This window comes from Pleurodeles waltl, chromosome 11 (genome assembly GCF_031143425.1).
Source record: "Pleurodeles waltl isolate 20211129_DDA chromosome 11, aPleWal1.hap1.20221129, whole genome shotgun sequence".
NCBI lineage: Eukaryota > Metazoa > Chordata > Amphibia > Caudata > Salamandridae > Pleurodeles > Pleurodeles waltl.
The window spans coordinates 664,845,954-664,990,132 of NC_090450.1; positions in this window are offsets into that span (position 1 = coordinate 664,845,954).

Sequence of the window (144,179 nt, forward strand, 5' to 3'; positions counted from 1 at the left end):
CGTAACTCCTTCTACCGTGTTAAAATATGCCTTCGCAAACACAATATCAAATACGCACTGATGTTCCCAGCCAGACTTCGAATACAGGATGACTCTCGCTCCTTCTTCTTCACCACCCCGGAAGATGCCTGGACCTAGCTACATGCCAAAGGCCTAGCAGACCCGTTGGACGCAAGCACTCAAGACGACAATAGATCTCTCTCCACGAGGAACCGAAAGCAACGCAGGAGACAGGGAGCCAGACCCTCACCTGAGCAGGCAAAATTTGAGCGCTCTCGGCTCCTCCGAACAACATCCAATTTTGTCAATGCTCCCTCCGCCGCCCTACCCTTGCAAACGGAAATCGAACAGGAACAAGATCTAAACTCTGATTCAACTGAGTCCACATGTGGTCCTCTTCTCACACCACGCACAGCGGACGACATCTGATGAGTGATCGGACTAGCTCACTTAACGCCTACAAGTTTAATCGCAGCTTCTTTGAGGCTCCTCCATGTGGTCTTGCAGTCAACAGGTGCCCCCCGTCTGACGTGCTTCGCCTTTAAAACTATGCGAAACTCGGGCAGGGTAAGACCGTACCTTTGCACCAACGCTAACTGGCACCCCCCCTGCTCCATATGGACAATTATCTCACACTGGATTTTTCCGGTATTGTTTTCTATATGTTAATAGTTTATTCGTTGTATGTTGTTTTAGGGTGCACCTCTATATTAGGAGTAGGGATCTATAGAAGGCGGGACAAATATAAAAACAGCAGCAAACACACAAGAGACGCTGACTGTAGCAACAAAAATACAGCTCACAGCTTGTTTCTTGATTGTCGGCCAGTCACAGCGACTGAGTCCCATAACAATGTCAATACCGGGTCGTTAAGGGTATGGCAAATCCTCAGAAACGCCAAGGGTTCACGCCTTTCTCACAATACATCAAATACACATAGCTTTGCTACAGGAGACACATTTCACCAAATCTATCCTAGACACCACACGTTCAAAATGGAAGGGGCAATTATATGGCACTACTTCTTCATCCTTTGCTCGCGGAGTAGCCATCTGGATAGCACCCAGTGACCTGTTCGCGCCTTCCCGCACGCAATGTGATCCAAACGGTAGATATGTAATACTTGAAGGCGCCTTAGACGGGTCCCCATTAGCCCTGGTCGCACTATACTCCCCAAACACGAACCAGCGCAACTTCTTATCCACGCTCACTACTGGCAACCTTAGCGACCCCACATTGGAAAGCATATGGGGAGGCGACTTTAATAGCGTCCTAGACACTGAAATGGATCGCTCATTTCCCCCACTCATTGCAGCCCCCGTCAATCGTGCTTCAGAATCTCTGGCGCAGTGGGCATCAAACAATGGACTAAGAGATATATGGAGGGTGCATCATCCCACTCACCGCGAGTACTCTTACTTCTCCCCAGTCCATAAACTGCATACCAGGATAGATATATTCTTTGTATCCGCCACTGTTAATCATAAAATATGCTTATCTGAATATTTAGCACGCACGATATCAGACCACAACCCATTATGCCTAACATTGGCATGGGGACACATACATACTCGGATACCAACATGGCGTTTGCAACCAGAAGCCTTCCTAGATCCTCCTTTTCAAAAAGATATCTCCAAAAGTTTAACCGATTACTTTCTATCAAATAAAAATACAACCCCAATCCGCGCCATAGAATGGGACGCTCATAAAGTGGTGATAAGGGGTCACTGCCTTTCGGCCACGGTAGGGGTCAGAAAGGTACTCATTAAGGAATTACAAGACTTAGAAATAAAGCTCTGAAATGCAGTAAATGCAAATGATAATAGTGAACCCACACTAGCAACACTACATCTGCTTAGGGCTTCTCATAAGAACACAGACAATAGACTGAGTAAACACGATTACAGACACTATATGACCAGACAACACGCTGAAGGTGACAGATCTGGTAGATTATTAGCTTGGCTGACTCGGCAACCATCACAACCAACACCCATTGGCGCAATACGCTTAAACCCTGACACGATTGTTAATACCCAAGCAGGCATAAACGATGCCTTCTCCACATACTATCGGACCCTCTATACGCCCCCTCCACAACCTCCAGAGCAACATATTATCAACACACTAAGCCTGGTCCCCCAAAATCAACTTATCCTCGATAACACCGCCACTCTAGATGGCCCCATCACTATTGAAGAGCTGCGTCTTGCATTATCACAACTGGCACGTAATAAAATGCCCGGCTCAGACGGCCTACCGATAGAATATTACAATTCCCACGCTCCCCTTTTATTACACCCACTAACAGAAGTATTCAACGAAGCACACCATAACTTACAACTGCCGGACTCAATGTGCGAGGCACTGATAGTCGTCCTTCCAAAAACAGGCCGCGACCCTCTAGATGTCAAATCATACAGGCCGCTCTCCTTGCTGAACACAGACTGCAAACTATTAGGAAAAATACTCGCAAACCGTCTCCTCCCTTATTTACCGACTTTAATACACCATGATCAATCAGGCTTCATTCCTGGCAGAAGCACCTTCCTGAAAATTAGGAGACTCTTACACATAATACACAGTAATACAAACTCGGTAGCAGTGGCCCTATCTCTAGATATAGAAAAAGCATTCAACACACTCAGTTGGAACTATCTGTTACACACACTGAAAGCATTCGGCTTTGGTGCCGGTTTCATTAACTGGATCAAAACGCTTTACTCCAGGCCCACTGCTCGTGTCAAAAATGGACGAGTTATCTCTGAAGCATTCCCCATAGGCAGAGGCACCAGACAAGGCTGCCCATTATCCCCATTGCTGTTCGCTATTGCTATGGAGCCACTAGCGATTAAACTACGGAGCTATGCACACATATGGGGTATACCGGAGGCTAACACCCACCACATTGTATCTATGTATGCAGATGATGCCTTAATATATCTGCGTGACCATTCAGCTTATATGGCTGAGGCCCTGCAGTTACTGGACTCCTTCGCTATCGCCTCTGGACTGCACGTCAACTGGTCCAAATCAAGCATATTCCCCATTTCTCCGTCCCCGGTAGCTCACCATAAGTCGCTACCGCAATACAAATTGCCCTGGTCACATATAACCTTTAAATATCTGGGAGTGCAGATTTATCACTCCATCACGGATCTAAAAGAAGGAAACATAGACCGGATCCTTGGCTCCGTTCGCGGCTCAATACCCTTCTGGAGTTCACTTCCCCTGTCTCCAAAGGGCCGTGTGGCGATAGCCAAAATGCTCATCCTTCCAAGGTTTCTATATTACTTTACAGCTCTCCCGCTGTGCTTACCGCGTTCCTTTTTTAATAAGCTGCAATCAATACTAACGGATTTACTCTGGGGTAAAGATAGACTTGGAGTGGCGCTGTCAATAATGCAACATCCGCAGGAGATGGGTGGATTGGGAATGCCTAACTTCGAAAGATATAATGCAGCCGCCCAATTATCATGGCTGTCTACATGGCTATGTGACACCCCGTCGGCTGAAAGCAGGATGTTACAGACACATATAGCATCACAGAGGCTACTACTCTCGATACTAACTAGTACCCCCCATACGTCTCCCAGACTAATATTACTAGAGTCAGCCCGATTCTGCTGGCCCACATATGTCCAAACTAAGTCCACATCTTTCCTCTACTCGCCTCTGCTGCCACTACTTCAATCAATCAATCAATCAAGAAATTTGTATAGCGCGCTACTCACCCAGAGGGTCTCAAGGCGCTGGGGGAGGGGGGACCGCTACTGCTCAAACAGCCAGGTCTTGAGTTGCTTCCTGAAGGAGAGGTGGTCTTGGGTCAGGCGGAGGTGGATGGGGAGGGAGTTCCAATGCTTGGCTGCCAGGTAGGAAAAGGAGCTTCCTCCCATGGTGGCTTTTCTAATGCGTGGCATGGCGGCGAGGGCGTGGCTGGTCGATCGTAGCTGGCGGGTCGGAGTGTAGAAGGTTAGGCGGTTGGTGAGGTACCTGGGGCCCAGGTCATGGAGGGCCTTGTGTGCGTGGGTGAGGAGACGGAACGTGATTCTCTTGCTGACGGGGAGCCAGTGCAAGTCTCTCAGGTGTCCAGAGATGTGGCTGTTACGGGGGATGTCAAGGATGAGGCGTGCAGAGGCGTTCTGGATGCGTTGGAGTCTTTTCTGTAGTTTGGCCGTGGTTCCGGTGTAGAGGGTGTTACCGTAGTCCAGTCGGCTGGTGACGAGTGCCTGGGTGACCGTCTTCCTGGTTTCGGTGGGGATCCATCGGAAGATCTTTCGGAGCATGCGTAGGATGTTGAAGCATGATGATGAGACGGCGTTGACTTGTCTGGTCATCGAGAGGGAGGAGTCCAGGATGAAGCCCAGGTTGCGTGCGTGGTCCGTTGGTTTGGGTGCGCTGCCCAGGGCAGGGGGCCACCAGGAGTCGTCCCAGGCAGAGGGTGATGATACAAGGATGAGGACTTCCGTCTTGTCTGAGTTTAGTTTCAGGCGGCTGTTCATCATCCACTCGGCTACGTCTTTCATCCCTTCGTGCAGGTTGGTTCTGGCGGTGGCTGGGTCGTTGGTGAGTGAGAGGATCAGCTGGGTGTCGTCGGCGTAGGAGATGATGTTGAGGTTGTGTTGGCGTGCGATGGCTGCGAGGGGGCTCATGTAGACGTTGAAGAGGGTGGGGCTGAGTGATGATTCTTGTGGTACGCCGCAGCTGACTTCGGTGGCCTCGGATCTGAACGGGGGGAGGCGGACTCTCTGGGTTCTTCCGGCGAGGAACGAGATGATCCACTCTAGTGCCTTCTCTTGGATTCCGATGTTGCTGAGGCGCTGCACTAGGGTGCGGTGGCAGACAGTGTCGAACGCTGCAGAGAGGTCCAGGAGGATGAGGGCCGCTGTCTCCCCGTTGTCGAGCAGGGCTCGGATGTCTTCGGTGGCTGCGATGAGGGCGGTCTCGGTGCTGTGGTTGGCTCGGAAGCCGGACTGCGAGTGGTCGAGGGATCCATTAGTCTCGAGGAAGGCGGCTAGCTGTCTGTTGACGGTCTTCTCGATGACTTTGGCAGGAAATGGGAGGAGCGAGATGGGGCGGTAGTTCTTGAGGTCGGTGGGGTCTGCTGATGGTTTCTTCAGGAGGGCGCTGAGTTCGGCATGTTTCCAGCTCTCCAGGAAGGTGGCGGTGTTGAAGGAGCAGTTGATGATGTCCCGGAGATGGGGTGCGATGACTGAGTCGGCTTTGTTGAAGACGTGGTGGGGGCATGGGTCGGTTGGAGAACCGGAATGGATGGTGTTCATCATCTGGATGGTGTCTTCGGTGCTGATCGGGGTCCAGGCGCGGAGGGTGGTGTTGGGGGGCGTCGGTTTGGTGGTTGGGTGCGTGGTCTTTGCGCCGAAGCTGTTGTGTATGTCGGTGATCTTGTGGTGAAAGAACGAGGCGATTGAGTCGCAGACGTCTTGTGAGGGAGTGATGTCGTTGTTTCCGGCGCTGGGGTTGGAGAACTCTTTGACGATGCTGAAGAGTTCCTTGCTGTTGTGTGTGTTGTTGTCTAGTCGTTCTTTGAATGCTGTCTTCTTGGTGGTGTGGATCAGCTGGTGGTGTTTGCGGGAGGCGTGCTTGAGGGCGGTCATGTTGTCTGTGGTCGGGTTTTTTCGCCAGGCTTTCTCGAGGGTGCGGCAGTTCTTCTTGGAGTTCTTGAGGTCGTCGTTGAACCAGGAGGCTTTCTTGCTGTTGGGCCTGGTGGGATGGGTTTTCAGAGGTGCGAGGTTGTCAGCGCAGTTGGTGATCCACTGTGTGAGGTTGTTGGCTGCTTGGTTGGGGTCCGCTGAGCTGGCGGGAGGGTTCTGGCTCAGTGATGTGGAGAGCTGGTCGGTGGTGATCTTGTTCCAGCTCCTGCGGGGAGCCTGTTGTGGGTGGTGGTGAGTCGTGGTTCTTCTGAAGCTGAAGTGGACGCAACTGTGGTCTGTCCAGTGGAGTCCGGTGGAGTGGCTGAAGGAGATGTACTTGCTGGAGGAGAAGACTGGGTCAAGCGTGTGTCCGGCGTAGTGGGTGGGGGTGTTCACCAGTTGCTTGAGTCCGAGGTTGGGGAGGTTGTCCAGCAGGGTGGTGGTGTTGTTGTCGTTGTTGTTCTCCAGGTGGAAGTTGAGGTCTCCTAGGAGGATGTAGTCAGCGGAGGGGAGGGCGTGTGGGCTGATGAAGTCTGCGATGTCTTCGCTGAATTGTGAGCGGGGTCCTGGGGGTCTGTAGATGAGGATGCCTCTGAGTGTGATCTTGGGGTCGGTGTGTATCTGGAAGTGGAGATGTTCGGCGGCTGTGAGGGTGTCGTCGGAGTTGGTCGTGATGCGGATGGTGTTCTTGTGGACGATGGCGATGCCTCCTCCTGTCTGGTTGACGCGGTCCCTCCGGGTGATCTTGTATCCGTCCGGGATGGCGATGGCGATGTCGGGCGCTGAGGAGGCGTTCATCCAGGTTTCTGTGAGGAAGGCGACGTCTGGAGATGTGGTGTCGAGCATGTTCCAGAGTTCCACGGCGTGTCTGTGGATAGAGCGGGTGTTGAGCAGGATGCACTTCAGGTGGTTGCTGCTGGTGCTAGGCTTGGCGGGTGCGGTCTGTGTCTGAATGCAGGAGAACTTGCAGGATTGGCAGGTGAAGGGCCCGTGGGTGTGTCTAGGGGTGGCTCTGCAGCAGCCGGGGATCCGGCCGGTGTTGATTGCGATGAGAGTGGCGGCGTTGTAGGTCTTGCGGGTGGGCTGGCCTCTGTGGGGGCCAGGGGGTCTGGCGCTGGGCGCGGGCCAGGCGTGGACGGGCGCAGATGGGCTTGCCTTAGGCGCGCCTTCGGCGCTGCGCGCGTCCGCTGCGTGGCCTCCAAATGAGTGGGAGAGGGAGGGAGGAGCAGCTGGGAGGTGGGAGCGGGGTGGCCAATGGAGTGTGAGGGGGGCAGAGCTACGGGACGCGGCGGCGGGAAACGGGCGGCGAGGGGGAGATACGGTGCGCAGGGAAACAGAGATTTAGGACCACAAACTGGGCAGAAAAAGGTGAGGGGAGCAGTACAAGGCAGCAAAAGGACACAGGAATAAAGCAGCGGTCAGCGGTCTCACAGGGGCTGCGTGGCGGTGAGGGGAGCGACCTGCCTGGTAAACAGGGTCAGAGGTCGCTCTCTCTACCGCTGCACGGCCTCCATATGAGTGGGAGAGGGAGGGAGGAGCAGCTGGGAGGTGGGAGCGGGGCGGCCAATGGGGTGTGAGGGGGCGGAGCTACGGGACGCGGCGGCGGGAAACGGGCGGCGAGGGGGAGACGTGGTGCACAGGGAAACAGAGATTTAGGACCACAAACTGGGCAGAAAAAGGTGAGGGGAGCAGTACAAGGCAGCAAAAGGACACAGGAATAAAGCAGCGGTCAGCGGTCTCACAGGGGCTGCGTGGCGGTGAGGGGAGCGACCTACCTGGTAAACAGGGTCAGAGGTCGCTGGGACTTCAATTGCCGGGCACCCAAATCCTGTCAATACACCATGATACACGTGAAATTAACATGCTCCAATTGGGTGACTTATACTCTCGCTCCGTGATGCGTACTTTCGCCGAACTGGTGACCGCAGGCACTATGCAAATTGGGCCTTCCTAACATTTAATGCCATAAAGCTATTGCTCAATAATATTTGGGGCGCAGGAGACTCGGAACCTCCCGAGTCCTCGCTGCTCACCACTATACTAACCATTGGCAGCTCAAAGAGCATTATTACCACACTATATAAAGCATTGCTTGAAGCAATATGTACAACACTGCCACACGCAAAGGCGCGATGGGACGCTGTCCTTCCTACCCCACCACCACAGAAGACCTGGGTTACTGCCCTCGCAACAATCAAATCAATATCCCGTAATCCTCGCCTACGGTACACTCAATTTAATTATCTTCCCCAATCATATTTATCACCAGCCCGCATTCAAAAAATTTACCCCAATACAACACCAACATGCCCTAGATTCGCTACACCAGCAGCTGACTTCTACCATATGGTTTGGAGTTGCCATTCCATAAACTTGGCCTGGCAACGTGTGACAGAGGTTACAGCAGAGATCTCATCTCACACCCTAGTGCACACTCCTGACTCCTGCTTACTCTGCATAAGACATCGTACTAAAGCGGACAAACATACGCACAGGTTTATCGACCTGGCATTTGTAGCGTATAAACGCTTGATAGCAATACATTGGAAAGCTCCACATGCTCCCTCCCACGCAACATGGCTACATGATTTACATAGCCGATCTCAAGCTGAAGCCCAGACACTTCACTTGCTACAACACAGAGGTCTCATCCTGGCTGGCCCGCAGGTCTGGGACACATTCGTGGTAGCAATGGAGGCCAGAGACGACATGTATCCCCCATGAACAGGTTTCAACTCACGTACACCACAGCCTGTGCTAACACTGTTAACACCGTAGCCACACGGCATCAACTCTGATTGTCCTTAAATGCACTCATTGCTAATATCCTTCTTCTTCCTCGAAAGTCATTTCTTAGCTGTGCCCAATTACTCCCCACACGCTTATACATGCTTGTAACATACAATCATAACAAGTAAAATAGTCCTGCCCCTGAACCTGTCAACACTACAGACACTCTTTACATCCCTGAAGGGATTTCTATATTAGTTACGGATGTCGTCAGTGTTTGGCCAGACCCCTTAAGCTGCAATCAGCCCTCACAATAGCTCGCATGTTAAATATCACCGCATTCTCCTTTTACAATGCCCTTAACTCTCTCGCATTATTAGGATTAGTTGTAAAAGTTTTCCCTTCCAGTTATCCTTGCCTTCCTCTTCCAATTCCCCTTTCCCCTCCTTTCTTTTTCACACCTCTCGTTGTGGCAATGCTGTGTAAAATTATACAAGTGTGTAAATGTATTGCAAAATAACGTGCAGCTATTGTATTGTTGTGTGTAGTTTGTGTTCAATAAACAGATTTAAAAAAAAAAAGGAGAGTCATAATTGAATATTTGTAAGGTAATATATGAAACATAATACATTATCCTGTAATATCCTGAGGAGTATTTCTCAGAATAAAATTAAACCTGGTAAAGTACCTATTTAATGATAGGTATGTCGATTTTCACCCCTTAACGAATACTGTGTAAATGTCATGACCACTTGCTACTTTCTTTACAATGATTCTTTCCCTCATCTTTATACCACCCCCATACTTTCTCCAAATTATCTATGACTGACATGTTCTGTCAGTTGTTATTATCCCAGTAAACAATTAATTAAATTTGCTTTATGACCATCCAGTGAATATTCATGGTAAAAGACATTATTAAAATTGTAGATGTTTTTACATTGAAAAATAATCAGATACTTACAAATATCAACGATTAAAGCACATTATGGCCCTCATTACAACCCTGGCGGTCGGTGTTAAAGCGGCGATAATACCGCCAACAGGTCGGCGAACAAAAAAATGGAATTACGACCGTGACGGAAACCGCCAACATAGACAGTCACTTTAACACTCAGACCGCCACGGCGGGTAGAAACAAACAGCGCGGCAGTCACCGCCAATAGACAGGCGGAAGACAATGTCCCACCCACACTATTATAAGAGGCCAATCCGCCACCTTTTCCGGGGCGGAACCAACACAAACAAAAACACGGCAGAAACGGGACTTGGAAGGGAAAACACTCACCTCTCCACACCCCATGAGGAACCAGGACGCCATGGAGCCAGAACTCCAAATACTCCCTGCAATGATATTCTTGCTCCTCTATCAGGAGCAACAAAGACGGCGGTGGTGACCACGGTGAGTTCTGCACCTACAACACAGGGGGTGAGGGAAAAGAGAGTGACACACACACTCAACACGCAACACCCCCACCCCACCCCACCCTCACCCACAACACCATACACACAAATACATGCTGCAACATTACATTTACACCCCCCACCCCCTTTCAAGAACGCAGGAACAAAAGGAAATGAGTTGAACGATTGTAAAAATGAAAAAAACAGTAGTCCAAACTCGAAATACAGTATATACAATTGTGTACACCAACTACACAAGTCAGAATATTGCACCAATAATTGTACGTGGACCAATGGGCCCAAAATGCATGGGGGAGGCCCACACTCGATACCAGACATCAAACGGAGAGAACACTGCAGGGGCATCAGATCAAAATGAAACAGGCACCTCAGGGGGAAGGGAAGGGGGCACCTTAGCTGGATGAGTGCACAACGCCACTGCTCCACGAGGGGGCTCCATGCCTCCTGCTGTATCCTGGGGAGTGCAAAGCCACAGTCTCTCAAGTCGCTCCAGTGGGTCGGTTGCCCACTGCATTATACTTGGGAGTGCAAAGCCACAGTCTATCAAGTCGCTCCAGGGGGTGGGTTGCCCACTGCTTTATCCTGGGAAGTGCAAAGTCACAGTCTCTCAAGTCTCTCCGGTGGGTGGGTTGCCCACTGCTTTATCCTGGGGAGTGCAAAGCCACAGTCTCTCAAGTATCTCCAGTGGGTGGTTTGCCCACTGCTTTATCCTGGGGAGTGCAAAGCCACAGTCTCTCAAGTGGATAACAGTCTCCACTGGTTCTGGAGGGGGCTTTGTGCCCAGAGTGCTTCATCCTGCCAAGGACAGAGGTAGTGGATGCCTTTCTCCACTGGTTCTGAAGGAGGCTTTGTGCCTAGAGTGCTTCATCCTGCCAAGGACAGAGGTAGAGGATGTGATACTCCACTGGTTCTGGATTGGGCTTTGTGCCCAGAGTGCTTCATCCTGCCAAGGACAGAGGTAGTGGATGTGATACTCCACTGCTGGTTCTGGAGGGGGCTTTGTGCCCAGAGTTCTTCATCCTGCCAAGGACAGAGGTAGTGGATGCCTTTCTCCACTGGTTCTGGAGGGGGCTTTGTGCCCAGAGTGCTTCATCCTGCCAAGGACAGAGGTAGTGGATGTGATACTCCACTAGTCCTGGAGGGGGCTTTGTGCCCAGAGTGCTTCATCCTGCCAAGGACAGAGGTAGTGGATGCCTTTCTCCACTGGTTCTGGAGGGGGCTTTGTGCCCAGAGTGCTTCATCCTGCCAAGGACAGAGGTAGTGGATGCCTTTATCCACTGGTTCTGGAGGGGGCTTTGTGCCCAGAGTGCTTCATCTTGCCAAGAACAGAGGTAGTGGATGCCTTTCTCCACTGAAGGTGTTGCATCACGGAAGCTGTCCAGGCTCCTGGAACTGACCACCAAGCTTGGTAGACTGACCACTGGGGTTGGAAGCCATGTCTGCGGTGGTGCCACTTGCTCAGGATGTCGTGGGGCCGCTGGCGGTGCTTGCGGCGGTGCTTGCGGCGGTGTCAGTAGCGGCGGTGCTTGCGGCGGCCTCTGTGGCATCTGTGCTGGCGGTGGACTCTGTGGCAGCGGTGCTTGTGGCGGCCTCTGTGGCATCGGAGCTGGCGGCGGGCTCTGTGGTGGCGGTGCTGGTGGCGGACTCTGTGGAATCAGTGCTGGCGGCGGGCTCTGTGGTGGCGGTGCTGGTGGCGGACTCTGTGGCGGCAGTGCTGGTGGCGGTGCTAGTGGCGGGCTCTGTGGTGGTGGTGCTGGTGGCGGGCTCAGTGGCAGCGATGCTGGTGGCGGGCTCAGTGACTGCGGTGCTGGTGGCGGGCTCAGGGACTGCGGTGCTGGTGGCGGTGCATGTGGCGGTGCAGGTGGCAGTCTTTTCAGCCGTACCGGTTGGCATTGACGTGGACAGAAGGTGTGACACTGGTCCTACAGTTGGTGCCACCATGCCCTATCCTGACCTGCCCTTGATTTCCTGGCCCTTCCTCACCTTGGATGGTGGCGCAGCTGTCTTGCCACTATCCCCTTTTGTTTTCCCTGAGCCCTTGGTGGCAGGTGTTTTCGCCTTCTCCCTCTGGGATGTGGACAACTTTTTTACTTTTGAAGGTGGCGGAATGTCCTTGCCCTCGCTCCATGGCACACTGGCTGCCCTGATGCTTGGCGCACCACTGTGCCCGGTGAGGTGGTGGCTGAGGTGCTGGGTTGGGACCTGGAAAGCCTGGCCCTAGGGGACGGACGGGGGGAGGGCAATATTAGCCAGGAAAATCTTTTTACACACACTGGGATGGGTAGATGGAGGGGGTTTGGGAGTGGAGGAAGAAGTAGTGGTTGTAGCAGGTGTGCGATTGCTGAATTTGGGTGATGGTGCATGGGCCCGAGGCTGTTGTGAGGTGGATCGCTGTTGGGGGTGTGTGTGCCTGCATTTGTGTAGTTTGGGAGGAGGGCTCACAGACACACTGGTAGAGGACACAGGGGATGTGTGAATGGTAGTGGGGGTGGTGAGTGAACGTGAGCGGTGTGTGGTGACGGGTGTGCTGGTGATGGAGGTAGTGGCTGAAGATGTTGTGCATGCAGGTGTGAGTGGAGACGAGATAAGGAGGGAGGAGTACGACGTGGAGGAGGGGGACACAGTGGAGGCAGTGTATGTTGGTATGTCTGCATGGGAATGATGCTTGTGTGAGAGCCTGTGGGATGTGTGGTGCTTATGTTTGACAGAGCCACCCTTGTGTGATGAGGTGTGTGAATGCTGGTCTGATGGTGTGCCTGGGATAGGCTGAGGTACAGGGGATTGGGTCTGGGTGGAGGAATTTGAAGGGGGGAGGCTGGACACAGGGACAATGGCTGCCATCAGTGCTGAGGCCAGAGCCTGAAATGCTCTCTATTGGGCACCCTGGCCAGAATGAATGCTCTCCAGGTATGCATTTGTTTGTTGCAAATGCCTCTCAACACCCTGGATGGCATTCACAATGGTAGATTGCCCAACAGTGAGGGATCTGAGGAGGACAATAGCCTCCTCACTGAGGGCAGCAGGGCTGACTGGGGCAGGGCCTGAGGTGCCTGGAGCGAAGGAGATGCCAACCCTCCTGGGTGAGCGGCCACGGGACACACGCTGAGGGGCTGCTGGGAGGGTGGTGCTGGTAGGGGGGGTGGCGGCAGTACCTGTTGATGCAGGGGGGCACTGAGGGGCCCGCCACAGCAAGGGAGCTCCCATCAGAGGAGGAGCGCTGTCGCTGATGTCATCTCCTGTCCCCGCCATGGAGCTCCCCTCGCCCTCTGTTCCACTGGTGGCTTCAGACTCTGTTGTCTCGCCCTCCAGGGCCAAGTGGGATGCAGCTCCCTCCTGCTCCGGTGCCACTGCTCCTCCGCCTGATGATGCTATTGCACACAAGAAGAGGGAAACCACAAAAAGGGTGGGGGAAAGACAGAAGAAATACATGTTCAGTGCATGCAATACCACTACCATTGGCGGACACTACAGACACAGCAGCCCCCTGCACTACGCCATGCACTTAGAGTTCCTAGATTAATCACATGCCCATGGGGTACAAGGCCTATGCCCGATTGCTGCACACATGGAAGTCACAGGAGCCTGACTAGGTATAGATGGCTCTTACCACTGGTGGGGTTGGGGTGCCACATAGCCTGCCTCACAAAGGGCCCTTGCCTACAAAGCTCGCCCTGGCCTAGGGTAACCCACTGCCCACCTCCCCCACACAGACACCTCGTAATGTGCGTAGAGTCAAATGGATGTGACAGTACTCACCCCCTTGTGGCTGCTGTGATGCCCTCAAGCGCCCATCCAACTCCGGATACGCCACCACCAGGATCCGGAACATCAGGGGGGGTCATGGTGCGACGGGCACCCCTCCCATGTTGGGAGGCCATCCCCAGCTTAGCCTCCGCCGTCTTCTTGCTCCAGCGGCGAATGTCCTCCCATCTTTTACCGCAGTGGGTGCTCCGTCTGTGGTGGACCCCCAGGGTCCGGACATTCTTGGCGATAGCACGCCAAATATCCTTCTTCTGTTGGGTGATGACCTAGAGGAATAGTACAGGGGAAAAGGAAAAACTTTAACCGTCTGGACCGTCATAGTCATTGGCGCACATTCCCACCCTTGCCCTGACGCACAAACACTCACCGTCCGCACATGCAGGCCTCAGTCCCCCCCCATGTATCTTCCATCCACACCACTCCAAACAGGCATTGCCCATGCAGCATGCTCACAGTGTACTCACCTGTTTTGCTGGAGCACAGTAGAGTAGCGTGTACTGGGGGAGGACCCCATCCACTAACTTCTCCAACTCCTCCGAAGTGAAGGCAGGGGCCCTTTCCCCAAACACATGAGCCATCGTCGCTTCCAGACTGAGGTCACAGCAGCACTTGCAGTGTAGGTCCTCTCCTGTCGAAGGTCAAGTATCAAGTGAGTGAACAGACAGAAAATGGCGGTCACGTCCACGGTGGTGCGTACCGTCACCGCCGGCGTACATTGTCATTGGCTCCTGGGACCCATAGGGTCCAATGTTGACCAATGCAGGATTGCGCTGCGATCTTCGACCGCTTACGTCAACGGAGTAGAACGCCTGCGCAGTTACCTCTTATCCCCTTGTCCCACCTTACAGGTCAGGCAGCCGCAAATTCAGGGGGCCACATGGCATTAATATTAACTGCATCACACATGTCTAGGCCTTGCATACACACAGTAACAGGCACATTGTGGATTTACAAATATTTGCTAATGACATTTAGTTATACCTCAGTATTGGCTGACTCTCTGCTCAGTGTTTTCCTCCAGGGGCAGGTGGTGAGATGGCGGCATCCTCCGGTGTACAGACCGCTGGTGGACCTGTCGACAATGGAAGAGAGACACGTAACAGTCACCTACAGACTAGAGCGTACAACAATCCATGAACTGTTTGCCCAGTTGCAGCCAGACCTGATGTCAGAAATCCGCCATCCAACAGGAATCCCCCCTCTAGTGCAGGTCCTGTCAGTACTCCATTTCCTGGCAAGTGGGTCTTTTCAAACAACAGTGGCCATTGCATCAGGGATGTCCCAGCCTATGTTCTCAAACGTGTTGTCCAGAGTGTTGTCTGCCCTGCTTAACCCCTTTCCCGCCATGGACGTAATGGTTACGTCCATGGCAGCGCCTGTGTGGCGCTATGGACGTAACCATTACGTCCTGCTACTGGCCCTCGGGAGAAGTGCTAGCACTCCCCCCGAGGGCCGCAACCCCACCCCCCCAGGCCAGGGCTGAAAGGGGAATCACTTCCCCTTCAACCCCCAACCCCCCCCTACCCCCCCTGTGACGTCAGCACGCAAGTGCGCGCTGACAATCACAGAGCCTCCCCCTTCGCGCTGGAAGCTCAGCTTCCAGCGCGATCGAAAGAGAAATGCTCAGCATTTCTCTTTCGATCACGTGGGGGAGGCAAGGAGAGGCTTCAAAGGGAAGGAAATGTATTTCCTTCCCTTTGAAGTCTCTCCCAGGGTTTCAAAAGCAGGATTGCTTGCAATCCGGCTTTTGAAACCCCACTAGACACCAGGGATGTTTTTTTTTTTTTTAAAGTGACATAAGGCAGCGACCCCTTGGGCAAGGGTCGCTCCCATGGGGGCATTTTTTTTTAAGGCCTTTTCTGCCCCCCCTGGGGGCAGAAACCTCTAGACACCAGGGATACTTTTGTTTTTTTTGTTTAGTTTTTTGTTTTGTTTTGTTATGTGTTTTAGGTGTGGGGAGCGACCCCTTAGGCAAGGGTCGCTCCCATAGGGGGGCAGATTATATTTAGGCCATTTCTGCCCCACTTGGGGGCAGATAGGCCGATTATAGGTGAATCAAGGGGGGCAGAAACCACTAGGCACCAGGGGTCTTTTTTTTGCGCTGTCACGCAAGGGGAGCGACCTTGTAGCAAGGGTCGCTCCCCGGGGGGGGGTGGGGTGGTAAATTTATTTTAGGCCATTTCTGCCCCCCCCCCGGGGGCAGATCGGTCTATTGTTATTTATCCTATCTGCCCGCAGGGGGGGGCAGAAACCTCTAGGCGCCAGGGCAATTTTTCTTGTATTTTTCTTTTTTGTTTGTTTGTTTTTTAGAGATGGGGAGCGACCCCTTCGGCAACGGTCGCTCCCCTGGAGGGGCAAATTGTATTTAGACCATTTCTGCCCCTCTTGGGGGCAGATTGGCCCATTTTAGGTCAATCTGGCCCCAAGGGGGCAGAAACCACTAGGCACCGGGGAATTTTTTTTTTTACGCCAATGTCACTCAGGGGGAGCGACCCCGTAGGCAAGGGTCGCTCCGGGTGGGGGGGTTTGGGGGGGGGGACAAATTTATTTTAGGCCAATTCGGTTTCCCTAGGTGCCGGCTAAGCTAGAGGCCAAAATCCACAGTTAGGCACTGTTTTCTATGAAAATATGTGATGTGTCCACGTTGTGTTTTGGGCCATTTCCTGTCGTGGGCGCTAAGCCTACCCACACAAGTGAGGTATCATTTTTATCGGGAGACTTGGGGGAACGCTGGGTGGAAGGAAATTTATGGCTCCTCTCAGATTCCAGAACTTTCTGTCACCGAAATGTGAGGAAACTGTGTTTTTTTAGCCAAATTTTGAGGTTTGCAAAGGATTCTGGGTAACAGAACCTGGTCAGAGCCCCACAAGTCACCCGATCTTGGATTCCCCTAGGTCTCTAGTTTTCTAAAATGCACAGGTTTGGTAGGTTTCCCTAGGTGCCGGCTGAGCTAGAGGCCAAAATCTACAGGTAGGCACTTTGCAAAAAACACCTCTGTTTTCTTTAAAAAAATGTGATGTGTCCACGTTGCGTTTTGGGGCATTTCCTGTCACGGGCGCTAGGCCTACCCACACAAGTGAGGTATCATTTGTATCGGGAGACTTGGGGGAACGCTGGGTGGATGGAAATTTGTGGGTCCTCTCAGATTCCAGAACTTTCTCTCACCGAAATGTGAGGAAAACGTGTTTTTTAGCCAAATTTTGAGGTTTGCAAAGGATTCTGGGTAACAGAACCTGGTCAGAGCCCCACAAGTCACCCGATCTTGGATTCCCCTAGGTCTCTAGTTTTCAAAAATGCACAGTTTGGTATGTTTCCCTAGGTGCCGGCTGAGCTAGAGGCCAAAATCTACAGGTAGGCACTTTGCAAAAAACACCTCTGTTTTCTTTAAAAAAATGTGATGTGTCCACGTTGTGTTTTGGTGCATTTCCTGTCACGGGCGCTAGGCCTACCCACACTAGTGAGGTTTCATTTGTATCGGGAGACTTGGGGGAACGATGGGTGGAAGGAAATTTGTGGGTCCTCTCAGATACCAGAACTTTCTGTCACCGAAATGTGAGGAAAAAGTTTTTGTTTAGCCAAATTTTGAGGTTTGCAAAGGATTCTGGGTAACAGAACCTGGTCAGAGCCCCACAAGTCACCCCATCTTGGATTCCCCTAGGTCTCTAGTTTTCAAAAATGCACAGGTTTGGTAGGTTTCCCTAGGTGCCGGCTGAGCTAGAGGCCAAAATCTACAGGTAAGCACTTTGCAAAAAACACCTCTGTTTTCTTTAAAAAAATGTGATGTGTCCATGTTGTGTTTTGGGGCATTTCCTGTCACGGGCACTAGGCCTACCCACACAAGTGAGGTATCATTTGTATCGGGAGACTTGGGGGAACGCTGGGTGGAAGGAAATTTGTGGGTCCTCTCAGATTCCAGAACTTTCTGTCACCGAAATGTGAGGAAAACGTGTTTTTTAGCCAAATTTTGAGGTTTGCAAAGGATTCTGGGTAACAGAACCTGGTCAGAGCCCCCAAGTCACCCCATCTTGGATTCCCCTAGGTCTCTAGTTTTCAAAAATGCACAGGTTTGGTAGGTTTCCCTAGGTGCCGGCTGAGCTAGAGGCCAAAATCTACAGGTAGGCACTTTGCAAAAAACACCTCTGTTTTCTTTAAAAAAAATGTGATGTGTCCACGTTGTGTTTTGGTGCATTTCCTGTCACGGGCGCTAGGCCTACCCACACTAGTGAGGTATCATTTGTATCGGGAGACTTGGGGGAACGATGGGTGGAAGGAAATTTGTGGGTCCTCTCAGATACCAGAACTTTCTGTCACCGAAATGTGAGGAAAACGTGTTTGTTTAGCCAAATTTTGAGGTTTGCAAAGGATTCTGGGTAACAGAACCTGGTCAGAGCCCCACAAGTCACCCCATCTTGGATTCCCCTAGGTCTCTAGTTTTCAAAAATGCACAGGTTTGGTAGGTTTCCCTAGGTGCCGGCTGAGCTAGAGGCCAAAATCTACAGGTAGGCACTTTGCAAAAATCACCTTTGTTTTCTTTAAAAAAATGTGATGTGTCCACGTTGTGTTTTGGGGCATTTCCTGTCACGGGCGCTAGGCCTACCCACACTAGTGAGGTATCATTTTTATCGGGATAGTCAGGGGAACGCTGGGTGGAAGGAAATTTATGGCTCCTGCCAGATTCCAGAACTTTCTGTCACCGAAATGTGAGGAAAACATGTTTTTTTAGCCAAATTTTGAGGTTTGCAAAGGATTCTGGGTAACAGAACCTGGTCAGAGCCCCACAAGTCACCCGATCTTGGATTCCCCTAGGTCTCTAGTTTTCTAAAATGCACAGGTTTGGTAGGTTTCCCTAGGTGCCGGCTGAGCTAGAGGCCAAAATCTACAGGTAGGCACTTTGCAAAAAACACCTCTGTTTTCTTTAAAAAAATGTGATGTGTCCACGTTGCGTTTTGGGGCATTTCCTGTCACGGGCGCTAGGCCTACCCACACAAGTGAGGTATCATTTGTATCGGGAGACTTGGGGGAACGCTGGGTGGATGGAAATTTGTGGGTCCTCTCAGATTCCAGAACTTTCTGTCACCGAAATGTGAGGAAAACGTGTTTTTTAGCCAAATTTTGAGGTTTGCAAAGGATTCTGGGTAACAGAACCTGGTCAGAGCCCCACAAGTCACCCGATCTTGGATTCCCCTAGGTCTCTAGTTTTCAAAAATGCACAGTTTGGTAGGTTTCCCTAGGTGCCGGCTGAGCTAGAGGCCAAAATCTACAGGTAGGCACTTTGCAAAAAACACCTCTGTTTTCTTTAAAAAAATGTGATGTGTCCACGTTGCGTTTTGAGGCATTTCCTGTCACGGGCGCTAGGCCTACCCACACAAGTGAGGTATCATTTGTATCGGGAGACTTGGGGGAACGCTGGGTGGAAGGAAATTTTTGGGTCCTCTCAGATTCCAGAACTTTCTGTCACCGAAATGTGAGGAAAACGTGTTTGTTTTGCCAAATTTTGAGGTTTGCAAAGGATTCTGGGTAACAGAACCTGGTCAGAGCCCCACAAGTCACCCCATCTTGGATTCCCCTAAGTCTCTAGTTTTCAAAAATGCACAGGTTTGGTAGGTTTCCCTAGGTGCCGGCTGAGCTAGAGGCCAAAATCTACAGGTAGGCACTTTGCAAAAAACACCTCTGTTTTCTTTAAAAAAATGTGATGTGTCCACGTTGTGTTTTGGTGCATTTCCTGTCACGGGCGCTAGGCCTACCCACACTAGTGAGGTTTCATTTGTATCGGGAGACTTGGGGGAACGATGGGTGGAAGGAAATTTGTGGGTCCTCTCAGATACCAGAACTTTCTGTTACCGAAATGTGAGGAAAACGTTTTTGTTTAGCCAAATTTTGAGGTTTGCAAAGGATTCTGGGTAACAGAACCTGGTCAGAGCCCCACAAGTCACCCCATCTTGGATTCCCCTAGGTCTCTAGTTTTCAAAAATGCACAGGTTTGGTAGGTTTCCCTAGGTGCCGGCTGAGCTAGAGGCCAAAATCTACAGGTAAGCACTTTGCAAAAAACACCTCTGTTTTCTTTAAAAAAATGTGATGTGTCCATGTTGTGTTTTGGGGCATTTCCTGTCACGGGCACTAGGCCTACCCACACAAGTGAGGTATCATTTGTATCGGGAGACTTGGGGGAACGCTGGGTGGAAGGAAATTTGTGGGTTCTCTCAGATTCCAGAACTTTCTGTCACCGAAATGTGAGGAAAACGTGTTTTTTAGCCACATTTTGAGGTTTGCAAAGGATTCTGGGTAACAGAACCTGGTCAGAGCCCCCAAGTCACCCCATCTTGGATTCCCCTAGGTCTCTAGTTTTCAAAAATGCACAGGTTTGGTAGGTTTCCCTAGGTGCCGGCTGAGCTAGAGGCCAAAATCTACAGGTAGGCACTTTGCAAAAAACACCTCTGTTTTCTTTAAAAAAATGTGATGTGTCCACGTTGTGTTTTGGTGCATTTCCTGTCACGGGCGCTAGGCCTACCCACACTAGTGAGGTATCATTTGTATCGGGAGACTTGGGGGAACGATGGGTGGAAGGAAATTTGTGGGTCCTCTCAGATACCAGAACTTTCTGTCACCGTAATGTGAGGAAAACGTGTTTGTTTAGCCAAATTTTGAGGTTTGCAAAGGAGTCTGGGTAACAGAACCTGGTCAGAGCCCCACAAGTCACCCCATCTTGGATTCCCCTAGGTCTCTAGTTTTCAAAAATGCACAGGTTTGGTAGGTTTCCCTAGGTGCTGGCTGAGCTAGAGGCCAAAATCTACAGGTAGGCACTTTGCAAAAAACACCTCTGTTTTCTTTCAAAAAATGTGATGTGTCCACGTTGTGTTTTGGGGCATTTCCTGTCACGGGCGCTAGGCCTACCCACACTAGTGAAGTATCATTTTTATCGGGATAGTCAGGGGAACGCTGGGTGGAAGGAAATTTGTGGCTCCTGCCAGATTCCAGAACTTTCTGTCACCGAAATGTGAGGAAAACATGTTTTTTTAGCCAAATTTTGAGGTTTGCAAAGGATTCTGGGTAACAGAACCTGGTCAGAGCCCCACAAGTCACCCGATCTTGGATTCCCCTAGGTCTCTAGTTTTCAAAAATGCACAGGTTTGGTAGGTTTCCCTAGGTGCCGGCTGAGCTAGAGGCCAAAATCTACAGGTAGTCACTTTGCAAAAAACACCTCTGTTTTCTTTAAAAAAATGTGATGTGTCCACGTTGCGTTTTGGGGCATTTCCTGTCACGGGCGCTAGGCTTACCCACACAAGTGAGGTATCATTTGTATCGGGAGACTTGGGGGAACGCTGGGTGGATGGAAATTTGTGGGTCCTCTCAGATTCCAGAACTTTCTGTCACCGAAATGTGAGGAAAACGTGTTTTTTAGCCAAATTTTGAGGTTTGCAAAGGATTCTGGGTAACAGAACCTGGTCAGAGCCCCACAAGTCACCCGATCTTGGATTCCCCTAGGTCTCTAGTTTTCAAAAATGCACAGGTTTGGTAGGTTTCCCTAGGTGCCGGCTGAGCTAGAGGCCAAAATCTACAGGTAGGCACTTTGCAAAAAACACCTCTGTTTTCTTTCAAAAAATGTGATGTGTCCACGTTGCGTTTTGAGGCATTTCCTGTCACGGGCGCTAGGCCTACCCACACAAGTGAGGTATCATTTGAATCGGGAGACTTGGGGGAACGCTGGGTGGATGGAAATTTTTGGGTCCTCTCAGATTCCAGAACTTTCTGTCACCGAAATGTGAGGAAAACGTGTTTGTTTAGCCAAATTTTGAGGTTTGCAAAGGATTCTGGGTAACAGAACCTGGTCAGAGCCCCACAAGTCACCCCATCTTGGATTCCCCTAGGTCTCTAGTTTTCAAAAATGCACAGGTTTGGTAGGTTTCCCTAGGTGCCGGCTGAGCTAGAGGCCAAAATCTACAGGTAGGCACTTTGCAAAAAACACCTCTGTTTTCTTTCAAAAAATGTGATGTGTCCACATTGTGTTTTGGTGCATTTCCTGTCACGGGCGCTAGGCCTACCCACACTAGTGAGGTATCATTTTTATCGGGATACCTGGGGGAACGCTAGGTGGAAGGAAATTTGTGGCTCCTCTCAGATTCCCGAACTTTCTGTCACCGAAATGTGAGGAAAATGTGTTTTTTTAGCCAAATTTTGAGGTTTGCAAAGGATTCTGGGTAACAGAACCTGGTCAGAGCCCCACAAGTCACCCCATCTTGGATTCCCCTAGGTCTGTAGTTTTCAAAAAGGCACAGGTTTGGTAGGTCACCCTAGGTGCCGGCTGAGCTAGAGGCCAAAATCTACAGGTAAGCACTTTGCAAAAACACCTCTGTTTTCTTTCAAAAAATGTGATGTGTGCACGTTGTGTTTTGGGGCATTTCCTGTCACGGGGGCTAGGCCTACCCACACAAGAGAGGTATCAATTGTATCGGGAGACTTGGGGGAACGCTGGGTGGAAGGAAATTTGTGGGTCCTCTCAGATTCCAGAACTTTCTGTCACCGAAATGTGAGGAAAACTTGTTTTTTTAGCCAAATTTTGAGGTTTGCAAAGGATTCTGGGTAACAGAACCTGGTCAGAGCCCCACAAGTCACCCCATCTTGGATTCCCCTAGGTCTCTAGTTTTCCAAAAAATGCACAGGTTTGGTAGGTTTACCTAGGTGCCGGCTGAGCTAGAGGCCAAAATCTACAGGTAAGCACTTTGCAAAAAACACCTCTGTTTTCTTTCAAAAAATTTGATGGTTCCACGTTGCGTTTTGGGGCATTTCCTGTCGCGGGCGCTAGGCCTACCCACACAAGTGAGATATCATTTTTATCAGGAGACTTGGGGGAGCGCTGGGTTCAAGGAAATTTGTGGGTCCTCTCAGATTCCAGAACTTTCTGTCACCGAAATGTGAGGAAAACGTGTTTTTTTTGCCAAATTTTGAGGTTTGCAAAGGATTCTGGGTAACAGAACCTGGTCAGAGCCCCACAAGTCACCCCATCTTGGATTCCCCTAGGTCTCTAGTTTTCAAAAATGCACAGGTTTGGTAGGTTTCCCTAGGTGCCGGCTGAGCTAGAGGCCAAAATCTACAGGTAAGCACTTTGCAAAAAACACCTCTGTTTTCTTTCAAAAAATGTGATGTGTCCATGTTGTGTTTTGGGGCACTTCCTGTCGCGGGCGCTAGGCCTACGCACACAAGTGAGGTATCATTTTTATCGGGAGAATTGGGGGAGCGCTGGGTGGAAGGAAATTTGTGGGTCCTCTCAGATTCCAGAACTTTCTGTCACCGAAATATGAGGAAAACTTGTTTTTTCAGCCAAATTTTGAGGTTTGCAAAGGATTCATGTGTAACAGAACCTGGTCAGAGCCCCACAAGTCACCCCATCTTGGATTCCCCTAGGTCTCTAGTTTTCAAAAATGCACAGGTTTGGTAGGTTTCCCTAGGTGCCGGCTGAGCTAGAGGCAAAAATCTACAGGTAAGCACTTTGCAAAAAACACCTCTGTTTTCTTTCAAAAAATGTGATGTGTACATGTTGTGTTTTGGGGTATTTCCTGTCACGGGCGCTAGGCCTACCCACACAAGTGAGGTATCATTTGTATCGGGAGACTTGGGGGAACGCTGGGTGGAAGGAAATTTGTGGGTCCTCTCAGATTCCAGAACTTTCTGTCACCGAAATGTGATGAAAACGTGTTTTTTAGCCAAATTTTGAGGTTTGCAAAGGATTCTGGGTAACCGAACCTGGTCAGAGCCCCACAAGTCACCCCATCTTGGATTCCCCTAGGTCTCTAGTTTTCAAAAATGAACAGGTTTGGTAGGTTTCCCTAGGTGCCGGCTGAGCTAGAGGCCAAAATCTACAGGTAGGCACTTTGCAAAAAACACCTCTGTTTTCTTTAAAAAAATGTGATGTGTCCACGTTGTGTTTTGGTGCATTTCCTGTCACTGGCGCTAGGCCTACCCACACTAGTGAGGTATCATTTGTATCGGGAGACTTGGGGGAACGATGGGTGGAAGGAAATTTGTGGGTCCTCTCAGATACCAGAACTTTCTGTCACCGAAATGTGAGGAAAACGTGTTTGTTTAGCCAAATTTTGAGGTTTGCAAAGGATTCTGGGTAACAGAACCTGGTCAGAGTCCCACAAGTCACCCCATCTTGGATTCCCCTAGGTCTCTAGTTTTCAAAAATGCACAGGCTTGGTAGGTTTCCCTAGGTGCCAGCTGAGCTAGAGACCAAAATTTACAGGTAGGCACTTTGCAAAAAACACCTCTGTTTTCTTTCAAAAAATGTGATGTGTCCACGTTGCGTTTTTGGGCATTTCCTGTCACGGGCGCTAGGCCTACCCACACAAGTGAGGTATCATTTGTATCGGGAGACTTGGGGGAACGCTGGGTGGATTGAAATTTGTGGGTCCTCTCAGATTCCAGAACTTTCTGTCACTGAAATGTGAGGAAAACGTGTTTTTTAGCCAAATTTTGAGGTTTGCAAAGGATTCTGGGTAACAGAACCTGGTCAGAGCCCCACAAGTCACCCGATCTTGGATTCCCCTAGGTCTCTAGTTTTCAAAAATGCACAGGTTTGGTAGGTTTCCCTAGGTGCCGGCTGAGCTAGAGGCCAAAATCTACAGGTAGGCACTTTGCAAAAAACACCTCTGTTTTCTTTCAAAAAATGGGATGTGTCCACGTTGCGTTTTGGGGCATTTCCTGTCACCGGCGCTAGGCCTACCCACACAAGTGAGGTATCATTTGTATCGGGAGACTTGGGGGAACGCTGGGTGGATGGAAATTTGTGGGTCCTCTCAGATTCCAGAACTTTCTGTCACCGAAATGTGAGGAAAACGTGTTTGTTTAGCCAAATTTTGAGGTTTGCAAAGGATTCTGGGTAACAGAACCTGGTCAGAGCCCCACAAGTCACCCCATCTTGGATTCCCCTAGGTCTCTAGTTTTAAAAAATGCACAGGTTTGGTAGGTTTCCCTAGGTGCCGGCTGAGCTAGAGGCCAAAATCTACAGGTAGGCACTTTGCAAAAAAGACCTCTGTTTTCTTTCAAAAAATGTGATGTGTCCACGTTGTGTTTTGGTGCATTTCCTGTCACGGGCGCTAGGCCTACCCACTCTAGTGAGGTATCATTTTTATCGGGATACTTGGGGGAACGCTAGGTGGAAGGAAATTTGTGGCTCCTCTCAGATTCCCGAACTTTCTGTCACCGAAATGTGAGGAAAATGTGTTTTTTTAGCCAAATTTTGAGGTTTGCAAAGGATTCTGGGTAACAGAACCTGGTCAGAGCACCACAAGTCACCCCATCTTGGATTCCCCTAGGTCTCTAGTTTTAAAAAATGCACAGGTTTGGTAGGTTTCCCTAGGTGCCGGCTGAGCTAGAGGCCAAAATCTACAGGTAAGCACTTTGCAAAAAACACCTCTGTTTTCTTTCAAAAAATGTGATGTGTGCACGTTGTGTTTTGGGGCATTTCCTGTCACGGGCGCTAGGCCTACCCACACAAGTGAGGTATCATTTGTATCGGGAGACTTGGGGGAACGCTGGGTGGAAGGAAATTTGTGGGTCCTCTCAGATTCCAGAACTTTCTGTCACGAAATGTGAGGAAAACGTATTTTTTTAGCCAAATTTTGAGGTTTGCAAAGGATTCTGGGTAACAAAACCTGGTCAGAGCCCCACAAGTCACCCCATCTTGGATTCCCCTAGGTCTCTAGTTTTCAAAAATGCACAGGTTTGGTAGGTTTCCCTAGGTGCCGGCTGAGCTAGAGGCCAAAATCTACAGGTAAGCACTTTGCAAAAAACACCTCTGTTTTCTTTCAAAAAATGTGATGTGTCCATGTTGTGTTTTGGGGCATTTCCTGTCACGGGCAGTAGGCCTACCCACACAACTGAGGTATCATTTGTATCGGGAGACTTGGGGGAACGATGGGTGGAAGGAAATTTGTGGGTCCTCTCAGATACCAGAACTTTCTGTCACCGAAATGTGAGGAAAACGTGTTTGTTTAGCCAAATTTTGAGGTTTGCAAAAGATTCTGGGTAACAGAACCTGGTCAGAGCCCCACAAGTCACCCCATCTTGGATTCCCCTAGGTCTCTAGTTTTCAAAAATGCACAGGTTTGGTAGGTTTCCCTAGGTGCCGGCTGAGCTAGAGGCCAAAATCTACAGGTAGGCACTTTGCAAAAAACACCTCTGTTTTCTTTAAAAAAATGTGATGTGTCCACGTTGTGTTTTGGGGCATTTCCTGTCACGGGCGCTAGGCCTACCCACACTATTGAGGTATCATTTTTATCGGGATAGTCAGGGGAACGCTGGGTGGAAGGAAATTTGTGGCTCCTGCCAGATTCCAGAACTTTCTGTCACCGAAATGTGAGGAAAACATGTTTTTTTAGCCAAATTTTGAGGTTTGCAAAGGATTCTGGGTAACAGAACCTGGTCAGAGCCCCACAAGTCACCCGATCATGGATTCCCCTAGGTCTCTAGTTTTCAAAAATGCACAGGTTTGGTAGGTTTCCCTAGGTGCCGGCTGAGCTAGAGGCCAAAATCTACAGGTAGGCACTTTGCAAGAAACACCTCTGTTTTCTTTAAAAAAATGGATGTGTCCACGTTGCGTTTTGGGGCATTTCCTGTCACGGGCGCTAGGCCTACCCACACAAGTGAGGTATCATTTGTATCGGGAGACTTGGGGGAACGCTGGGTGGATGGAAATTTGTGGGTCCTCTCAGATTCCAGAACTTTCTGTCACCGAAATGTGAGGAAAACGTGTTTTTTAGCCAAATTTTGAGGTTTGCAAAGGATTCTGGGTAACAGAACCTGGTCAGAGCCCCACAAGTCAACCGATCTTGGATTCCCCTAGGTCTCTAGTTTTCAAAAATGCACAGGTTTGGTAGGTTTCCCTAGGTGCCGGCTGAGCTAGAGGCAAAAATCTACAGGTAGGCACTTTGCAAAAAACACCTCTGTTTTCTTTAAAAAAATGTGATGTGTCCACGTTGTGTTTTGGTGCATTTCCTGTCACGGGCGCTAGGCCTACCCACACTAGTGAGGTATCATTTTTATCGGAATACTTGGGGGAACACTAGGTGGAAGGAAATTTGTGGCTCCTCTCAGATTCCCGAACTTTCTGTCACCGAAATGTGAGGAAAATGTGTTTTTTTAGCCAAATTTTGAGGTTTGCAAAGGATTCTGGGTAACAGAACCTGGTCAGAGCCCCACAAGTCACCCCATCTTGGATTCCCCTAGGTCTCTAGTTTTCCAAAATTCACAGGTTTGGTAGGTTTCCCTAGGTGCCGGCTGAGCTAGAGGTCAAAATCTACAGGTAAGCACTTTGCAAAAAACACCTCTGTTTTCTTTCAAAAAATGTGATGTGTGCACGTTGTGTTTTGGGGCATTTCCTGTCACGGGCGCTAGGCCTACCTTCACAAGTGAGATATCATTTTTATCAGGAGACTTGGGGGAGCGCTGGCTGGAAGGAAATTTGTGGGTCCTCTCAGATTCCAGAACTTTCTGTCACCGAAATGTGAGGAAAACGTGTTTTTTTAGCCAAATTTTGAGGTTTGCAAAGGATTCTGGGTAACAGAACCTGGTCAGAGCCCCACAAGTCACCCCATCTTGGATTCCCCTAGGTCTCTAGTTTTTAAAAATGCACAGGTCTGGTAGGTTTCCCTAGGTGCCGGCTGAGCTAGAGGCCAAAATCTACAGGTAAGCACTTTGCAAAAAACACCTCTGTTTTCTTTCAAAAAATTTGATGTGTCCATGTTGTGTTTTGGGGCATTTCCTGTCGCGGGCGCTAGGCCTACGCACACAAGTGAGGTATCATTTTTATCGGGAGAATTGGGGGAGCGCTGGGTGGAAGGAAATTTGTGGGTCCTCTCAGATTCCAGAACTTTCTGTCACCGAAATATGAGGAAAACGTGTTTTTTTTTAGCCAAATTTTGAGGTTTGCAAAGGATTCTTGGTAACAGAACCTGGTCAGAGCCCCACAAGTCACCCCATCATGGATTCCCCTAGGTCTCTAGTTTTAAAAAATGCACAGGTTTGGTAGGTTTCCCTAGGTGCCGGCTGAGCTAGAGGCCAAAATCTACAGGTAAGCACTTTGCAAAAAACACCTCTGTTTTCTTTCAAAAAATGTGATGTGTCCATGTTGTGTTTTGGGGCATTTCCTGTCACGGGCACTAGGCCTACCCACACTAGTGAGGTATCATTTTTATCGGGATACTTGGGGGAACGCTAGGTGGAAGGAAATTTGTGGCTCCTCTCAGATTCCCGAACTTTCTGTCACCGAAATGTGAGGAAAATGTGTTTTTTTAGCCAAATTTTGAGGTTTGCAAAGGATTCTGGGTAACAGAACCTGGTCAGAGCCCCACAAGTCACCCCATCTTGGATTCCCCTAGGTCTCTAGTTTTCAAAAATGCACAGGTTTGGTAGGTTTCCCTAGGTGCCAGCTGAGCTAGAGGCCAAAATCTACAGGTAGGCACATTTTGCAAAAAACACCTCTGTTTTCTTTAAAAAAATGTGATGTGTCCACGTTGCATTTTGGGGCATTTCCTGTCACGGGCGCTAGGCCTACCCACACAAGTGAGGTATCATTTGTATCGGGAGACTTGGGGGAACGCTGGGTGGAAGGAAATTTGTGGGTCCTCTCAGATTCCAGAACTTTCTGTCACCGAAATATGAGGAAAACGTGTTTTTTTAGCTAAATTTTGAGGTTTGCAAAGGATTCTGGGTAACAGAACCTGGTCAGAGCCCCACAAGTCACCCCATCTTAGATTCCCCTAGGTCTCTAGTTTTAAAAAATGCACAGGTTTGGTAGGTTTCCCTAGGTGCCGGCTGAGATAGAGGCCAAAATCTACAGGTAAGCACTTTGCAAAAAACACCTCTGTTTTCTTTAAAAAAATGTGATGTGTCCATGTTGTGTTTTGGGGCATTTCCTGTCACGGGCGCTAGGCCTACCCACACAAGTGAGGTATCATTTGTATCGGGAGACTTGGGGGAACGCTGGGTGAAAGGAAATTTGTGGGTCCTCTCAGATTCCAGAACTTTCTGTCACCGAAATGTGAGGAAAACGTGTTTTTTAGCCAAATTTTGAGGTTTGCAAAGGATTCTGGGTAACAGAACCTGGTCAGAGCCCCACAAGTCAACCCATCATGGATTCCCCTAGGTCTCTAGTTTTCAAAAATGCACAGGTTTGGTAGGTTTCCCTAGGTGCCAGCTGAGCTAGAGGCCAAAATCTACAGGTAGGCACTTTGCAATAAACACCTCTGTTTTCTTTCAAAAAATGTGATGTGTCCATGTTGTGTTTTGGGGCATTTCCTGTCGCGGGCGCTAGGCCTACGCACACAAGTGAGGTATCATTTTTATCGGGAGAATTGGGGGAGCGCTGGGTGGAAGGAAATTTGTGGGTCCTCTCAGATTCCAGAACTTTCTGTCACCGAAATATGAGGAAAACGTGTTTTTTTAGCCAAATTTTGAGGTTTGCAAAGGATTCTGGGTAACAGAACCTGGTCATAGCCCCACAAGTCACCCCATCTTGGATTCCCCTAGGTCTCTAGTTTTAAAAAATGCACAGGTTTGGTAGGTTTCCCTAGGTGCCGGCTGAGCTAGAGGCCAAAATCTACAGGTAAGCACTTTGCAAAAAACACCTCTGTTTTCTTTCAAAAAATGGGATGTGTCCACGTTGCGTTTTGGGGCATTTCCTGTCACGGGCGCTAGGCCTACCCACACAAGTGAGGTATCATTTGTATCGGGAGACTTGGGGGAAAGCTGGGTGGATGGAAATTTGTGGGTCCTCTCAGATTCCAGAACTTTCTGTCACCGAAATGTGAGGAAAACGTGTTTGATTAGCCAAATTTTGAGGTTTGCAAAGGATTCTGGGTAACAGAACCTGGTCAGAGCCCCACAAGTCACCCTATCTTGGATTCCCTTAGGTCTCTAGTTTTCAAAAATGCACAGGTTTGGTAGGTTTCCCTAGGTTCCGGGTGAGCTAGAGGCCAAAATCTACAGGTAGGCACTTTGCAAAAAACACCTCTGTTTTCTTTTAAAAAAATGTGATGTGTCCACGTTGTGTTTTGGTGCATTTCCTGTCACGGGCGCTAGGCCTTCCCACTCTAGTGAGGTATCATTTTTATCGGGATACTTGGGGGAACGCTAGGTGGAAGGAAATTTGTGGCTCCTCTCAGATTCCCGAACTTTCTGTCACCGAAATGTGAGGAAAATGTGTTTTTTTAGCCAAATTTTGAGGTTTGCAAAGGATTCTGGGTAACAGAACCTGGTCAGAGCCCCACAAGTCACCCCATCTTGGATTCCCCAGGTCTCTAGTTTTCAAAAATGCACAGGTTTGGTAGGTTTCCCTAGGTGCCGGCTGAGCTAGAGGCCAAAATCTACAGGTAAGCACTTTGCAAAAAACACCTCTGTTTTCTTTCTAAAAATGTGATGTGTGCACGTTGTGTTTTGGGGCATTTCCTGTCACGGGCGCTAGGCCTTCCCACACAAGTGAGGTATCAATTGTATCGGGAGACTTGGGGGAACGCTGAGTGGAAGGAAATTTGTGGGTCCTCTCAGATTCCAGAACTTTCTGTCACCGAAATGTGAGGAAAACGTGTTTTTTTAGCCAAATTTTGAGCTTTGCAAAGGATTCTGGGTAACAGAACCTGGTCAGAGCCCCACAAGTCACCCCATCTTGGATTCCCCTAGGTCTCTAGTTTTAAAAAATGCACAGGTTTGGTAGGTTTCCCTAGTTCCGGCTGAGCTAGAGGCCAAAATCTACAGGTTAGCACTTTGCAAAAAACACCTCTGTTTTCTTTCAAAAAATGTGATGTGTCCATGTTGTGTTTTGGGGCATTTCCTGTTGCGGGCGCTAGGCCTACGCACACAAGTGAGGTATCATTTTTATCGGGAGAATTGGGGGAGCGCTGGGTGGAAGGAAATTTGTGGGTCCTCTCAGATTCCAGAACTTTCTGTCACCGAAATATGAGGAAAACGTGTTTTTTTAGCCAAATTTTGAGGTTTGCAAAGGATTCTGGGTAACAGAACCTGGTCAGAGCCCCACAAGTCACCCCATCTTGGATTCCCCTAGGTCTCTAGTTTTAAAAAATGCACAGGTTTGGTAGGTTTCCCTAGGTGCCGGCTGAGCTAGAGGCCAAAATCTACAGGTAAGCACTTTGCAAAAAACACCTCTGTTTTTTTTCAAAAAATGTGATGTGTCCATGTTGTGTTTTGGGGCATTTCCTGTCACGGGTGCTAGGCCTACCCACACAAGTGAGGTATCATTTTTATCGGGAGAATTGGGGGAGCTCTGGGTGGAAGGAAATTTTTGGGTCGTCTCAGATTCCAGAACTTTCTGTCACCGAAATGTGAGGAAAACGTGTTTTTTTAGCCAAATTTTGAGGTTTGCAAAGGATCCTGGGTAACAGAACCTGGTCAGAGCCCCACAAGTCACCCCATCTTGGATTCCCCTAGGTCTCTAGTTTTCACAAATGCACAGGTTTGGTAGGTTTCCCTAGGTGCCGGCTGAGCTAGAGGCCAAAATCTACAGGTAAGCACTTTGCAAAAAACACCTCTGTTTTCTTTCAAAAAATGTGATGTGTCCATGTTGTGTTTTGGGGCATTTCCTGCCGCAGGCGCTAGGCCTACGCACACAAGTGAGGTATCATTTTTATCGGGAGAATTGGGGGAGCGCTGGGTGGAAGGAAATTTGTGGGTCCTCTCAGATTCCAGAACTTTCTGTCACCGAAATGTGAGGAAAATTTGTTTTTTTAGCCAAATTTTGAGGTTTGCAAAGGATTCTGGGTAACAGAACCTGGTCAGATCCCCACAAGTCACCCATCTTGGATTCCCCTAGGTCTCTAGTTTTAAAAAATGCACAGGTTTGGTAGGTTTCCCTAGGTGCCGGCTGAGCTAGAGGCCAAAATCTACAGGTAGGCACTTTGCAGAAAACACCTCTGTTTTCTTTCAAAAAATGTGATGTGTCCACGTTGCGTTTTGGGGCATTTCCTGTCGCGGTCGCTAGGCCTTCCCACACTAGTGAGGTATCATTTTTATCGGGAGACTTGGGGGAACGCTGGGTGGAAGGAAATTTGTGGCTCCTCTCTGATTCCAGAACTTTCTGTCACCGAAATGTGAGGAAAACGTGTTTTTGTAGCCAAATTTTGAGGTTTGCAAAGGATTCTGCGTAACAGAACCTGGTCAGAGCCCCACAAGTCACCCCATCTTGGATTCCCCTAGGTCTCTAGTTTTAAAAAATGCACAGGTTTGGTAGGTTTCCCTAGTTCCGGCTGAGCTAGAGGCCAAAATCTACAGGTAAGCACTTTGCAAAAAACACCTCTGTTTTCTTTCAAAAAATGTGATGTGTCCATGTTGTGTTTTGGGGCATTTCCTGTTGCGGGCGCTAGGCCTACGCACACAAGTGAGGTATCATTTTTATCGGGAGAATTGGGGGAGCGCTGGGTGGAAGGAAATTTGTGGGTCCTCTCAGATTCCATAACTTTCTGTCACCGAAATATGAGGAAAACGTGTTTTTTTAGCCAAATTTTGAGGTTTGCAAAGGATTCTGGGTAACAGAACCTGGTCAGAGCCCCACAAGTCACCCCATCTTGGATTCCCCTAGGTCTCTAGTTTTAAAAAATGCACAGGTTTGGTAGGTTTCCCTAGGTGCCGGCTGAGCTAGAGGCCAAAATCTACAGGTAAGCACTTTGCAAAAAACACCTCTGTTTTTTTTCAAAAAATGTGATGTGTCCATGTTGTGTTTTGGGGCATTTCCTATCACGGGTGCTAGGCCTACCCACACAAGTGAGGTATCATTTTTATCGGGAGAATTGGGGGAGCTCTGGGTGGAAGGAAATTTTTGGGTCGTCTCAGATTCCAGAACTTTCTGTCACCGAAATGTGAGGAAAACGTGTTTTTTTAGCCAAATTTTGAGGTTTGCAAAGGATCCTGGGTAACAGAACCTGGTCAGAGCCCCACAAGTCACCCCATCTTGGATTCCCCTAGGTCTCTAGTTTTCACAAATGCACAGGTTTGGTAGGTTTCCCTAGGTGCCGGCTGAGCTAGAGGCCAAAATCTACAGGTAAGCACTTTGCAAAAAACACCTCTGTTTTCTTTAAAAAAATGTGATGTGTCCATGTTGTGTTTTGGGGCATTTCCTGCCGCAGGCGCTAGGCCTACGCACACAAGTGAGGTATCATTTTTATCGGGAGAATTGGGGGAGCGCTGGGTGGAAGGAAATTTGTGGGTCCTCTCAGATTCCAGAATTTTCTGTCACCGAAATGTGAGGAAAATGTGTTTTTTTAGCCAAATTTTGAGGTTTGCAAAGGATTCTGGGTAACAGAACCTGGTCAGAGCCCCACAAGTCACCCCATCTTGGATTCCCCTAGGTCTCCAGTTTTCATAAATGCACAGGTTTGGTAGTTTTCCCTAGGTGGCGGCTGAGCTAGAGGCCAAAATCTACAGGTTTGCAAACCTCTGTTTTCTTTAAAAAAATGTGATGGTTCCACATTGCGTTTTGGGGCATTTCCTGTCGCGGGCGCTAGGCCTACCCACACAAGTGAGATATCATTTTATCAGGAGACTTGGGGGAACGCTGGGTGGAAGGAAATTTGTGGCTCCTCTCTGATTCCAGAACTTTCTGTCACCGAAATGTGAGGAAAACGTGTTTTTGTAGCCAAATTTTGAGGTTTGCAAAGGATTCTGCGTAACAGAACCTGGTCAGAGCCCCACAAGTCACCCCATCTTGGATTCCCCTAGGTCTCTAGTTTTAAAAAATGCACAGGTTTGGTAGGTTTACCTAGGTGCCGGCTGAGCTAGAGGCTAAAATCTACAGGTAGGCACTTTGCAAAAAACACCTCTGTTTTCTTTCAAAAAATGTGATGGTTCCACGTTGCGTTTTGGGGCATTTCCTGTCGCGGGCGCTAGGCCTACCCACACAAGTGATATATCATTTTTATCAGGAGACTTGGGGGAACGCTGGGTGGAAGGAAATTTGTGGCTCCTCTCTGATTCCAGAACTTTCTGTCACCAAAATGTGAGGAAAACGTGTTTTTTTAGCCAAATTTTGAGGTTTGCAAAGGATTCTGGGTAACAGAACCTGGTAATAGCCCCACAAGTCACCCCATCTTGGATTCCCCTAGGTCTCCAGTTTTCATAAATGCACAGGTTTGGTAGTTTTCCCTAGGTGGCGGCTGAGCTAGAGGCCAAAATCTACAGGTTTGCAAACCTCTGTTTTCCTGAAAAAAATGTGATGGTTCCACGTTGCGTTTTGGGGCATTTCCTGTCGCGGGCGCTAGGCCTACCCACACAAGTGAGATATCATTTTTCTCAGGTGACTTGGGGGAACGCTGGGTGGAAGGAAATTTGTGGCTCCTCTCTGATTCCAGAACTTTCTGTCACCAAAATGTGAGGAAAACGTGTTTTTTTAGCCAAATTTTGAGGTTTGCAAAGGATTCTGGGTAACAGAACCTGGTCAGAGCCCCACAAGTCACCCCATCTTGGATTTCCCTAGGTCTCTAGTTTTCAAAAATGCACAGGTTTGGTAGGTTTCCCTAGGTGCCGGCTGAGCTAGAGGCCAAAATCTACAGGTAGGCACTTTGCAAAAAACACCTCTGTTTTATTTAAAAAAATGTGATGGTTCCACGTTGCGTTTTGGAGCATTTCCTGTCGCGGGCGCTAGGCCTACCCACACAAGTGAGGTATCATTTTTATCGGGAGACTTGGGGGAACGCTGGGTGGAAGGAAATTTGTGGCTCTTCTCTGATTCTATAACTTTCTGTCACCAAAATTTGAGGAAAATGTGTTTTTTTAGCCAAAGTTTGAGGTTTGCAATTGATTCCGGGTAACAGAACCTGGTCAGAGCCCCACAAGTCACCCCATCTTGGATTCCCCTAGGTCTCCAGTTTTCAAAAATGCACAGGTTTGGTAGGTTTCCCTAGGTGGCGGCTGAGCTAGAGGCCAAAATCTACAGGTTTGCAAACCTCTGTTTTCTTTAAAAAAATGTGATGGTTCCACGTTGCGTTTTGGGGCATTTCCTGTCGCGGGCGCTAGGCCTACCCACACAAGTGAGATATCATTTTTATCAGGAGACTTGGGGGAACGCTGGGTGGAAGGAAATTTGTGGCTCCTCTCTGATTCCAGAACTTTCTGTCACCAAAATGTGAGGAAAATGTGTTTTTTTAGCCAAATTTTGAGGTTTGCAAAGGATTCTGGGTAACAGAACCTGGTCAGAGCCCCACAAGTCACCCCATCTTGGATTTCCCTAGGTCTCTAGTTTTCAAAAATGCACAGGTTTGGTAGGTTTCCCTAGGTGCCGGCTGAGCTAGAGGCCAAAATCTACAGGTAGGCACTTTGCAAAAAACACCTCTGTTTTATTTTAAAAAATGTGATGGTTCCACGTTGCCTTTTGGGGCATTTCCTGTCGCGGGCGCTAGGCCTACCCACACAAGTGAGGTATCATTTTTATCGGGAGACTTGGGGGAACGCTGGGTGGAAGGAAATTTGTGGCTCCTCTCTGATTCCATAACTTTCTGTCACCAAAATTTGAGGAAAATGTGTTTTTTTAGCCAAAGTTTGAGGTTTGCAATTGATTCCGGGTAACAGAACCTGGTCAGAGCCCCACAAGTCACCCCATCTTGGATTCCCCTAGGTCTCCAGTTTTAAAAAATGCACAGGTTTGGTAGGTTTCCCTAGGTGGCGGCTGAGCTAGAGGCCAAAATCTACAGCTTTGCAAACCTCTGTTTTCTTTCAAAAAATGTGATGTGTCCACGTTGCGTTTTGGGGCGTTTCCTGTCGCGGGCGCTAGGCCTACCCACACAAGTGAGGTATCATTTTTATCGGGATACTTGGGGGAACATAGATTAGCAAAACAATTGTTATTGCCCCTTGTCTTTCGCTACATTTTTTCCTTCCAAATATCAGAGAGTGTGTAAAAAAGACATCTATTTGAGAAATGCCCTGTAATTCACATGCTAGTATGGTCATCCCTGAATTCAGAGATGTGCAAATAACCACTGCTCCTCAACACCTTATCTTGTGCCCTTTTTGGAAATACAAAGGTTTTCTTGATAGCTATTTTTCACTCTTTATATTTCAGCAAATTAATTGCTGTATACCCAGTATAGAATGAAAACACACTGCAGGGTGCAGCTCATTTATTGGCTCTGGGTACTTGGGTTCTTGATGAACCTACAAGCCCTATATATCCCCGCAACCAGAAGAGTCCAGCAGACGTCACGGTATATTGCTTTAAAAAATCTGACATTGCAGGAAAATGTTACAGATTAAAACGTAGAGAAAAATTGCTGATTTTTTCACCTCAATTTCAATATTTTGTTTTTTTAGTTGTTATTTTCTGTAGGAAACCCTTGTAGGATCTACACAAATTACCCCTTTCTGAATTCAGAATTGTGTCTACTTTTCAGAAATGTTGCGGTTTCTGGGATCCAGCATTGGTTTCATGCCTATTTCTGTCACTGACTGGAAGGAGGCTGAAAGCACAAAAAGTCGTAATAATGGGGTATGTCCCAATAAAATGCCAAAATTGTGTTGAAAAATTGGGGTTTATGATTCAAGTCTGCCTGTTCCTGAAAGCTAGGAAGCTGGTGATTTTAGCACCGCAAACCCTTTGTTGATGCCAGGGAAAAAAACACAAGCCTTCTTCTGCAGCCCCTTTTTCCCATTTAAAAAAAAAAAAACGAAATTCTCACTGTATTTTGGCTAATTTCTTGGCCTCCTTCTAGGGAATGCACAAAGTCTGGGTACCTCTAGAATCCCTAGGATGTTGGAAAAAAAGGACGCAAATTTGGCGTGGGTAGCTAAGCGTGAACTGCCCCAAATAGCCAAAAAAAGACTTGGCACCTGAGGGGGAAAAGGCCTGGCAGCGAAGGGGTTAAACACAAGCACAGCTACATCGTTTTCCCCCAGGTGGAGGATTTGCCTACAGTGAAAGGTGAGTTCTATGCCCCGGGACATATCCCAAACATCATAGGTGCCATTGATGGGACACATGTGGCCTTGGTACCCCCCACAGAAGTGAACAGGTGTACAGAAACCGGAAGAGCTACCATTCAATGAATGTGCAGATGGTGTGTCTGGCCGACCAGAACATCTCCCATGTGAATGCCAAATTTCCTGGATCAGTGCATGACGCTTACATTCTGAGGAATAGCAGCATCCCTTATGTAATGGGGCAACTCCAGAGGAACCGTGTGTGGCTAGTAGGTGAGGACAAGGACCCTACACCCTGTGAATAGTTGTCTGGTCTGGGGTTGTCCCTAAGGGTTAGTGTGTGTCTAACAGTTGTCCCTCGACATTTGCAGGTGACTCTGGGTACCCCAACCTGTCATGGATACTGACCCCAGTGAGAAATCCCAGGACAAGGGCAGAGAAATGCTACAATGAGGCATATGTGCGAACTAGGAGGGTGATCGAAAGGACCTTCGGACTCCTGAAGCCCAGGTTCCGGTGCCTCCATATGACAGGTGGTTCTCTCTACTACTCACCAAAGAAGGTGTGCCAGATCATCGTGGCCTGCTGTATGCTGTACAACCTTGCTTTGCAACAACAGGTGCCTTTTCTGCCAGAGGATGGTCCAGATGGAGGTCCTGTGGTAGCTGTGGAGCCTGTGGACAGTGAAGAAGAGGAGGCAGAAGAAGAGGATATCTACAACAGAAACAATGTTATCCAGCAATACTTCCAGTGAGACACAGGTAAGAAGATGTCACTGCCTCACACCTCTCATACAATTGTTAGACCCATCATATATCTGTCACTTTCACCCAGTGTATGGACCTTGACTTTTCACTTTGCCTTTCCATTTCACAGATGTGGGTCCCACTGTGTGACCTCTGCTATATTACTTCATGGACTACAGCTGTTTACATCGGTATGTTGACAATACAATCGACATTGCTATGTTCCATAATTTTTGCAAATACACATTTGTGAAAGCACAGACTGAGTCCAGCTTGTTTTGTGATTCAAGGGTGTTTACTTCAGTGCAAAATAGTGGAGGGGGTTGTAAAATGGGCAGGGGTGATGGTGGAGGATTGTCCATGGCAGAGACCAGTCTATTTGTGCCTCTGTCCCCTGAACCGTGTGCCCACTGCCCCCAGATCCCTGATTTTCTTGAGTTGTTGGGTTTGCCTGGGTTCCCTGTAGTGGTTGTATACATTGCTGCTTGACGTGTCCTGGGGACAGAGGGATGGCCCGCTGCGTGGGTGCTGTTCTGGTGTTTCCTGAGGGGGGAGGCTCTGTGGTGGCTTGTGCCAGTGTGAGGGGAACCGACTGTCCTGAGGTCCCAGATGGGCCGGGCTCGTCATCTAGATCCCGTTGGACAGAGCTACTGTCATCACTGTGGGCCTCTTCTGTGGGGGGAGTGGACATGTCTGGAACCTCCTGTCCGGTGATGTTGGGTAGGGGTCCTGCAGGGGTTTAACGGCATGATTATTGCATCTGTGTGTGCCATTGTGTGCACACGGTGGGTGTCCCTGTACTCCAGTGCTTGCATTCTTGTGTAGGACCTTGTGTGATAATTGATTTGGGGATCTGTGTGGGTATCTGTAGTGGACATGCTTTGATGATGCGTGTCCATGCTTTGGTGTTGCATGCAGGGCTTGGTGTTGGGATGTGTGGGTTGTGATGGTGAGTCATTTGTGAGGTGTTGGAGTGATGGGGTGAGGGTGAGGATGGGGTATGTGATAGCATGCAGGTAGGGTGGGGAATGTAATAGTTAAGATTTGATTTACCAGAGTCGATTCCTCCTGCTACTCCTGCGAGGCCCTCAGGATGCAGTATAGCCAAGACCTGCTTCTCCCATGTTATTAGTTGTGGGGGAGGAGGTGGGGGTCCACTGCCAGTCCTCTGAACTGCAATCTGGTGTCTTGAGACCACGGAACGCACCTTCCCCCCGTAGGTCGTTCCACCTCTTCCTGATGTCATCCCGTGTTCTTGGATGCTGTCCCACTGCGTTGACCCTGTCGACGATTCTGCGCCATAGCTCCATCTTTCTAACTATGGAGGTGTGCTGCACCTGTGATCCGAATAGCTGTGGCTCTTCCCGGACGATTTCCTCCACCATGACCCTGAGCTCCTCCTCAGAGAACCTGGGGTGTCTTTGCGGTGCCATGGTGTGGTGTGGGTGATGTGTGAGGTGGTGTTGGTTGTGATGTGTGAGGGGATGTGTTTGCGTGTGTTGCCTGAGATGCGTGGATGTTGTGTGAGTGATGGTGTTGTGTGCCTGTGGATGCTAGTGTTGTTGATGGTGGTGTCTCTCTCTGGACTTCTTTCTCAATTTTTGTCGTAGGGGTTTGTGGGTGATGTGGGTGTGTGTTTTATATTGTACTGAGTGTGTGGGAGTGTTGTGTGTATGTGTATCAGGTGTGTGTATTTCGATTTGTTCAATGTGGGTGTGTTTTGTAAATGTGTGTGTATTTTGAGCGCGTCAGTGTGTACCGCAATGGAATACCACGATTGAAAGACCGCCGGGTGGATTCGTGGGTCGTGATAGTGTGGGCGTATTCCTGTTAGTGTGACGGTGGAGGTTTTGTTATCGCCAGTTTATCACTGACCTTTGGTGTGGCGGACTTGTGTGGGTGTCTGGATTTTGGCGGATTCCGGGGTGTGGGTCGTAATAGCTGTAGCGGAATTCTGCTGCCGCAGCGGTGTGTTGGCGGTCTTCTCCACGGCGGTAAGCGGGATTTACCGCCAATGTTATAATGAGGGCCTATGTGTCAAACAATGTACACTGTGAGTTATCTTTGCAATAAATTTATAAGATAAAGTACCTATTGGAAGTTCAAATGCATTATTATATAAAAGTTGTTTAAAATTAGTTATATAAAAACTAGCACTTCAATAACTCACAGTAAGTGCAATATGCTTAAACCCATTGATTTCTAATATATATATTTTAGTTTGTTCACAGTGCTTCACACATATTTCTTACCACATCCACATTCTAATATGTAAATTACAAATGTTGTCTCATAGTTTTCCCATTATACGTTTGATGTGTTTATCCCAAATGGAACATGCTTTTCATTCCCACATTTCCAAAATCCAAATTTATTCTGGTCTAGCCAGTTCAAAATGTGTCACTTTTGTGGGGTCATGGACTCTTGGACAAATATTCCCCTAGAGAAGATGTTTTTTTGTATGTAACTTGCAGGTGAACTGGTAACATCCTTTTCAATGTCTCATCTAATTACAGTAAATTCCAATTCTTGTTCAGCAATTTTTTTTAACCTCGGGACTAGCAGTGTCAAATCTCTTAATGTATCTAATCTCATCCTTCTCAGCAGTTGCTGAGATATTCTTGTTCTTTGGTGCCAAAAGTTCATTTTGTTTACGTTTTCTCACTCTCATCATTGCATCCTTCAAAACGGTAGCCGGATATCCTCATTGTGTAAAGCGCATATACATGTTTTCCAATTGTCTTTCAAAGGAAGAGTTATCCGAACAGTTATGCCTAACCCTCAAAATTTCATTGTATGGTGTTCGTCATTTGAGAGCTCAATGATGACCATTATTAGCGTGCATCAAACTGTTCACACTTGTGGGCTTTGTGTGAATCTGTGTGTAAACCATATTTTCTTTTGCATAAACATTGACATCCAGATAGGTGATGTTTGTTGTACTAGTTTCACATGTGAGTTTCAACTGTATTATCATTGAAAAAGATGAATTTCTCTAATGCTTCTTGTTCTACCTCCCAAATCAAAAACAGCTCATCACTATAACTGACCCATAATACCATGTTATGAATTTTCTTGATTACTGTCACACCAAATGATTTCTGCTTCCCACCATCCCATAACTAGATTGACATACGTTGCGCAAAGGTAATACCCATCGCTGTTTCTCTGTTTTGTAAATAATGTTGACCATCAAAGAGAAGGAGATTGTAAGTTAAACAATATTGCGGCATCTCCAAAATCATCTCTGTATGCTTCAATAAACCAATGGACCTTGCTCTCAAAACTTATTTGCAAGCCTGAAGACCATCTGCATGTCTTATAGAGGTATAGAGAAAATCCACATTTATTGTTGCACTGATGTATTCTTTCTTCCATGGGATGTTATTGATCTGATTGAGAAAGTCCACAGAATCTCTCAAATAGGAAGGAAGGCTAGGTACATAGAGAAACAAAAATATATCCTCAAATCTTGAACTGTTTTCTAATAAAGATACTATAAAGCTTGCTATTGGCCTTCCTGGTAGATTTGTTATGTTCTTATGTATTTTCGGCAGGAAATATATTGTTGGAATAATAGGATCATCTTCTTCTTCTAGGAGACCCGCATCTTGACAGTTTTTCATTTTATCATGATACTCCACCATATTATCAGCCACGGGATTCTTGCTTAGCTAGATATAACTTGCTTTGTCATCGAGTTAGCTCATTGCCTCCTTAATGTATTCCATGCCTTTGAGGATCACAATATTGCCTCCCTGATCTGATGCTTTAATAATAATGGTATCATCATTTTTCAAGGTTTTTAATGTTTCCAATCGTCTTGCGTCACATTAGTCTGTTTGTGTTTATCCGTATCTAGAGCAACTCTCATCAGGCCTTCTACCTTCACTTCTTGAAATAGATCTATCTTATTTCCCATGGGGAGTGGAAGACAGAATCGTGACTTGAGTTTACATCCACTAGAAACTGTACCATCTGTTGTAATGCCAATAACGTGGCATATTTCTTGATCAGATAGAATTTATTAATTTATTATATCATCATGTATTTGGACTCTCCTTCCAATTCCATGAGGCTTCTGAGATGTTTCGTCCCTCTAATACTTACAAGAGACATATCTTGTGATTTACTCTTTGATTTCAATTTCTTTTGGTGACTTCATGATGCAAAATACTTTTTTAGATTTAACTTTGTTGAAAATGTGTATAACTTAATTCTAGCAGTGGCAAGGTCCATTCCAACCATGGGGCAAAAGGTAAATCCTTTATTTAGTAATCTAATATGTTTGTCTTCTAATACTCTTGAGGACAGATTGATGACTAAATCCTCTTGATGTTTCAACTTCTTGATAATTGATGTTCGCCTCCTCTTTTTTTGCCTCTTCCTCGTTGATCTCCTTGTGTGCTTGTGCTCATTTTGTTTTGAGGGCCTCTTCCCCTCTGTCTCGTTTCCATGTTGTAGAGGGACATCTCTCCTGAGAAGTCCAATGCTGGACCTTTTGTTAAGGGGAATTGGTCTCCTGAACTCAAATCTGAGCTTTCAGCACTTGACATTGTCTTATCTTTCTCAATTGTCTTGTCTAGTCAAAATGTCTTGAAAATGTATATATTCTCCCCATGGAGTAAGCTGCCTTGTCTGTGTTGAATTTTTTTAGTTTTTTCTCTTGTATCACTTTTTTGTGTTTTTCCAATCATTTTTTCATTAGACTTAAAACATTTTTAATATCCTCTGATGCACTTACAGATTCCAGTTGATCTACAAATTTTTTTTATTTGTCATGTTTTGTTCAATTTTCTTTCTGCTTGAAAAATTAATGTTTGCATTAATTTGAAAGAACATTCCATTGTATCAGTTTGCCACTGTTTAAGTAGATCAGCATCCATATCATTGAGTGTAGGTAACACAAATATCCTCAATCCTCTCAGAATTGTTCCACAATTTATATATTTTTTAAAGTTGTTTTCTCCCACCATTTATTAACTCAAATTGTTTTAGCCTGTTCAAGTTCCTTAATCAACATGTTATGCGTAGGTTTTTGGCAGTAAGACATCCTGATCTATTTGTATTATCATTTTCAGCAATAAGAGTTCTGCACATTTCCTCTAATCATAATATTCTCTCAGCCATAATGTTAAGATTAGCAATTGTTGTGTGACAAAAATAAAAGACAATCAAAAACTATTAAGGCACCAATCACTATCTTTATTTCTATTTGCTGTATCATAATTTCATTTGACCAAATCCAGTAATCACTCACACAACATACATTCAACTTTTTTTTACTTCTAACTTCCCAGTGTTAGTTCATCAATTGTGTGTGATGACTTGTCAGACTATGCTCACTGAAACAATACAAATTGGTCCTTTAAATCAAAATAGAAGGTGGAAAGTTCACTGTAACAATGTTCCTTCACTTTAAATTCCAATCAGAAAACAAACAGGGAGACAGTATTCCAAAATATGAAACCCAGTGTTCTCTTACCTCTTCAAGGGAGTTCACAGTGCTTTAATATGTATTCCTCAGTTGAATCTGGCTCTCACAACACACTGCAACTACGACCTATTACTTCTATTGCTTTGTGCCAAAGTCTATTCCACATCCAATTTACTCCATTCAACAGTTATATTTGCCCTTCTGTTGCTCCAAGGGCTTTCTGTTTCAAAATGCCCTAACTTGTTGCTCAGCTCGTAGCCAGTAATTAATGTTAATGTATTCCTCACCGTGAAAAGTGTTATTTTTCTTGTTTTTATATGACTTACAAATTGTCACTTTTTTATTTATCGTTGTTTCCACGATCCTTCAACAATGTCCTTGGCTACAGTGTATCCATTCGCTTCACGCTGTATATATATACACTTTGGGCAGTTCAGCTGTGGTCTTAAAAGTTTTGGGGTGATCCGTCAAGTGGTGGCCAAGAAAAAGGAGGTCCCAAAATACATCATCCCTATGTTTTTTCCCAAAGGGATTTTGACCACGACTACAGCCCGAACAGCTGGATGGAATTACACCAAATTTGTCAGAAAGCTAGCTCTTGGTCTAGAAAGCAGGCTCTTTGTGATTTGGTGTATACCTATTCAATGGTTTTAGAGCTGATAAAGTGCATAACATATAGATATCTGGGCACCCGGATACTATGCAGATACATCTGACCCTGTGCTGATATCTGATTGACTGCCAATACTTTAACAAGGAAGTGTTGGTAGCCATCTTGAGCTTCAGCCGAGTACCAGAAAAAAAGTGGCCAGAGTAGGGTCACCCTGAGCCCCTAGCCTTGGTCTAAGGGTCCCTTACGGATGCAGCCAGGGCTAAAAAGGTGGGCCAGGTCCTGGGGATATTAGGGGCTTTAAAAAGAAGGAGGTGTATGCCCCCCGCAGGGCTTTTTTTCCCCCTGTGCCCTGGGGACCACCACGTCCCCGGACAGATATCGGGAGGCTCATACGGCCTTCCCCAGAGCCATGGGGACTGCTACGTTTCTAGCAACACCGGTGGCCACGCAACCCCCTGCAGCCCCGGGGACTGCAACCCCCCATGGCAGATATTGAATAACATGTGGTGGGCCATGCAGTGCCCCCACAGCCCTGGGGACTGCCGCCTCCCCAGGGCAAATGCTGAATGAGATGCAGGGGGCCAGGTGGCCACCCTGCAGGCCCAGGACCACCACCTCCCAGGGGCTATTGTTGCATGAAATACAGGGGCGTGCGCACCCACCACAGCCCTGGGGACTGCCACATCCTGGGGCTAAAATTAAAAAATTAAGGGGTATGTAGCGGAACCCCGGCCCGAGGACCACCACCTTCCTGGGGCAAAATGTAATGTCCCCCTTGAGGATCCAACAAAGGCCCTGGAGACATCAACCCCCCAGGGTCGGCTTGTGCTATGTTCTGGGGTGCCCACCTCAGGGACATATCTCTTTGCTATGACTTGGCGGGTGCTTTGGCAGCTCCTGCTAAGTCAAAGCAAACACTCCACTTGCACATGCAGGCAGGAAAACAGGCAAAACAATTGCTCTCACAGAGGGAGCTGCATCTTTAGCAGCTCAATGTCTGTGGGAGCAATGCTGGCTCCTGCAGGAAGCTGGGAGCCAACTGAGGCTGCGGAGGACTTCAGGCTTCACCACGGTCCCCAATGCACACTAGATGCCCCGCTGGCCACCCAGGACAGATGCCGAGGGGATCGGGTGCCAGTGACCAAAATCAGCAAGGGGAGGGGGGCCAGATGGTGTATGTGTGGCAAGGTAGGCTGAGTGAAAGTCATGCACTGTTTATTGTTGGTAGTGTTGCCTATGTGTAGTAGCTGGGAAGGGATGCCATAGAAGAGGGCATTAGTGCACTGCACTTGACATGTGATGTGTGCCTGGCAGAAGGTGTTGCAGGTGTCAGGAGGCAGGTATAAGCATGCAGGTCTGACTGTGCTTTATATTTCAAAGCAGTAGGCTGCTAAACAGGGCAGTGTGAATTGACAGGATGAGTCAGTTGTCCAGGATGATGGGCCAGTTTTGGGACTGGTAAAGTGTCTGGGTCTAGGCGTGCTGGTAAATGTTACAGATTTCTATCACTACTCTCTTGTGAGATTTAGCATGAGCCCTAGTTCTGACATACAGGATAGGCGTGTTGTGCCATTCATTTGTAGCAACACATGTTAAACACAACTATGTGCAACATAAAGTGAATGTTAATCAAGTATGTTTGTCTATTAACATGCTGTATAGATCATGATAAAAACATATATATCATTAATTGCAGATGGACAATCAACAACTCCTGTACAGCAGCCTCCCTGAAGTACCCACTGGTTTGTGATGACATCCTGCCTCCCATGGTTGATGACACCTTCCAGCTACTCCTGGATTCCATAAAATCTCCTCCAGACCTGGCAAAGAGTGACAGCGTTGCAGGGTCTCAAGATGAACCACCATCCACAAAAAATGCTCCATGTGCCAGCCCAAGCACAGCTGTGGACTCAGAGAACTCCCAATTTGTTGTCCAATGGCAAGTGGTAGGGGTCCAGCAGTAGGTATTTGATGAGGTGTGTGCGGGGATGGAGAACATAGCGGGTACCTTACAAGGAGTCCGTTGGTGCCTCAGTCCAAATAAGGATACATCTGAGGTTACAGTATGAGTAAGTACATACCTGGCATTGCTGATGTAATGTGGCAGAGGGAACAAGATGAGCCTTCTACTTCTAACACCAATGAAGTAGCCACTCAGCTGGAGGCCATCCGCAACATCATGCAACCCATGGAGTGCAAGTTGGACTCCTGCATAACAACAATGGGTGATCTCAATTGCAAAATTTTTGCTTTGTTTTTTTAGCAGCCACCAGTCCCTTGTTAGGGATTTTCTGGCTGCTTTAATGGATTTAATGGCTCAGACAAATGGTGCAGGGGATAGGAGAGCCACATCTTCTCCCTCTATTGTGTCAGTTGCTCAGATTTCCCTCACAAATACACCACCAACTGCAGGAGAAGCACAACACACAAATCAGAGGATGAAGATGTGGATCTCTCCAATTTCCGTTGGAGAACTGCCAGGTAACATTTGTCTTTGCCCCTGGGCAGTTCCTCATTAATCCTGTTTCTATCTTCATGCTACCTAAAGTTACCCAGAACTGTCACTTTTTTATGCACATGTGCACTTGTGAAGTGCCCTAATTTCCCTAAAGGCAATTTGTATCTCCTCACTGAAATTCTCAACACCTCGACATGTTGCATGATGTGTCCCAAATGGACTCTGTTTGAATATCCTTTGCTGACTATCTATTTTTATGTTGTTTGCTCTAACTAAGTATACATTTGTATGGTGAACAACCCACTCATGTAAATTAAATTACTCTCTATAAACCCGATGCTGGATGTCTATTCTAGAAAAGACTACTTAAACCATGGTTTATGTGTACGTAAGTACAGAATCAATATTTTAAAATTTCAAGGAGAATGAGCTACAGTCACTATCACGTGCGCTTGTTGTATATGCCCAAACGTTATGTACATCCACTGCCATTGCATTATGCGTAATGTCTTGTCTACAAATTCAAAATCATGGTAAGAAACTAAGCTTCAGTTACAGGACTGCCACATGTTGAAAAAAGGGATGACTAAAACACAAATGTGAACATTCTTCAAATGGGCCATGTGAGGCATGTGAGTTAATGAATATGTTTCACTTATCCACAAATTACGAACTCCAGGAACATGAAAACCTTAACAAGCACACATTATAGCCTCAATGCTTACACATAAGACACCCTAAAAATCTGTTATTATACCAGTGTTAATAATATGTAGGTACTCATTGGCACACTCCTTAAGATCTTAAGATTTAGCATCATACCTATGCTGCACAAGGAAGTACAAGGTAAGTCAAACACCTTGGATGTCAGTATGCATGAAATGCAACTTCAAATTATTACAGGTTCTATTTGGTGATGATTACTGCTGTTGAAATGTCCACTGGGAAACGTAGGCTTAATGTGTCCTCTGTCCCTGAGAGGCTTCACATGTATTAAGTGTGAGTGTAACAACTCATGACATCAATTGTACAATATACTGACCTATAACTTATTTGTAGCCAGATCACAGACCCATGAACAAAGCAAAATCTCCCTAAGGTAGGAGGAAATCAGATACTCATGAGTCGTTAGTCCTGCACTCATTGCACTAATTCCTGTTTGTTGTATCTTTTTACTTGTGTTTTAACAGACAAATTGGAGAGCATTTTTAAGGAAATTTGTTCTATTTGAGGCCCTTTCACTTGGGGCTTTGTTCACTTTAGAGGGACTCCACTTCTTGCTCTATTGGAGTCACCAATCAGAGCCGCCATTTTGGTTTTGGCCACTTTAGTTTTTTTTGGTGCAAAGACTATTTCAAGGGTCGAGTGTCCATTATGTCTAGCGGTTAGCCCTGCACTCATTTTGCTAATTTCTGTTTGTTGTGTCTTTTTCAATTGTGTTTTTGCTGATGAGTTGGTGTGTTTTTTTCTTAATCCAAGTTTTTAAAGAAAATTTGCACTATGTGTGACACTTTCATTTGGGGCATTGTGCACTTTAAAGGGAATCCACATCCTGTTTATTGAAGTCACCAATCGGAGCCACCATTTTGGTTTTGGCGCTGTAGTCTTTTTTTGGTGCGAAGACTATTGCAGGGGTTTGGATGCCACAGACGTGCTACAGGCACACCAAAGGCAAGCCCATCTGTGCCAGCCATTCTGTCCCTTTTCCCTCGGGTATTTCTATGTAACCTGACTTCCTAAAGCTATGTAAAGAGTATGTTTCCTACTGCAGGCACACTTTAGTTAGTTCCAATTTGCATCTAAGGTCCTTTTTCCTGCCTCAAATGTAACAGAGTGTTTGGTGTCCACTTGGAGCCATTCCCTGTTGCTTCCCATTTATATGCTGGAAAGTCACTATCAGGAGGCCTGATCAACTCTCGTTCTGTGAGCAAACATACTCAAGAAAACCATGATCTGATTACAGACCTTCCGTTGGACTTACTGTTCATTGTAAAATCTTGGCTCAAAGAGTGGTGCATTCCTGTCATTGCTTTTGCCCTTCCCCCAGGATACACCACCATTAGTAGGCAGGGCAGAATAGCGACTTGTGGAGGCAGCTTGCTCATCATTATGTGCCATGTATTTAATTGTGATATTTTTCACATAGTCTCCCTGATAGGGGCAGAAAATCTGGCTTTCTGCTTAAATATTAGACCCTCCAGTCCTTTGTAGGTGGTTTAATATACAGTCCCCCTGGTCCAGGGGCCAGTTTCTTAGTTTTGTTGAGAGATGCATTAGCTCCACTTTCACCTCGATATGCAAAACTCATTCTTTCGGGAGACTAATTTCTATCTGGAATTTGGTAATGATCCTGAGGTAGCTAATTTCATTGATACCTTAAGTTTCATTGGTCTCCATCAATTTGTCAACTCTCCCACACATATTGCAGACCACACCCTTGAGTGGTTTGTTCTAATAACCCCAATGTGGTAGTCAAAGCCCCCATTCAGCAGACCTAGTCCTATCATATGCTTATACCTTTCAGAATACAGCTTGAGCGAGATAGGCCTCCCCACCCTCTCTCCAGCCATAGGACTCCATATTCCTAGAAAATGGGGCAAGTTGCTGACAAATTCCAAAGTCCCCACCTGTCCTTCCACCTCTTCCCCAACTCTGAAGGGGAAACTTTCCTTCAACAAATGGATCATCCCTACAGTGAATGTATTAGCCCCACCAACTATGTCGAAGAAGAAGCAACGATCTCAGCCATCAGCTTCATGGTTCACCCAGGCTGTTGGGGAACAATGCCTGTGATGGAAGCAATTAGAATGAAAATAATAGAAGTCTTACAATCCAGTGGACCTGCTCAACTTTAAAATGGTATTGCAATCATATCATAGCCAGATCAAGGTGGCCAAAAAAGTTTATCTTTCCAATCAGATCTATGAAGATCAATCTGACGAGAAAACTATTTTTGAGATTACTAAATCTTTTTTTTTACATCCCAAGGCTCTCACAAGGAATATCCCACCCTCCTAAACTGTATACAATCAAATGTCCTCATTTTTATAAGAGAACTTACGTACCATTCAACTGGATTTCTCAACTTCTATATTCCTGATAAATGAAGGGACATGACCACTCCCTCAAAATTAGTTACCAGAACCCTAATATCCTCCCAGGAAATCACCTTAGCCAGGTCTCGTCAGGATATTGTGCCTGTCAGATAAGGATCCCTTAATGGCCCCTGCCTCCTTTTATTCTTCACAAAGTTGTAGATATTGTTAATCTGGTGTTTAACATAATTGTAAATACCTTACTGGCCATCGCTGAGGATCTGTCTGATTGGAAATGAGCAGTGGATAAACCACATAAAAAAAATTCTCTACTAGACCTAATAAAATTGTCTGATATTTAACCCATTTCCTTACTCCCTGCCTTAAGCAAAATGCTTGAAAAACTGATCAATGGACAACAAATTTCATTTCTGGATGACGTGAATGTGCTTCATTCAAGGCAGTCTGGTTTTCGCTCCAGACACTCCACAGAATCAGCTTTCTTGCAAGTCACAGACCTTAAATGCGAGAAAAAATGTGGTTATTCTAATAGATTTACCTGCTGCATTTGACACCATTTTACATGGCATTTAGCTCCAATGTTTTAGGGACTGTGGGATTTCCCAACTTGCTCAGGCCTGGATTAATTATTTTCTAACAGATCACCATCAAACTGGTTCAGTAGGATCTTTACTATCCACACACAAATTGTGACATCAGGGGTTCCACAGGGCTCTTCCCTCCGCCCTTCACTATTTATTATATGTATGACTCCTTCTAATTTATTTTATTACATTCTTTGGAAAAGTAATGAACTCATATGCAGATGATACTTAGCTGATTTTTTCCATAGAAAAAGTTTCTATTGTCTCTGAGCTCAATTTAAAAAAATGCCATACTAAGGTTATCCGATGAATGCAAGCTAATCATTTATAATGCAACACTGATAAAACAGAGATTATGCTGCTTGGCAAGTCAAATTTCTTGGCACCATCAGAATGGTGGCCGAATTTGGTGCCCCCCTCCCCGTCTGCCACCGTTGAGGTTGTAAGAAATCTGATATGTACATTTTATGCTGCCTTGTCCTTCCGCCTACAAGCTAAGCATGTGCTTTAACCTTAATAAAATTTTGAGAACGTTTTTTGATTATCTGCCACTTGTTACAAGGCAAATGGTGGCTTTTGCCCATATAACCTCTAGATTAGACTACTGCAACAGTCTTTATGCAGGATCCTCAAAAAAAAAAAAACCATAAACCTCTGGTAGTACAGTATGCGGCTGCCAAGCTTGTACTGAAACTTCCCAGTCGATCATCGGCCTCGGCCCCGCTGAAAGTCCAACAATGGCTTCCAGTGCATAAGGGGTCCTTTGTGAAATCGTTCTCTTGGCTTTTTATGCTATTAGCTCCACCTGCCCTAGATATATCTAGTGGGCAGATTTACCCACTGTATAACTAAAGTAACACTAAAAATCATCCCAGACAAATCTTCTTAAGCCCCTCTGGTTTAGAATATCAACTCGAATGAGTAAATCCTTCCCATGTTCGGGCACTAAGGCATGGAATCTACTTCCAAGGCATTTAAGACTTCTCAAATCTGAAGCAAATTTTGACAAGAAATTAAAGACATGGCTCTTCCTTGTCCTGGACAAGCTCTGTTACTCCCTGACACTCTGATTGAGGATCTTCTGCTAGTCCTCTTTGACTGATTTGAGTCAATACTTGTGTGTAGCATCAGGATTCTCAATCTGGAGTGGTAGTGCACTTTACATGTACCTAATACACTCATTCATGTTTTAATAAAATTGCTAGTTGTTGCACAAAGTTACTTGCATGTAATGCCACACTTGGCAAGTACATAATGGCAAGCATTATTGATGTCCTTCAGGCAGGTGGGGGCCACTTACATGATTTGTGAACAGCTAACAACAGGTCCCTACATGCTAAATTGTGCAAGGGTGTGCGTCAGTGGCATGCACAAGTATGTGTCCCAGCATAGCCCCTATCCTTTAGTATGTTGTCACAAAAACAGCCAAATGATACGGTGTATGATACGGTGTATCTCATTCACACACAGTGCTACAGTCAGTAAGGATCTGTTTTGGCCTGTGTGTCAAATCACACGAAGATGACCACTTACAATAAATTGAGATTGACAAATAGTCCTTAAGTGACTCATATGTGAAATACACAATCCGTTGACTGTAGTCCGCTTATGAAATCATATGAACATTTAAAGACAGCGGGGCAATAGCAGCATTTTGTGCTCAACTCAGCATAGTCAATGTTAGAAACTCACAATGATGCAATAACTATGAGGTTGTGAAAGTAGAAAAAAATGTACTAGATATATCTTCATGTAAAAAATCTAAACCTACTGTTGGACCTGGCTTTTTGACAGGGACATCCCCAAACTTTTTGCCTCCTTCCTCCTATTTTTTCTGACCTGTTGTTGTTGGCTTTTGACCTCTGGGCACTTTACCACTGCTAACCAGTGCTAAAGTGCATATGCTCTCTGTGTAAATTGTACTACTGATTGGTTTATCCATGATTGACTATTTAATTTACTTGTAAGTCCCTGGTAGAGTGCACTACATGTGCCTAGGGCTGGTAGATTAAATGCTACTAGTGGGCCTGCAGCACTGGTTGTGCCACCCACCTCAGTAGCCCCTTAACCCTGTCTCAGGCCTGCCATTGCAAGGCCTGTGTGTGCAGTTTCACTGCCACTTCGACTTGGCATTTAAAAGTACTTGCCAAGCCTAGAACTCCCCTTTTACTACATGTAAGTCATCCCTAATGTGTGCCCTAGGTAACCCCTAGAGCAGGGTGCTGTGTAGGTAAAAGGTAGGACATGTACCTGGGTAGTTATATGTCCTAGTAGTGTAAAACTCCTAAATTCGTTTTTACACTACTGTGAGGCCTGCTCCATTCATAGGCTACCATTGGGGCTGCCCTCATACACTGTTGAAGTGGCAGCTGCTGATCTGAAAGGAGCAGGAAGGTCATATTTAGTATGGCCAGAATGGTAATATAAAATCCTGCTGACTGGTGAAGTCGGATTTAATATTACTATTCTAGAAATGCCACTTTTAGAAAGTGAGCATTTCTTTGCACTAAAATGTTGTTGTGCCCTTCAATCCACGTCTGGCTAGGTTTAGTTGACAGCTCCTTGTGCATTCACTCAGACACACCCCAAACACAGGGTACTCAGCCTCACTTGCATACATCTGCATTTTGAATGGGTCTTCCTGGTCTGGGAGGGTGGAGGGCCTGCCCTCACACAAAGGACTGCCACACCCCCTACTGGGACTCTGGCAGACAGGATTGAGCTGAAAGGGGGCTTGGTGCATTTCTTAGAGACTCTTTGAAGTCACCCCCACTTCAAAGGCACAACTTAGTATATAACAGGGCCTCTGCCCTACCTCATCAGACACTTGCTGGAGAAGAAACCTGAACCAGAAACTACATCCTGCCAAGAAGAACTGCCTGGCTGCTCAAAGGACTCAACTGCCTGCTTTCTACAAAGGACTGCTGCCTTGCTGTTGCCCTGCTGCCTTGCTGAACTCTTGTCTGGCTGTGAAAGTGCTCTCCAAGGGCTTGGATAGAGCTTGCCTCCTGTTCCTTGAAGTCTCAGGACCAAAAAGACTTCTCTCTTTTACTTGGACGCTCCGTGCGCCGAAAATGTCGACACACAGCTTGTTTCGCGGCGAGAAAAATGCCGCACTCCGACGCTGATCGACGCGACGCTCTTGGGAGGATCGAAGATCCGACGCACGGCCTCGCAAGGACAACGCCGCCCGACCTCTAGAGGAGAAATCGGCGCAACGCCTGGCGTGAGATCGTAAATTCAACGCGCAGCCCCGCAGATCGAAGTCTAGAGGAGAAATCGACGCAACGCCTGCCGTGAGATTGTAATTTCGACACGCAGCCCCGCAGATCGACGCGCAGCCGGAGAACAAGCAGGAAAATCCACGCACAGACCCGGGACATCTGGAAATCCCCGCGATCCACAGAAAGAGACTGTCCGCGTGCCGGAAAACGACGCCCGACTTCCCCGCGTGGAAAATAACGACGTAAGTCCGTGTGTGCTGGGGAGAAATCGACGCACACACCCTTTTTCCACGCACCTCTTCTTTTGTGGCCCTCTGAGGAGATTTTCCACCAGAAACCAGGTACTTTGTGCTTAAAAGAGACTTTGTTTACTTTCTAAAGACTTAAGACACTTTCTATCACTTTTCAGTGATATCTTTACAAATTCGTATTGCAACTTTGATCGTTTTGACCTGAAGATACCCAGATAAATATTATATATTTTTCTAAACACTGTGTGGTGTATTTTTGTGGTGTTATGCTGTGGTGTTGTATGATTTATTGCACAAATGCTTTACACATTGCCTTCTAAGTTAAGCCTGACTGCTCGTGCCAAGCTACCGGAGGGTGAGCACAGGCTGATTTTGGATTGTGTGTGACTTACCCTGACTAGAGTGAGGGTTCTTGCTTGGACAGAGGGCAACCTGACTGCCAACCAAAAACCCCATTTCTAACATTGGTGATCAGCGGTGAGGATAGGACTTGTGTTTGTGCAGTGACATACAGTAGCTAAGTATTTCACTACCTACCCACAGTTGAAGGTCAACTTGATTTTTCATTTTTTTTGGCTTTGGATTCTCTGATGTCCTCCTGGATATACTATTGATATTTTGGACTTTGAATTTTGGTTTTTGCTGAGAAGATCTTATCAGAATGGGATTGTGTACCTACTCATTCTTTGTTCGTACTGACCACCTCACTAAGGCTGACCTAAGGAAGCTTTGCAGAAAATGGGGCCTTCCTGTAGCAAGGAGATCTACTAAAGCGGAGATGCTCCATCACTACATAGTCTGGGGGGAGGAAAGATGGGCAGAGAGAGAGGCAGCAAGAAACCAAATGACTAAGTACCCCTCAGATGAGGAGGAGGACTACTCACACGAGGAGGAAGACTACTCAGATGAGGAAAGAGAACTAGAGGGAGATGAAGGGCTTCTAGCTCTACAGCGGAGTGTGGAAGAGCTAGATGAGTTTCTTGAAAGGGCTGAGGCAGCAAGTCTCTTAGCCCTGGAAGAAGAAAGGACTGCAGCTCAAGAGCTGAGCTGTGAAGAGCTGAAACTGGAGGCCGGAAGGGCTGAGTCCAGTTAAGATGGTGGCAGCAAAAATCTTGCATCCAGTACTGCTGAAGAAGGGCACAAGCCCAGAGATTTGGTGCCCAAATTGAAGAAGGGAGTTGATACACCCCAGGCAGTTCAAGGGTATGAGGTAGTTCCCGTTAGGCACAGGGTCCCTGAGAAGGATTGGGGAACTGGCACAGGGAGTCATATTCCTACTGGGGGGAGGGACACTTTACTGACTCTAGCAGAGAGTGACAGAGAAAAGGGTTCCCCCCTGGTGGACGTCCTGGATATAGAGTGTAGAGACATCCCAGAAGAGTATGGGTTGAGTGTCAGGGACAGACAGATACTGTCTCACCAGTCTCAGGAGGGTAAAGTAGAGTGCTTTTCCAAGGTTGAGTTACTGGGTGGTTGGGTGAAGGGTACTGTGGTTAATACATGTGAAGGGCAGAGTGATGTAATTGCTGGAGAGCATATGTCTGGTCCTTATTTTCCAGAGCTACGCCAACACCAGGTGGAGTGTGAGTTCTCGGACCCCAGGGAACTTACAATGGAGGCAGACTTATGGGTGAGTACCAGAGAGTCTGAAGAGGCATTTGGGGGTGCTCCTGAAGGGAGTGGTCTAGGTGGTTCCCAACCGAGTGTGGTGGGAAAGGATTGTAGTGTCCCAGGTAGGTCCCAGGTCCTAGAGGGTTCCATGAGGGAACACCAGGAGGGAAGCCTAGCCTGTACCGTAGGGCCACCTTTTGAAGGAAGCCCCGCAGTGTCAGAAGAACTTGGGGGGGTGACTGTAGCCAGCATCCCAACAGTTCTGGTGTCTGGCAGTACCCCTCCTAGTGAGGGGGTGCAGAAGTCCAGACATAGGGTTGAGAGGGGGTTGCAGACCCCAGTGGAGGACCTTGAGAGTCAGGGGACAGCTCTGAGAGCAGAGCCCCCCAGGAATGACCCAGGTGAAACCGTTTCTGGTTTGGGGGAAACCCAGACTCTGCCGGATGGACAGAGGTTGGGAGACCTGCGCCAACCAGACTCTTGTGTGGCCCTTGGGGACGGTGTGTCCCTGGTGGGGGGTAGGTGTGCCCCCCAGAAAGTCCTGGCGTGCCAGGCAATTGCCCAACCTCAGGGTGGTGACCCTGGGTTGGGGAACCAGGCTCAGAGGTTAAACTCTGACCTGGCGGGAGGTAGGTGTGCCTCCCTGGAAGTCCTGGCCTGCCAGGCAATGGTTCAACCTCAGGGTGGTGACTCTGGGTTAGCTAACCAGGTTCAGGGGATAAACTCTGACCTGTTGGGGGGTAGGTGTGCCCCCCAGGAAGTCCTGGTGTACCAGGCAGTGGTCCAACCTCAGAGTGCTGACTCTGGGTTGGATAACCGGGTTCAGAGGTTAAACTCTGACCTGGTGGGGGGTAGGTGTGCCCCCAGAAAGTCCTGGCGTGCCAGGCAATTGTTCAACCTCAGGGTGGTGACTCTGGGTTGGATACCCAGGTTCAGAGGTTAAACTCTGACCTGGTGGGAGGTAGGTGTGCCTCCCAAGAAGTCCTGCTGTGCCACGCAATTGTCCATCCTCAAGTGTTGACTCTGGGTTGGATGACCAGGTTCAGAGGTTAAACTCTGACCTGGTGGGGGGTAGGTGTGCCCCCCAGAAAGTCCTGGCATGCCAGGCAATTGCCCAACCTCAGGGTGGTGACCCTGGGTTGGGGAACCAGGCTCAGAGGTTAAACTCTGACCTAGTGGGAGGTAGGTGTGCCTCCCAGAAAGTCCTGGTGCGCCAGGCAATTGTTCAACTTCAGGGTGGTGACTCTGAGTTGAATGGCCAAGTTCAGAGGTTAAACTCTGACCTGGTGGAGGGTCAGTGTGCCCTCCAGGAAGTCCTGGCGTGCCAGGCAATTGTTCAACTTCAGGGTGGTGACTCTGAGTTGAATGGCCCAGTTCAGAGGTTAAACTCTGACCTGGTGGAGGGTCATTGTGCCCTCCAGGAAGTCCTGGCGTGCCAGGCAATTGTTCAACTTCAGGGTGGTGACTCTGAGTTGAATGGTCAGGTGCAGAGGTTAAACTCTGACCTGGTGGGGGGTAGGTGTGCCTCCCAGAAAGTCCTGGGTTGCCAGGCAGTGATCCAGTCTGAGGGTACAGACCCTGGGCTGGAAGACCAGGTTCAGGGTGTCCCCCCGGACCTGGAGGGAGGGGCTACTGATAACAGTGCCCCTACCATGTTGTCTTCTGAGGAGGCCACTCCTAGTTGGAGGGTGCTGGACCCCAGAAGGGAGGGCAGGGGGAGGGAAGCCTCACCCCGGGCCCTAGTCCAACCTGAAGGTACAGACCCCAGGTTGGAGGGCCAGTTGCAGGTTAACATCCCTGCACTGGTGGAGGAATGGTACAGGGCGACTTCTGTAAGCACCCTGACCATGTTGGACTCTGGGGGTACCGCTCCAGGAGGGAGGGTACAGAGCCCCAGAGGGGAGGACCAGGTTCAGGCTGTCATCCCTGACCTGGTGGAAGGGAGAGTGGTTAAAGGGTGCCCAGCACCTGGGGCTACCGCCCCCCACTCTCCACAGCCACAGTGGTTGGAGAGCTTTGAGATGCCTGGGGCCTGGCTCTCATCCCTGACAGCTGTCAGTAATCACTGTGGCTTGCTGTTTGGGTGGACAGAGTTATCCCTGGGGAGGGGACAAGTGTCACACCCCGGGGGTAGAATGGGCAACACCACTGTGTTGGTCATGGTGGTACTATCCGGCTCCTGGGATACATCTGTGAGCAAAGTAAGGTTAGGTGCTGCACAGATGGGATCCGCAGGTAAGGAGAAAGGTTCCCCGTGGGTTGGCTTAGTGGGCCCTGAGAGTATGGACAGAGTGATCCAATTGGAGTCAGGAAGGCGAAGAACTGGAGCATGCCCCTGCTGTTGTGGGCCTGGGTCCTTGTTCTGTCGCCTCAAACAGGGAAGTACATCAGGATAGTGATTGTCCTCCCCTGGCTTTAGGCTGGTAGGGGGTCATGTTGGACCTGGCTTTTTGACAGGGACATCCCCAAACATTTTGCCTCCTTCCTCCTATTTTTTCTGACCTGTTGTTGTTGGCTTTTGACCTCTGGGCACTTTACCACTGCTAAAAAGTGCATATGCTCTCTGTGTAAATTGTACTACTGATTGGTTTATCCATGATTGACTATTTAATTTACTTGTAAGTCCCTGGTAGAGTGCACTACATGTGCCTAGGGCTGGTAGATTAAATGCTACTAGTGGGCCTGCAGCACTGGTTGTGCCACCCACCTCAGTAGCCCCTTAACCCTGTCTCAGGCCTGCCATTGCAAGGCCTGTGTGTGCAGTTTCACTGCCACTTCGACTTGGCATTTAAAAGTACTTGCCAAGCCTAGAACTCCCCTTTTACTACATGTAAGTCATCCCTAATGTGTGCCCTAGGTAACCCCTAGAGCAGGGTGCTGTGTAGGTAAAAGGTAGGACATGTACCTGGGTAGTTATATGTCCTAGTAGTGTAAAACTCCTAAATTCGTTTTTACACTACTGTGAGGCCTGCTCCCTTCATAGGCTAACATTGGGGCTGCCCTCATACACTGTTGAAGTGGCAGCTGCTGATCTGAAAGGAGCAGGAAGGTCATATTTAGTATGGCCAGAATGGTAATATAAAATCAGGATCGAGAGTGACCACGACCCATTGCTAATGGAGATAATCCATCCGGACGCAAGCCTGGGGAAGGTTGAGTTTCCATTTAACGGAAATTGCTTAGCTATAACCATGAGACCAAATAGGAAAAACATACTAAGGTCAAACGTAGATGAACCCTATTTGAGCGTACCTAGTCAAACCTGGTTTCTATCACTTAGTACGTTTTTAAACCTACCAGTTAATGAAGCTTTACCCCTCCTGGATAATTTTAACAACTTGCTATTGCAAACAACAAAGGAAATAATTAAGCATCCCCAAACTAACCCTAATACGATGGAAGGCTGGTTCGATGAAGAGTGTTTGAAACTAAAAAATACCTTATCGCAAGCACTAAAGAATCGGCATTTGAATAACCATAATGAGCAATACTTTTATGAATGCAGGCAACAGTACAAAAAATTACTAAGATATAAAAGGAAGACATTTCCACATAAGCTCTGGAAATCCCTCCTGCAGGCAATATCGGCAGGAAACTGCAAAAAGTTTTGGGAGATTGTCAGATGGGGATGCGAAGGCCCCTCAAAAAACCTAGAACTGAATATCAACCCACAACTCTGGGTAGAGCATTTTACCGCCTTGTATCAGGATGAGGTCAAGACGGCATCCCGGAGTACAAATAACTCAACCAGCCTCATCCAAGGACTGGAAGGTAGTAATCAAAGATCAAACAAGGCAGTTCCACTTCAAACGACCTATGTAGCATTATCAAAAAGGTTTGTTAGATCGACAAATGGAACCCAGAATGAACTAGTCCCAAACGAACTCCCCGGCACAAATGCCATGCAAGTAACCCATGCCATCCCTTGCGCAATGGAGCTGATACCGGAATTCAGCGAGAAAGAGATTAAACAAGTTATTCTCCTTCAAAAGCCGTACAAGGCTGCAGGCCCAGATGGTATCCCTTCAGACGTCTATCGTAATCAGTTAACGCTATGGCTGCCTGCTCTAACACGCATATTCAACAGTATTTGGCACCACGAGGTAATTCCTACCTCTTGGAAGAAATCAATAATTGTCCCAATTCACAAAAAAGGACCTCGGGACATGGTGTGCAATTATAGGCCTATCTCACTGCTTGACAGCGTTGGAAAAATCTTCGCCAAATTGATCCAGCTGCGTTTAGATCAATGGCTGGAGGATGGAGATTTAATATCGACACACCAAGCTGGTTTTAGGAGAGGCCAAAGTACAATAGACCAACTTTTTAAGCTAAATATGATCTGCGCGAAATACGCCACCCTAAAAGATTGTGCATTATATCTGGTCTTTGTGGATCTCCAAACAGCATTTGATAGCGTCAATCGCCAAACATTATGGCAGTTATTGTCGGAAATGGGCATACAGGGAAAAATTCTAAGGCTGTTAATTCTACTGCATACAGGGAATACTGCCAGGGTTAGATATTCTATGAGAAATGATTATACAGCAGAAATTCCAATCCAGCGTGGTGTAAAACAAGGATGTGTTTTGGCCCCAACCTTGTTTAACTGTTATATAAATAAGGTAAGCCAAGATCTGAGGAAATTAAATCTGGATGTGCCAAAACTAGCCAACGAAAGTATACCTATCCTGCTTTTTGCTGACGACGCTGTACTACTGGAAAGAACAGAGATAGCAATGCATCGTCTACTTAGGGGTTTCAAATCATTTTGCACTTCAAGGAGCATGGTAATTAAAGAGGGGAAAACAAAGTTTATGATTCTTAACCCAAAACAAACGATGCATTCGACTTTTAGGGTAAACAACAAGCCCTTGGCCCGAGTGACTACCTATGACTACCTGGGTTGCAGACTGGATGAAAAACAGACATGGAAATCACAAATCTACAAAAGTAACATCTCCTTGGCCCAGCACGCTGGAGCGGTACTTAGATTTGCTAAAGCCACAGGCAATCATTCTGTGAGCTCTGCAATGCTTGCTTATAAAACCAAAGCAAGGACTGCAGCACTTTACAGTGCAGAGATCTGGGGATTTAGAAAGACCCCATTAATACAAGTAACCGAGAATAATTTTCTACGCCGATTACTTTGCTTAGGCACTGCCGTACCAATGATTGCGTTGAGAACTGATCTACAAATGAGAAAGGTCGAGGATTACATTGCATTGGCCCCAATAAGTTATTGGATCCGTATCTGGGCAAAAGAGGAACTCAAACCATACAGAGATACACTCATGGACATCATGAAGCTACAAAATCATCGAAAATTGCCTTGGTTTAAACACATCTCAACTACCCTGGCTGCTATTGGCCAAGAAGACCTCTGGCTTCATCCAGGGAAAATCAGAAGGCCAAGTTTATCTGTCATTAAAAAGGCATACTGGGACCAAAAGACCCAGAGTATGTGTGAGATACTTAGCCCTCTACTCAAGCGGTACATTTTGTTCAATCAAGAGCTTAAACCAGCATTTTTCATTGACTGCATTTATCCGGAAGAAAAAAGGGCTCTCTATTTTAAATTTCGTATGGGTACACTACCAGTGACGGCGGTGACTAACAGATGGCAAGCCGTCTCACAGTGCGGTTCAGACTGCTGTCCTTGCCTTCATGGTGGTCAAGAAACATTATCCCACTTCCTTTTATTATGTAATTTTACGCTTAAACTCCGCAAACTGTACTTACGTCCGCTTTTTAGATCATACGGAATCAGGAAATGTAATGAGGCGGAAGTGCTTTGTATGCGATCAGATGAGAAACATATTGTGGCGAAGGTTTCAACTTATATATTGGAAGCATGGAAGCTACGTTCATTAATGTACTCACAGTTGGCCTAAGTATAATTACCTGTGTTATCCTAGCTATCATTTATATGGGAAACCGTTGAAGGTTGCTGATTAAACCGGGCTAGGTCCTGGGTTATTATTATATTGCTGGCAGGTATCGCAAGAACCCAAATGATTAGTGCAAGAATAGGATATTTAAATTTTAGATCTATAATGCTTTTAGAATAAGTAAAGAGTCTTATGCCAATTATGGCCAATTATCAAGTTTTATGATATTGCAGGGTATATTGGATTCACCTAGGGCCATGTAAAATCAAAAACGCAAGTATAGTCTTTCTTTTATTACAATGTTTTATTTAATGTAATTTTATTGCGTGTGATGGATTGATACTTATTGTGTGCTATTGTTAAGGCCGGATAGGCTGACAACAATTAAATAAATGGTAAAATGGTAATATAAAATCCTGCTGACTGGTGAAGTCGGATTTAATATTACTATTCTAGAAATGCCACTTTTAGTAAGTGAGCATTTCTTTGCACTAAAATGTTGTTGTGCCCTTCAATCCACGTCTGGCTAGGTTTAGTTGACAGCTCCTTGTGCATTCACTCAGACACACCCCAAACACAGGGTACTCAGCCTCACTTGCATACATCTGCATTTTGAATGGGTCTTCCTGGGCTGGGAGGGTGGAGGGCCTGCCCTCACACAAAGGACTGCCACACGCCCTACTGGGACTCTGGCAGACAGGATTGAGCTGAAAGGGGGCTTGGTGCATTTCTTAGAGACTCTTTGAAGTCACCCCCACTTCAAAGGCACAACTTAGTATATAACAGGGCCTCTGCCCTACCTCATCAGACACTTGTGGAGAAGAAACCTGAACCAGAAACTACATCCTGCCAAGAAGAACTGCCTGGCTGCTCAAAGGACTCACCTGCCTGCTTTCTACAAAGGACTGCTGCCTTGCTGTTGCCCTGCTGCCTTGCTGAACTCTTGTCTGGCTGTGAAAGTGCTCTCCAAGGGCTTGGATAGAGCTTGCCTCCTGTTCCTTGAAGTCTCAGGACCAAAAAGACTTCTCTCTTTTACTTGGACGCTCCGTGCGCCGAAAATTTCGACGCACAGCTTGTTTCGTGGCGAGAAAAACGCCGCACTCCGACGCTGATCGACGCGACGCTCTTGGGAGGATCGAAGATCCGACGCACGGCCTCGCAAGGACAACGCCGCCCGACCTCTGGAGGAGAAATCGACGCGACGCCTGCCGTGAGATCGTAATGTCAACGCGCAGCCCCGCAGATCGAAGTCTAGAGGAGAAATCGACGCGACGCCTGCCGTGAGATCGTAATTTCGACGCGCAGCCCCGCAGATCAACGCGCAGCCGGAGAACAAGCAGGAAAATCCACGCACAGACCCGGGACATCTGGTAATCCCCGCGATCCACAGAAAGAGACTGTCCGCGCGCCGGAAAACGACGCCCGACTTCCCCGCGTGGAAAATAACGACGTAAGTCCGTGTGTGCTGGGGAGAAATCGACGCACACACCCTTTTTCCACGCACCTCTTCTTTTGTGGCCCTCTGAGGAGATTTTCCACCAGAAACCAGGTACTTTGTGCTTAAAAGAGACTTTGTTTACTTTCTAAAGACTTAAGACACTTTCTATCACTTTTCAGTGATATCTTTACAAATTCGTATTGCAACTTTGATCGTTTTGACCTGAAGATACCCAGATAAATATTATATATTTTTCTAAACACTGTGTGGTGTATTTTTGTGGTGTTATGCTATGGTGTTGTATGATTTATTGCACAAATGCTTTACACATTGCCTTCTAAGTTAAGCCTGACTGCTCGTGCCAAGCTACCGGAGGGTGAGCGCAGGCTGATTTTGGATTGTGTGTGACTTACCCTGACTAGAGTGAGGGTTCTTGCTTGGACAGAGGGCAACCTGACTGCCAACCAAAAACCCCATTTCTAACACCTACCTAAACTACGCTACCTTACGCTCGCATAATCTACACCATACATAAACTAACTACACATTAACATCTAAACAAATTTATATTTTTTGGGATGCCTTTTCTTAGTAACAAAGCCTAAACATCCAGCCACACACTACAACCTTATAAACATATAAATATATAAAAACAGGAACATATAAAATGACATGAAAACCTACCTCGTCTAAACCTCTCCTATCAACTAACTAACATCTTACCTATTAAAATAGAAAAACAGAAAAACATGATAAATAATGTTCACTGAAGTTAGGAGATCTGCCCCATTGCCTTGTCAAGGTTCATCATGCACATGTGCAGACAGGCCTGCTCCTCCTGAATTCTGTCCAGCTTTTGGTCCACCTTTCTTAGTTCTCCTATAACAGTGTAGTTCAACAGTGATATTCTCCTGCGAAACCGCCTCACAGAGTGGGTCTCTGCTGTGTGAGACTGCAGGGGTAGCTGGTTGAATAGGTGACTGGGGTGCTGGTTGGTGACTCATCCCTGGCCATTAGCAGATGTGGGCATTTCAGGTGCCGTTGGTCTAGGAAGATCCCAGGGCCCTGCTGCCTTTGCACATGTGTACAGTTTGTGCACCTTCCTGTATGCCTTGGATATGTTCCTTACATAGAAACGTTCACACCACATCTCATATGTATGGGTTTTGTCAGCTGTCATGTTATCTAGGGTGAAAATGCAAAAAATTGTTAGCACATGCTCTACATGTACATGGTGTGTGTGAGAAATAGTCTGACATTGCAACATAATCATATGAACCTGACTAAACCTATAGCAGCAATAGATATGGGTATAATGGCCAAAATATTGTTACTACAAAGCCATCCACTACATGAGACAGGAAAACTGAGTCAGATGCCATCTATGTGAGTGCACTAAATGTTTCATTAGTCACAATAACATAAATGCCATATCATACAGGACTAAAAATCACACTCATGTTGCTGTCCATATTTACATTTGGACACATGGGCCTGTTTCACCACATTTTGGATTTAGAGTTCCATCACACAAATGTGCTGATTATTGATCATCCTCATAAGTGTAAGTAGATAAGTAGATACTGTCCAGGCATTGTGGCTTTGTCTTGCAGACTCCATGTGTAATATAAGCCTGCACATATTGCTGCCTCCACTTACTCTGTGTTTGATATTTAATACACGGATAGGGGTTTGTCATGCACCTCCTGTAGACCATCATTATGGAACCTTACTGACATTGAGGCCCAGGCAATTGTATAGAAATGTGATAAGTATCTCCAGCTTCAGAATTGTATGAAAAATCATTAGCAGTCATTCTTAAACAAGTTTATGTAAACACATCATCCTACGGCTGTATTCAGATACATACCTTTTTATGTCTACATAGCATCTCAGTAATGTGTGTATGCTTGTTGGACTACTCATGTGGTCTAAAAAAAAGGTTTGATATGATGCATTGACCCTTGCACCATAACTCTGAGGGACTCTCAAGTACCACTGAGGTTGGATTAAAACTTGGGGATAGGCTAGCACATCGAAGAACTATATATCCATACAAAAATGAACAAACATATAAACAGACACACAGGTAAACATGTCAGGTGTTGTCTGTGATGAGCCAAAGACAATTCTTAAGAATATGTTGGTCCTTCAGCAAAAACATCTGCTTCAACTGCCATATCCCAATTTGCTCAGATTGTGATGGCAACCCTGATGCCTCACTCATATGTGTTCATACGTTTTTCCCCAATGCTAAAGGGACAGCTCTATTTGCTTCAACTATATGATGTATAAGGCAGCAGATATGTTAGTCCACATTTTTGTTTAGTTAAACTGAAATGTCTTATCTAGAGAGCACAAAAGAATGCAACATGTCTGAAGCCATGATGCTGAATGTTGATAGTACATATGCTGTATGGTCACACAATGTATGAATTGGATTTCATGATACTTATCCTGTTCATGTTTGGGAACAGCCCCTGTGTAGAGATATAGCACATCGCCTGGCCCTATTGCATGAATATGTTTGGAAATATACAAATGATCCCTGCCCACACTTGTTTAGCAAAGCAAAAATCACTGTGCTAACACATATGTTGACACCAGAATATCTGGATTTCTGCCATTTGTTGAACAACATGATGGGTTTCTGTGGAACACATGCAGAGTTTGTGCCACGTGATAAAGCAATGTGCTCAAATCCACATGACCAGAGATGTGCCACTATCCAAAAAAATAAAGAAATGTTTAGTTACTGTGGGCCTGCTAACATACACTTTACATTATCAAATATATTTCTTAGTTTTCGTCACTAAAGGATCTGTGGGCAGGTTCTGTTCTGATTCACAGCTATTTGGTAGTAGCTGAGTGTTGCCTCCCGGCACACATCACACTATAACATGTTACAAAGATCACACAGAGACATCATGATGCCCCACCCCTATGGTGAATGGACAATGTCCACCTAGGGGACATGAATGAGGACATAGCATTGTAAAACTTGCTTTCCAAAATGCTGAATGTTTTTTTAAACAAAACAACTATGCTATCTCAGTATATAAGTGGTACAAAACAGCTCACACACGCATGCCTAAATATTCCCAGATTATTCAGCACATCTAGTCCGCTTGCAGGCCTGACATGGCTGGTTGCAGAAGTTTAGATGTAACCATCATTACATGCCTGAAGCATGACTCAAGGATGTGATCTTTGAAGTAATGCTGGCCAGCATAAATTCAGACTCCAGTGTACCATGAAACATTGGTAACATGTTTGACCCTAAGAGTATCTCAGTGTAGTCATGATGGAAAAGGATAGACATACACCGTATATAACATCATAGAAGCTATAGAAGGGTGCACTGGCACTGGTACATAGAGTGCTGAGTAGAAGTAAGCTGTTGTACGTTCCAAATTTCTGTGAAGGTGCATTACTTCTCAGCATGTATAATGTTGTTCATTTGGACTGAAAAATACATAGTTCTGCACATGTAGATATTCATGAGACATGGCAATGTATGTACATGAGGAGTACCCATACAAGCATTACTGAAATAGATCTGCAGCTTACCCTTTAACATTGTGTGCTGTGGGAATTTGTTACCATCCCCTGTTCATTTCTGTACGTTACATAAGGATATGCCCTTAAATCTTGGTATTTCAGTTATAAGTACAACCCATTAACCATTGCATTGGCCTCTGTGGTAGGGTATGGGAATTTGTTCAAAATAACCAGTGCTTGGTTTACGTTTTATTGATGTAGGCACTCTGAGGCTCACTAAGTACCCTTACTTTACATCATCTCCTTATAAAAATGTATCCTAATATACTGTAAATCATGCATGTTGTCATATTTCAAAGAACATAAATGAGGTACGTTCCATGTTTATGATGGGCACTCCTGATCAAGGTACATCACGAAAAGCAGACAAAACATACATACATACCTACTGGTCCAGCAATCTCCAGTCCAAGGAAGTCAATGACATCTGCCTCATAGGATATGACATCTGCCCACTGTGTTTCATTTGGACTGTAGTACGTTCCACAAGGAATATCTTTTGATGGTGACAGTGCAAGCGCTCCCACGCGTCCTACTTCTCCTTGACAGGGTAGCCATGCCTCACCCTGCCACCAGCTGCAAGTATCCTTTGGAGGTAGTTGACCTGATAAGGTCCTCCAACTCTGCCTCAGTCAAATTTCTACCACTCCCGGACATTGTTGACAACCTCCCAAATACACTACCCACAAATACTAACACCCCAACTATACTGAACAACCCCAACAAAAAACTCAAAAAAATGACTTCTGACAATACAAACACAATTATTACCAACACGCAATGGCACTGGACCAAATATCTAACGGACAGAGACACAATATAGACAGAACGCACAATGACAAGACCAAAACTCAATGTATTCAACACCTCCAACACCAAGCACAGACTGACAGAGAGTAAGAGAAAGTGAAATAACTTCACACTTCCTAGGTTACAGCCTGTCACACCCATTGCATCACTTTCAGTATGTATCATGCCCATTTTTGACAAATGCTTTGGCTTTTATGACACATTGATACAAAAATTGCCAATACATGATTAACGTACAACGCATTAGCAACAATGCATTTTCAACACATTGGTATCAATGTGCAGCCTACAATGGGGTCAATGCGAGGCCCAAGTGGGTCATTGCTTGTGTTCTGACCCATGCAACTGGCATATTGTCTGGGATGCATTGTAGGGAATTGTGCAATGCAGGAAAAATTAGTTTAGGCTCACTTCCCTTCCTCCTCTTTTCTTATCTCACAGGTTGATTTTCCAATGTGCAATTTGTCAGTGGTGATAGTGTGCCTATGTCTGGATGTTTACCTTCTTACTGTTGACATATTGATGGACTGAATAATTATTTGGATGACAAATAAATATTTTAATGTGCAGATATTTTCCCCAAGTTTTGTGCATTTAGCGGTTTGTAGTATGCTTGGATGAGCAAAGTTAGCTACAGAGTAGGCAGGTTTTTGTCTAATATACAGCTTTACAATGCCCATGGTGAAAACTATTGTATTCCCTATTAGGTAAAATATCTACATTCAGACCAGCTATCTAGTTTCCTTCCATAAGATGTGTTGCTGATGTATTACACACTCAGAGAAGCAGAGAGACTGGCTGGGTCAGCCATTTTACAGTGTATGAGTCATCCAGCATACTGATTAACTGGAAAATTATGACAGATATGATGTAAGATCCTTATGACACTTGTGATTGTCCAGGAGACAACACCAAGCAAACCTGCAAATGCTTCAGTACGTAATACCTTCCCAGGAGTAACATTACATGGAATTTGAGCATGACATCTTCTTGTTGCTTTACATTTCATTGTGTCTTGTGTACAGCAGAAACTCATTGATGGAATATCATGGCTCACAGCATTTATTAGCAGAATGATGCACAATCACAGTCACATACGTTCCTGGATGTAACAGTTGCATCTTTGCCTCGTGGTGCAAGTATACCTGCATCTGTCCCAAGCAGCCAATGCAGGCCTGACACAGGGCAAACAGCAAGATTTTATAGTGTTTTGTAAGATACAGTACCTAGTTTTGCAATTTTCCTGCAAACATAGCTGTGCCAGAGAGAGATTATCTGTGTTGCACTGTTTGGTCATGCTTATTATGTGGCCATCTGTTTACACTCACAGGACAATATGTAGACTATACTGTGTTCCACTTATGTTAGAGGGAGGCAAACATCATGACGTGCAGCTCACAAAATGAGTCATTGCACGCTGTTTAGATCTACACTCCCTTCAGACTGTGAGAGAGGCTCTGAAGCTAAACACACTGAGCAGCACACATCATCTCAGCATGTGCACACTAATACACATTGCACACTCTATAATGGGGATGTCTTCCACAGGCACATATGTTCTTCACATGGTATGGTCATGGACACATGTTTCAGGAAACATGATATTTGTCAGGGGTGAGACGTCACACACCAACAGACCTTTGGAATAGAGGGTTTGACTCCTTCGGCATCACTGCAGTGTGACATGCTCAAATAGTCAACTTAACTGATGATCCTCTAATAACATAATGCTGCCATACACACATGTTAAAAGCAGTACATGTACTCTGAGTGCAGGCCTTTGTGTGTGTCTCGTGATTGAAGGCTACTACATTCCCTCATACAGGCTAAAGGTCCCTTTAGGACGATACAAGATTTGTGATCCCCTCAACTATGCACTTGTATGCTCAGGTCAAATGTAAACAAACTCTTGCCATGCAAAGGTAAGTTCATCTCCAAATCACTCAGTGTGAACATGTGCAATTTGTTACTGTGTATTCATATACAGTTTGTCTGAATTTTGACTGAAGTGAAATCAGTTATTTACACCTCAGTATTCTTCAGATCTTAGCATCAACCATCTGCAATTTCACATTGCTCTGGCGAGTTATTGGCCGTACAATGTAATCAGCTCATGTTCCTAATTGTATTGATGTGCGGTGCATGGTTGTTGTGTGAATTATCTACTGTAGCATGATGTGGTATATGTGAAAATGTAGCCAGGAATTGGCTCACATGTACTGTTTTTGAAGAAAAGTCCTACGTGTGTGTGTACTTTCTTTTCAAGTCATAGTTTATACATGTTCATATGTCACTAGGCCTTTGTTCACAGTGCCAGCCTTGGCTTTTGTCCTCAGTGCCAGGCTTGGACATGGGATAGTCTGTGCCATCCTCCACAACATCTGTGTAAGGGCAAATAACCCATGGGGTGATGATTAAGATCTAATGGAGGAGGATGAGGAGGATGGAGAGGAGATATAGCACAGAGTGGCTGATAGTCAGCAATGCAGCCAGATTTTGCAAATTTCTTTTGCTTAAGAAACTAGTACTTTTATGGACAAAGAATTGCTGAAAAGTTAAATGTTCAGCATGAAAATAAATGTTTGTATCCAATCTTTGTGTATTCTTTAATGTCACAGTTAGTAAAATCAAGGCACCCACATCTTGTCTACTAGAACATGGGCTCAAGCAGTTACAATCATGTCATTAGATCCATTGAGTAACATCGGCCCATGCCTCTCTCTAATCAATCCCTTTCAAACAGAAATGCAATGTGATGCAGTGTGGGGCATTAAAGGGGCAGGCATTCCACATTACCTAAACAAAATTGAACATAAGATTCAACACGCAATTACGCAGTGCCAAGCTTCTCAGCTTGCAGTCTTGCTGTGTGTTGCATTAGCAAATTGTGCTACAAATGGCACACAGTTAAATTTGGAACACAAACTGACAACTACAATACCTCTGAGAAACCTCACATTGTGCTGTCTAGAGATAACACTACCTGCACCAACTTTGGTAAAAACTGCAGCAAATTTGAAGTAAGCATACTACATTTACTAGGATGCAATAGAGTGAACAGTGCTGGGATGAGAGGCAGTGTGCTCGCTCCCCCTTCTATGTAGCCAATAAGCTGATAGGTTTACCTGGGATGCACCTGTGTGCCTGTGGAGTGGTACTGTGACCTGTGAAGACTTGGACAGCATACCAGCATTCCCAGATGACGTTTCTCTGCTCTCTACTACTTCTGCTCTTTACTGATGAAGGGCTAAACCCAGAAATACATGTCTAGAGATAACAGCACTACCTGAACCAACTTTGGTGAAAAGACTATGGCAACTTTGAAGTAAGTGTACTGGATTTACCAGCATGCATTGGGGTGAACTAGGCTGGGAGGCAGTATGTTCCCTCCCCCTTGTGTTTAAAAGACTCCTTGAGCCAATTAAGTGATGAGCTCAGCTGTGTGGCTGCGGAGTGGGACTGTGACCTGTGAAGACTTGGGCAGCACACCAGCAACCCAGATTACTTTTCTCTGCTCTCTACTATGTCTGCTCTCTACTGATGAAGGGGTAATCCCAGAAACATGTGTCTACAGATAGCAGTACTACCTACATCAACTTTGGTGAAACATTACAGCAACATTGAAATAAAGGAACTGCATTTAGCAGGATACAATGGGGTGAACTTTGCTGTGATGAGAGGCAGTGTGCTCCCTCCGTCTTTTGTTAAAAAGGCTCCCTTGAGCCAATGAGCTGATGAGCTCACCTGGGATGCATCTATGGGCCTGTGTAGTGGTGTTGTGACCTGTGAAGATTTGGGCAGCATACCAGCAACCCCAGATGACCTGCCTATGCTCTCTACTACTTCTGCTCTCTACTGATGAAGGGGTATACCCATTAACAAGATTCTAGAGATAACAGCACTACCTGCAACAACTTTTGTGAGAAACCACAGCACCTTTGAAGTAAGTGTACTGCATTTACCAGGATGCAATGGAGTGAACTGAGCTGGGATGAGAGGCAGTGTGCGTGTATGCTCCCCCTTGAGTTTAAAGGGCTCCCTTGAGCCAATGAGCTAAAGAGCTCAACTGAAATGCACCTGTGTGCCTCCAGAGTAATACTGTGACCTGTGAAGACTTGAGCAGCATATCAGCAACCACAGATGACTTTGCTCAGCTCTCTACTACTTCTGCTCTCAACTGATAATGAGCTTAACCCAGAAACATATGTCTAGAGATAACAGCATTACCTGCACCAACTTTGGTGACAAACTACAGCAACTTTGAAGTAAGCTTACCGTATTTATGAGGATGCAATGGGGTGAACTGTGCTGGGATTAGAGGCAGTGTGGTCCCTCCCCCCTTGTGTTTAAAAGTCTCCATTGAGGCAATGAGCTGATGGGCTCATCTGGGATGCACCTGTCTGCCTGTAGAGTGGTACTGTGACCTGTGAAGGCTTGGGCCGCATACCAGAAGCCCCAGATGACTTTTCTATCCTCTCTACTACTTCTTCTCTCTACTGATGAAGGGCTAAGGCCAGAGATACATGTCTAGAGATAACAGCACTACCGGCATAAACTTTGGTGAAAAGCTACAGCAACTTTGAAGTAAGTGTACTGCATTTACCAGGATGCAATGGGGTGAAATGTGCTGGGATGAGAGGCAGTGTGCTCCTCCATTGGGCGGCATGCTAGCAACCCCAGATGAGTTTTCTCTGCTCTCTACTACTTCTCTCTTCTGATGAAGGGGTAAACCCAGAAACACACGTCAAGAGATATCCGCACTACCTGCACCAACTTTGGTGAAAAACGACAACTTTGAAATAAGCATACTGCATTTACCCGGATGAAATGGGGTGAACTGTTCTGCGATGAGAGGCAGTGTGCTCCATTCCTCATTGTGTTTAACAGAATAGTATGATCTTGCAGACTATCGGCACCAAGTAGAGCAATATGCCCCATGACATGTCCAGGCATCTAATCCTGGACTTTAACACACGAAATATGTGATTCACATTATTGCGGGTCTTCGCCTATACCTGATTGTAGTTATCTTCCGGGTCAATGTCTGGATGTGCAATTGGGGTTATGACCCAAGGCTGCAGACCCAAGGCTGCAGACCATATCCTTGGTCAGCTGTAAGTGAAAAAGACATGACATATGTAAGTGATTTTGCTATTTGTTTCAGCAACATTTCTTAGTGTTATGTTTACAGATTAACTCATACATGTTTCTTACACTATTTCACTTTATGTATTACATAAACATTTTGACATATGTTTACACATGTCTCTTCCTGTTCTTTGTGTAGTAGAAAATGACGAGCATGGCCTGATACTTTAGACACTTCTTCACCCTGACTTTCATGTCGCTCAAGAAGCTTACTGTGAAGCTTACAGAGATGGGTAGTTGAAGAAGTTCTTGCTCACTCCCTGTTATTTGTACTCACTGCGTGTGAAGTGACATATTATTGATTAGATTATTTAGACATTTGGGCCATCCTAGGTAAGTAATGACATTGGAAACATGTTAGACACATGCATATGTTCATATAAAACTACTGAGTTTCTGGGTGGCTTACATGACATTGATACTGCCGTTTAATTGTTCACTTCCTTTCACATGTGATTTTGGTGCATACATATGGTGCAGTTCTGACATGTAACGTATTGCTATTCAATTTATGGTCAAGCTTCAGCTGTTGTTTTTGACAAAAAAATTGTCATGGCCCACTTTGATTGACACATGTGTCTTGCAATGTGGGCCATCTTTATGTGGGACACACTGATGAAGTTACAAAGACCTGTCTACTGAAAATCTAGACACAAAGTGTTAGTTTTTAACATGTATGTAAATGACTCTGACTTGTAGGAGAATCTGCACTTCTAGGCCTTAACTCTTTCATCAATACTGTCACTACTGAATGTTGACATTGGTATCCTGAGTACTCTCTAATGCCTTGAACAGGTTGCATTTTAGTCTATGTTCTTGACTGATGTCTGACATTTTTCACAGTTATGTGTTGGATTCCGTGAGTTCCACACTGCGGTATTGATAACCATTTCATTTGGGTGAATGGTATCGCAAAATTAGAGAACTATCACGTTGCTTTTAAATGTTAATGTGCCTCACTCGCTATGTATATGTGTACACCTACTGTGTAAATATGGGTGAGACATGTATCTGTTAAGTTCTATGGATGTCATAAAGTTCACAATATAGAATTGTCAGACCTTTCTGTGGCGAGCACTTACATTGCATGTCACACATGATCTTTGCATAGACTGCGTTCAGTGTTTGTCCTGTAACTTTGTGCAACATACAAGTATACTTGCCTGTGTGACAACTTTTTAATTATGACAATATTTGTTACCGCACCATTCAAAATGTGGACCTTTGACTAATCCCAAGAGTACGTATGCTATTGAGGAGACACTCATCTCACAATTATCTGTTGTGTAGCCTTTGAACTCATAAGAAATTCTCAGGCACACATATAGATTTTGATGTGATTCCTTAACCAGTACAGATGATGTGGTTCCATTCCTTCATACAGAGTGGACTGCTCCCAGATGTTCTATAGGTACTGACACAGACAGATCAGTGTAGTAATGTCAGTAAGTGACAACATTAAGTACATGGTGCTGTACGTCGTTTCCACTATGTGCACATGACACTAGGAGCCAGAAATGTTGGAAGATGTCACAGTACAGGGTATTATGACACCTATGAAACGTCACTGCATCACTTGGAAAGGGCAATGTTGCCCAGTATTTTGGCCACATCACACTTCCCTGTCCTTTCACCCTGCACTAGTACCCAGTGGGCTGCCTAGCGCAAACACCACGTGCAAAGGTGCCTGTTTTGCATGCAGATTGATCTTCGTGCATGAAAAGACACATTCTTGCACAAATATGATTCTCAAAGGCATAGTCAACCATGTATTTCTGCCATGGAATGAAGGCACACAGTAAGCAGTAGTGGCTGCAGGGACTACAATTATTTATCGTTCTTACACATCAGCTGAGGGCCACTATTTTTTAGACTAATTCCCAGATTTTCCTTGTTTGATGTGGATGACATATGTTATCAGCCATGACAGTTTGATGGAAACACTAACACAACACACATAGGACACCTGCCTTGCACACAGTGAAACAACACAGCATTTTTCACAAGGTTGCAATTGTCCTACATGCGTTGACATAGAAAACCACCCAAAGGGGCTTTTTGTGCCTTGACTTCACAGAAATATGGAATTCCATTACACATGTACCATGATGCGCGGTGGAAGTTGAAGCACACCCCTCATACAGATGGCCCTACCTCCATCAACAGATGTGGCTATTCTGTCACACATTTTACATTTTAGTTGGTGTATTGTATAGTTCAGATTTACTTACCAACAAGAAGGCCATTCCCATATCGCCCCTTCTGGAAATGCTCTTTTATGATTCTGATGCCTGTGAAATTCATGCCACTCTTGCTTTTGTGACCTGGAAGGGCCCAGGTGCCAGCATGTGTATCACAGCCATCAGTTTCACCTGTGGAGGAATGTTGGTGAGCCTGGCACTAGGTGGCAGCAGACTCAGCCCAATCTGATCATTTCCTATGCCTGGGTTACTGATGCACAGGAAATGCACTGGAAATGATGGCACATTTGGTCTTTGTGTGCCACATCCATGCGATGTGGCACACATTACCAAATCCATAAATATCACTGTATTAGTTTTCTGTGACTTGTTGAAGGGGAATGCCTACCTTCCATATATTGTGGTGTGGTGCAGCTGCTTAAGGTGTAGCTTCTAGACAATGCAAATCTAGAAAAAATACACATATGGGGAAATGCGTTGTCTGATAGATTTACAGTAGTGTTTTTGTCACTGATGCATTAAAATGTATGGCGCAACAGTGGAGCAAGCCTCTCATAAATATGGCTCGTACAGAAGGAACTAAGTGACCGTTGTCTTCGCCCAGCCTGCCCAGCTTGTCTTGCCGAGCCTGCTGGGACTCCCAGTCTCCTTTGCTGCTGCCCTCACCTGGGGGCTATTGACATTATTTCGCGGGCGCTACATAGCGCACCACGCACTGCCGCCACAGTTGTTGTCTTCGCCCAGCCTGCCCAGCTTGTCCTGCCGAGCCTGGTGGGACTCCCAGTCTCCTTTGCTGCTGCCCTCACCTGGGGGCTATTGACATTATTTTGCGGGCGCTTCATAGCGAGCCGCGCACTGCCGCTGCGCGGGACGCGCACGGGCCAAGGGCGGGCCCGGCCTTGCCCATCAGAGTCTGACTGAGGCTGGGCTGGGCTCCCCCTCTGGTCCCTAAGGTATGACATTGGGCCCTCTAAGTGTTTGTGATTGTTGAATCGATGTTTTCCACATGCGTAGATTCCTCAAAATAGATTTGTTGCCAAATCAGCTCAGGGTGGGGCCCGCTATTGTTCGATAGTGGCCATCCAGGGCACACTATTTTATTTTATAAGGCAATTGCACTGGGAAATTTTTCTCTCATTGTATTTGTTTTTTGTGATCTATATATTGCTTGCAATGGGGAAACGTAAAGCTGTGGATGCCCCAGCCCCCTACAACGGCACCAAGAAACTGAAAAAACGCCCTATAAATCAAGTGAGTCCTGTGACTGGGAAACTGATTAATCCCTTGGACGAAATCGATTTGTTATTTGAGGAGGTTGATGCAATCTTGAAAAGTAACTCTCATTTACCAGCTAAAAAGAGCAGAATTCCTGGAAATTTTCTCCAAGAAGAGGAAGACACTAACTACACATTCCTCACCAATGCTTCCCCCAAGTAAGGACTCTTCTGTCTCCAGGGACCAAACTATGTATTTGACAGCAGCAACTCCTGGTAGCTCTCTTGATGCTCCATACAGTCAGACAGATTATTTTACTACGGGTTCTATGGTTAACCCTCCACCACTCAGCCCTGTGATTGTGGTGATTCCTAATGTTCCGTGTACAAATCGCTTTGGGTTATTGGAGGATGAGGGAGATTTGCCAGCTTGCACAACTCATGCCCCCCCTTGGAGATACTACGGAGAATAATACCCAAAGTATTAATGCCCCTGTTACTGATGGTGTGCTAATTCCTCATAAGTATGTTAATTTAGCCCTAGTTCTACAAAAGTTGGATGAAGTCAAGGCCTTGGTTATATCGCTAATGGGGTTACTGAAAGATAAAAGGGTGTTAGAGCAAGGTTGTAGCTGCCAGTCAACAAACAAGAAGGTGGGAATGAGTGGGGGGAAAATTGTGCCCAAGGTAGGATTACAACCAGTTATTCCTCCCCCGAGGCAGCTATGAATCCCTCTCCAATTGACTCTCCCCTATCTCTTGCTGAGAGTAATCAGTTAGTTCCCGAAAGGTCATGGCGGAAGCACACTGGAACTTCTAATATTAGGGGCTCCCAGGGGGATGCTTGTGCTGTGGCTTGGCCTCGTCCTGTGGATGGTGCATCTCGGGGGACTGCCGCACCCCAAGTTTTTGGTGGAGCAGCTGATCCCCATGGGCCCCCGTATCAGGCATGCCCTGCACTGGCATTCCACGGCAGGTACAGCAGTTACCGTACCAGGGCCGAACAAGTAGAGACAGTATTGTCTACATGGTCAACGTTCCCAAACTGTCACCTGGTTCCTTCGAGGACCATGAGTCTTTGACCAATAAGGTTACCCACTGGTTACGCTTTAGAAGCAATTGTCTCTCGGACATTCTCTCTGACATCCTCGAGGTAGAAAGACACAGTCAACCTGGGCTAGATTCTGATTTTATTTCTGTTTGTTTTACTAAAAAAACTTTTGTGAATCAACTTATGGAATTTACAACTCAAACAAGTGACCTACGGGCTAAGACAAGTGTTGGCATTAGCCTCTCTCTAAAATTACCCCACTCACGCACAGAGAAGCTCTCTAATGAGTTAGTCCCGCTGCCAGGACATGAACCCCTTGTGGGGCTTAATACTTCTCACTCCCTGGATGCTATTGATTGACTAAGTAGCAATCAGGAAGTGTGGCCTGGTGTTACTACCGGGAACATTTGTGCGGAAGAGGGCTATAGCTCTGCCCATAGTAATGATATAGCTATTTCTGAGCTACTATTACTAACATGGAATGTAGCAGGTCTTGGAAAGAAGTTAGGGGACTTAGAGTGGGCTTCTTTTATTGGTAATATGCACATTTGTTTGTTCCAAGAAACTTGGATTGATGGGCAAATTTATATTGATGGGTTCTCTTCATATAACACTCCAGCTCAATTACCAGAGAAGGGCCTAGGCTGCCCTGAAGGGGGTCTATTAATGCTTATCAATAAGAATCTGCAATATGAACATTCACTATTAAAGACAGACTCAGCAGATTTAATGGGAGTTCAACTCACCTTTCACCGTGAATTTAAGATCATTGTCATTAATGTATACGCCCGATCTGTCTCACGGGGTTCTGAGTCTCAAACCTTGATCCAGTTGACAGAACTCCTGGATTCGTTAAATCCTCTGTTCTATCTAATATTAGCAGGAGACTTAAATTGTACCTTTGAACCCTCTTATATGACTAATGGACTAACAGATGAAGAAGATGAAATGTGAGGAATCCCACAGCTAACAATCAATCGCCAATGCACTCGATCCCGTGTGGCCCTTCAGTTAGCTACATTATGTCTTAAGTATGGACTTAGGGCTTGTAATGGACGCACTCCCTCTGATCTAAATCTGGCACCCACCTTTCAACATGGGATGTCCTCAAGTGTGTTGGATTACTTCTTATTAGATGTCAGACTGTGGCCGCTACTAAAGGACATGAAGGTAGAATCCCGATGCAAGAGTGACCATAATCCCTTGCTACTTACTATGACCGGTGATACTTTTAGGAGAACATTGAATGTACAATGTTCTGTGGTTCCCTCTCCATTGTTGAATAACAATCTCACTAGGGTCTCCTGGCCCAAGGTTATGTCAAACCCTCATTTAATAGCTGGGATCTACAAATCATTTGTAGATGTGCTGGCTATTTATGAGGACTCCGAAGTTGATAACATCCCTATTCTGAATATCCATCAAGAGATGTTGAAGGGTTTGCAAAGGTTCTTTTATAGAAAGACCAGCTCTAAACCCTGTGATGATCTTCCCAAGGATGATAGAGGATGGTTCAACGAGGACTGCAGTAAGGCCAAATCTGCATTAAAAGTTGCTATTATGACAGGTTCTCCAGCAGAGATTCATCATCCAGGCGATTATATAAGAGGGCTCAAACATTAGCTAAAAGGTTATGGGAAGATTCGATATGGCAGGGCCTAACTCTTGCAATGAAAAATGATAACAATAGGGTGTTTTGGGAACTACTGTCTAGAGGGCAAGGAGGGGGCAAGAGGCGTATGAGGAACCATATTCAACCTGAGACTTGCGTAGATCATTTTACCCAACTCTATGCTGCCCCCTGCAACCCATCAGCTGATCATTCTCTAACATACGATTCTACTTCATTACATCTGGTAGGCCCGGGTGACTGTGATGATCCACTCGTCTTTACCATAGAGGAAACCATAGCCGCAATCAACTTTCTAAAACCAGGGAAAGCTCCTGGGCCTGATAAGATACCAGGTAATTTATATAAATCCAAAATAACTATTTGGTCCTGGTACATCAACATGATTTCAAATAGAATTGCTGCTGGTGGTGCTATTCCTAGCACCTGGAAGGGAGCCGGGATAATTCCCATCTTCAAAAAGGGCAATGCAAACTCCCCTGTTATTTATAGACCCATTAGCTTGATTGATAATTTACAGGAAATCTTTGCTAAGCAACTATTAGAGAGGCTAACTAGTTGGGTCCAAGACCATCAAGCCCTGTCCACGCTTCAAGCGGGCTTCCGTCCTTCAACCAGCACAATAGATCAAGCTTTTAGACTGGTTCTCTTGTATTGGAAATATGTGGTTATCGCTAAACAATCCCTATATGTTGTTTTCGTGTATCTTAGATCTGCCTTTAATCTGGTTCCCATGGAAAAGCTATGGGAAGTATTATTCCAGATGGGCGTTCCTACCAATATATTTGTCCTTGTACAGTGGATACACGCCAACACATATGCACAAGTGAGGTGGGGCGATCAAGGAGAACTGACAGACAAAATCCCCATACAGAGGGGAGTTCGCCAGGGTTGTGTCCTGGTCCCTACTCTATTCACCCTATTTATCAATAGAGTGGTACAAATTTTGTCTGCATGTTCCAATGACGCTCCTACGTTGAATGAGCAGAAGATTCCAATACTACTATTTGCTGATGACTCTCTTCTTATTTCCAAGACCCCCATGGGCCTTCAAATTCTTGTAGACAGATTCAAATATTTCTGCGACGATCATGGTTTGGAACTGAATGTCAACAAAACTAAATTGATGGTGTTCACCCCCGGCTCACGTCGGAGATGCACCATCAATTTGGATGGGGCCATATTAAACAGAGTTAAGACCATTGACTATCTAGGCATGAGGTTATCAAATAATCTGCTTTGGGAGGAACAAATTAGCAAAAGCACGGGCCTTCTTCAGCACAGAGCGGCTGCTATCCTGCGCTTTTACAGGAATTCTCTATCTAAAGAGATTTCATGAGAGCAAAAGATTAGCAGTAGGAGAAAACAACTTTGCTAGGGCCTTAGTTGTGTGCCCCAACAGCACACCCCTGATTTCCTTGTTCCTGGATTTAGGTTTCAATTGTATAGCTGATTTGATAGCTCTAAGACCCTTGCTATACTGGGTAAGGATCTGGACAGTCCCGGAACTTCTTACATAGAGAGACTCAGTCCTCGATATACTTAGGAAGCCGGAAGCGGCTACCATCCCATGGGTTAGTCATGTATCGAACTGGTTCCGTGTTCTGGGTCTACGAAGGTTCTGGGAGGAGCCATATAATTTGGAGAGATTTGATAAAACTATCTTGAAGACAGCATACTGGTCTTATGTAAGAACCAACCTGGTGTGTTGTATATCTTATGGTCGGTTGACCAACACATAGACTTCAAGTGGTATCCCCAGTATGAACAATATCTTGATTTAATTCCTGATGTACTGGGGAAGGGCCTCTATGCTCGCTTTCATTTTAGAAGCCTCCCGCTGCTGTCCCTAACCAAAGGTTGGGGAACTATTTTATCTATTGATCTCTGCCCAGCCTGTTCTAGTTGCACTGAAACCATTGAACACTTTGGGGGTGATTCTAACCCTGGCGGTCGGTGTTAAAGCGGCGGCCAACCCGCCAACAGGCTGGCGGTAAAAAATATGGAATTCTGACCCTGGCGGGAACCGGCAACACAGACAGCCACTTTAACACTCCGCCCGCCACGGCGGTACAAACAAAGAGCACGACGGTCACCGCCAACAGCCAGGCGGCAGACAATGTACCGCCCACACTATCACAACTCACCAATCCGCCACCATTTACGGGGCGGGAGCACCGCTGATAAAAACACGGCGGAAACAGACTACGAACGGGAAAACGCTCACCACTACGCACTCCAGGAGGAAGGAGGACAGCATGGAACCCGAATGAAACATCCTACCTGCTCTTGTCTACCTTCTCATCTACCACGAGTACGAAGTCCGGCACAGACGACAACGGTGAGTACTGCACCTACGACACACGGGAAGGGGGAGGACGAAAGGTTACGGGCACACACATATGCGACCCCCCCGCCCAACTATGTACACACCAATGCAGAGCAACAAGTCACAGTGACACCACCCAAACACCCCAGAAAAATGCTAGGACATAATCAAATTTGGAATGAATATTTATGTACCAAAAAGGTCCTGAAAAATATCGTACAACCATGAAAGATATTCACAAGAAAACAAATGACATACACATCAGTGTATAACTGAAGTAACAAGTCCTGCACATCCTACGAATTCATCATGTCCGTGGGCCAAAGTTTTGAGAAACAAGGGCAAAGCCCACACAGGAGACCTGAGTCCTTTGGAGAGAACACTGCAGGGGCATCAGATGTAAAAACTACAGGCACCTCAGGGGGAAGGGAAGGGGGGGGCACCACAGCCACATGAGTCCACGACGCCAGATCCACGAGGAGCCACCATGCCCACTGTACCATCCTGGGGAGTGCAAAGCCACAGTCTCTCAATGTCTCTACAGTGGGTGGGCTGCCCACTGTACCATCCTGGGGAGTGCAAAGCCACAGTCTCTCAATGTCTCTACAGTGGGTGGGCTGCCCACTGGACCATCCTGGGGAGTGCAAAGCCACAGTCTCTCAATGTCTCTACAGTGGGTGGGCTGCCCACTGTACCATCCTGGGGAGTGCAAAGCCACAGTCCATCAGGTGGATGACAGTCTCCACTGGTCAAGGAGGAGGCATGGTGGGCACAGTGAACCATAAACAGTGATTGAGACGGCGGTGCCCAGCAGAGCGGTGCTTGAGAGGAAGGGCCCAGCGGAGCGGTGCTTGAGAGGAAGGGCCCAGCGGAGCGGTGCTTGAGAGGAAGGGCCCAGCGGAGCAGTGCTTGAGAGGAAGGGCCCAGCGGAGCGGTGCTTGAGACGGCGGTGCCCAGCGGAGCGGTGCTTGAGAAGAAGGGCCCAGCGGAGCGGTGCTTGAGAAGAAGGGCCCAGCGGAGCGGTGCTTGAGATGAAGGGCCCAGCGGAGCGGTGCTTGAGATGAAGGGCCCAGCGGAGCGGTGCTTGAGAAGAAGGGCCCAGCGGAGCGGTGCTTGAGATGAAGGGCCCAGCGGACCGGTGCTTGAGACGGTGGTGCCCAGCGGAGCGGTGCTTGAGAAGAAGGGCCCAGCGGAGCGGTGCTTGAGACGGCGGTGCCCAGCGGAGCGGTGCTTGAGATGAAGGGCCCAGCGGAGCGGTGCTTGAGATGAAGGGCCCAGCGGAGTGGTGCTTGAGACGGCGGTGCCCAGCGGAGCGGTGCTTGAGAAGAAGGGCCCAGCGGAGCGGTGCTTGAGATGAAGGGCCCAGCGGAGCGGTGCTTGAGACGGCGGTGCCCAGCGGAGCGGTGCTTGAGAAGAAGGGCCCAGCGGAGCGGTGCTTGAGACGGCGGTGCCCAGCGGAGCAGTGCTTGAGATGAAGGGCCCAGCGGAGCGGTGCTTGAGATGAAGGGCCCAGCGGAGCGGTTCTTGAGACGGCGGTGCCCAGCGGAGCGGTGCTTGAGAAGAAGGGCCCAGCGGAGCGGTGCTTGAGATGAAGGGCCCAGCGGAGCGGTGCTTGAGACAGCGGTGCCCAGCGGAGCGGTGCTTGAGAAGAAGGGCCCAGCGGAGCGGTGCTTGAGATGAAGGGCCCAGCGGAGCGGTGCTTGAGAGGAAGGGCCCAGCGGAGCGGTGCTTGAGAAGAAGGGCCCTGTTCAGCGGTGCTCTTCTTCACGGTGGGCCCTGTTCAGCGGTGCTCTTCTTCACCGCGGGCCCTGTTCAGCGGTGCTCTTCTTCACGGCGGGCCCTGTTCAGCGGTGCTCTTCTTCACGGCGGGCCCTGTTCAGCGGTGCTCTTCTCCACGGCGGGCCCTGTCAGCGGTGCTCTTCTCCACGGCGGGCCCTGTTCAGCGGTGCTCTTCTCCACGGCGGGCCCTGTTCAGCGGTGCTCTTCTCCACGGCGGGCCCTGTTCAGCGGTGCTCTTCTCCACGGCGGGCCCTGTTCAGCGGTGCTCTTCTTCACCGCGGGCCCTGTTCAGCGGTGCTCTTCTTCACCGCGGGCCCTGTTCAGCGGTGCTCTTCTCCACGGCGGGCCCTGTTCAGCGGTGCTCTTCTTCACCGCGGGCCCTGTTCAGCGGTGCTCTTCTCCACGGCGGGCCCTGTTCAGCGGTGCTCTTCTGCACGGCGGGCCCTGTTCAGCGGTGCTCTTCTCCACGGCGGGCCCTGTTCAGCGGTGCTCTTCTCCGCGGCGGGCCCTGTTCAGCGGTGCTCTTCTTCACCGCGGGCCCTGTTCAGCGGTGCTCTTCTCCACGGCGGGCCCTGTTCAGCGGTGCTCTTCTCCACGGCGGGCCCTGTTCAGCGGTGCTCTTCTCCACGGTGGGCCCTGTTCAGCGGTGCTCTTCTTCACCGCGGGCCCTGTTCAGCGGTGCTCTTCTCCACGCCGGGCCCTGTTCAGCGGTGCTCTTCTCCACGGCGGGCCCTGTTCAGCGGTGCTCTTCTCCACGGCGGGCCCTGTTCAGCGGTGCTCTTCTCCACGGTGGGCCCTGTTCAGCGGTGCTCTTCTTCACCGCGGGCCCTGTTCAGCGGTGCTCTTCTCCACGCCGGGCCCTGTTCAGCGGTGCTCTTCTCCACGGCGGGCCCTGTTCAGCGGTGCTCTTCTTCACCGCAGGCCCTGTTCAGCGGTGCTCTTCTCCACGGCGGGCCCTGTTCAGCGGTGCTCTTCTCCACGGCGGGCCCTGTTCAGCGGTGCTCTTCTCCACGGCGGGCCCTGTTCAGCGGTGCTCTTCTTCACCGCGGGCCCTGTTCAGCGGTGCTCTTCTCCACGGCGGGCCCTGTTCAGCGGTGCTCTTCTCCACGGCGGGCCCTGATCAGCGGTGCTCATCCAGCAGGTCAAGGGAGCCAGACCTGGCCTGGACTCCCTGCTCAGTCGCCCTCGGACCGTGACGTTTCTGGACCCTTCGGGGACGGACTCCTGGCCTCCTTAGTGTCCTCCTTCCCAGCTGGGATGTGGCATGTGGGGTCCACCTTCTCCGCGCTCCTGCTGCCCTTCCGCTCCTTTGATGGGGCTCTCGGGCCCTTGTCTCCCCTAGATGGTGTGGGTGGTGAAGTGGCCGCACATTGCTCCTTGGGGGCAGCCCTGTCGGTCCTCGCACGGCGGCCCTTGTTTTTGCGGGTCCTCTTGCCGGGGGGGGGGCTGGACGTGTCCTTGCTGCTGATCGATGTGTCACTGCTGGCAAAGGGTGGGCTCCAGAACCCATGCACAACAGTGACACCCGAAGCTGGGCTGGTGGTGGCTGCGGTGCTCTTGGGACTCTTTGAAGATGGATGGGGGAGCTCATCGGGGGGAAAGAGGTCAAGGTTAGCCATTAAAAGTTTTTTAGGGCCAAGGTAAAGGGTAGGAGAAGTGGAGATGGAAGTGGAGGTAGAGGAGGTGGTTGTAGGAGAGTCAGGTGTGCTGTCATTGGGTGAAGGTGCTGGTGCTGTAGGCTGTCGTGAGGTGGATGGCTGTTGGGTGGGTGGCTGCCTGCGTTTGTGTGTCTTGGAAGAGGGGGTGACAGACACAGTGGGAGAGGACACAGGGGACGTGTAAATGGCAGTGGGGGTGGTGACTGCACGAGTGTGGACTGTACTGGAGGGTGAGGTGGTGATGGAAGCACTGGCTGATGTTGGGGTGCATGCAGGTGTGAGTGTAGACGTCACAGGGAGGGAGGAGGGAGACGAGGAGGAGGGGGACACAGGGGTGGCAGTGGCTGTTGGCATGTCTGCATCTGGGTGTTGCTTGGGTGAGTGTTTGTGGGATCTGTGGTGCTTGTGTTTGGATGAGCTGCTCTTGGGTGTTGAGGTGTGTGCAGGCTGGTCTGATGGTGTGGATGGGATAGGCTGAGGAACAGGAGACAGAGAAAGGCTGGAGGCAGTAAGAAGAGGGAGGCTGGAAACAGGGACAATGGCTGCCGTCAGTGCTGAGGCCAGAGCAGTGAACGCTCGTTGATGGGCAGCCTGACCCGAATGAATGCCCTCCAGGTACGCATTGCTCTGTTGCACCTCCCTTTGCACACCCTGGATGGCATTCAAAAGGGTCATCTGCCCAACAATGAGCGTCCTTACCAGGTCAATGAGCTCCGCACTGAGGGCTGCAGGGGCAACAGGGGCAGGGGCTGAGGTGCCTGGGGCGAAGGAGACGCGCGCCTTGGTGGGCGAACGGGCACGGAGCGAAGACTGAGGGGCTGCTGGGAGGGCGGGGCTGGTGCGCTGGGTGGCGGCTGTACCTGTAGAGGCGGGGGGCACGGATGTTGCCGCCACCCCTAGGGAGCTCCCATCCGAGGACGTGTCGCTTTCGCTGCTCTCACCAGCGGTCCCCGTCGTGGTGCTCCCCTCGCCCTCCGGATCACTGGTGCCCTCGGTGTCTGTTCCTGGGCCCACCGGGGCCTTGTGTCCTGCAGCTCCCTCGTGCTCCGATGCCAAATCTCCTCCGCCTGATGATGCTAATGCACACATGCACAAGAAGATGAAGAGAAAGGGTGGGGGGAGAAAAAAGAAGACCAGGTTGAGTGCATGCAATGTCAACACCGTTGGCGGAGAGGACAGACACAGGTGCCTAATGCACTAAGCCGCGCATTCGGGGGACACTACTCAGTACTACTGACTAAGACAACAGGCCAAGAGACGTCAAACGCGCACATGGGAGATGCTGGACCTTCAATGGCTGTACTTGTCACCCTACCGAGGTGGGGGCCGGGGGCACAGGGCCATGCCTAAGGGAGAGGACTACACTACAGAAAGCGCCCTGGCCTAATGTCACCCACAGCCCTCCTCCCCCACCCATACGCCTCCACTGCGCAGAAAGATAGGAGAATGTGCTGATACTCACCCCCTTGTGTCTGCTGTGATGTCTTAAAGCGCCCATCCAATTCAGGTTAGGCCACCGCCAGGATCCGGGACATCAGGGGGGTCATGGTGCGACTGGCACCCCTCCTAGGTTGGGAGGCCATCCCCAGCAGTGTTTCTGCGGTCTTCCTTGTTCTGCAGCGGATGTCCTCCCACCTCTTGCGGCAGTGGGTGCCCCGTCTGTTGTGGACCCCCAAGTTCTGGACTTCCTTGGCGATGGCACGCCAAATCTCGATCTTCTGATGGGCGCTGACCTATTTGACATGTACAGGGTGGAAAGGAGGAAATCATCAATGACCTGCATGTTAGATGTAATTGGCCCCCCCCACCAACTTTGCCATATGGCACATGCTCTCATCTGTCGGGCGTTGCACTCCTCATTCGCCCCCCACCCCACCAACTTACATCCACCCCAATCCACACAGGCATAGCCCATTCCATGTGCACCCGGTGTACTTACTTGTTGGTCTGGAGGACCGTAGAGTAGCGCATACTGGGGGAGGACCCCATCCACGAGCTTCTCCAACTCTTCAGACGTGAAGGCAGGGGCCCTTTCCCCAGTCGCAGCAGCCATTGTATCTTCCAGACCGAGGTCACAGCAGCACTTGCAGTATAGGTCCTCTCCTGTGGATGATCAGGTCTCGAGTGATTAAGCAGATAGAAAATGGCGGTCACGCCCGCGGCGGTGCGTACCGCGGCAGTGCGTACCGCGACCGCCGGCGCACTCCGTCATTGGCTCCTGAAACCCATAGGCTTCAATGTTAACCAATGCGGCTTTGCGCCGCGGTCTTCGACCGCCTACCGCCACGGTGTGCCCCGCCAGCGCATTGACCTCACATCCCATTGTCCCACTTCACAGGTCAGGCAGCCGCCATTTCAAGGGCCTACATGGCTTAATTTTGACTGCGACACACAGGCCTAGGCCTTGCATTGCCACACATACACGCCTTTCAACCCATTGCCATTCTTTAACTGTGCAAGCTGTCTGTACGTACCTGTGGTTTGGCTGACTCTGTGCTCCATGTTGTCCTTCCTAGGCACCGTCCGCTGGGACTTGCGATGAGAAGGAGGAATCCTCGCGTGTACCGACCGCTGGTGGACCTGTCGACAATGGAAGAACGCCATATAATACTTCGATACAGACTTGACCGTGCCACTATCCATGAACTGTGTGCCCAGCTGAAGCCAGACCTGATGTCCCCCATCCGCCAACCCACAGGGATTCCCCCTCTGGTGCAGGTTTTGTCAGTCCTCCATTTTTTGGCAAGTGGGTCATTCCAGACCACAGTGGCCATGTCATCTGGAATGTCTCAGCCTATGTTTTCTAAGATTTTGAGCAGAGTGTTGTCTGCCCTGATGAAACTCATGCGGAGCTACATCATTTTCCCAGAGGAGGGTGACTTGCCTACAGAGAAGGGTGATTTCTATGCCCTTGGACATATCCCCAACATCATTGGTGCCATTGATAGGACCCATGTGGCTTTGGTACCCCCAAAAGACGATGAGCAGGTGTACCGAAACAGAAAAAGTTATCATTCGATGAATGTCCAGGTGGTCTGTTTGGCTGACCAGTACATCTCCCATGTAAATGCCAAGTTCCCAGGGTCAGTGCATGACGCGTATGTGATGTGAAGTAGCAGCATCCCCTATGTGATGGAGCAGCTACAGAGACAACGTGTGTGGCTAATAGGTGACTCTGGTTACCCCAACCTGCCGTGGCTACTGACCCCAGTGAGGAATCCCCGGACAAGGGCAGAGGAACGCTACAATGAGGCCCATGGGCGTACTAGGAGGGTGATTGAGCGAACCTTTGGCCTCCTGAAGGCCAGGTTTAGGTGCCTGCATATGACCGGTGGATCCCTAATGTACTCACCAAAGAAGGTGTGCCATATCATCGTGGCGTGCTGTATGCTTCACAACCTGGCTTTGCGACGCCAGGTGCCTTTCCTGCAGGAGGATGGTCCAGATGGTGGTGTTGTAGAAGCCGTGGAGCCTGTGGAGAGTGAAGAGGAGGAAGACTCAGAGGACGACACAGACAATAGGGACAGAGTGATACAACAGTATTTCCAGTAACACCCAGGTAAGAATCACCCACGCCATTTCACAATTGCTTATAGCCTCCTGCATCTGTACTTTCTGTAGTTCCCACCAGATCTTTTTGGGTAATTTTTGTTTTTCCCTTCCCTTCTCAGTGCTGTATGACTCAGTGCCTGACTTCTGCTTGGTTTGCCCATGAACTACAGCGTAAAGACATTGGTATGTTGTCATCACTAATTGACAGAACAGATATTGAACAGTAATATGTAATACATTTGCTAATAATACAGCATGACTCCAAACTGATTTGTGTGCAATATGTGATTTATTTACAGTGCTAGATATTGGTACATGTGATTATAAGGGTGATGGGTGGGGGTGGAGTAATGTCCATGGCAGAGTCCAGTTCTCAGTCTCACAGGTGCATTGTCCTTTTGCCTGTGGAAGGATGGAGCAGAGGCAGTTCATGGTTGGACAGGGTGGCAATGTGGGACAGTGGGAAGAGTTCATGTCCTGCTGGCGGGGGTCTTGACATCCTACTCTGTCTTTTTTTTGGATCTCAGGCTCCTCTTACGGGGTGGTTGTTCTTCAGCAGGAGGTGGGGTTCTGGTGGCCTGTCGTGGTGTTGGGGCCTCCTGTCCACTAGCGCCGGCGGAGGTGGTAGGCTGTTCCTGGTCCGGGCTAGTGACAGGGGCCCTGTGTGGTGCCACATGGTCCCGCAACGCGTCTTCTATCCTGTTGAGGGCCAGGACGATGGTCCCCATTGCGGTCCCGATGATTCTCAGCTCCTCCCTGAACCCCATGTTGCGTTCCTCCTGCTGTGCCTGGATCTCCGTGAACCTGGCCAGTACCGTCGCCATCGTCTCTTGGGAGTGGTGGTAGGCCCCCATGATGGTGGTGAGGGCCTCTTGGAGAGTGGGTTCCCTGGGCCTCTCCTCCCCCCCCTGTCGCACAGCAGCCCTCCGAGCTGCCCTCCGAGCTGCCCGGTTTCCCCCGGCCTCTGTCTCCTGGACGGTGTGCCCGCTCCCACTGCCCCCAGGTCCCTGTTGTTGTTGGGGTGTTGGGTTAGCCTGGGTGCCCTGTAGTGGCAGACACACCGCTGATTGACGTGTCCTAGAGACAGAGGCATGGGCCCGCTGGGTGGGAGCTGTGCTGGTGTTGGCAGAGGGGGTCGGGTTTGGTGTGGCCTGTGGCTGCCTGAGGGGAACCGACTGCCCAGAGGTCCCCGATGGTCCGGGCTGGTCATCAGGTTCAGTGTCGACAGAGCTGCTGTCCTCACTGTGGGCCTGTTCCGGGGGTGGGATGGACATTTCTGGACCCTCCTGGCTGGTGTGTTGGCGTTCGGGTCCTGCATGGGGTAAGAGAGTTTGGTTATTGTTTCTGTGTGTGCAATGGCGTGCGTGTTATGGGTGCCCACGTCCCCCAGTGCAGGCATTCCCTTGAGGGAGGTGTTGTGAGGGTAGTTAGTGGGGGGGGGGGTAAGTGCAGTGGTCATGCTTGGGTGATGGGTGTCCATGGATTGTGTTGGCATGCAGGAGTTGGTGTTGGGATGGGTGGGTTGTGCTGGTGAGACATTGTCAGGGAGGATGTGTGCTGGGGGGTTGGGGGTGAGGGTGGGGGTGTGGGTTGGCATGCTGGTGGGGTGGGGGGGATATAGTAGTTGAGATTGGACTTACCAGAGTCCATTCCTCCGGCTACTCCTGCGAGGCCCTGAGGATGCAGGATGTTGAAGACCTCTTGCTCCCATGATGTAAATTCGGGAGGGGTGGGTGGGGGTCCGCCGGCAGTCTTCTGGACCGCGATGTTGTGCCTGGAGACCATCGATCAGACCTTCCCCCGTAGGTCGTTCCATCGTTTGCGGATGTCCTCCCTATTCCTGGGATGCTGTCCCACCGCGTTGACCCTGTCCACGATCCGCTGCCATAGCTCCACCTTCCTAGCTATACTGGTGTGCTGCACCTGTGAGCCGAAGAGCTGGGGTTCCACTCTTAGGATTTCCTCCACCATGACCCGGAGTTCTTGGTCCGAAAAGCGTGGGTGCCTTTGGGGTGCCATGGGGTGGTGTGGGTGAGGTGTGGGGTGGTGTATGTGATGATGAGTATGTTGGTGTGTGGTGCTTTGTGCTACTATGTGGTGTGTGTGATGGTGTAGTGTGCCTCAGTGTGTATTGCTATGGATTGTCTGCTGTGTCTCTCTCTCCTTCTCTCAGTAATTGTGGTCGTAGGGGTTTGTGGGTGATGTGGGGGTGTGTTTTATAGTTGATTGATTGTGTGGGAGTGGGTTGTGTATGTGTATCAGGTGTGTGTATTTGTAATTGTCCAATGTGCCTGTGTTTTGGTGCTGTGTGTGTATTTTGACCGCGGCGGTGTGTACCGCCAATGGAATACCGCGTTGGAAAGCCCGCCGCGTTGATTCGTGGGTCGAAATGGCATGGGCGTATTTCTGTTGGCGTGACGGTGGAGGTTTGGTCATCTCCAGTTTATCGCTGCCCGCTGATGTGGCGGCCTGCAGTGGAGGTCGGATTTTTGGAGGTTTGGACGTTGTGGGTCAGAATGACTGTGGCGGCTTTCCGCGGCCGCGGCGGTGTTATGGCGGTCTCCTGACCGGCGGTAAGTGCCTTTTAGCGCCGAGGTCAGAATGACCCCCTTTATGTTTTTTTGCCCTGCTTATACTATTCCAAGGTCAAAATGGATTTGTGGAACTTGTCGAGACTTGGGCTTGAGCCAGTGCTCCACAGCTATCAGGATTCTAAAGAGCGTTACTACTAAATCTATAATTTTCGCGGTTAGCAAGTTCCTTATGACCGCTTGGAGTATACAACACCGCTCATTGAAATACATTTTTCCTTCTTATATTATTATTTATTTTAGGATGCAGAAACCAGAAGATACGATGTAAAGGGATGTTTTTGACTATTGACAAGTTTTAATTATTGTATATACATAATAATAATAATAATAATAATAAGTGACCATGCTAAATCACACACCCTGAAGAAAAACACCAATTCACATAGAATATTGACCTCATATGTTCCGAAGGCAAAGTGGCAAAGAGAAACTCAATATGATCCCTTCAAAATTGAAGTGAAAAAAGCTTAAGTAATGCCATCTTACTTTTAAAATATCATGGATTTCAGCAATTTGTAACGTGGATCTATACACGTTGCTCGCTAACTTTCCAGATCTACATAGAAATGAGCCAGAACCATGTGAGTATAGCCAATTTCTTGACACTGAGATTCCTTCTAGTTCCTCTTGCTTTGCTAAAATATGGCCAAAGACTGATAACAAAGCTGAATTCTAAATGCTGTAGAGAATGTGGCTATCACAACGAGTCATTAGAGCATGTTGTATGTGTGCACGTCTTTACCTGCTTAATTTGTTCAGAACACTAGTAAGCCCCTACTTCCTTAGACTTTACATTTGGACAATGAAATCTGCCCTTTTGGAGTGTATGAAACGTGTAGACTGCCATCTTATATGTTGAATGTAGCAAGATAAAATTTTTATTGTATTTTGCATAAGGGCTGAGCGCCTTTTGAAGATAAATCCACATGCATGTTTTGTGTAACCTCAATATGTATGTTAAAATGGTTAACATGTTATTTAAGCATTTGTGATCAGCTGTATTTTAGATTTCATTTATTCAATCAATTTAAGTGCTTATCAGTCCTTGAAAAATTGTATTGGGGGTGTAGTTCTTTACAGCTCATTTGCACAAGGGTTGTTTCCTATTCAAGATTCATATATATGTATGCCCTATTGTGACAAAGTCATCCTTTTAGCCCTGATCACCCCATTTTTTGACTGATACTGGTGGTTACTGTCTCCAATTGTACCCTGGGCTCTGCTAACCAGGCCCAGGGCCAGTGCTCTGTTTAAAAGGTATTTGGTAAATAGACATAATTATATTTGGCTCTGACAACCCACCTGTAAGTCACTAGTATTTGCTAGAGCATGTAGGTTTAGATACCCAGTAGATTTGGTGCACGTAAGTGTGCACTGTTGTGTTGCCTGCCGTTGCAGGGTGCTTTTAAAATAAAACTATGTCCCAATTCAACTTTTAAATTCAAAGTATTTCCAAAGTCTTAAACTACCTTATTTTTATATACGTTACCCAAGGTCTACACTCAAGGGTAGGGTGCATTGTAATAATAAGCAGGGACATTATAAAATATATTTTATATACCCTAATGATGGAAAAACTGCCAATTTTGTTTTTCCCAATTGTAGCACAGCTAGCTCCATAGGCTAACATGGGAAAGCTTACTTTTTGACAGGAGTGAGCTCCTGAATGTCAAAATAATAGCTGTACTAAATCATCAACTTTGCAAGGTTAGATTTATAATAGCTGTTGGACCTGGCTTTTTGACAGGGTCATCCCCAAACTTTTTGCCTCCTTCCTCCTATTTTTTCTACCTGTTGTTGTTGGCTTTTGAGCTCTGGGCACTTTACCACTGCTAACCAGTGCTAAAGTGCATATGCTCTCTGTGTAAATTGTACTGTTGATTGGTTTATCCATGATTGGCTATTTGATTTACTTGTAAGACCCTAGTAGAGTGCACTATATGTGCCTAGGGCCTGTACATTAAATGCTACTAGTGGGCTTGCAGCACTGGTTGTGCCACCCACTTAAGTAGCCCCTTCACCTTGTCTCAGGCCTGCCATTGCAAGGCCTGTGTGTGCAGTTTCACTGTCACTTCGAATTGGCATTTAAAAGTACTTGCCAAGCCTAAAACCCCCCTTTATCTACATATAAGTCACCCCTAATGTGTGCCCTAGGTAACCCCTAGAGCAGGGTGCTGTGTGGGTAAAAGGCAGGACATGTACCTGTGTAGTTTATATCTCCTGGTAGTGTAAAACTCCTAAATTCATTTTTACACTATTGTGAGACCTACTCCCTTCATAGGCTAACATTGGGGCTGCCCTCATACATTGTTGAAGTGGTAGCTGCTGATCTGAAAGGAGTAGGAAGGTCATATTTAGTATGGCCAGAATAGTAATACAAAATCCTGCTGACTGGTGAAGTTGGATTTAATATTAGTATTTTAGAAATGCCACTTTTAGAAAGTGAGCATTTCTCTGCACTTAAATCTTTCTGTGCCTTACAATCCACATCTGGCTAGGTTTAGTTGACAGCTCCTTGTGCATTCACTCAGACACACCCCAAACACATGGTACTCAGCCTCACTTGCATACATCTGCATTTTGAATGGGTCTTCCTGGGCTGGGAGGGTGAAGGGCCTGCCCTCACACAAAGTACTGCCATACCCCCTAATGGGACCCTGGCAGACAGGATTGAAGTGACAGGGGACCTGGTGCACTCCTTAGCCACTCTTTGAAGTCACCCCCACTTCAAAGGCACAATTTAGTATAAAACAGGGCCTCTGCCTTACCACCTCAGACACTTGCTGGAGAAGAAACCTGAACCAGAACCTGCATCCTGCCAAGAAGAATTGCCTGGCTGCCTAAAGGACTCACCTGACTGCATTCTACAAAGGACTGCTGCCTTGCTGTTGGCCTGCTGCCTTGCTGAACTCTTGTCTGGCTGCAAAAGTGCTCTCCAAGGGCTTTGATAGAGCTTGTCTCCTATTCCCTGAAGTCTCAGGACCAAAAAGACTTCTCTTTTTCAACTGGACGCCATGTGTGCTGAAAAATTCGACGCACAGCTTGCTCCGCGGTGAAAAAATCACTGCACGCCAATCCGGAAAGACGCCGCTCGACGCGACGCCTGTGGTGCAACCGGAACTTTGACGCATGGCCTCGCATGGACAACGCCACCCAACTTCCAGAGAGGAAATCGACGCGACGCCTGCCGTGAGAAATAAAATTCCAAGCACAGCCTCCCGGAACGACGCGCAGCCGGATAACAAGCCGAGGAATCCACGCACAGACCCTGGGACATCTGGTAATCCCGCAATCCATAGAAGGAGACGGTCCACATGCCGGAAAACGACACACGTCTTCCCTGAGTGAAAAATAACGACGCAAGTCCGAGTGTGAAGGGGCGAAACCGACGCACACACCATTTTTCTTCCTGTAGAACGATGCACGTCTCCCCGTGTGAAAAATAACGACGCAAGTCCGTGTGTGAAGGGGCGTAACCGACGCACACACCATTTTCCCACGCATCTCCTCTTCTGTGGCCCTCTGCACAGATTTTCCACTTTAAACCAGGTACTTTGTGCTTGAAAGAGACTTTGTTTACTTTTTAAAGACTTAAGACACTTTAGATCACTTTCCAGTGATATCTCTACAATTTCATATTGCATCTTTGATCGTTTTGACCTGCAAATACCCAGATAAATATTATATATTTTTCTAAACACTGTGTGGTGTATTTATGTGGTGCTATATTGTGTTATTGTATGATTTATTGCACAAACGCTTTGCACATTGCCTTCTAAGTTAAGCCTGACTGCTCGTGCCAAGCTACCAGAGGGTGGACACAGGATAATTTGGATTGTGTGTGACTTACCCTGACTAGAGTGAGGGTTCTTGCTTGGACAGAGGGTAACCTGAGTGCCAACCAAAAACCCAATTTCTAACAATAACTATTGCAGGAAAGTAGTTTTACAACGTCTTTCCTAAGGTTACCTCAAATCAGCCTTGCAACAGCCTCTTCTAATTGGTCAGCCTTTGCAAGGCTGAGGCAAGCTGAGCTGATGAGGTGTGAAGTGGCCTGGGCTGAGACAAAGGATACATGTGGTGGGAGGAGATCTGCAGCAGCAGATGCCAAGACAGAAGAGGGCTGGGAAAACAAACTGGTCTTTAAAGGAAGAGGGACAGATAGTGAAAGACCCAGGCTCTTCCCCCACTTCCTGCACCCCAACCAGATGGAAGCCCATGTAATTGAATTAGGAGTGGGCCAGAAGAACAGTGTAGTGGAACGTTAGCCATGCTTTTGTGTGGGCTTAGACAACTGGTCTTTAAAGGAAGAGGGACAGATAGTGAAAGACCCAGGCTCTCCCCCCACTTCCTGCACCCCAACCATATGGAAGCCCATGTAATTGAATTAGGAGTGGGCCAGAAGAACAGTGTAGAGGAACGCTAGCCATGCTTTTGTGTGGGCTTAGCTAGACCTGAACCTCCAGGAGAGATTTTCTCCTTTTAGGATTTTTGTAAAACAGTTCTTTCTGTGACAAAAATATGCCACACTTCTAAGGAAGTTGTCATCACAGAGGGTGGCACTCTGTTCCACATTGGTCAGGGGTGCTCCCCTGCTTGCCAGCCCAGAAACCTGGATAAATATGGGAGAGTTGCTCACCAACTCAGATCCCTGCTGGAAGAAATGTGAAGAAGAAAGACTACCCTGTTGAAACCCTGGTCTGCACCAATAGAGGACTGCACCACCCCACCGACTAAGAAATCATTTCCAACTCCTGTGCCAGCTAATTAGGCATTATGCCATGGACAAAACATTGATCAGCTAATGTAAGTGCACTTTAGTTCTAGACAGTTGGTTTTTAGGATTAGTATTTTATAGCATGTTTAGTTATTTGATGTAAGTGACTTTACTTACCAACTAGCTGGATTTTAGGATCCAATTCTTACAGCATTCTGCACAGGGCTGTACATTTTTTTAGGTAAGTGCATATCTGCTTTATGTCATTATGCATGTTTCCATTGTAAACTTGTCATTGTTTAATGTGAGTGCTTTTTGTCCCTGACCAGCTGCATTTCAGGATCAGTTTTTATTGCATTTTGCACAAGGACTATATTCCTTTTCAGTCACACAAGTGTATGGCTTATGCATGCTAGTTGCATATGAAGCCATGGGCAATATTAAAATTCCCTAATGTAGAAGAATTTTAGCCCCATACTCGCTGGATTGCGGAATAATTTTTTTATAGCACTTTTGCATTAGGATTATATGCTTTTTAAGGCACAAATATTTTCATAAGATTAAGAATAGTTTTTCTATTCATTTAGATCGCTTAATGGGTTTGTGGGGTTTTATGTGATTTTTTATTGATTTTCATTAATCATTGAACAAATACCTCTTACTTAGTTACTTATAATAGGCAGTTCTCTGGAGCGGCAATGTCTTTTATAGTTGAGGGTGTCAAATTCAGTTCTGTGTCATTAGTTTATTGATGCACTTTAATGTTTTTTCCTTTGGACTAGGAGTATCGGACTCACCATAAAAGTAATTCCTCCTTTTTCCTTTTAACGATGGAGTCCAAAATCAGCCATTAAACAGCAAACACCATTTATTTACCTCACACATATTTTTCCTTCACAGTCCGAGTAAAATGGGATAGGAAAGGAAATAGACAGCATTATATATCTCAAGAGAAGATACTAACCTAGTTGGTAATTATTTTCAATCAGAATTTTGCAGATGTAAATAAGGCTGAGAATGAAGAATAACATATGGTAATAATTGCAGTAACATTGATTTCTACTGTTGTTCCACTTTTCTCAAGGAATATCTTTTTGTGCATCTTGAAAGTATCAACAGGCCTGCCAACTCCCACGTGTCACAGTGTGTAAAATGTTTTCTAGTCTCTTCACACTGTCACCTGGTGAGGAACCGAAATCACATGGTGGCAGGAAAAACAAGCTACAAACTACTATACAAAGTGGCTTTCCAGCCTGTCTTTAGAGGAAGTAAGCAGCCAAAGCCATTAGGGCTTGTAAAAACACTCCAAGACATTGTTGACAACCTCAGAGACCCTTTGTTTTTTGTTGGGGACGTCGGTGGTGAGCTTGGTGGATGACGGAGTGCCTCTTAGGGAGATGTCAGCATGAAGTCCTGAAAACCCTCCAAGGCCCCACCCCACTCTTCACAAGGTGAAATGTAGTTACAAGTTGGCAGATCTGTACCAATACTCACGGTATTGCTACTTACTTGTGAGAAAATAAGGATGCAGAACTTCTACATAGCATGAAAGGGTGACTAATCTGCTAAGGCAGAGGAGCGTCGCCCCACTGGATTGTAGAAAAAGGAAAAATAAAATGTTACTATTGTTATGTTATTAGCATTTTATTTTTCCTGGGAGTAAGGGGGGGTGTGGTGGGGCTGGAGATTGCCAGAGGAGGACTGGAGGACGGGTATGTTTACCATAAAATGTGCATGTCTCATTAGCCGGCCATGTTGGGATGGCCAAACAAACATGCGCACTTTGCATGTTCTCTACCTGGCTGTATTGCACAGGCGAGTGGAGAACATGTACAGGCTACCAGCCTGAGTGGGGAAGCAGGTCATTCAGACCAATCACAACGCTCCTGTTATGCTGGCGACAGCAGCATCATGATTGTCTGGGCACCTGTGTGCAGCCGGGAAGAGAATGAGGATGGAGGGGAGACAACACGTCTCCCCAAGAAGGTAAGTGTTTTTTTTTTTTTAACACCCCCCCTTCATCCCGTCCCGCCCTACCACCCTCGTTCAGTGGCAGCCGCTTCTAACAGAATGTAACCAGGAACCTTAGGTCCAACTCTCACAAAATGAAAAGGAAGGTGAAGGAATGAGCAGAGCCTTGCTCTTTTCTCTGTGTATAAAGGATGTACAAAGCTTTCAGTATGTCACACCCAAAGCACAATTGTGCGCATGTTCTGTCTGCATGAGCAGAGCCAAATTATTGCTTAGTCCCCCCTTCTTGCAGAGACCAAAATTCGTTTGAAAATCGGCAAACTACAAAATGCACACTTTTGTCCAATCTCTTAAATCATATGAAGAAAACTTATGGACTTGGAGGGTAAGCCATTGTTTAAAAATAGAGTTCGATTTTATTTTTGCAGAGGAGTAAACAGAATAATATACTAAAATCAAAATATTTGTATCTTGGTGGAGGCTTTCTCAGAGCAGGGCCCAAATTCTAAGAGGTGTTAGCCAATGCAGCGCAGAACCCAAAGTTTCTGCACTGCCTTGAATGATAGAGAGGGAGCAGTAGAGCGCCATATTCACATAGAACTGGCACTCTCCCCCCTCTCCCTAGTGCAGGCATAGATTTCAGCTGCTGTGCTCCATGCACATATGTTAGTTAGCACCATAGTGCTTGGGTGTGTACGTGAGTCTAGGATAGGTTTTGTACAGGAAGGGTATCCCTTCTTTACAAAATACTATGCCTAGACAAGTGAAAATCCTTTTCCTACTTTTTTTGAGTTCTGTACAGCACACATGCAAAGTCGGAAAAGCCCAGAGAAATGAAATATTTCTCCATTTAACGCCTGCTTTTCTGCGGCATTAATTGTTGGTGCTAAACCCTTTCTACTGATGTTTGAGAATAGTTTTTAGCATCAAAAAGCATGGGTGGTAGCAATTTGCGTTGATTTATGAATCCCCCCAAAAATTAGGAGTGGGTTAGCGTTACAAAAGTAACGCTAAACCTTTGACAATCTGCGTCCCGCTTTGCTTGTGGCCAAACAATGTGCAGAAGTGGCAGTTCGACAATGTATTTCCACGGATATTTGACTAGAAATCGAATGATGCAGAGATCCCATACAACAAGCAATACTATCTCTTGACCTTTAAATAAGAAGCGGTACTCATGATGTCAACACAAGAACAATTAAATTCTGTTAATCCTTGCCTGGATTCAAACCTGTGGCCTGCAGTTTGCACAGACATCTGCAGCAGTTACATTAACTAAGTAGCTATCTCATCGGCTCATACTAGGGCTTTTCCCACAAAGGTATTTCATTTTTTACATGCACTGGAGCAATATCTGACAACTACAAAGTGATTTCTTCGCAAGTTGCAATATGAGCCTGTTTGAGACACTGGACATTCTCTCCCGGCACATCGTCTGTTTTGGTCTCTGTATCACTTTTAGTGCAGTGAACTTGTAAACTCCATCTCTGAACTTAACTATATTTCTGTCACTGCGCATATGGCGTATCAGGGACACAGTGCATTGCAATCTGACAGCATCTGATCGAAAAGTTCCTTGTTCCGAGCTGAAAATTGGACTTTGTGCAGATGAATATTTCTCAGATGGCAGTCTCTGAAACGTTAGAAAGGGTGCAGCGATTTGTAGAGTTTGTGGAAATGCAGAATTAGGCTGCCAAGGTGTTCCGCCTTTAGTGTAATTACTTATTTATATGCCTTGCATGATTAATATGGCCTTGAGGCATTCAGGCAGTAGACACGTAAATGGAGAGCAGTGCAAAGGATGTAATTGGCGTCAGTACTGTGAAAGCTTTTGCAATATCAACCACGTTTCCTTTTATTGTCAGACATTTTGATCTAGGGCTTGGAATTGAAGTTGTGGGTGGACCAAGACTGGAAAGAGGCAATAGACTGGGAAAGGAGTAAGTACCCGGTAAACGTTGATCCTGATCAAAACTGAGCACAAATCAGAGGTGCAAATCGTGGACCTGCTAATTTCCATTTGTGTGGTGTATGGTGCAGTAATTAGAGGGTGCACAATATGAACACAGTTGCCTCTTGTTAGACCTCAGTGGAGAGGGAAATGAGCAAATGCACATATTTTCCCCCATTACAGAGTATGTAGGTTGGCATCTTCAACAATTTGCCCTTTTGACTTGCACTAGATGTCGGGAGCAGTTTACAAATAACTTTCATTCCGATGCCAACGCCGGTTTGTCTCCAACATGGGATTTGCATCTAAGTTTTTATCAGGGCCAAAAAACTGGACTATGTTTGCAATTGATTATGCTTTTTAAAGTGCTTATATTAACCCAGAATTTCTCTGACTTATAGGATGCAGGAAGGTAACCATAACTCGCGCCCTCACCATGCACAGTTTTCTCATCAGTAATGTTACTGCAAATGTTACGGTGATATTATCAGTGATGTTATAAAAGATGTCATGAATGCTGTATTATCTGGGGTAATTAGCAGTGCATGGCCAGGGCGTGAGTTATAGTTACCTTAGGGCACTAGATATAATTATATGAAAGAACTCTACCTATAACAGCTGAATTTCTATGGTTTTGTATGTTCTGAAATCTATAACATCCCTGTAACCTTTGGTTTTTAAGTGAATGTCTTTTTTGTTAAAATTCTATTTCCCAACTATAACTTCCCTGTAACCTTTGTTTTTTTCAATGAATTTCAATGTTTTTTTTTAACATAAAGTAATTTGAAATGCTTTATTCCAACCGCTGCCACTTGCGGCCTTTGGCCGTGAGCAGCGGAGGTTGATGGCCAGGCTCTGCGGCCAACCCCCTTTAGCCTCTCAATCCCTCACCATGCGTGGCCTTCAGCCATGCACAGCCGGGTTGGACGCAGGGTCTGGTAGCCTATCCCTCAAAACCACCCAGCCCTACGCACGGCCTGCGACCTACCCCATAGCACTCATGAAGTGCTTCTTTGTTTCTTTGATCACCAACGACCGACTGATCTCCGCCCTTGCCTGAGCCCGATCAGCTGACTCCACCGACTCAGCTGCCTGCAACCTCAGGCAATGGATCAAAGACTGCGCCAAAACTCTCGGCCCATTCCAAAAACCCTCTCACAACCGCACCATCAGTAAGGCCACCTGGTTCACCTCCAAACAGGTCTGCTGCAAACTTGAGATGAAGTGGCACATAGAAAATACACCAGCCACCCACACAGCCCTCAAGAACGACATCTGCAAGCTCCACCAGCTCATCAGAGCCACCAAGAGATCCTCCTTCAAGGAACCTATTGATAAAAACACTCACAACAGCAAAGAGCTCTTCAACATCGTAAAGGAACTCTCCAATCCCAGCTCCAGCACAAAGAACATTCCACCTTCGCAAGACCTCTGCGACTCCCTTGCCACCTTCTTTCACCACAAGATCATTGACATCCATGACAGCGTCAACAACATGACCTCACCAGCAGCCACCAACACCTCTGACTCATTGCCCCGCAACCACACCAACCTCCCGCTCGCGTGGATACACGTCAATGATGCCGACCCCATTATAGTAATGAACACCAATCATTCCGGCTCTCCATCTGACCCCTGCCCTCACTACATTTACAACAGAGCAAGCTCCATAATCGCCACCCAACTCCGTTTGATCATCAATAGCTCCTTCGAGACCACCACCTTCCCAGAAAGCTGCAAGCACGCCGAGATCAACGCCTCACTCAAGAAACCCCAGGCAGACCCCAAGTACCTCAAAAACTACCGGCCCATATCCCTGCTTCCGTTCCCGGCAAAGGTACTCAAGAAGATAGTCAACAGGCAACTGTCCCACCACCTGGAGGTAAACAACACTCTGGGCCCATCTCAATCCTGCTTTCGCAGCAATCACAGCACCGAGACCGCCCTCATCGCAGCAACCAATGATATCCGGACCCTCCTGGATAAAGGCAAAACAGCAGCCTTCATCCTCCTGGACCTCTCGGCCGCCTTTGACACCATCTGCCACCATACCCTGCGCATACACCTCCACAATGCAGGGAACCATGACAAGGCGCTGGACTGGGTCACCTCCTTCCTCACCGACAGAACACAGAGAGTCCGCCTCCCACCATTCCTATCTGAAGCCACCAAGACCATCTGCGGCGTACCACAGGGCTCCTCCCTCAGCTCTTTTCAACATCTACATGGCACCACTCGCCAAAATCATCCGATCTCACAACCTCAACATCATCTCTTATGCCGACAACACCCAGCTGATCCTCTCCCTCACCAAGGACCCCGCCACATCCAAAACCAACTTCCACGAGGGAATGAAGGCCATCACTAACTGGATGAAGAACAGTAGACCAAAACTTAACTCAGATAAGACAGAGGTCCTCATCCTCAGCCCCACACCCTCCACTTGGGACGCCCCCTGGTGGCCGACCTCACTTGGAGCCAAACCAACGCCCACCAAACACGCCCGCAACCTGGGTTTCATCCTTGACTCATCGCTCTCCATGACCAAACAAGTCAACGCCGTCTCGTCCTCCTGCTTCAAAACCCTTTGCATGCTCTGCAAAATCTACAGGTGGATCCCTACCGAAACCAGAAGGATGGTTACCCAGGCCCTCGTCAGCAGAAGACTGGACTACGGCAATGCTCTCTAAGCGGGAACCACAGCAGCTCTCCAGAAAAGACTGCAACGGATACAGAAGGCCTCTGCACGCCTCATCCTCAACATCCCCCACCACAGCCACATCACAGCCCACCTGAGAAACATACACTGGCTTCCCATCAACAAAAGGATCACATTCAAACTCCTAACCCATGCCCACAAAGCACTCCACAACGCCGGACCAGCACACCTCAACGATCGTCTCACCTTCTACACCCCGAACCGTCAGCTCCGCTCCACTGAAGACACCCTAGCCATCCCACACATCCACAAAACAACATCCAGTGGCAGATACTTCTCCTACCTCGCGGCCAAGACCTAGCATACCCTCCCCATCCACCTACGGCAGACCAAGGACCTACTGACCCTCAGGAGACTCCTCCAGACCTGGCTGTTCGAGCAGTAGCAGCCCCCCTCAAAGCGCCTTGAGACCCTCACGGGTAAGTAGCGCACTCTACAGATACACTGATTGATTTATTGATTGATTGGTGTGGATGGGTCATATTCCTGTGCAATAAGAACATGTCTCCAAAATTGGAGGGAAACACGCTTGGGCAGTCCTTTTAATAAGCCACCCATCTTCCTGGGTAAATGGGAGAAAGACCTTACATACCGCTAATGTAGTTGGGTGGGGCCAAAAGCACAGGCTTCTAGGCCACTTTACATACTTGTAGTTTTAAAAAGGGTTCACACAATCTGTGGTCTCAGCAGCAGTTTACAAGAAAGAACCCATTTGTGACTGTCACTGTCACTACATTAGATACTGCACTTGAAATAAGTAAGGATGTAAGCACCTCCATCAGGGTTTACTGATAACTTTCCAAGGTAAAAATTTGGAGAAAAAACATTTGGTTTGCCTTGGCCATGTGCAAGAAATTAGGATGATTAGTATTTCACAGAAGTGAAGCTTCAACTTGGACACCTGCTTTGTTGTTATCAGTAAGTGCTTCCTGCTGAGGTTTAATTTTGCTGAAATGAGAATTGTGGCACAATGAACCCTTCCATGTGTATTTATACATAGGGCAAAATTCATTCCTATTTTTGTTTGTTTCTCTGGAACTTAGGTGGGAGCCAGATCTATGACTGGGGGTGAGTGTTTGACAATGTTCAGCATTCCGTCCATCACTTGTTGTTTTTGCTTTGTCGCCCTAAGTGGGAAGGGTATGCCCAGACGTGGGTCCCGTGCTTCCCATGCCACTGGATTCAAGCTAGCCTGGCTGATGAGGGGTGAAACCCCGAAACCGGTCCCATGATGCTTGTTTTCGGTCCAGTGAGGACCTGGCTTGGCAGTTCGGTCTGGACTGTTCCCATGAGGAACAGGGTCAAGACTGATTTGCATATGGCTGGGTCCAAACTGGGTGGCATGGTGAGCAAAAGAACAATGGATTAAACCCAGATCTATGACTGGGGTTGAGTGTTTGACAATGTTCAGCATTCCGTCCATCACTTGTTGTTTTTGCGGGAGCCTCAGGGCCCCTGCTTTTGAAAGCAGGGAGCTGTTGGAAATGCAGCACCCTGAATGCTGGAGCTGCTGGAAATGCAGCTCCCTGCATGCAGGAGCAAGACGTTCATCTCTTTGGATGTCTTTGGGCAGGAAAAGAGATGAATACTCTGCTTCCACCAAGAGGGAGCATTTTGACAGCTCCCACTTGCTGGAAGAGAAGTGCTTGGTTTTGCTGGGTGGGAGCTGTCACAGCTCCTGCCACGCAAAAGCAAACAGTTATTTCCTGAGGGCAGATCTCTTGCTGCTGGTCGTCGCTGGTAGTATATATAGCACAAATAGGTTCACTTGAGCTTCACGTCGGTGGTCGTAATGGGCAGCGGAGTCTCGGCACAAATTGACCCATTCACTTCAGTGAAGAGTCCAAGACTTCAGGATTTCACCTTTCTTCACAGAAGTAGCTCAACTGATGTTGATCCATTTTCCAGGACCAGGAACTCACTCCAGAGGACTCAGACAGGTCCAGTTGCAGGTTCAGGCAGGTCCAGTGCAGCAGCAGATCAGCTGGACAGTTAAAGGAAGGACTCTGGCGCTTATTGACCCCAGTAGCTTAGACTTGAGGACAGCCAACTGACTCTTAGAAACACTCAGGTTAGCCTGGGATGAAAGGAGAAGGCCCAGTATTCCTTCTCACAGAGCACAACAGTCCTCCAGCAGCAGGGTAGCTCTCTGGTAGCAGCAGGCAGTCCTCTCCTTCTTTTATAATGTCCACCGATGCAGGACTGTACTGATGAGTGGCTCTAGAGGACCAATATTTATACCTGATGCCAACCTTTGAATCGGGGGTGCTCCATACACTACCCCCAAATCTGGTTCTGGAAAATTCTTTGCTTTCCTTGTCAAGGTTCCAAGAAGACTGGGGTGATAAAAGACAGGACTGGTGCCAGGTTCCTTTGTGTGTGTGAGGCATAGTCCTTTGAAGTGCAAGTAGGGTTGGGTTGAGTTCTTCCAAATCATCCTGCCAGAGCACTCCATTCCGTCCACACCTAAGCCCATTTGTGTCACTGTATGGAAGAGTTGGTACACAAGCTTCAACGGCAGAGCCATTGATAGTCATGTGACCCAGGATACTGGCAGAAAGCACAAATGGTTCAGAGAAAACATGCTAACTTTCTAAAAGTGGCATATTCAGAAATATGAATGAGACTTTACAATTAAGAGTGATTTTATATTACAATTCATTTGAGTGCAAACACCATCTCTCTATCAGCTCCCAATCAAAAGATATCACTTAGTGTTGGACCGTATAGCCTTAAGGTGGTATTACACCAAACATTCTGCCTGCTTGCCTCACATTTTTGCTGATTTCATTTTGTTAGCCTTAGGACTCCGAACACTTTACCACTGCTGACCACTTCTAAAGAGCATGTTCTCACTCCCTAAAACATGGTTTATTGGTGTATACCTAATTGGCATATTTAATTTACTTATAAGTCGTCAGTAAAGTGCATTATATGTGCCCTTTGCCTATAAATTAAATACAATTTGTAAGCCAACAGCACTGCTTGTGCCACCTACTTAAGTAGCACTGCCATGTCAAATTGGCATTTAAAACCCCTTGCCATGCCTTAAACACCCCTTTTACTACATATAGGTCACCCTTAAAGTAGACCCTTAGTAGCCCGTAGGGCAGGGTGCTATGTAATTAAAAGCAGGACATATACTTTTAAGTTTTAGTCCAGGTAATGAAAAACTCTCAAATTCATTTTTCACTACTCTAAGACCTACCCCTCCTCCAGGATAACATTGGGGATTCTTTATTACATTTAATAAGCTGCGATTCCTGATTAGGAAGGGGAACATCTGTCATGATTAGCACATATGAAATTCTGATGATTAATACTGTTTAATGGTAAAGTCAGATTTATTGTTGTCATTTCCCGCTCTTGGCCTTGTGTGCCTGCAGCTTCTCTCCAATACACGTCAGAGGTGGGATGACAGCAGGGCTTGTGCATTCTCTCTAGACAGCCACACCTAAAGGAAGGTTAGTTGTGACTCTTGGGTGATAAACATCCTGATGGGCCATCCTGGGCCAGATGAGAGGGAGGAGATGACCACAGCCTTATTCTTACACCTAAAGAGGCTGTGATCTGACCCTACACAATGGTTTAACCCCCTGTAGTGAGTTTTGAGCCATGACAGGAACTGGCCATTTTTTTAGCTCCGATATTCGCTGCCAGTATACTTTCTTAGGAGAAGGGGCCTGTTAGAGCCCTCACCTTTAGGATTTAAACAACGACCATCTTGGGGGAATTTAGTTCAGCAGACTAGCTGCTGACCTGCGATCATGTGGAATTGAGCCCGTAGCTCTTATTCAGGGGGTGATGCGGCCGCGCAGCGGTAACAGTGCCTGAGTGTCTTTTTTTAATCATTGTATTTTATTAACATTGTGCTATTTTAACTAATACACAGTTTTATTCTGCATGTTAATAGGCTATTCTGCCCTATGCCTTCTTCTGGACTACTCTAGCGGGTTATTGCTTTTTCCATCATTTTTGGTAAATTATCGATTTACTACCGGTCATTTTTTGCCCTCTGATATTCGCTGCCAGTATGCTTTCTTAGGAGAAGGGCCTGTTAGAGCCCTCCCCTTTAGGATTTACACAATTACCATCTTGGGGGAATTTAGGTCAGCCGACTAGCTGCTGACCTGTGATCACATGGGAATTGAGCCTGTAGCTCTTATTCAAGGGGTGATGTGGGCGCGCCCTAAGGCAATCCCGTCCGTGACCGACCGGAACCGGAGGCCGAAGACTTTGCCCCTTCTCGGTCAATCTTGGCCTGCGTTTCCTACTCCTCTCATGCCCTCCGCTCTTTAGCAGGAGGACAAGGATGTGAGCATAAGGTTAGGGTCGCCCCAGAGAATCTAAAAGGATGGAGCTGTGAATATTGTAATTGGTCACCCAGGATATCATCTGGCAACACTTCTCCACACACTATATTACAGGAGGTGGGTGTAGGTCCCAAAAACAAAGTTGTGGTTAATACTAATTCTCTATTTGTGCACTAATTAATGCACGCTCTTTGGTCAAACATAAGACCGAAATGGAAGATTTGATTGTCCATCTAAATTTAGATTGTCTTTTCATTACCAAAACTTGGGCAAAAGAAGATTCTAGGATATTCATTTTGTAGACTGGGTAGAATCACAGGTAGAGGATATGGTCTGGCAATCATTTACAAGTCTATTTTCTGCAGGTGTAAATAAATATTACACCAGAGATTTGCGAAGGTGTCTGCTTTAAGATTCATCAGAAAAATAATGTTTGAGGGACTGCTGGTGTACCAACCTCCGGGACCCTACTCTCCTTTCCTGCAGCATTGGGCAGCCATAATTGAGCCAAATACTATGACTACTAAATGTATTGTATAGGGGGACTTAAATATTCACTTTGATGATAATCAGAACCCACACATTAATGAGTTTTTGAAACTTATGGCGGACCTTGGTTGGAAACTAAAAGTTACGACAGCCACGCATGGGGCAGGTCACCTGTTGGACGGGATATTCGCCCGTCATGATGACTTTTATTGTTGAAGAATAGTGCCCTTAATTGGACTGACCACGATTTCCTTACTTTTAGATTGACTTATGTCTTGTGCCCTCAACATGTTAGCCCTACCTTGAAACCAGTCAGAAATTGGAATTGCATTAAGAGTCAACAATTAGGACCGGCATTGGTTTCAGGCTGGGAAGCAGCAATGGATCTTCCTGTGTCGGCTAATGACAGATTTAATCAAAGGTTCAAAATAACAATTGATCAACTGGCCCGCTCAGAACTCCTCTCTCATTAAAGAAGAAAGAAGTTAGTTGCTCTTGGCTTACCAAAGACCTTAAGAGCTTGCAGAGAAAATATTGCCAACAAGAACGGAGGTGGAAATTAGACTCAAACTCTAAGGAGAAAGAAATGCTTAGAGCTGCCCTCACCACCCTCAAAGATGCAATAAATAAAGCTAAAACCGAGTTTTACACTCAGAAAATTAAGGAGGCACCTAAAGCCCCTAGATAACTTTTTGAAGTGGCATGCTCCTTCACGGTCCCCTCAACACCCTCAGAGCTGGAGAATTCTCAAGAATTCTGCAATAAGGTTGCCACCATTTTTTAAAATAAAGTTTTACAAATTCAAGCAAGTTTTACTCATTCTGTGAGGATATCAGACCCATACGAGTATTTAAATAACACATTCAATGAAGACTGCCCCATGCTGACTAATTTCCAGCCACTATGACCAGAAAGGATTAAAGAGATCATGATGGCCATTAAACCACGCTCCCCAAGCGACCCTTGCCCTCCCCACATACTACAGCTTGTCCCTGAATTAGTATCTACAGCCCTTGCTCCGGTATTTGAGGAGGTTCTGACTACAGGAGTTTTTCCCCTATCCTGGAAGGAAGCGACAGTGGTTCCCTAAAAAAAAAAAATCAGATGGAGCAGTACATGATCTTAAGAATCTTCGGCCTATCGCCCTGCTGCCTTTGCAGGCTAAAATCTTTGAAAAGCATATTAATGTAGAACTAGACACATTTCTTCAAGATTCTGGTGGCCTAGATTCTATTCAAAATGGCTTCAGAAAAGCCCATAGTACAGAATCCGCCCTCATCACCACATCAGACACTATCTGTAGATTAATATTTGAGGGGCAAGGAGCCATCTTGGTAGTATTAGCTGCTTTTGATACCATCACTGCACATATTATGGCACTCCGTCTCCATCAAGCGGGGATTAGAGGTACAACACTGAGGGGCATATTTATACTCCGTTTGCGCCGGAATTGCGTCGTTTTTTTTGACACAATTCCGACGCAAAACTAACTCCATATTTATACTTTGGCGTTAGACGCGTCTAGCGCCAAAGTCCATGGAGTTAGCGTCATTTTTTAGCGTGGACACCTACTTTGCGTTAATTATATGCAAGGTAGGCGTTCCCCTCTAAAAAATCGACTCCGAGGCATGTGCGTCGGATTTATAATCCCGGGCAAAATTCACGCCCGGGAGTAGGCGGGTCAAAAAAAATTACGTACGCCCGCTTTTGCGCCGTTTTTTAGCGCCTGCAAAAGGCAGGCGTTAAGGGACCTGTGGGCTCTGAAGGAGCCCAGAGGTGCCCTCCCATGCCCCCAGGGACACCCCGTGTCACCCTTGCCCACCCCAGGAGGACACCCAAGGCTGGAGGGACCCATCCCAGAGACATTAAGGTAAGTTCAGGTAAGTGTTTTAAAAAAAAAAAATTGTGGAATAGGGGGGCCTGATTTGTGCCCCCCTACATGCCACTATGCCCAATGACCATGCCCAGGGGACAGAAGTCCCCTGGGCATGGCCATTGGGCAAGGGGGCATGACTCCTGTCTTTGCTAAGACAGGAGTCATTTCTATGGGGGTTGGGAGTGAAAAGAAATGGCGCAAATCGGGTTGAGGCGAAAAAATTGCCTCAACCTGACTTGCCCCATTTCTTCACGCCCAAGCCCCATATCTCCCTACGCCGGCGCTGCCTGGTGTACGTCGTTTTTTTTAACGCACACCAGACGGCGACGGCGGCTAACGCCGGCTAACGTCATTCGATAAATACGGCGCCCGCATGGTGCTTCAGAATGGCGTTAGCCGGCGCTAATTTTTTTGACGCAAAACTGCGTTAGCGCAGTTTTGCGTCAAAAAGTATAAATATGGGCCTGAATATTCTGAAATCTTTTTTAGGGGAGAGATCTACCACAGTAAGTTGTGGGGATTTTAGAGCACTCGCATATCAATTACCGTGTGGTGTCCCTCAAGGCTCTTCACTTAGCCGCACACTATTTAATCTGTACGTAGCACTCGATCGTTCGGTTCTATAGCCACCTCTTATGCTGACGATACTCAACTAATCATTCCCGTCCATAAGAACTGGGAGGAAATAGCAGATCGATTCCACCACTCTATGAGTGAGGTTAATAGATGGATGAGTTTGAATTGGCTTAAGATGAATGGCAATAAAACAGAGATTTTGCTCTTTGGCTCCAGTAAGGAATCGTGGAGCTCAAGCTGGTGGCCAACAGTGTGTGGCGATCTGCCTGTCCCCATTATTTCCACCAGAAATTTGAGAGTTACGTTCAACAACTGCCTATCTTTTAAGTCTCAAGTTAACTCCATTACTAAATCTGGTTTTTGGATTCTACAAATTCTGAAGAAAATGTTTCCATATTTACAAAAGGAGCTCAGAATCACAGTGTCCTTGGCACTAGTAATTTCTAGACTAGACTACTGTAATGCTTTAATGCTCAACATTGACAAAACCTCGCTCAGAAAACTTCAATTAATTTAAAATACCGCCATCCCCTTAATATTAGACCTTCCCCGCTCAGCTTCGGCCAGCAGAAGTTTGAAACAATTGCATTGGCTACCTGTCAGGAAGCACATTATCTTTAAAACTTTGTGTTTGACACATAAGTCTCTGCATATGCGTGGATCTGAATACCTTTCCTCAAGGTTAGTCTGGGATACGCAGAGCCGTCAGCTCAGATCAACATGATCCCATATGGTCCATTTCCCTTGCACAAGTAAGGCCAGATGGGGTGACAAAGCATTTATAGTGGCCACCACCAAACATTGGAATATGCTCCCCTTGATGATTAGGAAGGAACATACCTTTTTCACCTTCAGGAAGCAGCTAAAGACTTGGCTCTTTCCCCAGTAGCTTTATTGTTCCTCTTCATGCCTCTTCTTTAGTCCACTCTACCTTCTGTTGCTCAGCGCTTCGATGTTTTGGCCGTAACGCGTTTTATAAATACAAAAAATACTAGTGTAAGTACTATATCAGTAGTACAAACTTTCTTCAAAATGCTACTCACAAACTGACATGAGGAGTTTCTGCCTCTCCTACCTATTTCTGTGAGGAAACTTCTGCCCCAACAGCATAGTCTCCACATGCATAATTATACATGTTAGTAGGAGGACATGGGGGAGTGGATGGTAAATGGAAAAGACAATTTAAAAAGGGACATGTTTAGAGGGTAGTAGGGAGCTGTTTAGGGACAGAAGCATGTCCTATCACAAAGGAGTAAACCTAGTGATAGTCACAGACTCCCATTCCAAAGTTACTCCAGCCAGAAAGGGACTCAAAACAGTAGTAAATTACTCCAGCTCAAGTCTAGCACCACACATGGCCAGACACTGGTAAAACAACATCCTCCTAGAGAAGTCAGTGGAGGTAAGATATAATGTTACATTTAATTAAATTAATCAAAATAGTTACAATTATAAAAATATATAATTTTGTGTAAAACAAAATATATAATGTTTATACATATTTATTATGACATTTTAAAATGGCTTTTTTGCATTAAAGTTATTGGAAGATTATAATTTAATAAATCATGACATTTAATTTACGAAAATCTACCACCACTTATAATAATTCTTAATGCATAATAAAAGCAAATCTACTTTTGTATTATAGGTGGGAAATTATTTTTTAATTTAAAATTAAGAAATTTTTTTTTTAATCTTTTTACATTAACCTATTTTTAATCCACAATTAACATTGCTTTACCATTTGTGCTTTAGTTCACATTTTACATTAACATATAACAAATATTTTATTAAGCTTTGCACATTGTTCAGTAAATGCAATAGTCGAGATAATCGTATAGTGTATAACATGAGCATCAGAATGGCAATCAGTATGAGCCCAGCCATCACATTTACATTAATATTCAACATAAAAATATTTTAGCAATTTTTTTCCAATGGGAAGCAGCCTGGCCAGCAGCTTACAATTCTGCCTAAGAGAAGAGCTCTGCCTGCCAGTGAAAGTGGTGCACGAACAGTATGGTATTGTTGTTGGTGGGGCCGGACCGGGACCGCCTGCAGTATGGTGCAGAGATCACAGAAAGACACTGACAAGGTATGAAACAGTGTGAAACTCAGCGGGCACAGGGGTTGCACTGCAGCGGGCTACCACACATAATGGCAGCTGAGGTAGCAGTGCTGTAGTAGACTGCCGTGAGTCAGGGGCATTGGTTGGACAGTATGATTTGGGGGGGTGTTAGCTTCAGTTTTTCCGACAATCACGCTGGCATATGATACTAAAATACATTATACAACAAGCAGGGTGCACAATTGGGGCTTAAGGGACAGTGGAAAGGCAGAGGAATGCATATTGGTAGGTAAACTAAGTGAGAGAAGGACATTATTTGGTGAAATAACCAACATTTGTGAAGTATTTCCAGTCAAAGAGCGGGAGAGAGTGTGTGTGTGCATTTTTGTCTGTGTGTGTAAAGTTACCTGATGAAATCTGACAGGCACCACATCATACCCAACTGAAAGCAACTGCACCCAACTATTTATTACAAAATCCATTTCTTAGAGGGGGTGTAACCCCGCACAAACCACCCCAGAAGCTACGCCCCTGCCAAGAGCTGCCAGACATGGTTGCGTGGAGCCCTTGAGAGAACTGCGGCTTGTAAACCAGTGCGGATTAGGGCAAGAAGCTTGCACCTTTACAGGCCTCACAGTTGAGAGAAGACACAGAGCCAGCACTGAGTGGCAGGCGGCTGGGATGCTAAATGGAAGCAACCCTGAGCCACATTGAGAGGAGTCCAATGAGAACCCCAGAACATGTGATGAGCAAATCCATTACTATGGGGGATAACAAGTAGAGAGGAGTGAAAGACTTCAGTATCCCAGACATACCCTATTCCAGTGTAAGAAGCCATCTCTTGCCCTAATTCAGGGCTCACCATGTACAGCAGAACACAGCCGAAAAGAGACTGCTTGTGCCCCAGGGGAGGAGGGTCTCTGATGGCTGCTGCGGCTCCTGAGCACGTAATGGGAGTGAAAGAGCAGTGAGCTGCACACTGGTGCATTGGCAATGCTAGAAAAGGCTGAATTGAATGAACCACTGAAATGGCGAAAGTGAACAATCCCAAAATTTAGGAGTCAAGTTTGACTCTTGGCTTTCGTTTTGTCCCCACGCTCTTGCAACTGCAGGAACTTGTTTCAACCTAATAAAATCTCTAAATACATTTTTTGACCTCCTCAGTCAGAAAAACAGTAGCATGTGCTTTAATCACCTCCAGGCTAGACTATTAGCCTTTTAGCTGCCTTCTCGAAACAAGCCCTTAATAAACTTTAGAAACTCCAGCATGTGGCTGCAGGAGCAGTGCTCATACTGGCCAAAAGAACTTCTGCCTCTGCAGCCTTAAATACTCCACATTGGCTGCCAATTCACAAGAGAGTTCTGTTTAAAATTCTCTTGTTTACCTTTAGAGCCTACATAGGGACCAAAAATTCCTCTCTGTGTGATTTAAACACTACTTTACTAATAGACCATTGAGAGCTTTTCATGCCAACCTTCTGAAACCATTCTATTTCAGGTTGAAAACCAAAGGAGGCAAATCATTCACAAATCTGTGAACGAAAGCCTGGAACTCCCTTCCTAGTTAACTAAGGTCTATTGAGTCTGAATCTGTATTCGGGAAACACCTGAAGACTTGGGTCTTTGGGATCTCCGACTCCCTTTGTTATTCCTACATTTTGTAAGATGGCCTTGGTCACTTCCTTTAGGAAGGCTACAGACGAGAGCTGTCTCAGCTTTACCATTCCTGTTCCATTTTAGTGACAGGATACTCCCTAAGGAATGACAGTCATGCTCTAAAAATGACAAATCAATCAAACAGCAGTAGCTCCAGTTTGAAAAATACATGCCAACAGAGTGCCAGCCCTGGACCAGAAACAGGAAGCTGCTGGAGCAGGAGCAAGTAAACAAGCACCTGAGACGTCAGAACTAAAAAATGCTGCTGTTAAGTAGGCAACAGAGTTTACTCTCCATAGACCACAAAATGGTTACACTCAACTGGTTTATCTATAGTGTGACAATCAGGCTGGAGATTCTTGTCTAACTGAAGTGGATCAGAGTATCCAATGCCAAGGACTACCAAAATAGTGACAAAGAAAACTACTAAATATAGAATGGAAGTAGTGATGCTCATCAAACATAAAAATGATAGTACTGCAAGGTATCACGTCAGAACATAGCTTGTTGGACGTCTGGAGAATTAAATATAAGCCTCTCAAGGAAGGGATGTACTATTCCGCACCCAATAATGTGTGGTCACAATTAGATTACTGGCTTTCAACAAAAGAGATCATTAAATTGGTACATTGGGTGAACCACCTGGCATGTACATTATCTGACCATTCCCCAATGCTCATGCAGTTGGGTATCCTTGGGACACGAAAGGGACAGAGACTGTGGTGTGTAAACTCCTGGGTATTATTGGATAGTGTAGGCAAAGAAGAAATATGCACTGAAATTTCACATTAATTTAAAATTAACCAGGGAATGGTGGAAGCACAGGCCACACAGTGAGAGGTGTTCATGGTGATCATTAGGGACATCGCATTGCTAAATAACACAGAGTTCTGAAAGCTCTGAGACAGCAATTAGATAGGCTAAATAAGAAAATCAAGCAACTTGAGGCAGACTTTCTGACAACTAACTCTAACCGAACTAAGGAAAAATAAGAAGCAAAGTAATGAAAAACAATGACACAGCTGCCTGCAAAGCCAAACAGAAAATACAATAAAGCCAGGGCATACAGAGACAGCAAAATACCTGGGAAAATAGTAGCAAGCATGATTAAATAGACTTTAGGTACCAGTACAGCGATCACAATGGAGGCAGGATGCTTCCCAGCTGATATCCATATGTACGTAGATGGCATTGCACTCATCTGACTAGGGCACCACAAAGAGAGTTCCTGGCCCACCAGTGACAATGGAGGAGCTCCAGGTTGTCATATGTACACTAACGTCTCCAGGATTGGATGGATTCCCATCTGACTTCTATAAATCATAATCAGAACTCTGGTAGCCCTTCTTACTGGCGGTACTAGAAGAGGCTTCATTCCGCCATGTGGCCCATTCTGTGGCAATAGTAGCATTCTTGAAGGTCTGGCTGCTGCCAACTTCCCTGTTTCCACCTTTGTAGCTTGGTTGAAACCCTCTGGGGTTTTGTGGTGGAGCTCCCTTCAGATTTGGTGCTATTTGCACGCTTGGCCAAAGCGGTTCCCCCGAAGGTGGTCTTTTTCAGCTTGTAATGGACCAACTTAGTGGTGTTTCTTTGGGCTTGCTCTTGTCTTTCCCTCTACTTTTCTTGTTTCTTTTTGTGATGATGTAATATGTGAGTTTATATAACCCACCAGGGTTTGGTATCTGGTCCCACTACGCAGTCCAATCTGCTTTGTTTTTTGGTGGACAGCACCTTTTTAAGGATATTATAAAAGAATGTGACCTGGTGACCCGTGTTGGCCAATGGTTGTCCTGTCTCTTGTCCACCTTTTTTTCTCATCCTGTCCAAAAAATTTGATATGGTCTCACCAGGTTTTATAGTTTATGCTACTAGCCCTCCTACATCTGGACAGTCAGGGAACATTTCCCTCAGGGTCATCCATATTTGGTGCCTCTACGAATTCAGTGTAGCCCGTCATGCTAGGTATTGTCAGCATGATTACTGGAATGCAAGCTCAGATGAGCACCGATTTAGTCTGTTCTCTGAGAAGACTACTTAGCATACCTTTGACATTCCCCATTTGTGAGGATTATTACTGCTGTGTTTTTCTCAAAACATGAGATCCATTTCCTTGCCCCATCCAACAATAGTTGCATTTTGGTGCTTAGCACTTCTTTATCCATTTGAGCCCATGGAACATAGATGGTCCCTGATATGCCCTTCTGTAGTAGCGGGTATATTTTGTTTTTGGGTAGCTAAACTGGTTTCTCCCTAACATAGCATTCCCATCTTTTTAGACAATCCTGCATGTAGGGGAAGTTCACTTGGGATCTCACCTTCCGTGCCAGATGCAGTCTTCTCCAACGACCATGTCTTCTGGTTCGAAGAATTACTCCTCTGACCAGGGTCTATCGTGCTAGTCTTTTCCTTTGGTCCAGCTGGCTAGCAGGAGACAAAACAGTGGCAAAAAGATCTTGCCTTCCTCTTGGGACACTATCTCTCTTGCGGTCAGTTTGTTGGTCCTGCACATTCAGGAGGAGCAGCGGACCTCTTCGTCACTGTTCGCTTCCTGCATATGCAAAAGTGCCATCTTAGTTCTCTTGCGTTTAAGTTGAGTTTGCACCAGGTTGCCTTGGTCTCTTATTTCCAGCCCCTCTCCTATTCACCTCTAGTTCTGCCTCGGACTCTACCTCGAACGATATTCTGTACCTACTTCTGCTCTCCTCAAGTGGAGGGTGCACCGCTCTACTTTCTCATTGTGGTTTCAGGATGCTCTCTCTCTCCTTAGTTTGTGCCTTTCCGCTAAGTCCCGCATAGGTTGCCTCCTTGATTTTGAGCTAGGCGCTGTTCTCTTTGGTTAGGACTTGCCCTCAAACTCGCTTTCTGTTGTTTCTTCAGCTACCTGAGCAAACCTTGTGACTCTCTCTTCATCATTGGATTCTGAGTTACTGGGACCACTTTCCTCACCCCTGCTAGTTGCATCACTTTCCAGAACTGACTATGAATCTCCCTGTCACTCAAATGCAGGCCTGTTTGATGCTTATGCTTGGGCTTAACAGTTCGCTGTTCGGTAGGGGCCCTCCGGATCCCTCGACTTGCAGACTGGTAAAACCAAAGGCAGGGATATCAGGCATCGGGGGAGCACCTCCATTCTTGCATATTGTGGGGGAGGTGCAGATGCCATGCTTGCTGACTGTGGGGTAGTGGTATTGGTCTGGGACTCCTCGAAGATGGCCCACAGTTCAAATAGTGCTTCTCTCCTGTCCTTCTTTTGCCGTACATACTTGGTCTGAATGTGTGTCCTCATGTGTTTGATTATGTTAGTGTCAATGGGACATTCCTTTGGCCAAGGAAACACATGTGCCTTTGGGTGGTTGTGCCATTTGTAGCAAAACCTGTTACATTTTTTAGCCTGTGTGGGAAACCATGTTTGCATGTGTTTTAGTGGCCACTCCATGATATGTTGGGCAGTTTTTAGAGGACACATAAACCTCTAGCTTTCTGATTTTAGGGATCCCTAAATTCTACTAATTCTACTCTGCTCATGGTGAAATATGCACAAGGGAATTAATAGTTCTAACTACTTTACTATGAGCTCAGCCTGATTTACAGATGCATCAACATGAATATTTCACAAACATAAATTGCTATGCATATGAAGGGTCACAATTTAGAAGAAAGTGCTACGGTTAGTTCAAATGTCATGAAATTTGGCATCAAATAGTAAACTTTACTTTGATATTAAAAATAGCAATAGTGAGAAATAGCAATGCCTTCAAATAGCACATGAGGCATTCACAAACACTAAACTCAAGGCAAAATACAGTTTGTTGGACTTTTTTCCTTTTACAGGGCCATCTCCAATCTTTTTGCCTCCTGCCTTCTGTTTTTTCTGACATGTAGTTGTTGGCTTTTGAACCCTGGGCACTTTACCACTACTAACCAGTGCTAGAGTGCATTTGCTCTCTGTGTAAATTGTACTGTTGATTGGTTCATCCATGATTGGATTGGCATATTTGATTTACTAGTAAGTCCCTAGTAAAGTGCACTAGAGGTGCCCAGGGCCTGTAAACCAAATGCTTCTAGTGGGCCTGCAGCACTGGTTGTGACACCCACATGAGTAGCCCTGTAATCATGTCTCAGACCCGTCACTGCAGTGTCTGTGTGTGCAGTTTTAAACTGCCAATTGGACTTGGCAAGTGTACATGTAAGACAGCCCTAAGGTAGGCCCTGGGTAGCCCCAGGGGCAGGGTGCAGTGTATGGTTAAGGTAGGACATATACTGATGTGTTTTATATGTCCTAACAGTGAAATACTGCCAAATTCGCTTTTCACTGTTGCAAGGCCTAAGTCTCTCATAGGTTAACATGGGGGCTACCTTTAAGTATGAATAAAGCGTAGATTCCCTTTGGGAGCAGATAGCCATGTGGAGTTTGGCGTCTCTGAACTCACAATTTAAAAATACATCTTTTAGTGAAGTTGGTTGTGAGATTGTGTTTGAAAATGCCACTTTTAGAAAGTGGGCATTTTCTTGGTTAAACCATTCTGTGACTCTGCCTGTTTGTGGATTCCCTGTCTGGGTAAGTTTGACAGTTGGGCTGTTTGAATCTCTCTCTAGACAGTGACACAAAGGGAGGTGGGGTGTAGCCTGCATATCCTAGTGAGCCATCTGTGCTAGGAGGGAGGGGAGGAGTAGTCACTTGCACCTGAAATGGCTGTGCCTGCCCTCACACAATGCAGTCTCCAACTCCCTGGTGTGTGTCTGGGGCCTGGCCTGGGCAAGGCAGGATTTCACATACAAGAGAGACTTTCCTTTGAAGTAGGCCTACTTCAAAGGCCAAAACGGGCACCCAAACCCCTGAAAATTAGATCACTTCTGGGCATCAAGAGGAACCTCTGCCTGGAGAAGAGCTGAGGAGAAGTGCTGCCCTGCCTGTGACTCTGCTTTGTGGAGATATCCTGCAGTTACTGCATCTGCCTGTGCAAGGGGACAAAGACTGGACTTTGTTGTGCATTCCTGCTTGTGAATAAATCTCAAAGGGCTTGACCTGAGCTTGCCTCCTGTTGTTGAAGTCTCAGGGCCATCAAAGACTTCTCCTGACAGCACCTGGACTCTCTGCTGAGACTCCTGCCCTGCCAAGTGATACCCTATCCAGTTCCTCGGGCCTTGACAGGTGAAGCTGGTAGACCAAGATTGAAAATCAACACACAGACTGCTGTGCGGGGAAAATATTGACGTACCTTCCAGAGACGCGGCTGAAAAACAACACGCTACTGGCTTCGCTGCAGAAATCGGTGTTCCACCGGCATCGCGGCTGGAAGATCGACACACGCAGCTGGAGAAATGACGTGCAACACCCACTGACAGAGGCTGATAACGCTGCAACCCACTTAGTGCAGCAGGATTTTTGACGCAAACCGCCCTGGGAGCAGTAAAACAACGCAAAGCCTGCCCAGACCTGAGTGCTTGCCTGGATCAATGCATCGCTCTCCTGCGGAGAAGAAAAATGACGTACACTGACCCGACCGGAGGAGGAGAAACGATGCACGGTCTCCCTTGCGGGTGAGAAACTGATGCATCGCTAACCATTTCAGACGCACACTTGTCCGTGCATGGTATTTTGACGCTACCCAGGTACTTTGTAGCAGTGTTTTTACTGTTTTCTCAAGTATTTAAGGTTCTTTTGCTTTCAAAATGAATAATTTGACTTGTGTATGTTGGATTTTTGTTGTTTTGGTCTTGTTTTGTTTAGATAAATATTTCATTTTTTTCTAAACCTGTGTTGTGTCATTTTGTAGTGTTTTCACTGAATTACTGTGTGTGTTGGATCTACAGTGATTAAGTGTACACTACTGTTTTCAGTGCAGACCATTACGTGACCACATAGAGTTTTTTCTTTTTGTTCTCTGGTGTCCTCCTGGATATATTGTTGATATTTTTGGACTCCGGTTTTGGTTGTGAGGCCTTTTCAGAATGGAAGTCAACTTCTGGCACCTAGAGTACTACACGTTGAGGGAGTTAAAAGTTTTCTGCAAGGAAATGGGGTGGGCTGTGAAGAGAAGGCCCAGAGGTGGGTCTTTGAAACAACCCTGTTTCAATATCAGATGAATCAATGGGAAGCAACCATAACAATTGAGTCTGAAGAGGAGGACTACTTTGAGGAGGAGGACAGTGGCCTTGAGAGGAGAACAGAAAGAGATGGATGGTTCCTGACTCAAAAGCGGAGGCTGAGAGCACTAGATGAAGAGCTTGAGAGGGCTGAGGTGGAGAGAGCCTTAGCTCTGGAAACAGAAATGTTTTCAGCTCAAGAGCTGAGCTTTGAAGAGCTGAATCTGGAAGCCATGAGGGCTGAGTCCAGTTCAGATGGTGGCAGCAAAAATCTTGTATCCCGTGCAGATAAAGAAGTGCAAATGCCCAGAGACTTGGTGCCCAACTTGAAGGAGGGCGTTGGCAAACACCAGGAGGTTCAGGGGTATGAGGTAGCTCCACTGATGCACAGGGTCCCTGAGGTGGATTGGGGAACTGGCATGGGGAGTCATATTCCTACTGGTGGGAGGGACACTCTCCTGGCTCTAAGTGAGAGTGACAGGGAGAGGGGTTCCCCTCAGGTAGAAGTCCTAGTTATGGAGTGTGGAGACATCCTAGAAGAGTGTGGGTTGAGTGTCAGGGACAGTCAGGTACTGTCTAAACAGACTCAGGAGGGTGACGTGGGGTACTTTTTTAAGGCTGTGTCACTGGATGGTTGGGTGAAGGGTAGTTTGGTTAATTTAGGTGAGGGGCTGAGTGATGTAATTGCTGGAGAGCATATGTCTAGTCCTTATTTTCCAGAGCTACATCAACACCAGATGGAGTGTGAGTTCTCTAACCCCAGGGAACTTACACTGGAGGCAGACCTCTGGGTGAGTACCAGAGAGTCTGAAGAGGAATCTGGGGGTGCTGCTGAGGGGAGTGGTCTAGGTATATCTCAACCAGGTGAGGTAGGGAAGGATTGCAGTGTCCCAGGTAGGTCCCAGTGTAGTGGGATGGGTGAGGTATCCCATGTCCAGTCTCAGAGGAGAGGGAATGGGGATGTGCTGAGTCCCCGGATGCCCAAGATCCAGTCCCAGGTCCTGGAGGGTTCCAGGAGGGAACACCAGTAGGGGAGCCTAGCCTGTACCATCAGGCCATCTGCTGAGGGAGACCCCACAGTGTCAGGAGAACTTGGGGGGGGCAGCTGTAGCCAGCGTCCTACCAGTTCTGGTGTCTGGCAGTACCACTCCTAGTGAGGGGGTACAGAAGTCCAGACAGAGGATTGAGAGGAGGTTGTGGGCCCCAGTGGAGAACCTGGAGGGTCACTGGTTAGCTCTGAGGTCACAGCTGCCCAGAAAGGACCTTGGTGAGACCATTTCTGGGTTGGGGGGAATCCAAACTCAGTTCAGTAGACCTGCGCCAGCCTGTCTTGGTCAGTTTGACAGTTAGGCTGTTTGAACCTCTCTCTAGACAGTGACACAAAGGGAGGTGGGGTTTAGCCTGCATATCCTAGTGAGCCATCTGCGCTAGGAGGGAGGGGAGGAGTAGTCACTTACACCTGAAATGGCTGTGCCTGCCCTCACACAATGCATTCTCCAACCCCCTGGTGTGTGTCTGGGGCCTGGCCTGGGCAAGGCAGGATTTCACAAACAAGAGAGACTTTCCTTTGAAGTAGGCCTACTTCAAAGGCCATAACGGGTAGAAGAAGAGCACCCAAACCCCTGAAAATTAGATCACTTCTGGACATCAAGAGGAACCTCTGCCTGGAGAAGAGCTGAAGAACTGAGGAGAAGTGCTGCCCTGCCTGTGACTCTGCTTTGTGGAGCTATCCTAAAGTTGCTGCTTCTGCCTGTGCAATGGGAGAAAGACTAGACTTTGTTGTGCCTTCCTGCTTGTGAAGAAATCTCCAAGGGTTTGTCCTGAGCTTGCCTCCTGTTGTTGAAGTCTCAGTGTCATCAAAGACTTCTCCTGCCAGCATCTGGACTCGCTGCTGAGACTCCTGCCCTGCCAAGTGGTGCCCTATCCAGTTCCTCGGGCCTTGACAGGTGAAGCTGTCAGAGCAAAATTGAAAATTCCCACACAGACTGCCGTGCCGGTAAAATATCAACGCACCTTCCGAGACGCTGCTGAAAAACGATGCGCTGCAGGTTGTGCAGCAGAAATTGATCATCCACTGGCATCGCGGCTGGAAGACCAATGCACTCAGCTGGGGAAACGACGCGCAACCCCCACTGACAGAGGCTGATAACGTTGCAACCCACATAGTGCAGTTTTGCTGACACCATGTGGCAGGATTTTTTATGTAAACCTTGCTGGGCTAGGAAAAAAAATGCAAAGGCTGCCCAGAACCGAGTGCTTGCCCCGATCGATGCATCGCTGTCCTGCAGAGAGGAAAACGATGCACGCTGACCCGACCGGAGGAGGAGAAACGATTTAGTCAAAAATACTTTAGCCCACTCGTAACGCATGCTATTCTGTAACCAGGGGAAGCACTGCATGATACACAGGACTTAGGGGCATATTTATACTCTCCTTGTGTCAGATTTGCATCATTTATTTTTTACGCAAATCCGGCACAAACTTAACTCCATATTTATATTTTTGCAGAAAACTGCCGTGCGTCAATGAGATGCAAGGTAGGGATTCACGGGCAAAAATTACTCAAAAGCCCAGGTGCCTTATTTATCCTCTTGTGCAAAAATCACGCACAGGATACAGGCATGCCTAAATAATGGCTCTAAGCTTGGTTAGCACCATTATTTAACGCCTGGGTCAGGGCAGGCAATAGGGGACCTGTTGGCCTATTTCCATGGTGAACACCATGGAATAAGCCCACAGGTGCCCTCCCCAGGCCCCAGGGACACCCACACCAGAGGGACAGCAGAGGATGGGGGACCCCATCTCAGGTAAGTAGAGGGTAGTACAGGTAAGTAAATTATTTTTTTTTCTAAAGTGCCATAGGGGGGCCTAACATGGCCTCCCTACATGGCCATTGGGCTGGAGGGCATGTCTCCTGTCTTTACTGAGCTATCCTGCGCTAACATTGGTATGCGTCAAAAAGTATAAATATGGGCCTAAGTGAGCCTAATAGTCTGTCAATATTGGCTCCATCGCAAACATTACAATTTATGAGCAGAAGAATGAATAACCCAACAACTACAGGCCCTTCTTGGTCAAACACAAGCGACACCTAATCACACAGATGCAAATCGTTTTCCCTTATGTTCGAATCACACCCTATATAACACCCAGGGGTGATGTGTACCATCTGTGTCATGCCCAGCAGTCCAAGCGAGCAACACCTCTCACTTCTTTCAGATAACAACAGTGCTTAGAATCTGGTAGTACTGGGAACACTTCTGAGGCCACCTTTCGACTACTCAGTTCAGACTCATATATAGGTAAAAGAGTTAACTTGCCAGATTTTTGCCAGTGGCAGGGCGCTCAGTTTAAATGTTTATGCTTCTTTCTAGTTTGCCATATGCCAGCTGCTGGACTAAGGCTCTGATATAGTCTCTTACCTCCTGCCAGCAGCTTCAGGTCAGACTGCCTCCCAAAGAATTGAGGATAACTTCCAGTCAATTGTGACAACTGCTCATCTTTCCTTGTTGCACAAATTTGAATCCATCCGGGCGAAGTCCCTTCCTTCGGCTGCAGTCAGGTCCGAGGTACCAATCAGCACCTGGCTGGCTCACCAAAATGTTGCTCTAATGTAAATTTACTTTGAAAAAACAAAAAACAAGAGGCGTTTGGCAATACAGGAACAGTTGGGTTAATTAAACACTAAAACCATGAGAACAGTTACAAGGGTGGGCTCTGAGGGCTGTGTACAATGGATCTGAGCTGTGTTTTATACATTTCTCTGGGCATCATAAAACAATTTCAGCATTTCTTTTTAGGTAAAGAATGTGGGCCACTGTTTTGGACTATTAAATAAAGACCCTGATGAAAATGCAGGTGGGCCTTGACCTTGTGTGGACACAGTGAGGGCCATTGGGTAAGGTGCCCAGATGTCCAGCCTGCGCAGCAAGTGTTTGCTGCATGTTTGTGTGTCTGCTGTGTTCTGATTGGCTGAGTATTCCTAACTTCATGTGGCATCTGACTTTATGGTGTTTTGGTAACTTGCGCACCCCTCTGGCCATGTGTGCTTTATTGGGGCCAATTTCCTTGGACCATTGTGGTATCACTGTGTCTATGTGTGGGATTGATCTGAGATTCCTGTTTGTGTGTTTGTCTGCTGGCTACGTGACACCCTACCTGTGACCTGTCAATCAATAACTTCAGGGCCAGGTCTCAGAGCCTCTCTGACCACATACTTCTGTCTGAGTCAGGGTTAATGGAGAGGTAACGATGGGTGAATTTGATAATATTGATACAATTTCATTTTTATATATGCACGTATCATTGTGCATACCAACATCGACTTTTTCAATATTAATAGGAGGGCTGGTGTGAGGTCAGATATACTACTCTAACAATAGTCCTACTAACAGTGAGGAATGTGCATACATTTAAGAGGGTCATATTTACTATTGGATTTCTAGTCCTACTGGCAAAGTGCATTCATTTATGGGAGGGGGTATAGTTACAATTCTAACTTGAATACCAGAAACACTGGGAGAGTGCATATATTTATAGGTATGATTTAATATTCTAACTCCAGCCTAACATGAATTGGGTAAAGTGCATGTGTATGGGGAGTGTTAGAAATGGGGTCTCTAGCTGGCAGAGGTGTACACCCTTGTCCCTGTAGGGGCCACAATCCTAGTCAGGGTAAGTCACACACAATCCAAATTATCTTGTGCCCACCTTCTGGTAGCTTGGCACTGAGCAGTCAGGCTTAACTTAGAAGACAATGTGTAAAGTATACGTGCAATAAATCATGCAATAACACAGTGAGAACACCACAAAAAGACACCACTCATGTTTAGAAAAATATAGGATATTTATCGGATTAAATTAAGGTTAAAACAATCAAGATTTGATAATCACAAATTGAAAAATCACTTTCACAATTATAGGAAGAGTCATAAGTCCTTAAAAGCCACAATTGTCTCATGCAAGCAAAAAGTACCTCGTTTGCGTGAAAATTATATGCACGAGGACCCCAGAGGAGGAAATGCGTGGAAAAAGGTAGGTATGCGTCGGTTTTCCAGGTGCAGATGATGCGTAGATTCTTTTCCACTGGCTTTTTAAAGGGCTTCGTGTCAATTTCCGGTGTGCAGGCTTGAATCCTCTTTGCGATGCAGGGTCTTTTAATGCCCAGGGACGATGCGTGGAACTCCTGGGCATTTGGGGCAAAGTCACAGTTGTTGCGTCGATCCGGCAGGTGATGCAGCAGAATTTCTGCCGCACATCTGGAGCGGCATCGATTTCTCTCACAGGAAGTCAGGCTGCTTCATTCTGGTTTGGCGATGCATCGATCCAGTGGGCTGTGCATGGAAGTTCCCGTTGCAATTTTGGCGCTGTGTCGTTCTCCACTCAGGGAGCTGGCTGTGTTGTTCTGGTTTGACAATGCAGTGATTTTCTCCCCACTGGACAGAATGGGTGTAGATTCAGGCTGGCTGTGTGGCGATTTTCGCCACACAAGGAGTTTATTTGCAGAGATGGTGGCCCATATTTATACTTTTTGACGCTAAACTGCGCTAACGCAGTTTAGCGTCAAAAAATTTAGCGCCGTCTAACGCCATTCCGAAGCGCCATGCGGGCGCCGTATTTATGGAATGGCGTTAGCCGGCGCAAGCAGACCGGCGCTGCCTGGTGTGCGTGGAAAAAAACCACGTAGACCAGGCAGCGCCGGCGTAGGGGGAAAATGGCGCTAGGGCGTCTTAAAATGGCGCAAGTCGGGTTGACGCTAAAAAATCGTCTTAACCCGATTTGCGCCATTTTTTCGACGCCCAGACGCCATTTAAATGACTCCTGTCTTAGTAAAGACAGGAGTCATGCCCCCTTGCCCAATGGCCATGCCCAGGGGACTTATGTCCCCTGGGCATGGTCATTGGGCATAGTGGCATGTAGGGGGGCACAAATAAGGCCCCCCTACGCCACCCAAACAAAAATTGAAAAATAAAAAAAATTATACTTACGTGAACTTACCTGATTGTCCCTGGGGTGGGTCCCTCCATCCTTGGGTGTCCTCCTGGGGTGGGCTGGGGTGGCAGGGGGGGTCCCTGGGGGCAGGGGAGGGCACCTGTGGGCTCATTTTGAGCCCACAGGCCCCTTAACGCCTACCCTGACCCAGGCGTTAAAAAGTGGCGCAAATGCGGGGTTTTTTGACCCGCCACCTCCCGGGCGTGATTTTTGCCCGGGAGTATAAATACGACGCATTTGCGTCGCCGTCATTTTTTTAGACGGGAACGCCTTCCTTGCATCTCATTAACGTAAGGAAGGCGTTCAGGCTAAAAAATGACGCTCTTTGCCCATACTTTGGCGCTAGACGCGTCTAACGCCAAAGTATAAATATGGCGTTAGTTTTGCGCCGAATTTGCGTCGAAGAAAACGATGCTAATTCGGCACAAACGGAGTATAAACACGGGCCGAAGTCTTTTTGGCCCTGAGACTAACAGGAGGCAGGCTCAATCCAAGTCATTGGAGAGCATTTCTCAGCAGAGCCAGAGGCCAGCAAGGCAGTAGGGCAACAACAAGGCAGCAGTCCTTTACAACAAATCAGTCCAGTTTAGTCCTTTGGGTAGGCAGGCAGCTTCTCTTGGCAGGTTTTGGATTCTGGTGCAGAGTGTCTGTTCCAAGAAGTGTCTGATTTGATAAGGTCAGGGACACAGTGTATATACTAAAAGGTGCCTTTGAAATGAGGTAGACCTAAAAAAGTGGTTTTGAAGTGCACAAGGTCTCCTTTCAGCACAACCCTGTCTGTCAGGGTCCCAGTAGGGGGTTTGGCAGTCCATTGTGTCGTTGAAGCCAAATCAGCTCATGTCAGCTGAGAAACCAAAGACCAGACTGCTCTTTAGATAAGATGTAGCAATTTATTACGTGTACACTGAGACTGAACAGCCTGGGAGATCAAGCCCGAACAGTCTAAAGGTGGAAGTAATACATGATCTTTTATACTATCAAACCACAAAGAAGTTTGTACATTTAATTGGTTCTTGACATTGACGTGTGATCATTTCCTTTAACATTGCTAAAGGTGTTACCGTTAGTTCTTCAAAATGCACCATACATAGTAAACTAAAGCAAAGACATAGAAATTACATAATATGTCCTACGTGTCTAATATCGTGTGGTACATTTTTTCTACAGAAACTGAGAACAGCATGTACACAGGATGGTACTTTCCGAAAGGAAGATTGCTTCAGCTAGCATGCAATGATATTTCATGGTGGATGTTTTAAAGCAAGCTTTGCAACATAATGCGTTCCGAGCGACAGAAAAACATATCGGTAGCTATAGTTCATGTTGGTCAAGAGTTGTTGAACAGAAACAGGCCTAGTTGTCATTGGGTATCAGAGGGCCCAACAGGCCCAAAATGGGTCCCAGGAAAAATTTGATTCCACATTCTACCCTCTCATACTCAATGACAACCTAAACTTCGTGATGAAGGAGTGCCATTTCAGTGGTGTCACCTCCCCTGGCATTGTCTTCTCTCCCTATTTGGCAGTGAGACACAGTATCCTTGCTGCAGGCATTATATTGTCAAGAAGGAGGGCCAAACCCTTATCAGTACATGTAGAGTTATTAGGGCCACTATCCCTATTACCAGCCATAACCCCCAACCACTGAACCACGCCCCAAGTATCCCCAATATACCTCCAACCTCTGTTGAAAGTGACACTTCCTTTGCCCCCTTTTCTACCTATTACTATTGCCCCTCTTATGTTACCCATGTTGTCCAGAATATATACACATCACTCTTGATGGATCACCTGGCAGACACCACCATCTTTTGCTAGAATTATGTCTAACACCATTCTGTTTTGAATCACAACAGCTCTTAGATCCATAAGTTCCTCAGTAATATTCCCTAGGGCTGTAGCTGTGGATCTCACCAATTTTTCCACTACTACTGCTAATTTGTGTATTTAATGTTCGGTATTCATGACCCAGTGGTGGCATTATTTCTCCTAATGTAGCTATAGCCTTATCTATCCAAGAGGGGCTCCTCCTTCTGCATATTCTCGGGGGGGGCCTCATCCATTATGTGGGACAAACTGGTCTCATGTAAAATATGTGGCAATACAAACTCCGGGTAGCAGCTGCCTGTCCACCCTGTTGGCAGCTTAAAGTATGTAGAAGTTCCACACTCACAAAAATATGCCTTGTGGCGCTGAGATGCTTACTGATAAGCCCTTGGAGCCATCCCGTATCTTGTCTAAATTGGAATATTTGTAGCATGTACTAACCCCCACATCAATGCTGATATTGTAAAATATACCAGTATTCATGCATGTCACTCATGTTGGAGATAATACATGTAAGTATGTGAACGCTGGGGATAATTCACTATTCAACTTATTTTTCACTGGGGCACTGCCTGTGTGGTATCTAATGCACCATGGTGCCCTTTTCTTCTCATTTATTCTAAAAGCTGGTATTTCCACCTCTTCAGATGTCTCGTCTTTTACATAACATTTGTCCCTTTCTTCGTTAAATTTGGTGAGGAGTTCACTGTCTCCCAGTCAAGGGACCAGTTTCCCACATACTCCTTTATTTCCTTGTCTGTGTTTTTTACTTTCTCTCTCTCTTTCGATATGCGGTCTAAGGTTCTCTAAAACCCTTTCTATCATTGTGTAATTCTATATAACCTTATCAATCATGGAGCTCACAAAACCATTTGCTACCTCCTTTCATACTCTAGTGCGGCTTTTTATTTTTCCCTAAGTTTCTTTTCTAAAATATTGTTCACTATATGGCATGAAACCCTTTGGCTAAGATGAATGTGCATGTAGTTCGTAGTCCCCTGGACGGTATTGGACATGTGGGTGCATATGTGGCAATCTGAGACAGTCGCAATTTCTTTTTACAATCTATCCAATTGTACAAATGCATTATTAGCATACATTTCCTCATCCTCACCCCATGATGTTTGTCCCCGGCTCCCCATCTCTTCCAACAGGCCTACGCCCTTTCTCTCTGAATTATTCACATGCCCTTGTTCACTTTTATTCATATAATTATCGTCATCTAAAAACGGTATGTACATTTTATTTGCATATACTATTATTATTATTGTCAATATTATTCATGGAACTGGGGTACATGTGGCAGACAATACTGCAGGCCACTTCCTTTCTTCTTTTTTTCTTCCAGGCATGGTTCTTTTTGTCGATGAAAACTGTATCACAGTCTGTAGTAGTTAACGTGTCGGTCCTTTACCCGGAGTCTGAAGTGCAATCCTTATGCTGCTGTCTTCTTTCCTCTTGTTCCCACAGTGGTACCTCACAGCGTGACGTCAGAGGTTAACTAGCACTTGACGCCAACCAAGGTACTTTGTAGATGTATGCAAACAGGACCCGCAGGGCCATGAAAAAGGCAGGCCATGGAGGAGAGCAATGAGGATGGCAAACATATCTTACCATTTGGGGCTAACCAAACTCCCTCTTTGTTCTTTCTCCAGCCGCCCCTCCTCTATTCTTCTAATTATTGCTTCCCAGCCTGCTGTTGAACAGTTTTGGGATCAAAGTATGCACTTTCTTCCTTAGCCAGTGGGCCAGGCATGACCTGTACCATTTAATATTTACACCCACTGAGTGCTATCCTCCTTCCTTCCCTGTCAACGGGTGCATTTCACAAAGAAATATAATCCCTAGCGGAGATGGGAACTGTACATTTCAGAATTGCAATCCTTTTGGGCAAGAGTAGAGCTTGCAACAAATCAGCAATCAATGATGCATGTTTTATGTGTTGGCCAGCCCAGGTGAGGAATCCCTACTACTAACAACTGGCCAAAGTTGTGTTTGACCCCAAAAGCATATTGGCTGTCTGTGTAAATGTTTGCTGATCTTCGTTCTGCCAACTTGCATGCTCTTGGAAGTGCTATTAATTCTGCTGCCAGGGCACTTTTTATTGTGGGTAACCTTCCTCCTTCCAATAATCTCTTGTACGTCCCTACAGTATAAGCAGCCTGCAGTGTCCTAGTGTGGTCCTTTATGCCTGACCCATCGACAAACAAATCACCCTGTGCATCTGGGAACGGGGTATCTCTGATGTCTGGTCTCATCTTTGTGTGCCTATGAACTGCTATAATGCAGTCGTGCAAGGAGTTGTCTATGGAAGGGTCATCATTATCATGCTCTGTAGGCAGAAGGCAAGAGGGGTTCAATGTGGTAAACCTCTTAAACATTATGGGGGTCATTATGACCCCGGCGGTTGGTGATAATATGGCAGTAAGTACCGCCAACAGGCTGGGGGTACTTACCGCCATATTATGACGCCAATATACCACTCTGACCGTCATGGTGGTGACAGCCGCCGGGCTGGAGACATCTATCTCTAACCCGGCGGGCGTCACTGTTCCACCCGCGGGATTATGACTCCCCCTACCACCATGGTTTCCATGGCTTCCTTACCACCACAAAAACCATGGTGGTAGGCACCATCAGTGACAGTGAATTCCTTCCCTGTCACTGATGGGGGTCTCCCCCTCCCACTCCACCTACCCCCTACCTCTCCAATGCCCTCCCCGCCCCCCTACATTCATGCCCCCTTCACACACACACATACACACACACTTTTCCACAAAGACCCACACATGCAGACATCCACTCTCACACACCCGCACACACTTTCAAACATAAACGCAGACACAAAACATAACAAACACGCCATCACACCTTCATACATGCACACTTGCATCCAATACGCAACACACACCCGCATCCACGGACACACAAACATACACACACACACACCCCCCACACACACACACAGGCACACAGCACCCTCCTCCCCTTCCAGAGACCCGACTTACCTGTAGTCAGGGGGTCCTCCGGCAGGAGACGGGACAGGGCGCGCCTGCCACCAGCAGCGTCTGCCAGCAGAACACCACCAAGCCGTATTATGGGTCATAATACGGCCGTGACGGTTTACTGGTGTGGCGCTGCTGGTGGCAGCAGGTCCCCCTTACTGCCATCCACTGCCATGACCACAGACGGATTTCCGTCATCCCTCTGGTGGAAATCCGGCTGTGGTCATAATACGGGGGACAGCTAGTAGCTACGGCAACAGTCTTTTGGCGGCCATCGCCACGGTGGTAGGTAGTTTTTACAGCCATTGTTATAATGAGGGCCTATGTGTGGTGCCAGCAATGTTAGCTCATATGTGAGAGGAGAGTATTTGTTAGGTGTTGAGTGTTGGTGGGAGTTAATAATGTGTCAACTGCATGCGGGACATGCAACACTAGTGTGTGAGCCAATACAATAGTCTCTGATTGTTCTACTGCTCGAGCAGTTGCTCCTACCACCCTCAGGCATGGCAGAAGGACTGCCTCTATTAGGTCAAAGGTAGCCGAATAACAAGTCACTGGGCGGTAGAAGGTGCCAATGCCCCCAAAGAGCAACTTCCTTTCTCATGACAATCTGGGAGGCTAAGTGCTGGTGCTGTGCATGGTTCCCTTTTTAACTTTTGGAAAGCCTCCTCACAATCCACAGGCCATGGTGCCCTTGTGTTTGAGGTTCTGGAGTGGGCATGCAATCAGGGAAACATTTGGTATCCAGTGTCTGCAGTTACCTGCCACCCCAAGAAAAGCCCTAACTTCCCTCTGCGTTTGTGGCCTTGGGTATTGTGTTATAGTTGCTATCCTGACTGGCAGCAATCTCCTTGATCCGTGGGACAGCTCATGTACCAAGTATTGCATTTTTCGATTGACAGAACTTTAATTTCTTGGGGGAAACCTTTTGGCCCTTCCTTGCCAGGTGACATAATAGGGCCACTGTATCTTGAACAGATGTTGTCTGTGATGGTGAAGCTAATAATAGGTCCTCAATGTATTATACCAACATAGACCCTCCCGGTAAGTGCAAAGAATGCCAAATTTGTTTACTGCGCATTGGTGAATACTGTGGGGCTGTCACAAAACCCCTGGGCCAACCTTTCCCATGTTAGTCTTCTTTTTTTTAAAGTGAAGGAAAAAAGATACTGGAATTCCCTATGGAGAGGCACAGAAAAGAAAGCGTTGCTGAGATCTAGGACAGTGAAATATGTGGCTGTGCTTGGGATGTTGGATAGGATGGTGGGTGGATTGGGAAGCACTGGGAATGATGGTATAGCTGCCTTTTTGAGTTCTCGCAGATCTTGAAAAATTGGGACACCGGGGCTCCATTGGGCCCCTTGGTGGCCTTCTTCACAGGGAGAATCAGAGTATTGCAGGGGCTACTTTGTATGTCCCAGAATATGCCTTTCCTCAGGAGGTCCTCTATTACAAGGTGCTATGCCTTCCTCCCCCTCTTTAGCTATTTTGTATTGAGGTACCCGGGGCAGTGATGCTCCAGGGCACAGTGTCGCACCCACTGGGGGGTAGTCCAGTATCCTCACCACATCATTGGGTCCCTGTGCCCAGATCTCGCTAGGGACTGAGCCTTGTAACTCTGGTGGGAGGTGCTGCACTTGCACCTTTTCTTTGTTATCGCATCTCATAAATGCCTGTAATATTATCATATTCTCCTTACTTTGTAGAAATATCCCTTCAGGTAAGCAACTGATAGCACGCGGTAACTTGCATAGGAGGTCCCTTCCCAGCAAGTTGACTGGGCAATGTCTATCAAAGATGAATTGATGTTTTACAATGATGGGCCTACTTTCAATTAAATATTCATCAGCAGGCTGTCCTATCATTCCTACAGCTGTTATCTGTGTTCCTGATAGTGTTGCTTCTGGTATGTTGGATACTTTCAGCATTGACCTTGTTGCTCCTGTGTCCACTAAGAATGGTGTTGTTTTGCTCATCACTGTCCCATCTACATATGGGCCCTCTTGATCCACTGTTCTTACCGGACCGATGAAGTATATGCCTGGAGGAGGCGAATATGGGAACTCATTCTCCTCCCTGTTCCATTGTCCTCCCCCATCTGAGGTGGAGTTGAGGTGTCTGTGGCCTGTCTTGGTGTGTGTTATTGGCGTAGCATCAAATACATTACCGGTGTAAGGTGGGGGTGGTGTCCCATGTTGTTGACTCAGCTGACTGCTACCTCTCTGTCCACTTGCTAAGAGGGGGCATTCTGCTTTCCAGTGTGCCTGCTGGTTGCAGTAAAAGCATGCGGTGCCCAAAGGGGGATGAGAGGACGTTCACTCATTTTGTCCGCTGACCCCTGCCCCACCTCTGCCCCTCCCCCTGCCCTGGCTACCGCTGTAGAACCGCTCCTGTGCCACCATTAACTTAATCTTGTCTCTTTTTGTCTTTTCTTCATCTGCCTTCTGAAGATGTGTTTGATAATCTGCACGGTACCAGGTTGCTGCTAATACGTTGTCTATAGGTTCCTGTTGCCAGCATATTAAAGATGTTTGTAAATGTGTCTGGTTGGGCTATTATAACCCATATACAAATGTAGTGAAAAACACTGGCATCGCCTCCGCTAGTGGATTTTTCATCCCACTGCTTTGTTGGTATACCTGAATGAGACCGTCATAATAACTGTTTACACTCTCATTTGTTTCTTGCTTTGTGTGTATTATTTTTGACCAATCTACCTTTTCTTCTGGCACCTTTCCCCTTACGTATTCCAGTACTTTTTTTCTTGCCTTTTCTACTTCATCTCCTGGTAAACCCCCTATTCCCCTCTGTGTCTCCTATGTTGGCCACCCCACCACTTTCTTCCAATCCTCCCATAGGTCCCTTGGTACTATTATATTAAACAATGTATCCAGGTCTTTCCAAAGTAACCCTCCCATTGCCACTATCCTATTTAATTCTGTGTACCACTTGTAGGGTTCCTCTCATAATTTCGGGAAGTCTTTGGTGAATGAAAATAAGTTACTTTGAGTCCAAGGTATATGGGCGTAGGACAGTGTGTGATCCTATTCCCCTGGAGATAATATTGGTACTTCTCTCAGGGGTAACATTTTTACTGTCTCTAGATCTGTTCCTGTTTCTAGGTCCTTGAGAACATGTGCCATGTTGATGCCCTCCATCAACTCCTTCTACTTCTGTAACTTTAATACTGCGTAGTTCAATTTCCCTGTCAGCTTAGCATTGTCCCAGGAATGTAACTATGTATCTGTAAAGTTTAACTGGGAGGTATCCCAACTGTACTCCTGTGGTAAGGGAGCCTGTGCTCTTTGTGTGTTGTTTGTATTTCTCATGTACTTGAGTAGCATGGGCCATTAGTTCTGCACGTCCTAAGGTCATTATTTCTTCTTTGTACACACAGGTATGATCTCTTTCTTTCTTTGTAAATGTCGTCCCTCTATCAATGACATCAGTCAGTATGGCTCAACATTTTGCACTGTCTGATTTGAGAAACCTTTTCTTCTGTAACCCAGGAGAGCCACACAATGTATTCCCCTTGGACTGGGTATTTAACATGCTGTTCCCCCTGCTCCTTGATGCTTGTGAAACTTGTTGTAAAAAGTTTGTCAGGAGGTCAATGTTGTGTTGTGTTTGGTGTGCATAAATGCATGTGTCCCATATGACCTTCTTCATTTCCTCTATTTCCATGTCATTGTCCCCAGAGGCATCTTGGAACCTCTGTCTCCAATTTGTTTTTACCAGGGATGGTTCTTTGCCTCCCTTTTTCTCACTTTCTTCGAGTAATTGTTTGCTAATCTTGCTTAGTTTTCGTGCAGCTTGGGCTACTTCCTCTTTTATTTCCTGCAGCAACAGATGGTCTGTCACAGCCTTGAGTTCTGTCTTTCGTACTTCCTCTTTTACCAGGCATTGTGCCAAGGCACGGGCTGCCGCCTTCTCAGCTGAAGACAGCTGAGGAGGTTATGTCCCTGTTGCTGAGTACTTAAGCTGTTCTCTTTTAGCAGAACCTTCTTTCTTGTTGCTATTCCCTAGCCTCCCCATCAGTTTGTCTTCCATGAGTAGGTCCACAAGTTGGATATAGGTAGAGGCCAAAGGTGCTGTTTCATCTGAGTTCTTGTATGGCGAGAGAGAGATGACAGAAAGGTAGGGAAAGAAGTTCAAAATTCTAAAACCCTTGCTATCCTGCTCCAAAGCAGGGGGCAGCTGTATGGAATTTAAACCCATCCCCATTCCATGGGGGGTAACACACAGGTAAGGCATAGGCAGTGAACACTACATACTTTTACAATCAGACCAACATAACACAAAAAGCAGGGCTCGTCCTGAACTGCGGCAGTGCCTCCTACCCGGTGCGCTGGGAAGCCCTAACAGTAGAGTACCCTTGGTAAGGTCTGCTTGGCTGCAGTGGTGTCACAGCCCCTCCAGCTGTCTACAACACGCAGCCCGACCAGCTGGTGTTAACCATACAGGACATCCATAGCAAATATAAACTTACAAAGATAAAAGGGTGGAGGAAATGCTGCAATGAGATAGAAACAATAACATTACTACAAAATCTCAGAATCCGACGAGTGGCGAATGGCCACCAATGGGAAGTACGGAGCAACCACTGGAGAGGAGGCAGAGCATGCCGGCAAAGGAGAAACATGACAAGAAAGGATAGCAGGCTCAAAGGAGCAGAGAATATCCAAAGAATCCACAACTCCATTAAGAAACTAATATGGTGCTCCACCACTACCCCCCTTTTGTTTGTGTCACCAAACCCACACAACAGTGGCAAGAAAAAGCTACACAAGAGGCGACCAAGTAAGGGACAGATACTCACGACAGCCCCCACTCCCTGTCGGGGAGGCGCCTCTCTGGTACTCGGGAAAAAGCCACGGGTGCCGGTCCCTCCTACACAGAGCTGGGCCGGGGAGACCGTCAGTCTGAACACCGCCTTCTTCACCAAGATGTTGAAGCCAAATCAGGTCAGGTCAGCTCAGAAACCAAAGACCAGCCTGCTTTTTAGATAAGATGAAGCAATTTATTGTGTATACATGAAGACTGAACAGCCTGGGAGATAAAGTCCAAACAGTCTGAAGAAGGAAGTAATACATGATCTTTTATACTATAAACCACAAAGATGTTTGTACATTTAATTGGTTTTTGACATTGACGTATGATCATTTCTTCAACATTGCTAAAGGTGTTACCGTTAATTCTTCATAACGCACCATATATAGTAAACTAAAGCATAGACAAAGAAATTACATAATATGTCCTACGTGTCTATTATCTTGCGATACACTTTTCTACAGAAACTGAGATCAACACTTACACTGGATGGTACTTTCCGAAAGGAAGATTGCTTCAGCTAGCAATGCAGTGATATTTCATTGTGGCTGTTCTGATAGCAAGTCTTGAAACATAATGCGTTCCGAGCAACAGTAAAATATATCAGTAACTTTAGCTTATGTTGGTCAGGAGTTGTTCAACAGAAACAGGCCTAGTTGTCATTGGTATCACAGGGCACAACAGGCCCATAATTGGTCCCAGGAAAAATGTGATTCCACAGTGTAAGGGCAGGCCACTGCCCTTTGAATTGGAAGTGTCAGGCCCTCCACGCTGTCAGCCCAGAAAGACCCATTCAATTGCAGATGTGTGCAGGTGGGAGTGAGCATCCTGTGTTTTGGGTTGTCTGGGTGAAATGCACAAGGGAGCTGTCAACCAGCCCAGCCCAGACGTGGATTGTAGACAGGCTGTAAGACACAGGAGGATTTTAGTGCAGACAAATGCTCACTTTCTAAAAGTAGCATTTCTAAAATAGTAATTTAAAATCCAACCTCACCATTCAGCAGGATTTTGTATTACCATTCTAGCCATACTAAATATGATCTGGTTTACCCCTTTCTAATCAGAATCTACTACTCAAACAGTTTATGAGGGTAGCCCTTATGTTAGCCTATCAAAGGAGCTGGCCTCTCAGCTGTGGAAAATTAATTTAGGAGTTATCCACTACCAGGACATATAAAACACACAAATATATGTCCTGCCTTTTACCTACACAGCACCCTGCCCTATGGCTTACTTGGGCCTACCTTAGGAGTGACGTGTAAAAAAGGAAAGTTTAAGGCTTGGCACGTATGTTTAAATGCCAAGTCGAAGTGGCAGTGAAACTGCATACCCAGGCATTGCAATGGCATGCCTGAGACAACAGGTTACTTAAGTGGGTGGCACAACCAGTGCTGCAAACCCGCTAGTAGCATTCAATCTACAGGCCCTGGGCACATGTAGTGCACTTTATTAGGGCCTGACCAGTAGATCAAATATGCCAATTGGGTATGAATTAATGTTACCATGTCTTAAAGGAGAAAGCATATGCAGTTTAGCACTGGTTAGCAGTGGGAAAGTGTGCGGAGTCCTACAGCCAGCAAAAACAGTATACAAAAAATGGAGGGAGGCAGGCAGAAAGTTTGGGGTTACCACACTAAGGCTGTCAGGTCTACCAGAGAGTGTCCATTGTTTTGTTCTAACCACTCCTACATACATTGGAGGAAGTGCATACATTTGGAAGCAGACTCACTTTTACCATCCTCCTGCAAATATTGGATCAATACATACATCTGGACAAAGGAGGCTATTATTAACTCTATTCCCTCTCCAGGCCTAATAAATGTGGTGGGGGCCTATTTAGTATTCAAACAGCACTCCTACTAGCATTGTGGAAAGTGCTTATATTTGGGTGTTTGAGATTTTCTTTTCTAACTGAAGCCCACCATAAATTGTGAAAACTGCATATTTTGGGGTATAACATTTATGCTATACTAACACAAGTCCTACTAACAATGGAGAAAGTTAATGTATTTGGAGATCAGATTTATTGTTCTATCTCCGGCCTAACAGAAACTGAGAAAAGTGCATATATTTACTATTCTAACTGCAAGCCTTCTATCATTTGGTAAAGCACATGGGTGGTCATTACAACCCTGGCGGTCGGTGTTAAAGCGGCAGTAAAACCGCCAACAGGCCGGCGGTAAAACAAATTGAATTATGACCGTGGCGGAAGCCGCCAACAAAGACAGCCACTTTAACACTCCGACCGCCACGGCGGTACAGACAAACAGCGCGGAGGTAACCGCCAACAGACAGGCGGAGGACAATGTACCGTCCACAGTATCACAACAGGCCAATCCGCCACCTTTTCCGGGGCGGATTCACCGCGGATAAAAACACGTCGGAAACAGCCATTTCAAAGGGAAAACGCTCACCTCTACACACCCCACGAGGAACGACGACACCATGGAGCTGGAACTCCATATTCTCCCTGCGATAGTCTTCCTGCTCCTATACAAGGATCAACAACGCCGGCGGCGAAGACCACGGTGAGTACTACACCTACGACATAGGGGAGGGGGAGGGAAAAACACAGGGACACACACAACCAACATCACAACCCCCACCCCGACCCTCACCCACTACAACACACACACCAATGCATATCCAAACATTACGTTAACAACCCCCAACCCCCCGGAAGAATGCAAAGACAAAAGGAAATGAGTGGAACCATTGTAATATATCAAAATACAGTAACCAAATATATACATATATATATATATACACATTAATCAAAATATACACCACGATTAGTAGTGCAGGTAATGCACCATTCATTGTCCGTGGACCACTGGGCACAAAATGCATGGGCGAGGCCCACACTAGATACCTGATCAAAACGGAGAGAACACTGCAGGGGCATCAGATAGAAATACAACAGGCACCTCAGGGGGAATGGAAGGGGGGGCACCTCAGCCAGATGAGTGCACCACGCCAGATCCACGAAGGGGCTCCATGCCCATTGATGTATCCTGGGGAGTGCAGAGCCACAGTCTCTCAAGACTCTACAGTGTGTGGTTTGCCCACTGTACCATCCTGGGGAGTGCAAAGCCACAGTCTCTCAAGTCTCTACAGTGGGTGGCTTGCCCACTGTACCATCCTGGGGAGTGCAAAGATACAGGAGGTCATTCCAACCTCAGTGGTAAAAGGCGCTTACCGCCGTTCAGAAGACCGCCATAACACCGCCGCAGTAAACCGCGGTAAACCGCCACAGTCATTCTGACCCACAACAGGCAAACCGCCAAAATACAGACATCCACAAAAGTCCGCCACACTAAAGGGCAGCGGGAAACTGGCGATGACCAAACCTCCACCGTCACGCCAACAGAAATACACCCACACTATCACGACACACGAATCCACGCGGCGGTCTTTCAACCGCGGTATTCCATTGGCGGTACACACCGCCGCGCTCAAAATACACACGCACTTACAAAACACAACCACATTGGACAATTCAAAATACACACACCTGAGACACATACACACACCACTCCCACGCACCCAATTAAATATAAAACACACACCCACATCACCCACAAACCTCCACTCCTAGAGATTCGTGAACACGCACCGAGAAAATACATCCGAGCACCCAGACGCCCAATTCACTGTCACCCAGCAATATTTGCACGCACTTCACACAACACAACAATACACATCACCACACAATCCATCCCACACATCACCCACACCACCCCATGGCACAGCAAAGACACCCCAGGTTCTCTGATGATGAACTCAGGGTCATGGTGGAGGAAATTGTACGAGTAGAGCCACAGCTGTTCGGGGCACAGGTGCAGCACACCACCATTGCCAGGAAGATGGAGCTATGGAGCAGAATAGTTGACAGGGTCAACGCTGTGGGACAGCACCCAAGAAATCGGGACGGCATCAGGAAGAGGTGGAATGACCTACGGGGGAAGGTGCGTTCCATGGTATCCAGGCACAACATCGCGGTGCAGAAGACTGGCGGCGGACCCCCACCACCTCCCCCAGAATTTACAACATGGGAGGAGCAAGTCTTGAACATCCTGCATCCTGAGGGCCTCGCAGGAGTAGGTGGAGGAATGGACTCTGGTAAGACAAATCTTAACTACTTCTCCCCTCCACCCCACCTGCATGCCAACTCATACCCCCACCCTCACCCTCACCGCCATCACATCCTACTCCTTGCAACTGTCTCACCATCATAACTCACCCATCCCAACACCTAGCCCTGCATGCGTCCACAAAGCATGGACACCCATCACCTAAGCATGCCCACTGCACATACACATACAAACCCCCCCCCCAACCACCGTCACAACAGCCCCCACAAAGGAATGCCAGCACTGGGGTACACAGGCACCCACCCATTGCACGCTATGACACACACAGAAGCAATAACCATGCTTTTATACCCCTGCAGGACCCGAAGGCCACGTCACCGCGCAGGAGGGTCCACAAATGTCCCCTCCACCCCCAGAAGAGGCCCACAGTGAGGACAGCAGCTCTGTCTCCCTGGATCTAGATGACCAGCCCGGTCCATCGGGGACCTCGGGACAGTCGGTTCCCCTCACACAGCCACAGGCCACAGTAGACCTTCCCCCCTCTGGGAACACCAGCACAGCACGCACCCAGCGGGCCCATACCTCTGTCCCCAGGACACGTCAATCAGCGGTGTGTCCACCACTACAGGGAACCCAGGGAAACAGGGGAACTGGGAGGGCTGCTGTGCGACAGGGGGGGGACAGGCCCAGGGAACCCACTCTCCACGAGGCCCTCTCCTCCATCATGGGAGCATACCACCGCTCCCAGGAGACGATGGCGACGGTCCTGGCTAGGTTTCAGGAGATCCAGCTTCTGCAGGAGGAACAGTATATGGGGTTCATGGAGGAACTAAGAAACATCAGTTCCGCCATGGGTACCATCGTAGTGGCCCTGAATGAGGTAGTCACGACATTGCGGAACACTGTGGCACCTCAAAGGGCTCCTGACACTAGCATGCACAAAGAACTGCCTACCACCTCCGCCGGCGCTAGTGGACAGGAGGCCCCGACACAAGACCAACAGGCCATCAGAACCCCACCCCCTGCAGAAGGAGAACCACCCCCAAGCGGGCCCTGAGATCCAGGAAGAAGACAGAGTAAGATGTCAAGACCCCCGCCAGCAAAGGATACCGCCCTGATTGTCAACCCACTGTCACACATTGTCACCCTGTCCAACCTTAAACTGCCCCTGCTCCACTTCCCACAGCCATTTGGACAATGCACCTGTGAAACTGATAGTCTGGACTCTGCCATGGACAATCCTCCACCATCACCCCTCACCGATTTGCAACCACCCATCCAATTTAGAGCACTTGAATAAAAACACTTATTGCACAAAACAATCTGGAGTCTGGTTGTGATTTAGAACAAATGTATTAGACATGACCGTGCCAAAATGTTCATTCACATTGTGATGGTAACAAACCTCTGTCACACAGCTGTAGTCCATGGGGAAACAAAGCAGATGTCACGCAGTGGGGCCCACAGCTCTGAAAACGGAAGGGAAAGTCACAACACAGTTACCATACACTGGGGGAAAAAGTCAGACAGTAGAGAGGTAGGAGTCATTAAGTAAATGTAATATGCCGGTGTCTACTCTTACCTGTGTGTCACTGAAAATACTGCTGTATTACTGTGTTCCTGTTCTCTATGTCGTCCTCTTAGGCTTCCTCCTCTTCACTCTCCACATGCTCCACAGCTGCTACAACACCACCATCTGGACCATCCTCCTGCAGAAAAGGCACCTGGCGGCACAAAGCCAGGTTGTGAAGCATACAGCAGGCCACGATGATCTGGCACACCTTCTTTGGTGAGTACATTAGGGATCCACCTGTCATATGGAGGCACCTGAACCTTGCCTTCAGGAGGCCAAAGGTTCGCTCGATCACCCTCCTAGTCCGCCCATGGGCCTCATTGTACCGTTCCTCTGCCCTTGTCCTGGGATTCCTCACTGGGGTCAGTAGCCAGGGTAGGTTGGGGTAACCAGAGTCCCCTAATAGCCACACCCGGTGCCTCTGGAGTTGACCCATCACATACGGGATGCTGCTATTCCGCAGGATGTAGGCGTCATGCACTGACCCAGGGAACTTGGCATTAACATGGGAGATGTACTGGTCAGCCAAACACACCATCTGTACATTCATGGAATGATAACTCTTCCGGTTCCTGTACACCTGTTCACTCCTGCTGGGGGGGACCAAAGCAACATGTGTCCCATCAATGGCACCTATGATGTTGGGGATATGTCCAAGGGCATAGAAATCACCCTTCACTGTAGGCAAATCCCCCACCTCAGGGAAAACGATGTAGCTCCGCATGTGTTTCAGCAGGGCAGACAACACTCTGGACAACACCTTGGAAAACATAGGCTGGGACATCCCTGATGATATGGCCACTGTTGTTTGAAATGACCCACTTGCTAAGAAATGGAGTACTGACAACACCTGCACTAGAGGGGGGATCCCTGTGGGTTGGCGGATGGGTGACATCAGGTCTGGCTCCAGCTGGGCACACAGTTCCTGTATAGTGGCTCGGTCAAGCCTGTATGTCTGTATGACATGTCGTTCCTCCATTGTCGACAGGTCCACCAGCGGTCTGTAGACGGGAAGATTCCTCCATCTCCTCGCTTGTCCCAGCGGACGGTGCCTATGAAGGACAACAGCGAGCACAGAGTCAAGCAACCCACAGGTACGTAACCACAGCTTGCACATAGCACGATTCCCAATGCATTGAATGGCTTGTATGAGTGTTGGTGCATGGCCTAGGTATGTGTGACGCAGTTGGTAATTAGGCCATGTGGGCCCTTGAAATGGCGGCTGCCTAACCTGTGAAGTGCGACAGTGGGATGTGAGGTCAATGCGCTGGCGTGGCACACCGCGGCGGTAGGCAGTCGAAGACCGCGGCGCTAAGCCGCATTGGTTAACATAGAACCCTATGGGTTTCAGGAGCCAATGACGATGTGCGCCGGCGGTCGCAGTACGCACCGCCGAGGTACGCACCGCCGCGGGCGTGACCGCCATTTTCTATCTGCTTAATCACTCGATACCTGATCTTCGACAGGAGAGGACCTACACTGCAAGTGCTGCTGTGACCTCGGTCTGGAAGAGACAATGGCTCATATAACTGGGGAAAGGGCCCCTGCCTTCACTGCAGAGGAGTTGGAGAAACTTGTGGATGGGGTCCTCCCCCAGTATGCGCTACTCTACGGTCCTCCAGACCAACAGGTAAGTAGACTGGGACCATGCTTAGTGGGCAATGCCTGGGTTGAGTCGGGTGGATGAAAGATGGTGGGGAGGGGAGCGATTGAGGCATGCATCAAACGACAGATGAGAGCATGTGCCACATGGCATGGGTGGAGATGGGGGGCCACTCACATCGAGCATGCAGAAGGTGATGACAATTTTTCTCACCCTGTACATGTCACATAGGTCAGCGCCCACCAGAAAGTCTCGATTTGGCGTGCCATCGCCAAGGATGTCCAGACCCTGGGGGTCCACAACAGACGGGGCACCCACTGCCGGAAGAGGTCGGAGGACATCCGACGCGGGAGCAGGAAGATGGCGGAGGCTCTGCTGGGGATGGCCTCCCAACGTAGGAGGGGTGCCAGTCGTCAATTGACCCCCCTGATGTCCCGGATCCTGGCGGTGGCCTACCCCAATTTGGATGGGCGCGTGAGGACATCACAGCAGACACAAGGGGGTGAGTACAAATACATTCTGCTGACTTTGCGCGCAGTGGAGGTGTCTGGGTGGGGGAGGAGGGCTGTGGGTATCCCTAGGCCAGGGCGATTTCTGTAGGCTAGGCCCCTCCGTAAGGCATGGCCCTCTGCCCCCGCCCCCCACCTCTGTAGGGTGCCAAGTACAGGTATCCATGGCCCTGTGTCATCTATGTGTGCAGTTGTCGTCCATAGGCTTGTAGGCCATGTCCCAGGGATTGCGTAGTGGACCCCAAGTGCGCGGCGTAGTGCAGGGGGCTTCTGTGTCTGTCTTGTCCGCCAACGGTAGCGGTAATCCATGCACTCAACATGTCTTTATTTCTCCCCCCCCCCTTTTTTGTGGTCTTCCTGTTCATGTGTGCATTAGCATCATCAGGCGGAGGAGAAGTGGCATCGGAGCACGAGGGAGCTGCATCTCACATGGCCATGGCGGGCCATGCAACTGACTCGGATTTCACCAGTGAGACGGAGGGCAAGGGGAGCTCCACAGCGGGGACTCGTGCTGATGTCAGTGACAGCGACTCGTCCTCTGAAGGGAGCTCCCTTGTGGTGGCGGCAACATCCGTGCCCCCCGCAACAACAGGTACAGCCGCCACCCAGCGCACCAGCACCGCCCTCCCAGCAGCCCCTCAGCGTTTGCCCTGTGCCCGCTCACCCAGGAATGTGGGCATCTCCTTCGCTTCAGGCACCTCAGGCCCTGCCCCTGTCACCCCTGCTGCCCTCAGTGAGGAGGTCATTGACCTCCTAAGGACCATCATTGTTGGGCAGTCTACCCTTTTGAATGCCATCCAGGGTGTACAAAGAGAGGTGCACCAGAGTAATGCATACCTGGAGGGCATTAATTCGGGTCAGGCTGCCCATCAGCGAGCGTTCAACGCTCTGGCCTCAGCACTGACGGCAGCAATTGTCCCTGTCTCTAGCCTCCCCCCTCCAACTTCCTCCATCCAGACCCAATCCCCTGTACCTCTGCCTATCCCAGACACACCTACAGACCAGCCTGCACACACCTCAACACCCAAGGGAAGCTCATCCAGACATAAGCACCACACATCACACAAGCATTCACACAAGCAACATATACATGCAGACATACCAACACCCACTGCCTCCACTGTGTCCCCCTCCTCCTCGTCTCCCTCCTCCCTCCCTGTGACGTCTCCACTCACACTTGCATGCACAACATCTTCAGCCACTACGTCCATCACCAGCACACCCACCAGAACACTCCGCACACGTGCAGTCACCACCCCCACTACCATTTACACGTCCCCTGTGTCCTCTCCAAGTGTGTCTGTCACCCCCTCCTCCAAACTACACAAACGCAGGCAGCCACCCACCCAACAGCCATCCACCTCACGACAGCCTCCAGCCCAAGCACCTGCACCCAAAGACACCAGACTTCACACTCCTACAACCACATCCTCTTCCTCCACTCCCATACCCACTACACCTACCCGTCCCTCTCTTTCCAAATTTGACCTCTTTCCTACAACTCCCCCACCCCGTCCATCTCATAAGACTCCAATCAGCACCTCAGCCACCACAAAACCGGGACCAGTGAAGACTGTTGTCCATGGACTGTGGAGTCCCCCACCCTCAAGGGCATCCAGTTCAGCTAGGAGCCAAGGCACGGCCAGCCCACCACTGGAAAAGCATCCTAAGATTGCCAGTGCCCGGCGCGAGCGACCAAAGACCCCAGGGACCAAAATCCCTACATTGGCTCCGTCAGGAAGTGAAGTGCCACCTGGCACACCGCCAAAGATGGGAAAGGGCCACAAGCGTGCAGGGAAGGGTGAGAAGGGCAGCACGCCCGACAAGTCCGGCAGCAGGCCAGCTGGCCAGGAGGGCCCCACCAGCCCCATCCCAGGTGTGCAGGAGGACACACACAGGCCCGGTACTGCAGCCCAGGAGGGCCCCGCCAGCCACAGCCCAGCTGCCCAGGAGGGCCCCGCCAGCCAAAGCCCAGCTGGGCAATGAAGGACCGCCAGCCACAGCCCAGCTGGGCAATGAAGGACCGCCAACTCAAGCACCGCTGAACATGGCAAGGACTGCCAAGGCAAGCACCGCTGAACAGGGCAAGGACCGCCAAGGCAAGCACCGCTGAACAGGGCAAGGACCGCTGAACAGGGCAAGGACCGCCAAGGCAAGCACCGCTGAACAGGGCCCTTCATCTCAAGCACCGCTCCGCTGGGCCCTTCATATCAAGAACCGCTGCACTGGGCCCTTCATTTCAAGAACCGCTGCACTGGGCCCTTCATCTCAAGCACCGCTCCGCTGGGCCCTTCATCTCAAGCACCGCTCCGCTGGGCACCGCCGTCTCAAGCACCGCTCCACTGGGACCTTCATCTCAAGCACCGCTGAACTGGCCCCTTCATCTCAAGCACTGCTCCGCTGGGCCCTTCATCTCAAGCACCGTTCCTCTGGGCACCGCCGTCTCAAGCACCGCTGCACTGGGCCCTTCATCTCAAGAACCGCTGCACTGGGCCCTTCATCTCAAGAACCGCTCCGCTGGGCCCTTCATCTCACGCACCGCTCCGCTGGGCACCGCCGTCTCAAGGACCGCTGCACTGGGCCCTTCATCTCAAGCACCGCCCTGCTGGGCACTGCCATCTCAAGCACCGCTGAACTGGGCCCTTCATCTCAAGCACCGCTCCGCTGGGCCCTTCATCTCAAGCACCGCTCCGCTGGGCACCGCCGTCTCAAGCACCGCTGAACTGGGCCCTTCATCTCAAGCACCGCTGAACTGGGCCTTTCATCTCAAGCACCGCTCCGCTGGGCACCGCCGTCTCAAGAACCGCTGCACTGGGCCCTTCATCTCAAGCACCGCTGAACTGGGCCCTTCATCTCAAGCACCGCTCTGCTGGGCCGTTCATCTCAAGCACCGCTCCGCTGGGCACCGCCGTCTCAAGAACCGCTGCACTGGGCCCTTCATCTCAAGCACCGCTCTGCTGGGCACCGCCGTCTCAAGCACCGCTGAACTGGGCCCTTC